The 144,179-nt window shown below is 43.3% G+C and overlaps 1 protein-coding gene across 1 annotated transcript; it reads right to left on the bottom strand.

Annotated features, from left to right (window-relative positions):
• Nucleotides 1-25,430: 25,430 nt before the first annotated feature.
• On the bottom strand, nucleotides 25,431-97,322 carry STMN2 (stathmin 2). Its single transcript, XM_077270702.1, has 5 exons — nucleotides 97,106-97,322; nucleotides 36,624-36,719; nucleotides 29,911-30,083; nucleotides 29,032-29,223; nucleotides 25,431-26,693 (listed from the first exon to the last, which is right to left on the bottom strand). Exons 1-5 carry the CDS (start codon nucleotides 97,122-97,124, stop codon nucleotides 26,634-26,636), a joined length of 540 nt encoding a protein of 179 aa, XP_077126817.1. The 5' UTR covers nucleotides 97,125-97,322; the 3' UTR covers nucleotides 25,431-26,633.
• Nucleotides 97,323-144,179: the final 46,857 nt, after the last annotated feature.

Genomic DNA, 144,179 nt, shown 5'->3' with positions numbered 1-144,179 from the left:
GTTTAGAATGGGGCCCCAAATGCTAACATATTGCACACAGAAGCATTTTGGTTGTATTTACATGTGCTGATCTCAGGCCGCTAAATGAGTGTGATCGACAATACTGAAGTCGTTCGCTTGTTTCCCGGCCTCTTTCCACCATCTGAGAAAGAATGGTGGGGACAGAACGATCACTAATACATCACCATACAGTATCATGTTATCAGCAGCACATCTACAGTTTACACCGGCGATGTGCTGCTTAGAACAATGATTTTTATTCCGGCATAAACAATCCAATCACCCAATGAATATGCAGCATTTTGCTTGTTTAGTATGATACACCCCATACTCCTCCATATATTATAATGTGCACCATATTGTATAATACACTCCTCATAGTCCTCCATATAGTATTATACACTTCCCATAGTCCTCCATCTAGTATAATACACTCCTCATAGTGCTCCATATAGTATAATACACTCCTCATAGTCCTCCATATAGTAAAATATACTCTTCAGTCCTCTATATAGCATAATACACTCCTCACAGTGCTCCATATAGTATAATGCACTGCCATAGTCATCCATGTAGTACAATTCACTTCCCATAGTATAATGCACCCCATAGTTCGTTCTTCATATAGTATAATGTATTCCCCATAGTCCTTGATACAGTATAATTCAGCCCACATATAGTATAATGCAGCCACCACCCCACAGAGTATAATGCAGCCACCCCACAGAGTATAATGCAGCCAACCCACAGAGTATAATGTAACCCCCCACACAGTATAATGTAACCTCCCCATAGAATATAATGCATCCCCCCATATAGTATAATGTAGCCCCCTCATAGAGTATGATGCAATCACCCCTCATAGAATATAAATATAATACAGCCCACCTCCCCATAGAGTATAATGTAGCCCCATCAAAGAGCATGATGCAATCATCCCTCATAAAATCTAATAAAGCCCCCATACAGAATATAATGCAGCCACACATAGTATATAACACAGCCTCCTCCATAGAATATAATGTATAATGTACCCCCCAAATATATAACACAGCCACATAGTATATAACACAGCATCCCCCATAGAATATAATATACCCCCATAGTATATAGCACAGCCCACATAGTAGTATATAGCACAGCCACGTAGTATATAGCACAGCCCACACAGTAGTATATAGCACAGCCCACACAGTAGTATATAGCACAGCCCACACAGTAGTATATAGAACATCCCACACAGTAGTATAAAGCACTGCCCACACAGTAGTATACAGCACTTCCCACACAGCAGTATACAGCACTGCCCACACAGTAGTATACAGCACTGCCCACACAGTAGTATACAGCACAGCCAACATCCCCCCTTCCCTCCCGAGAATGGCCCCACAGTCCAGTAAAAAAGAACAAAACCACAAGCTCCTCACCTCTTCTTGTGCCAGTGCTGCCCCCTGCTCCTGTGTTGGCAGCCGCCGCCACACTTCCTGGCACACGGTGAGTGCGCGATGACGCGCACCCGCAGTGTCAGAGGCAGAGCAAGGAATGATGGGAGAGGGAGCGTTAGGTGATGCTCTCTCCTCCATCAATGCTTTGAACTGTACCGGCAGACACCGGTATAGTTCAATGCGGTGAGGGAGTTGGCGCTGGCGGCAGGCGGGCCCCCTGCCTCACAGGGGCCCCATAGTGGCTGCGTGACTTGCCGCTAGCTGGGGGCACCTGGGGGAGCGGGGGCCCCAGGCAGCTGACTGATCTGCCTGCCCCTAACGTCGGCCCTGGACTAGACGTGTCTGGTCTCGCTCAATTCACTTGTATTGTACGAGGACGCATATGTCTAGTTGGCCCATGACCACATGTATGTACAGTACAGACCAAAAGTTTGGACACACCTTCTCATTTAAAGATTTTTCTGTATTTTCATGAGTATGAAAATTGTACATTCACACTGAAGGCATCAAAACTATGAATAAACACATGTGGAATTATATACTTAACAAAAAAGTGTGAAACAACTGAAATTATGTCTTATATTCTAGGTTCTTCAAAGTAGCCACCTTTTGCTTTGATGACTGCTTTGCACACTCTTGGCATTCTCTTGATGAGCTTCAAGAGGTAGTCACTGGGAATGGTCTTCCAACAATCTTGAAGGAGTTCCCAGGGATGCTTAGCACTTGTTGGCCCTTTTGCCTTCACTCTGCGGTCCAGCTCACCCCAAACCATCTCGATTGGGTTCAGGTCTGGTGACTGCGGAGGCCAGGTCATCTGGCGTAGCACCCCATCAATCTTCTTCTTGGTCAAATAGCCCTTACACAGCCTGGAGGTGTGTTTGGGATCATTTTCCTGTTGAAAAATAAATGATGGTCCAAGTAAACACAAACCGGATGGAATATCATGCCGCTGCAAGATGCTGTGTTAGCCATGCTGGTTCAGTATGCCTTCAATTTTGAATAAATCCCCAACAGTGTCACCAGCAAAGCACCCCCACACCATCACACCTTCTCCTCCATGCTTCTCGGTGGGAACCAGGCATGTAGAGTCCATCCGTTCACCTTTTCTGCGTCGCACAAAGAAACGGTGGTTGGAACCAAAGATCTCAAATTTGGACTCATCAGACCAAAGCACAGATTTCCACTGGTCTAATGTCCATTCCTTGTGTTCTTTAGCCCAAACAAGTCTCTTCTGCTTGTTGCCTGTCCTTAGCAGTGGTTTCCTAGCAGCTATTTTACCATGAAGGCCTGCTGCACAAAGTCTTCTCTTAACAGTTGTTGTAGAGATGTGTCTGCTGCTAGAACTCTGTGTGGCGTTGACCTGGTCTCTAATCTGAGCTGCTGATAAGCTGCGATTTCTGAGGCTGGTGACGTGGATAAACTTATCCTCAGAAGCAGAGGTGACTCTTGGTCTTCCTTTCCTGGGGCGGTCCTCATGTGAGCCAGTTTCTTTGTAGCGCTTGATGGTTTTTGCCACTGCACTTGGGGACACTTTCAAAGTTTGCCCAATTTTTCGGACTGACTGACCTTCATTTGTTAAAGTAATGATGGCCACTCGTTTTTCTTTACTTAGCTGTTTTTTTCTTGCCATAATACAAATTCTAACAGTCTATTCAGTAGGACTATCAGCTGTGTATCCACCAGACTTCTGCTCAACACAACTGATGGTCCCAACCCCAGTTATAAGGCAAGGAATCCCACTTATTAACACTGACAGGGCACACCTGTGAAGTGAAAACCATTGCCGGTGACTACCTCTTGAAGCTCATCAAGAGAATGCCAAGAGTGTGCAAAGCAGTCATCAAAGCAAAAGGTGGCTACTTTGAAGAACCTAGAATATAAGACATAGTTTCAGTTGTTTCACACTTTTTTGTTAAGTATATAATTCCACATGTGTTAATTCATAGTTTTGATGCCTTCAGTGTGTGAATGTACAATTTTCATAGTCATGAAAATACAGAAAAATCTTTAAATGAGAAGGTGTGTCCAAACTTTTGGTCTGTACTGTATATTCCCACCATCTTGGCTTCAGCAATTATGTTCTGTCTAAGGCCTCATTCATATGTTCAGTATTATACATCAGTATCTGTAAGCCAAAACCAGGAGTGGGTGATAAACACAGATGTGGTGCATATGTTTCTATTATACTTTTCCTCTGATTGTTCCTCTCCTGGTTGTGTCTTACAAATACTGATGTAAAATACTGATCAAATACTGAAAGTGTGAATGTGCCCTAAGCCAGAATATAAGGATAGGAGACTGTTTATTCCAGACAAATCATGACCGCTGCAGCAAATCATCACTTGGGGCTGCCGTATGAAGAACAAGCTGTCAAACAGACTGGAGTATCAAGCAGTAGCAGGGATTTAGGATTTCAGGGCATATTCACATGTGGCATTTTAAATCCTAAAGCAGATTGTTGTGGAAATGAATGTCACCCTACGAGCAAAGAGTGAAGCCTGCAGCAAAAATCAAGGAAAAAACAGCAGTGAACGTCAATTTCCCAAAAAACACCAAAAGAACTCAAAGAAACCACTATAAATTAACCTTTATTAATAATATTTAAAAGGAATCAACCCTAATAGATACTATTAATAAAGGTTAATTTTTAGTGGTTTCTTTGAGTCCTTTTGGTGTTTTTTTTATATCAATTTCCACAAAGATTTGTTTCTGTAATATGCTGTCGATTTTCCACCCAAAAATCCAGAAAAGACAATCTGCATCATCTTTGCCTAGCGTGAACATACAGATAGAGCCGGAGAGCATGGAGGACCTTGCTGGGGTGCACACTCATCCTATGCAGCCATTTTTCTTTGAGAACATGATTGGAGGTGCACAGATGATAGTGACGTGTCTGTGATTCCAGGTGAGGACTGGAATCAGCTCAGCAGGTAACCAGGCGAGCCACAAATTTGTCTCCTCGTCGTGTGATAATTGATGGAAAGTAACCTGGTTTGTGGCACCTGGAGAGTGACCGATTGGAAGTGGACAGGTTTGTGGCACTCGAGAGAGAGTGAAGCGCTGGCATCACACGTAGGGGCGACGGACAGGGGTGATGGGAACTCAGACTCATGCTCATTGTAATTATTGCCTTTTCAGATCTAATTGCTGTATAGGATGAACTCTCCAGCCCAGCAGCTTCAGGATGAATGTAGATTATGGAAAAAAGATAGGAATATAAAATACGCTATTGTGATATTATTTGACTCTTTTTAAGACACAAACCAGTGCAAATGTTCCTGTCACAGGCATTTACAGAAGATTGAAAGCGAACCTGTTACCTAGTTTTCCCAATATAAAGTACGGCCATCACCTTTAAAGACTCTTGTACAGCATTCTGGTCACCTACAGTGGGGAAATAAGTATTTGACACACTGATGATTTTGCAAGTTTTCCCACCTACGAAGAATGGAGAGGTCTGTATTTTATATCGTAGGTGCACTTCACCTGTGAGAGACGGAATCTAAAAAAACAACAGCAGAAAATCACATTGTATGATTTTTAAATAATTAAATAGCATTTTATGGTATGAAATAAGTAATTGATCACCTATCAACCAGCAAGAATCCTGGCCTTCACCGACCTATTAGTTTTTCTTTAAGAAGCCCTCCTACTCTGCACTCATTACCTGTATTAATTGCACCTGTTTGAACTACTTACTTGTATAAAAGACACCTGTCAACACAATCAATCACACTCCAACCTCTCCACCATGGCCAAGACCAAAGAGTTGTCTAAGGATACCAGGGACAAAATGATAGACCTGCACAAGGCTGGGATAGGTTACAGGACAATAGGCAAGCAGCTTGGTGAGAAAGCAACAACTGTGGGCACAATTATTAGAAAATGGAAGAAGCACTAGATGACTATCAATCTTCCTAGATCTGGGGCTCCATGCAAGATCTCGCCTCATGGGGTAAGGATGATTCTCAGAAATGTCAGAAATAAGCCAAAAACTACATGAAAGGACCTGGTCAATGACCTGAAGTGAGCTGGGAGCACAGTCTCAAACATTAGTGTTAGTAACACACTGGATTAAAATCCTGCAGGGCACGCAAGGTTCCGCCAGCACATGTCCAGGCTCGTTTGCAGAGGAGTCATGTGGTCAGATGAGACCAAACTAAAAAATTTTAGTATCAACTCCACTCGCTGTGTTTGGAGGAAGAAGAAGAATGAGTATGACCTCCCAAAAAAAGCCTGTATAAAATTGGGGGGTGGTCCTCCTGTTCGGGGCCACAGCAGGAAGCACTAGTTATCCCACATGGGTAAGCACCTTTTGGCAGCACTATTCACAGCACTTTACCTATTGTGACAATCCTAGTCTTCTACTTAGGCTCTATGCGAGCATGAGGACTATAGTCTTTTTGGACACTCTACCCACATTCTCTATGGAGATACTGCATCCAAGACTTTTGGGATGTATCACACATAATTTTTACTGCCTTGATGTGTAACTGCTTTTGCTCTTGACATCTGACATCTGTCGTGTTCTAGTGCCTCTGTGCCCTGTCTTCACCATATCCATTCATCTTTTATGATTATTATTATTATTATTATTATTTATTTATAAAGCACCATTAATTCCATGGTGCTGTACATGAGAAGGGGTTACATACAAGTTTGATGATTTGTTATTTACTATTATTATATATATTATATATATATATATAATATATTTTTGGTAGAGCAATGAACAGCAAGGTGGATTGTTGCTGAGGGGAAAAAAAAAAAATCTTTAAATCTTCAGCTTAGCGAGTGTGAGCAAGCTGAGTGTGACCTGAGCGTAAGTGTGAACGGCGGTAAGTGTAACTTGTGATTCAGTGACTTTGGATTCAGGGAGTTTCCAAGGGAGGAATTGCTGAATTGCTGTCTGTATTTTATTAATACTTTGTATATATTTTTATTTAACGTTTCTGTGTGGTGCAATCCCCATTAGGAAATGTGCTTCACTATTGTTAATGTCATCCAGTGCACATCTTGCCACATGTATGCAGTCCTTGATCAGCCGGTCGAGGGTGCATACTGCTGTGCGAGTTGTGAGCACGTTGAGCATTTGGAATCCCAGATTCTGGATCTAAATGTGCAGCTGGCAACACTGAGATCCATAGACAATATGGAGAGGAGTCTTCTGCTCACTGAGCAGACGCTCAATGGGATAGATGAGGAGGGGGATGGTAGGATGGAGCTGCAGGACAGTGAAGTAGCTAGCTGGGTGACATTCAGAAAGCGGGGTAGAGGGAAGAGTGCCAGGGAGGCTAATCCTGATCTGACACACCCCAATAAGTTTGCTAAGTTGGCAGATGAGGGGGGTACCAGTACAGGGGTAGCACAAATTGTACAACAGCTTTTAGGGTCCATTTTCTCCTGTTACCCTTGGTAAAATAAAACAAATTGGAGCTGAAGAAAATTTTTTGTGAAAAAAAGTTAAATGTTCATTTTTATTTAAACATTCCAAAAATAGTATTTTGTGTGACATATCTCTGTGATTTAATTGCATAAAAATTCAAAGTTGGAAAATTGCGAAATTTTCAAAATTTTCACCAAATTTCCATTTTTTTCACAAATAAATGCAGGTATTATCAAATAAATTTTACCACTATCACGAAGTACAATATGTCACGAGAAAACATTGTCAGAATCATCAGGATCCGTTGAAGCATTCCAGAGTTATAACCTCATAAAGGGACAGTGGTCAGAATTGTGTAAATTGGCCCGGTCATTAACGTGCAATCCACCCTTGGGGGTAAAGGGGTTAACTCAGTATACAAGTACAAACAAATACACTGTTGTATACAATGTACATGTCTAATTTGCTTCTGGGTTTACTGCCTGCAATACATCTCTAGATTACCAAAATCTCCTCTGTTTATCATTATGAGCTGATGCTCCTAGCCGGATCTGCTTCCTGAGAACATGGAGATGTGAGTTTGGGTAATGGGGAGCAGCGATCACGGGAGAAGAAGTGTGAATGTTATAGTTTAATTTATGCACTCACCAGAGAGATGCAGTCCCTGCCCCCAAAGTGGAGGAGCCACGGAGCGATGAAGATGTCGGAGAGAGGTGAATATTGGAAGCCAGGACTGAGCTCTCAAATCAGGACAGTCCCGCTAAATTAGGGATGGTTGGAAGCTATACCTACATCGCTAGTGACCCAATCTATAACAGTCAAGCTGGTGCCTGCAGCCCCTCTATGTCACTAGCATGCAATATGCCATTCTCTTTTCCAATTTATCTTAGGGTACCTTGGTTGCCACGCTTCAAGGGAAACCAGCACTCCCTCAAGGACTCCCATAAAAATTGTTTGTCTCTCCTTCAGTTTTATGCCAATTCTCCTAAACAGCAAGTACAGATCCTACTGGGTCAGCTTGAGGGTGTTGCTGCCAGAAAAACCTGATCTGATTAGAAAAAAACCCAAAAGCAAATCCTTGCAAAAATTCAGGATGACTTCAGTCTTTAATTCATCTACCTCAAAATGAAAACCCCTTTAAAGCACCACTCCAGCAGTTTTAATTGCACTGCTGGAGTGGTGCTTTAAATGTAATTCCCTTGCCCTATCTCATACTCACCTGCCTCCGCCTTCATTTTTTTTTCAGTATCGCTCCCGTCTGTCTCCAGCAAAAAGTGACCTGTCGGCAGCTCCATTGTGTCATGGAGCTTCACGGAGGCCACTTTTCTATAGAAGTCTATGAGAGCCTCATTCTGGCCTCATTCTGGCTCTCATAGACTTGCATGGAGAGCTTGTGATACATTTTCTGACTTCCTGCTAGTCAGAAGCTGTTCTCACAAGATGACGTCATGTTACCGGAGCAGTGCTAAAAAAAATGGTTAAGACGCTGGAGAGTGAGTAAATTACCAGGGCAGGGGATTTACATTTAAAGCACCACTCCAGCGCTGAAAAAAACAACAATGCTGAAGTTGTGCTTTAAGAGAGCTGTGATTAAATGAATGCCCATAAACCTCAATGAACTTAGGCAACATTGTAATAAGATTGGTCAAAATTCCTCCAGGACAGTGTAAGAGACAATACAGAAGATTATTACTTCAAATGATTGATGGTGTGAATGATGGGGTAATGTAATAGCAAATAACAATCCTCCTGAAAATAAGTGTGGCTGCAACGGGACACCTGGTTCAGCAGGTGGTCCAACCACACTAGCTAGTATCCAAACTCCTACAGGAAGACCTTCTGTGGAGCTCATGTGGTGTAGCTGCTTTGTTCAATCAGCTTGGCTTTCATAAGGAGAATATGGACTTATCATGCTTCCTAGCCACACACTGGATACATTTTTCGAGATCTCTAGAACGGGCTGAGCGTCTTTCGGGGTATCGATCAGTTTTAGCTCCGAAGGGTGGGAAGTTATGTAGAATGGCTAGCAGGAGCAAGGTAACAGAGCAATGTTTGGTCTGGATGCATAGCAGGGACCCAATGGTGCCAACACTGCCTCCCTATGACCTTCAATTAAGGAGTTATGACCCATTTTAGGTTTTTGAGTTTTTAGCTGCTAGATGCAAGGGGAGGGTATTTAGGTCCAGCCCTGGTGGTAGGAGGAGAGTGACCCCAAGGGGTTAAAGGCTCTCGTAAATCATGGCCTACGGCTTTTTTCCAGGGAGGTCATGACAACAAATCATGTGGAGAGAAGCCATGGAACTGAGGAGACCATCAGCCTCGCATGTGGCAGCTCCTCCCAAACAAGCAAGGCCTTTAATTTGACTGGTAACTGACTTTTATTTTCTGCATACTTTGTACTACCACTATTTGTATTAGCACATTTGACCGCTGTATATGTATAATCATTGTGTATATAGTGTTTTGTCTAGTGTGCCCTTAAGGCGATTAAATATATAATTTAACCTTGGGTTGCTTTATTTATCTCGATCCACACATCAGTGTTCTTGGCTGAACTTTCCATGCTACCGGGGCTGGTTTCTGGCCTGATATAATCCCATTAACAGATTGGGCTTATTTCTAGCAAGGAACTGATGGCAGTCCTACCGGGCTGACCAGGCACCGTTTCACTGGGGCTAGTTAAAGGGGCCTTTCAGCCTATCAGGGTTGTGAGTGAGTGAGGTGCCACGTCCGCGACTACGTCGGTCACATCCTCCCACTCCCTTTGCCTCCCTGGACTCGTGTAAAACTGTGCCAAGCTGACCTTATGTTGGTGCAAGTGTGAAGACTGTACGGCATGATCCCTCGGACACAATAGTGGCATCAGGGGTGGTGGCGAGGTGCGAGTTTGTCACATGTGGTTGCAGTTGTAGCGGTGGGATTCTGCGTGATTAACTCCATATCTGCAGGTTAATATCATTTTTTCTGGCTGCAGGTTCCCTTTAAGTCCTTCTTAGAATCAGATTTATTTTTTTATCATGGTAGGTGTACCTATAGAATTCAAAGACACCAGCATTCTTAATTTTTAATTTTTCTCATAAATGTATTAGAAAGGTAGAAGTAAGCAGGGAGTACACTTGGAAAGACTACAAACAAATATGACAAATACAAGGTGGAGCGAAGGATCCATTCAAGTTATAGGACAAAAAATGAGAGCATGAACTGCAGTGCAAAGTACAGAAATCTCTGGATGCACAAATTATGGTTTTGTTTTAACCAAAAGTTTTGTTTTCAATAGAATCTCACCAGGTTTTTGCCACTTAATCTGAGAGCAGCATAATGTAGTCACACAGTCCCTGATTCCAGTGATTTGTCAATTACTGGATTGCTTGCTGTAGTTTTGGTAGTTTTGAGAAAATCACCATTTTTTATCACCAGATTAGCACTAGAGGACAAGAAAACAAACTGCCATGCAGTCCTTTATTGACCGCTGTATAACCCCGAACCCACCACTGATTGGCAGCTTTCTTGTCACGGGGTTACTGCGACAGTGTGGAGCCAGAAGACCGCAGCGTCTGATTGCTCCTACTCAGGTGCTGAGAAGAAGCACTTCTCCTTCATTTTTAATGTGTTTATTTCTTCTGGCAGAACAGGGGTTAATCGGCCATGTTGGGAATCCCTGTGCTCACAGCTGAGCTCGGTTTACCACTCCTTTTTCCTTTATACTCTGGTCTCTGATACAAATCCTTGTCAGAGCCAGCTTTATTGCTGCATGGCTAATGGAGGGAGAGGAGTTCTTATGAGAAGGAGAGTTAGAGGAGTTATCTGTGACTGTTACTTGGTTTTTATGCTTGATATTTCCCTATTCTTCTCTATTTTTGTTTATTCCCCTACCTTCACACCCCGGTGCATTCCTCTGTTATATGTGAGTGAATATTTTGTATGCCTGGAGTTTTCCCTGGGTTGGGGAGGAGAACAGACGGAGGGCTAACTCAGGAATTTAAGGTAAGGGTGGAGGCCCCGGCATCTTCACCTTTAGAAGTATCCTGGGGAGTAGAGTGAGCTAGTGCACCCCCTAGTGACATTTCTGCTTATGTACAGTGGACAATGAAATCTGTCAATCAGTGGTGTGGGTGGGGTTATACAGAGCTCAACATTCAGAGCACTGATAGATCTGCAGAAGATAAAACAGTGATTGTATCAAAACGGCAGCAAGCAGCCCAATAAGTGATACACTGCTGCAATCAGGGTTTTTATCCCTACATCCTGCTACACTCAGATGGGGTATCAAAAACCTTGTGACAGATTCTCTTTAAGTGGGACTTGGTGCTCCATATTTTGGCATTAGATACCCAAGAAGATACCCACCAGCACAGGTGATTTCCCATTCCAATTTTCTTAGTCCATTAAAATGAAAGATTGTTATGATGCCGGCTGCTGTTGTGAAGCTGTTTGCTGGGATGCAGATGTGACGGCAGTTCCTGGGATACATAGGATGATCCCTGCTGGCAGATCATCTAGCTGCAGTCTATGGGCTGATAAATCTTAATTCTTCATGTAACTTATGTATGGTTGGTGCCAAGATCCTTGCATACAAGGAAAGCCCAAATCTTTCCATCATTCAAACGAATACAGAGGCCGCATTAGTCAGCAGAGCGAGGAGGAGAAAATCTGACATTTCAAGACTACACAAAGTGTACAAATAACAGAATATTGTATAAGTATTACATGTTTTAGCCACAGATTATGAAATAAACTACCCATACGAGATATATCTGTCTACATTGACATGTACTGATGTACTGCATAAAGCAGATTTTAATTAGACAGTGCCTCCTAGTGGTTGACAAAATGTTAGCAGTGCACTAAAAAATCATCCTATCTTTTAGTCATTTTAAGCAAGCACCACCATTAAACATTTTATGCCCTAAATATGTGTAAATCTATATGTAACTGTAGTATAAGCGTGTTACCATACTCACTGATCGACGTTTCTAGCGCTGCTCTGGATAAAATAATGTATTGGGTATTCCAACTTGTATGATCACATTGGAGTCTACGTGTGTGAGCCGGAAGTCGCTTTTACAATGTAAGTCTATGAAGCCTTGCTCTGATGTTCCATAGATCAATGCGGCCATGTAGTGATTTAAGGGCTGTAAATAGTTATAAACCCGAAAAAGAGAATATAATAAACCCTTGACAGTAATTGTTATTCCAAATTTTGTTAGATGCTTTAAAATTTCACAAAATATAATAAAAACATATATAATAGAGCGGGGTAATAACGTGACAGATCTGGCAATAGCAGCACAAATTATATGAAAGCCAATTGTTTTTTTTCTTGTGAATGATTTTCTGACACAATGTCATGGATGAACAGATTTTAATTCTCTGGAGGGCAATATAATATGATGAAGCTGTGCCAGTAATAACATATGTAAGGTGCCTTAGAAGTGATCACATTCTAATAGATCTAATGACAAAGCCAAACAACATGGTGCAAAGTACGCATTGTGCAAAGAAGGTATTAAGATGCAAAACCACGCATTGTGAGAAATAAGCAATAAATCTGACATATTCACCATCAAACATATACCAGAAGGAATACCCTGACGTGCGTTTCGCCGTGTGGCTTTTTCAGAAGGTGAATGATGTCACATAGACTAAGGGTACTGTCACACAGTGCAATTACGATCGCTACGACGGTACGATTCGTGACGTTCTAGCGATATCGTTACGATATCGCAGTGTCTGACACGCAGCAGCGATCAGGGACCCTGCTGAGAATCGTACGTCGTAGCAGATCGTTTGAAACTTTCTTTCGTCGCTGGATCTCCCGCTGTCATCGCTGGATCGTTGTGTGTGACAGCGATCAAGCGATGCGTTCGCTGGTAACCAGGGTAAACATCGGGTTACTAAGCGCAGGGCCGCGCTTAGTAACCCGATGTTTACCGTGGTTACCAGCGTAAAAGTAAAAAAAAACAAACCGTACATACTCACCATCTGATGTCCGTCAGGTCCCTTGCCGTCCGCTTCCCGCTCTGACTGTGAGCGCCGGCCGGAAAGTGAGAGCAGATCACAGCGGTGACGTCACCGCTGCGCTCTGCTCTCGCTGTACGGCTGCACTCAGTCAGAGCAGGAAGCAGACTGCAAGGGACCTGACGGACATCACATGGTGAGTATGTACGGTTTGTTTTTTTTTACTTTTACGCTGGTAACCACGGTAAACATCGGGTTACTAAGCGCGGCCCTGCGCTTAGTAACCCGATGTTTACCCTGGTTACCAGCGAACCTCGGCATCGCTCCAGCGCCGTGATTGCAAAGTGTGACCGCAGTCTACGACGCTGGAGCGATACTCATATGACGCTGCGACGTCACGGATCGTGCCGTCGTAGCGATGAAAATTGCACGGTGTGACAGTACCCTTACACTGTAAAACTGATTCACACTATAACCCCAGTCTGAACCGGCAAGTCAGAATAGCCATTATGTGACTCAGAAGAAGATGGGAGCAACGCTGGGAACCGGGGAAGATGGCGATCAATGAGTATATTAACACACTTACAGTGCAGTATGTATACATTTACACAGGTTTAAGGTATAAAAAGTATAACGGGAATGATTTCTTAAAGACCACAATTTAGTGCATAGTACCGCTCCATATTACAATCGGCTTAGTATCTTCTAAACGTTCTTTATGATCAGTACAAGATAAAAAAACATAAGTGACGCTTTCTATAGGTCTTAGCAATGGAACATTGTAATCCTTCTCACTGTTTTTATGCAACATTTGCATTTCAGATATCATATATTCTGAAAAATAAAGAATTGCAGGAACCCTGACCCTTCTAGAAAGCCTTAATGAGATGGAGAGTGGAAGCTGAAGTCATCTTCTCAATATATATGATCATTAGATCACCGTCTCCAGCATTTCACGCTGATGCCTGACACAAGCAGTCAATACTGCTGCTCAGATCTTTCCATCTACTGAAAGCGCACAGGGCTCCGGGGACCAGGGTGACATCACTCGGTGCTCTGATATCCGCCTGCAGCAAGGAATTGATAGATAATTCAGTGATCCCTGTCCTACAAACTCTTAATTAAGAAGCCTTGACAATACAAAGCACAGATGTTTTCCAGCTGTTAAAATTCACTATTTACCCCGATAACTGCATCAGTACTAGATGTTTTTCCTGTAGTGCCTTAAAGAGAAGCTATTATCAAAAAATAATATTTTAACTAAAATAGGTTTTTGTGTAAAAGGGGGACTCTGTCACCTGAATTTGGAGGGAACAATTTTCATCCATAGGGGCGGGGTTTTCGGATGTTTGATTCACCCTTTCCTTACCCGCTGGCTGCATGCTGGCTGCAATATTGGATTGAAGTTCATTCTCTGTGCTCCATAGTACACGCCTGCGTAAGGCAAGATTGCCTTGTGCAGGCATGTTCTACAGAGGACAGAGAATGAACTTCAATCCAATATTGCAGCCAGCATGCAGCCAGCGGGTAAGGAAAGGGTGAATCAAACACCTGAAAACCCCGCCCCTATGGATGAAAATTGTTCCCTCCAAATTCAGGTGACAGAGTCCCTTTAAATGTTGCAAATTCTTTTTTTTTTACACATCGCAATCGGTATTAAAAATGAAAGTACAAATCTTGTAATTTTCACACTGGCCACTAGCAGGATTGACAACCGTCCAGAAATTCCAGGACGGTCCATAAAAATAGGGCATTTTTGTTTTTCACTGTCCATTAGAAAAATTTAAGGTGTCCTGTATTTTTTTTTGAAGCTGAAGAAAGTTATACAGATTATTTTGACTGTAATTATCATCATTTTAGAGTTTACAGTGAATTCAGCTGATGTGTTCAAATTAGAATTATCGGATGTAGGCATGGATCACTTATAATCAGAATGATTTATTATGATTTTTCAATGTGTTCATAAAACATATTGTTTGATTTTTTAATAAGCTGTCCAGAAAAAAAAAGTCAAGTTGACAACCCAAACCACTGTTTTTTTTTCAGACTTTGACTTCTTTTTGGTTAAGGAAACAATATATGTACATAGCCGCTGGGGTCAGACCTCGACCCTATCTTTTGCATTGAAGTGTCTAATGAGCATGTGCAAAGGCCATTATGAAGGTAGCTGAGCAGGGTCAGCTGTGACATCACCTATTATTACTGGTAAATCTTGTGTTATCATCAGCTGTGTATAGAGGTTTTACCACTCGTTGTAATACTGACTTTACTGATGAAAAAAACTCATAGTCAGGGTAGGCTAGAACTTCCTCTCCCGTGAGAACCAACTTCAACCGGGTGAAGGATTCCTCTGGCCTGCTGTACCACTCGAACGGAGGATTCTTGTTCTTGGCCTTCTTGGATTGGCCCACTAGCAGATCTTGCAGGGGTGCGGCTATCTTGCTGAAGCCCTTGATGAATCTCTGGTAGTAGCCTACCAACCTGAGAAACTGCCATACTTCAGGAATGGTGTTGCGTTTTGGCCAGTCCCTGATAACGGTGACTTTGTCAGGATCTGGTGCCACACCTTCCGTGCTTAGTACGTGGCCTAGGTACTGTACCTGGTGCTTCAACAGGTGGCATTTGGATGGCTTCTCTTTCAGGCCAAAGTTGGATAGGGCTTCAAACACCTCAGCCAAGTGCTTCAAGTGGTCTTCATAGGTCTTGGAGAAGATGATGACATCATCCAGGTACAACAGAACGGTTTCAAAGTTTTCGTGCCCGAGCAAACGCTCCATCATACTCTGGAACGTCCCCGATGCGTTACAAAGCCTTAATGGCATGTAGCTGAACTCGCTTAAGTCCATGGGTGTCGTGAAGGTGGTCTTCTCTTTATCCGCCTCTGCCAAGGGAACCTGCCAATACCATTGGTGAGATCTAAGGTGGAGAAAAAGTTAGCAGATTTGAGTCCAGCTAATGATTCCTCAATTCTGGGTAATGGGTAGACATCCTTATGTGTAATGCGGTTAATCTGCCTGTAGTCAACACACATCCTCATTGTACCATCTTTTTTCTAACGAGGACTAATGGAGCTTCCCAGGGGCTACAACTGTCTCTGATCACCCCAGCCTCCTTCATCTCCTGTAATATACCCTTTGTACATTGATAGAGAGCTGGAAGTAAAGGCCAGAACCTCTCTTTAATGGTTGGATGATCTCCAGTGGGGATATGGTGTTGCACCCCTTTTACCTGCCCAAAGTCTAGAGGGTGTTTGCTAAAGACCCGTTCATATTCTTGGACCACCTGGTAAGCCCCATGCTTTTGGTGCAACGGGGTGGAGTCAGTACCTACGTGTAACTTCTGACACCAATCCTCCAATTGCCCCTCAGACCCATTGTCTTCCACCTCGTCAGACCGAAGCAAGGGTTCTACTGCCTGTATTGTGTTGTTATTTACAGTAAACAGCTTAGCAAGAGTAACATATCGGGGTAAATGGACCTCTTCTTCCCCACAATTCAGGATGCCTATCGGTACCCTCTCCTTGCAGAAATCTACTACCCCTCTGACTGTCAGATTGGTGGGCCAACTATCAGAGTACACGGGTTCTACCATGGCTTGGTAGTCTTGACCCCTGAGGCCTATTGCTGCTCGACACCAGATTAACATTTCACTCCTAGGGGGTATTGCAATGGCGATTGGATCACTCACTCAGTCGCTGCCGACTTCTCCACCAGACAGCTCTACCTGTTGTCTCTGCATCAGGGCTTTGATCTCTTTTTGCAGGAAACACTGGTCACCGGAACTGGCAGTTTCGACTACCTGCTGCAATAAAACAATTACCTTGCTAAGACAGTTTTCTATCACATTGGTACCTAGGGTGATCATTGGGTTACATTCTCACCGATCAATATCTTCAATTATCAGACCTTGGGCTTTCAACTCTACTCGGACCAACTTAATGGTCACCTCATACCCCACTTGTGGCAAAGGCTGACCATTGCTGGCGATTATTGTCAGATCATTATCTGGGCCACGGTAATATCAAAGTCAGTCAAAGTACCGGGCGTCCTCCCACGTACTTGCCTCGCCAGCCTTGTGGGCCTGGTCATCTTACTCCTGGGGGTTGGCATCTGACCCAGGGGTTGCTTGTTTAAATTGCAGAATCTTGCGATCTGTCCCGCCTTGCTGCAGCGGCAACAAATGGGTTGTCCATCCTGGTCATAGCGATTTTTTGTCTTTCCCTCTGGTCGGTGGGATCCTCTTCTGCTGTCACCACTGGATGTCATCTGGACTGGAGGCCAGCTGGATCTTCTCCTTTGGGGACCCTTGCATGGACCGCATGGTTTTGGTTAGTGCAACCATGCTTTTGGTCAGCTCCTGGACCTGGAGACGTAGTTCTGCAGAAGGGTCATTACCCAGGGTCTGCGCATCGGCTTTAACAAGGGTCTGGGGAAAGGATGCCGCCTCCTGTTGGTAGGTAATTTCCGGGTGCCTAGGGGGCGCTGTGCCGCTGGGATTTGGTTCACGCAGCACCCGGATGGTCCTATCTTTAAAGTGCGCAAAGTCCAGGTCAGGGTTTTGTAGGGCCAAGATGCACAGCTGTGTTCTGTGGGTGTTGGACAGTAGTCCCTCAATAAACTGCTCCTTTAACAATCTGTCCCAATCTTGCACGCTGTCAGGGTCACCCTGCTTAATGGCCTGCATCGCTACCTGGAGATTAAGGGCATAGTCCTGTATACTGTCCTGACCCCTTTGTTTGCACCCAAAGAATCTAATTTTTATCTCTGCTGCAGTGCGAGTGTCAAAGGTGTCCTTCAGCCTGGCCAAGATTTGTGTGACAGTCCTTTAATCAGTGCCCGGCCATGACTTTACCTCCCTCTGGGCTGCACCGGTTAACTAGCCAGTGAGGATGCTGACTTTTTGACCCTCAAACAGGGGGTACACTTTAAACAAACTACATAGTCTCTCTTTGAAATCACTCAGGGTGTTTGACTCCCCTGAGTACTGCGGTAACCATGTCGCTCCCGATATGTACGGCATCGATAGTGGCATTAAGGAGGCTGTAACTGTGGCTGCCGCTGGATCCGGCCGGTTCATGGAGGCTGCGGCCACCGCTGGATCTGGCTGCATCATGGGGGCTGCAGCCACGGCTGGGTCTGACGACATCATGGGGGCTGCTGCTGCCGCTTGATCTGGCTGCATCAGGGGTCTGCGGCTGCAGCCGCCTCTGGATCTCCACCCAGATTGGACATTTGCTTTCCCCCCCTAGTGAACCCCAGCCAGGCTTTGGGTATTGTTACCGTGTTCAGCGTCTGGTCCACCAGCGGGATGGATTGCGCTCCTTCGTGCCTACTTTCTGGCTCTGCCCACAAAGACACACCCCTTCTGCGTCTCACACTCCGTGCGGTGTGACAATGGTGGTTACCATTGAGTTTAATAAAGTCTATGGCGCACAGGACCCGGTGGCACTGGGCTACGATATCCCGTTTGTGACGCCAGAATGCAACACCCGCTAGTGCCGTGGGGTACTCGGAACCGGGTCAGACGGTTCTTAGAGGTGTGGTCACAGCAGTGGTGACCCGGTCCATGGCCCTGGGCACGCAATAAAAGTAATGCACTGATGTTTTGGGATAAAGTTTATATAGGAAAGGGGATTGTTCATGACGCCACCCATGGTATTCGGCTATAGATGGCTGACGCTGCTTAAGGAGACTGCTGGAGCCGATGGTGATGCAGCTGGGATGGTTCTGCTCCCCACAGGTGGAGCAGGGCTCCAGGGCTTCTGGTATAGTTTTGTAAGGGGATTGTGTACGTTGGGGTTCAGGACTGAGGGTACAGGCAATGACTAGAGGACACAAGGGCTGCAGTTTTCTTTACCTTTAATTCCTGGTGGAAGGTGCAGTCCAGAGTACAGGTAACAGGTGGTAATAGAGATCTGGGCAGCCTGGAAGCAATTCAGGATCCACCTAGCCAGGTGGATTTGGAGGCCTTCCCTATTGCTGTCTGTCCATGAAATAGAACATTCCCCGCATGGCAGGCAGCTTGAGCCTGTTCCAGATGTCCCTTCCTCGTAGTGACTCTGGGCTCTAGTATGCTGCTGTGCCTCAGGGTGTCAGATGGGGCCAGGAGACTTGCAATCTCCTGCCCACAAGATTTAGTTGCTGGGCCTGCAGTTCCCACACAACCACGGACTCCGTTGTCCGGTCTTCGGTTCTCAGTCCTGGGGTGAGCTCAGTCGCAGCTCCAATCCCTCAGGTTCTCCTCACTTGCCTTCCACTCAGACTCACACACTGGCTCTGGCTAACTCCGCCTCCAGGACAGAATTTATAGGGAAGCTCCCCTGAAATAAGGTGTTAGAGCTCCTCCTTCTGGTCTGGAGTAGAAAAGGTATTGCATGCTGTTGTACCTGGAAAGGGGATCCCTCTTTGCTTCCAGGCATGGCATCACCCTCTGTGAGGGAGGCAATGCCACTGTGGCAACCGGACTCCTGGGGTACCACATTTGCACTTGTTCTTCCTGGACAGCCTCCACTGCTGGGGCAGATGATGATCCTGGCTCCTCATCTTGTGTCTCCACCTCCTCAGCCTCAGACGTTGTGTCTTGGTCACATAAGTTGGTCTCTGTTCTGTAATTTAACATTTCCATGATAAGTACAAATATTAGATAAAAATAGCACAATTGGAAACAATAACACAGAGGATTCAATTCACAGTCTAAGCTCCAGGATGGGTGCCAGAATACTAAGTCAATCCTTATACAGATATGGTGTCTTTTTCCGTGTCCCATCTCCATTTCTGGATTCTGTCTGAGGACAAATTTGGACATGTGCATAGCCCCATAGAATAACATGGACATTGGGAAGAATGCCAGCCATCAAAACAAAGGATAGCACTCATTTAAGTTATATGGTCATCTGCACGAGACCTAATGGCGAGCCATCAATATAAAAGTCACAGGCAACCCCTTTACTCAAAGCCAGTAATAAACGTGAGCCTATTGACCCAAACTAGCAACATCAGAGATCCTTCTGATACTCAGATGGGGTCTTGTGGACTTAATAACAAAGCTTAAAAGAACCTGCATTAATGTGGACTCCGATAGCTCTGTAATTAACAGCATATGTTTAATTTAGGTCATAAAACTTCCCAGAATATGACAAAATTTCAGACATTTTGCTAACAAAATCTAAATTTTGGAAGTGATGTCTAATTAAATCCAGCTCTCCGTGTGTGCATTGTCTAAATAAGAAAAAAGGCAAAAGTATTGTACGGCTTGTTATTTTATAGTGTTATAGATTGCACAGCAGAACCCACTGTCAGTCAGGGAGAGCTGGTTCACAGTTTCCTTTTTTCCGAAATGGAAAGAAGCTGCCTGATCATCCAAATAATAACCAGCCGACTGTTATTTAATTGCCAATGCGACACAAAATAACACACTTTGCTGCCTGCTTTGTATCCAGACAAAACTGAAGCAGAAAATCTGTATGTGAAGCCAACTGGGCAAAAAAGGTAATTTCAATAGAAAAGCTGTTGGGAAAAGGACCATAAATGACAAAAAGGAAAATGGGACAATGCAAAAGTTTGGGCACCCTTGGAGATTTCTGTGCTCAGATAACTTTGACCAAGATTTCAGACCTTTATTAGCCTGTTAGGGTTATGGCTTGTTCACAATCATCATTAGGAAAGGCCAGGTGATACAAATTTCCCAGCTTCATAAAAACCCAGCCCCCTCTAATCTTGTGGCAAAAAAACAGCAGCCATGGGTTCTTCTAATCAGTTGCCTAGCACTCTGAAATGAAAATGGTGGAGGCCAATTACAAAGATGAATAAAATTCAGAATCAGTATTTTAAAACTATAGATCTTGGAAAAGTGACATATTATCAAGGAATCCAGATCCAAAGAGAATTTCAATATTTGCAGATGACACTAAACTCTGCAGGGTAATCAATACAGGGGAGGACAATTTTATATTACAGGATGATTTATGTAAACTAGAAGCTTGGGCTGATAAATGGCAAATGAGCTTTAATGTGGATAAATGTAAGGTCATGCACTTGGGTAGTAATAATAAGATGTATAACTATGTGCTTAATTCTAAAACTCTGGGCAAAACCGTCAATGAAAAAGATCTGGGTGTATGGGTGGATGACAAACTCATATTCAGTGGCCAGTATCAGGCAGCTGCTACAAAGGCAAATAAAATAATGGGATGTATTAAAAGAGGCATAGATGCTCATGAGGAGAACATAATTTTACCTCTATACAAGTCACAAGCTCGACCACACTTAGAATACTGTGCACAGTTCTGGTCTCCGGTGTATAATAAAGACATAGCTGAACTGGAGCGGGTGCAGAGAAGAGCGACCAAGGTTATTAGAGGACTGGGGGGTCTGCAATACCAAGATAGGTTATTACACTTGGGGCTATTTAGTTTGGAAAAACGAAGACTAAGGGGTGATCTTATGTTAATTTATAAATATATGAGGGGACAGTACAAAGACCTTTCTGATGATCTTTTTAATCACAGACCTGAGACAGGGACAAGGGGGCATCCTCTACGTCTGGAGGAAAGAAGGTTTAAGCATAATAACAGACGCGGATTCTTTACTGTAAGAGCAGTGAGACTATGGAACTCTCTGCCGTATGATGTTGTAATGAGTGATTCATTAATTAAATTTAAGAGGGGACTGGATACCTTTCTTGAAAAGTATAATGTTACAGGGTATATATACTAGATTCCTTGATAGGGCGTTGATCCAGGGAACTAGTCTGATTGCCGTATGTGGAGTCGGGAAGGAATTTTTTTCCCCAGTGTGGAGCTTACTCTTTGCCCCATGGGTTTTTATGCCTTCCTTCAACCTTGAAGTCTTCCTTCAACCTTAATAACTGTGTTACTATGTTACTATGTAATATAGAGGCTTTCTTCTCAATCACAAAAACGTAAAAATCAACTCAATTCTGAATCAATTTGGAATGTCAGGAGCCAAAGATATAACAACCCAAAGAAACCATCCTGCTTAAACTTGGAAGGAGAAGATGATCTGTTACCTAACAATGAGAAATATAGACAGACAGCAGGTGCACTTCTTTACATAGCAGCTTTGATTCAATCGGATATCACAGCAACAATTGGAATTCTGTGCAGATATGTGGAAAAACCATGCCAAAAAGACTGGAATGCCATTTAGTTCTTCGATATTTGAAAGAGACTCAAGATATACTGTATATACTCATATAGAAGTCGACCCGTGTATAAGCCGAGGAACATAATTTTGCCATGAAAAACTAGGAAAACGTATTGACTCGAGTATGAGCCAATTATGCATTGTCCCCTCATCCCTATCCTTGTATGCAAGGCTCTTCATCCCTTTCATGGTATGCATGGCTCCTTATCACCATCCTTGTATGCATGGCTCCTTATTCCCATCCTTGTCTACATGGCTCCTCAACCTGGTCTTGGTATGCACGGCTCCTCATCCCTATCCTTGTATGCATGGCTCCTTATCCCGTCCTTGTCTCCATGGCTCTTCATCCCTTTCCTGGTATGCATTGCTCCTCATCCCTATCCTTGTATGCATGGTTCCTCATCACTATCCTTGAATGCATGGCCCCCCATGAGAAAAGCATAAAAAAACACCTCCTACTTACCTTCCATACGCACCCTTGCAGCATCTTGTTCTGGCTTCTAGCAGCTCCTGCTGCCGAGCGATCACATGTCTCCGCTCATTAAGATAATGAATATTCACCTCGCTCCACTCACTGGGGACACGTGATTGCTTGGCCGCAGGAGCTGCCGGAAGCCTGAACAAGATGCTGCGAGGGCATGCAGGGAAGGTAAGTAGGAGGTTTTTTTCTTATAGCTTCTGGAAGCCGGCAGCTGCTGCTGTAACTGTGCGTGCTATAAGAGAAATAAATATTCATTGCCAGTGCACTGAATATTAATTTCTCTTTAGCAGCGAGCACAGTTACAGCTGCAGCCGCCGGCTCCTGCCTCCTGTGACCCGCTGCTCCACCGCTCCCCTTCCCCTGACGACATCTGGGACAATGACTCGTGTATAAGCTGAGGGGGGCATTTTCAGCACAAAAAATGTGCTGAAAAGCTCGGCTTATACATGAGTATATACGGTAAATTTAAAGATATCTGCAACAGATCTAAAACTCACAGACTATGTGGATGCAGACTGGGCTGGTGACTTAAGTGATTGTAAATTGACAAGCGGTTATTTGTTCAAGCTTGGAGAAAGCTACATTTCTTTGTCTAGCAGAAAACAGGTGTCTGTTGCTTTGTCATCCACAGAAGCAAAGTATGTGTCTGCAGCCCACACAAGTCAAGAGGTCATTTTGTTAAACCAATTATTAGGCGATTTTGGTAAGCCATCAACTCAACCAACGATGCTTTATGAAGACAGCAAACAATGCTTTAAACTTTCATGCAGTGAGATCAATGCGAGAACCAAACATTAAACAGCATCACCTGTGTGATTTGATAGAATGTGGCATAATTCAGTTTGTTTATTGCGAGATTTACCAGATGATAGCTGATGTTATGATAACGCTACTTCCAAGAGCCAAGTTTGAAGAATTCAAAACCACTATGGGACTAACAGTATAAGTAGTTGTTGAGTGGGGGTGTTGGAATAATGTTTATTATTGTATATATAACGACAACTACTATTTACTACTGTTTAATAGTGCATGAGTTTCCATCTCTAGCAATGTTATATTGCCAGTAAAGCACTGATAAAAAACAAAACTAAACAAAACAAAACAGGAAGTTCTTGTTCACTGTGTGTGTAGCTGAAGCACATCTTATTTTCACTTTGTAAGCTGACAGACAAGATGTTAGGATCCTAAGCTATAAGAAATAACAGTTGTAAGCTTTGTTATCTTTGTTCCTGAATAAACATATATTCGCTGTTGAATGGCTGGACAGTTCAGAGATTAATCTGCTGCCAGCACAGTGATTAACAGAAAAGTTTATACTGTAAATATTCAAGTATGTAAATGAAAATTCAGACTCTGCTATTCTTTCTCTTTATATCCCATGCCCCATATGGGCATTGTTGATGTGGTCTTCCTTGGCTGTGTGTCCACTAGTTGGGCTCAGTCCCTCTCAGCCCTTATCTAAATTCATGTCACTTGACAAGCAGTAAGATTTTTAATATTAGAGTTAGGACTGTCCTAACTATGGTCACCGTGATGAGGCAGGATGGCTTTCGCATTTTTTTTGTAATCAAAAACATGCTAACTAAGTACCATATATTATTTTCATGCACTATGCTATTTGCATGCAGGGTACTTAATCATTATGTTTCTGTCTTTAGTTTATTCATTTCAATAGCATATGACTCCTTTTTCATTCATTATAAGTATAAAAATTGGTATTTTGTTCATGTTTTTATTTGGAAATAAATATGCAGCTCCCAGTGCCTTTGTGTATATGGAATTTATATGTGAATTTCTCTTCCTAGCACCTATACCATGATTAAGGTGTTAAGCTGATACTAGGTAGTCTGCTTCTAATATGTCTATGGATCTCTTTTGGTGACCTACTACTACAGTTTTTAATGTGATTAGTAAACTATATATTTTTGGCTACCGCTGGAAGATATTCTCTCTTTTTTCTGCTATTTATTTCCACGTCTGAGACTGGGACTGCACTGTGCGCTGCCTAACAGATGAAGACTGCTAATCAAAGTTTGGTGGCTGACTATTCTTGTATCCCATTTTCCCTCTGTTTTCTAAGTATTCTTCCTTTGTTTCAGCCTTATGATTTGTGTTTCTCTTTCATTGAGAGCTCCTTTGACAGCATGTTGTGGGTTCACAGCAACAAACAGCCATCAAATGGAAATGCTACAACTGGAATCAACTCCAGACCTTTTACATGGTTAATAAATGATGGATTATTCTAGGAATAGCTCATGAAGACCATAAAAGAGCTTTTGAGATAATTGTCCAATTGTCTTTGGTCCCCGTAAAAAGAGGCAACTACATATTAAATAGCTTAATTTTCCTAAAATCTTACTCCAATTAGGATGTGAATACCCTCAAATTAAAGCTTAGAGTCTGCACTTTAAGCCCATATTGATTGTATAACTATATGTTGAATACATTTTGGTAAACAGCTAAAATACCATAACCTGAGTCACAGCCAAAATATTTCTGGATCTAACTGTGAAACACACACACAGCTAATGCTCTGTCAGCCTTGAAGAGCACATGGCGCTGGATTCATTAAGCGTGCACCACTTAATTAATTCAATGTCTCTAGTGAGTGGTGTGCGCCTCCATGTACTCACCATAAATGCTACTCCAGTCAGAAAATGGTGTCGCATTTTTGATGTAGAAAGTATAGGCTGATTTGATTAATTCAACGACGGGGAGGGGTGTAGCCATGCTCAGTCCTAGCTCCCCTTTAGTTCTGCCTATTTCGGCTGAACGGATCCAAAATGGCGTGAAAATGGCAAAAGTCACAAAATTCTTGCGCAACGCTGTGTTGTTAACAATTTTGCAACTTTTCAAAGTTTTTAAAATCTGTGATGAATAAGCCCCGGAGTACTCAGAACTGTTGATCCACCATTGTTATTTTATGAGCCTTACGAGCATACATTAAAACAGATATCTCCAAAGTTTTCTTCCAGGTAAATAAAGACAGCCATATATAAGTTCTCAGAACCCCAGTTCTTTATTAACCACAGCTTGCTCACAATAACATACAGGAAATAGCACTAATGAAGAGTAGAATATGCAGGCAGCAACTTCCATGGGGCAGGAACAATTTCAAAATCGCAACTATATTCGACACTTGGCGGCTGTTAGGCAACTCCACACTTGGCACGTGCACCCTGTCTAATGATCCCTGTAGATTTGCTGATAGCATTCAGTAATTTGCTAATGAAGGAACCCCTCCTAATGCTGAACAAAGGGATAGTTCTCTAAGTTCAACAAAAATAAGAATCTTACAGGGTTAATACAGAATTATGTTGTATAAAATAGTCCTCGTTGACCATTGCAGTAAAGCAGAGAGAGTACAGGGAGCTATTGCTGGGAGAACTAGGGCCAGATTTGCTCATTATAGGTCTTTGTGCAAATCGGTTGCTAAATTGTGTTACACTATCGCTACAAGTGTTTGTTATCAGACCCTATGTACCTGTTACATGTAGTGTAATTCACTAAAAACAGTGACATCTATTCCCCAGGTGTTACAAACTATCAAACTAATGGAATAGCAGTTTAGCCTACACCGGAAATCACTGTAAACGTCTTACCATGACACACAAGGAGGGAGCATTTCCATTTTCTGACAATAAGAATCTCTCTGGACACTGACATGTAATAACATCATTCTACTTGGGTTATAAAGACTGAATTAACAAAGTTGAAAGCTTACAAAATATCCAGTGTGGCTGAATGATGGCGATCCTCACCATCACCGGCCTAGTGATTATTGTATGTGGTGCACCAAAATAAAGTCGGCAGAGAATGAAGTTAGACATGGGTATTTTAGAAAGATTCTGCAAATTCATTTTTAGAAGAAACAGACGACACCTAAAGCCTGTTACAGGACATGTAAGATTATGAAATAACTTGCATAATGCAATACTTGTAATTTTTTAACAAAAATGTAAGTATTTACAAAATAAGACCCACATTTTTTTTTATTTTTTTTTTTAACATGAAGCAAATCATTCTGCAAAGAGACGACATTTTTTTTTAGTTTTTTTCTTTGATTTTTTTTTTTTGTTCATCATGAGTTCTTGTCAATTTTTTTTCTTTGTTTTGATTTTGTGATGTCATACATTTTCCATATTGTTATCGCATGATCCGTAAATATAGGCAAATAAGTGACTAATGGTGGTATATTTTCAGCCTGACAGTTCTTCCTGGAGTTCCTTGTTCCTACGGACCTCAGCAGCATGCCTCTCCTGTGAAAAAAAACAAAACATAAGACCTTTTATTACATTAAGTACATGTTTGGTCATGAAAGGCAACTTTTTACACTCCATTACAAGTAGCAACTTCTGAACATAACTTTTAGATATTCATGCATTTATGGAGAGACTAGATAACAGCAGATTCCCACAAGGCTGGTCAAGGCCCCTTGGAGAGAGGCAGCCTATAGACTGCCATACATATTACAGTAAATTCAGCCAAATCTCCACCATTTTGGTAAAATGGGCAAATTATCGGATGTGTGTGGGAGCACCCCCCAAAAGATGATGCAATGTGACAGACGGATTGATATTTCCACTGAAAAGAGAAGGGGGTCACTGAAATTCAAAATAAGCCACTGCCAGAAGTGTCTGTCGACAGTTTTCTCTGCTCTCCATATTGAAAGCACATGAACACTTGCCTTAAAAGTTCATGTGCATCTGTGGGTCGGGAGAGATAGCTGTCTACTTAGCAAAAGCTATCTTATGTGTATGGCTAGCTGAAATCAGGTTGGTTGTGGTTGTGTTGGTTACAGTGATTTATTGATGGCTTATTCGAATAGTTCTTGGGTCAACAGCTCTTTTATTTATGACTCCACTATACACATGAACTCTGAATAAGGAAAGGAGAATAAACCACTGCAAACCTACTGTATGTTTGTGGCTTATCCCCAGTAGAACAAAAGGATAGGTCAATGAACTTCAACAAGCCTGCCATCTTTGGAAGAGTGCCAGGACTCCGAATACACATTAGATGGTCAGGCATTTAATCTCTTACTGATGGCTGATACGCCTTTTCACTGAGGCTGTTAAGGGGCCTTATTCCTCAGCAATGCTTTATCATGGCGCTGGGGAATAAGTGTATAACGTCCCCCAGATAGCGAAAATCCTGTGGGTGACACTTGTATATGACAGCTGACACCCTGAGGCATTGGCCCTGACTGGTTTTGGAATAGATCAGGGTCAATTGACCCTTAAATGCCGCTGTCAAATGTGAAAGCAGCATTTAAGTGGTTGAAGTGGAGTGAAAACTCTCCCTTTAGGACTATTTGCCCAAAATCTTAATTACTTAATCATTAATTTCTTGAATGCATTATATTGCGGTAAGTTTCACACGGATGGCACAGGGATGCCACATTGATCCTGCACATGCACACATGGATGACACACGGATTTAAAAAATTTACACATGGATACTGACAATTGTCAAAACAAAATGTGCTACATGGATGTGTTTTTTACGCGCTCATGGAAAAGGGCCATTCAAAGTTTGAAAATCGCTAATCGTTTGAAATACTCAATCTTTTGAAATTTTGGACATTTTCACAAAATAAACCCCAAAACTTAACAACCTAAATTTACTGCTGACATAAAGTATAATGTCTCCCGAGTCCCGAAAAAACAGTCTTAGATTTACCAGGATATATAGAAGTATTCCAGAGTTATTATCACATAAAATGACACTGGTCAGATTTGAAAAATGGGATTTGGTCATCAAGCTCAAACGAGGAGTTTGGATCAATTTTCTCTGTGCAGAATTTGTTGGTAGGGAGAAGTTTCAGAAGTAAGTAGAACAAAATACTGATTTAATTCTCACTTTGGTGCCTGAGGGGGGTCAAAATACTCCTCCATCACTTAAAGAGGCACAAGTATTTTTGGTATTTTGTAGTTACTGTTTAGTAGTTTAATCGTTAAACGTCAGGGTCCCGAGCCCACAACAATTTTTTAAAGGAATAGGAATAGGAATAGGTTCAGCTTATTTGTGACCATGAGCAGAAAGTCTATGAATCCATGGGCCATACACGTAGGAGAGCTCTCCGCCAAATGTTTGTTCAGCACACAACTCTCTCCCGACAACATCATACACATGAGTACTTGGCACAACGGAGTATTTACTGTATATGTTTCTGCCAGGCAACTCCTTGAGTTACTTATGTCCTCTAAAACGAAAGGATCAGGCATTGCAATTGCAAATGCCCAATCCTTCTCTCTCCCAAAATCATTTGTCTGGGAAAAATTTGAAGGCCTCCATACTCATTCTCATCAGATGGTCGGCCAATCCATCAGAAATCAACGGATTCAGCAGAGTTTATTTTAATATGTATGGGGGCTTTTGCACTCCCATGACTAGTTGAGTGCCTAACTGATGTTTTGAGTGTCCACTGATCAAAACTACTGAACAATGACTACAATGCTTAGTTCCTCTTTCGATAGCATATGGTAGATGAGTAAGTTTTAGTATTTTAGCAAAAGCGTTCAGGAACTTCAAGCTATGCCTCTGCTTTCATGGCATCACTTGCTTCAACAAACTTTATAAGCATGTATTCCTTACCTTCTCCTGAAGGCGCTCCATAAGGGAAGCTAAATAAGCTTCACGGTTTTCTTTAATCTGTTCCATTTTAAATATCAGCTTTTCCTCTGCCATTCGGCTGAAGTTATTGTTTTCCTCCAGAGCCTTTTGGAGAACTTCCCTTTCATGCTCTCGTTTCTCTGCCAATTGCATCAGAATTTGGGCTTCCTGAGTCTGTAGAACAAAATATCATTTGGCACAGAATAAACAGGACCCTTCCACCATATATGTGGGCACCAAAAATAATTATATCTTTCAGTATTGTCACTTTACAAATCATTCTATAAATCTCACTTAAAAGATTCTGTTTATGAACTCAGCAGTAAAATTCCTTTAATCCAAAACATCATCCTCCTGCCTTATTTTGGATCATCTATACCTCTATATCATTAACATCTAAACATAGTGCAGGCAAATATTTCTTGTAGTTTAAACCCAGTCAGGGGCTGACTAAAGGGCTTTTAAAAAGGGCTGTCTAAGGTTAGAAAATCATGGCTGCTTATTTTTAATAACAGCAGTTGTCCCTGTTCCCTACATACACATGCATGTTCAGTTTAGCCACGCATGCATATATTTTCAAAAGGGAAAGCAAAGCAGGCTACTTCTGGACATCTCTGATGGAGGCTTATCTGCTAGGTGAACAAAAGAATTGGATTATGAAAGTCATCATGCTCATTCATTCTCTTCCCCAACATCATCCATCAGGAGACCTCCATATACATTGGGGCCATTCCTGACTTTGCAGTTGGGTCCCATAAAACGTAATACCACACCTGCACAAGGACTTTTTATACTGTAGGCAGATCTGTTTCCCCATTTGTTTATTTAGCGTTTTAAACCCATTTAAATTTCTAGGCTTACCTTTCTTCTCTCTTCCGCAGCTTCCAGTTTTGCCTGTATTTCTTCTAGAGACAGATCCTTTTTCTTTGGAGAGGCCAATGTTCGTGGAGCCTCAGAAACAGGAGATGGAGGCTTTAGTATCAGCTCGAAGGCCTGGCCAGACTTGCGCTTATTAATCTGTTTCACTTCCATATCTATTTAGCAAAAAAAATTTTGCGCCAAGTTAAACACTACAAGCCGTAGATGTTTGATATTTTAAAAATGACAAATGCTTTACAAAAATGTTTGTCAGAAGACGTTGCTTTGTCAGACGGGTTTACAAATATTCTGACAATAATATTAAAAATGTAATGTATTATACAACTTACAACTTACATATAAATAATAATTAAGTCAGGAACAACATGTATGACATTGTTTTTGAATTGCTACTTTCCTGAAATGTCTAAATGTTAACTACAATTAGTGATGAGTGAATGTGGTTAGATGCTCGAGTGTTATCAGAGTGTCTTCGACGTGCTCGAAAAATATGTTCGAGTCCCGGCAGCTGAATGTCTCGTGGATGTTTGACAGCCAGAACCCATGTAGGGATAGCCTAACAAACAGGTTATTCCCCATGTGTTGTGGCTGTCTAACAGCCATGAGACCTGCTGCCACGAGGACTCGAACATATTTTTCGGGCATGTGTTGCGATTGTCTAACAGCCACGAGACATTCAACCGCCGGGATTTGAAGATATTTTTCGAGCACGCCCAAGATATGCGGATAACACTCGAGCATGCTCCTATAACACGATATCCGAGCATGTTTGCTCATCACTAACTATAATATAAACTATTATTTCACAATACTGTTATAATACTGCAGGGACTGTCACAGGCAGAAGAGGCCCCTGAGCAAGAACTGTACATGGGACATTAACAGTCCAATCATCATTGCCCTCCTTTACGTGTCTGTGACAGAAACTGTTTACAGCTTTGTAGGTGGAAGTGGCCCTCTTACTACCTGGGCCCTTGAGCAGTTGGTTTTACATTTTGCATTCCTTCACTCAAAGACAAATGATATCTTAAAGTGAATATGTTGAGAATACAATGTAGGAGAACGTGGTCAAATTCTGCGCTGCTGAATCATGTAGTCCAAAGGTATTATTAAAGGTGGTCTTTATTCAACGCGTTTCTGAGTTTCAAAGAACTCCTTCATCAGGAAATACCACAAGATTCTTATGTGGTATTTCCTGATGAAGGAGTTCTTTGAAACTCAGAAACGTGTTAAATAAAGACTACCTTTAATAATACCTTTGGGCTACATGATTCAGCAGCGCAGAATTTGACCACGTTCTCCTACATTGTATTCGGCCGGTTCCTCATGGATCTGCGGCAGTGAATCTCTCCAGTGCTTGTCTTAAGCTGTGTCTGGTGAGTGCTTTTACCTTGCATTGACTGCTTAAAACCCTATTGCGCGATTTTCCTCCAACAGTTTTTAAAGTGAATATGCTAGCAGGTTTTTCCTATTTAATCTGAGAGCAGTATAATGTAGAAGTGGAGAGCCTGATTCAAGTGACGTGTCACTTACTAGGCTGTGTGTTGTTGTTTCAATAAAATCAGTACTTTATTAGCAGTTTGTCACTACAGGACAAGGTTGCCCATGCCTCCTAGTCAACTGCTATGTGTAACCCCGCCCCAACCACTGACTAGCAGCTTTCTGTCGATAAACAATGTACACAGAACGCTTCCAATCAGTGGTGTGTTCGGGGTTATAGAGAGCTCAGAATTCTGACCACTGCTAGATCCGCAGCTGAGAAAATAGTGATCAAAACCACACAAGGAAACCCAGTAAGTGACACATCACTGGAACCAGACGCTCTGCCCCATACATCATGCTGCTCTTAGCTTAAATATCAAAACCTGTTGACATACTCGCTCTAAAGTGTACTGGTCATTTTAGGTAACTTTTCAGAATAAGCTTTCATATGTTTGTACATTTGTACATAGGAAATAACACCATTTCTGTTTATTACATGACTTGTAGATTGCATATTTTTAACCAGTGCAGGTTCTGTCACAACCCCCAAGGGTCGGTCCAGCGGATGGCACAAAAAACGCCAACAACTGGATGGGAAAAGGGAGAGGAAGGCCCTAACGGTAGGGAATGAAGGATGGGCACCTCCTATCATAGCTTGTGCCTATCCCTAAGCTCCTCTAATGCCCTATGCAGGTCCTTCCCTCCGCTGACATCATGTGCCTAGTCCCTAGCTGTCACCTCACTAAACCCTGGCTAGTGCACTGGCTGGCAATGACGCTAGCCTCCCCACTGCAGATAGTACAAACACAGGGGACAGTGGCAAGCAGCAGACAGACAAGGTAAATAAAGAAGTAAAGGTACCTTCACACGAAACGACGCTGCAGCGATAGCGACAACGATGCCGATCACTGCAGCGTCGCTGTTTGATCACTGGAGAGCTGTCACACAGACCGCTCTCCAGCGACCAACGATGCCGAGGTCCCCGGGTAACCAGGGTAAACATCGGGTTACTAAGCGCAGGGCCGCGCTTAGTAACCCGATGTTTACCCTGGTTACCAGCGTAAAATGTAAAAAAACCAAACAGTACATACTTACATTCGCGTCCCCCGGCGTCCGCTTCCTGCACTGACTGACTGACTGAGCGCCGGCAGTAGCAGGGCACAGCGGTGACGTCACCGCTGTGCTGTGCTTTCACTTTCACTTTGCGGCGCTCAGTCAGTGTGGGAAGCAGACGATGGGGGATGCGAATGTAAGTATGTAGTGTTTGTTTTTTTTACATTTTACACTGGTAACCAGGGTAAACATCGGGTTACTAAGCACGGCCCTGCGCTTAGTAACCCGATGTTTACCCTGGATACCAGTGTAAAATATCGCTGGTATCGTTGCTTTTGCTGTCAAACACAACGATACACGGCGATCGGACGACCAAATAAAGTTCTGGACTTTATTCAGCGACCAGCGACATCACAGCAGGATCCTGATCGCTGCTGCCTGTCAAACTAAACGATATCGCTAGCGAGGACGCTGCAACGTCACGGATCACTAGCGATATCGTTACAAAGTCGTTTCGTGTGAAGGTACCTTAACTTAGCTCCAGGCTCTGCTGCCAATCACTACACAGCAGAGGATATGGAAACAGGACCCTGAACTCCACAGAAGTAGCAGATACAGCGCTGGCACCAGAGAGCTGCACACTCCAAGGCTGGTCTACATAGATTAACTCCATCACCAACAGTCAGCTGATGCATCAGGTAACCATTTAAAGGATGGTGGAAGTAGTCACCACCCACATCAGCTGACCAGCAGCACAGCAGCTGTCAGCAAGGAAAATTACATTAACCCTTGCTGGCCAAAAGTAAAAACCACGTTTAAATTAAAGCAGAACCAGAGCTGTCATGACTCAAAAAATGGGACAGGTTCTATCTGTTATATTCAGTTGTCTCTGACCTAGGCTGGCTGTTATGATATCTTACATACACAACATACATTGAGAGATGGATTTCCGTTCTGTTTTCAATGTAGCTCCCAGACAGCAGCAAGTTCGATAGATAGTAGCAGTATGAAGAACATTATACTACAGTACTGAGCAGTGTAGCTGTAAATCTAGCACTGGAGTGAAATACATTTACTAAAAGCTGCAAAATGATCTGTTTGTGTCTGCTTGTTGGCCTGGGATCTCATTTGGCTGAGTGCTGCTCACTACTGGCTCCGTTCTAATCTCCATAGAGCTTAATATAAGCTGTAACCTGACAGCTTACTGTGAGGTTACTCCATTTTGGTTTCAGCAACATGGATTTGAGCAGTTGTTTTCCAGAGTGGATGGTGAATTCAGGGTGCAGAATGGAGTTGAAAAACGTAATTCATAAGTGGAGAAAGAGTCAAATTTCTCTAAGACATACTGCTAAATTTTTTATATTCGCCTCTACAATCACTTCGTGCAAAGTTTGTTGAAAGAACAGGGACATATTTAAACATGAATATGACATATTATTATTGTACATTTTTATAGCGCCATTTATTCCATGGCACTTTACATGTGAAAAGGGGGCAAATATAGACAAAGACAACTAAACATGAGCAAAAAGCAAGCACACAGGTACATAAGGAGGGAGGACATATTTAAATATCTGTATACCCCTGTCACCTGCTCTAATAAAATCACTGTACCAAAGGAGGAGGAAGTATTAGGGCAATTATGGCTTGAGGAGACTTAGTCATTTAACCATTTAGAGCTTTTGCTAAAAGGGAACCTCTCTGAATCTTTACTCCATCACTGCTTCTTAGTTCAGGGGGACATGATTCTAAACTTCTCACTATACCAACCTTTGCATTAACTAAAAATAATGTAAACGTGGCACATGCTGCATGGAGGATAGTCCTGAGTAGCCACAAAAGTAGTCCCTCCCAAATTTTCATGCAACTCATCTTTTTTGTGACTTGACTGATGTCCTTCTGGCTGGAATTGGTCATCACGTGCCAGCTTTGGCAGCATGTGCTGAATGCACAGTGATGGGAGGTGTAGTTGTACTAGATTCATCTGCGCGCAACTCATGCACTGCCTGTCCCCATACTTGGCTTGTAATGAATATACCAGCCAAAGAGACATAAGTTAATCCAACGAGGGGTCAGTCATGCTTTATGTCCTTCCTATACATGCTGGCGCTTTACTATGCAGGTAATGCCAGACATAGTTAGTCTATCCTGAACTGGAGAGGTGGACAAATTCTGAATAAATGGTGGTTATCCAAAGTTGTTGGGAGGATGGTTTGGTGAGACCTTTCCTTTTCCCTTCGTGTCTTTTGTTGCTTTGCTGCCTCACAGTCTCTACACTTTTATACCTTAGTGTTTTTCTCTGTGATAAGTGATCTGTGACTGTGCATCTGTTTTGCCCTGTCTGTCTTGTTTATATTCTCCCTATACAATTAACAGACTAGTGCTACTCAGGAGCATAGTGAGGAACAAGACCCAGGCATCCCAACCATCCGGCGTAATGCTGGAGACAGGGATAACTAGGGACCTCTAGACTGAGGGACAGTATAGGAGCCCATTTTTCTATCCAACAGTCACACTGTGAAAGAGATATTATCTACAATAAATCAGTGAATATGCTTAACCCGTTAAGGACCAAGCCACTTTGTAGGTTAATGACCAAGCCTTAATTTTGAAATCTGACCACTGTCACTTTATGTGGTTATAACTCTAGAACACTTCAGCGGATTCCCCTGATTCTGAGATTGTTTTTGTGACATATTGTACTTTATGATAGTGGTAAAATTTCTTGTGTTTATTTGTGGAAAAAAAAAAATTTGGCAAAAATTTTGGAAATTTTAAAATTTTCAGACTTTAATGTTTATGCGCCTAAATCAGAGCGTTATGTCACACCCCCGTTATGGATGCCCCCAGAAGAAGCAGAAGGGTGAAAAGTGCGTTGGGGCACAGGGGATCACCACCAAACCACGAGCACTACTAATACTCATTGGAATGTAAGTAACAGCATTTACTCTGTTGATGTATGTTGTCACTGCCGAATAGGCTATGCCGCCTGTATAATCTGACATATATTAGCAATGAGATGTCATATGTTAATTGAAGTATAGACATACTTAAGGGGTACTAGTTGGATTGATGCTTTGAGCACATATGCCACTTTGTGTTCACCGGTACTTTTCTTGAGAATCATATTTTATAATACTATATACAGTATGTGACTTCCTACAGGGTACATTATATAGTTGCAGTTTGAATTTGTTCCAATATTAATTTGACTCATTGTGGTTTGCTGTTGCTCCCTTTGGGGTATGTTTATATTAATTATGGACAAGTAGCCTTTGTACATTTGTTTCAGTTTTTCTAATTCATATTAATTTTTTAATTCACCTATGGTTCGCTTCTTATAGGTGGCAGTAAATACACTGCCCCTATTGAGTTTCACATGGAATAGAGAGCGGATGCTATGTCACTTTTGGAGGGCCCTGATGTGCCTAAACAGTGGAAACCCCCCACAAGTGATACCATTTTGGAAACTAGACCCCTCATGGAACTCAATATGTGTTGGTGAAAACTGCTTTTGAGGCACAGTGCAAAGCTCAAAATGGAAGGAGCGCCATATTCTAGTGCAGATTTTACTATTATCGTTTGAGGATGCCATGACCCACTGGGAGAGCCCCTGAGGTGCTAGAACAGGAGAACGCCCCATAAGTGACCCTATTTTACAAACTACAACTCTCAATAAATTAATCTAGGGGTGTAATGATCATATTGATACCAAGGGTGCGTCACAGAATTTTATACCATTGGCCAGTGAAGAAAAAATAATTACATTTTTACCACAAAAAATTAGTTTTAGCCCCAAATTTAACATTTTCCCACAAGAAGTGGGTAAAATTGGCACCAGAATTTGTCCCACAATTTCTGTTGAATATAGAAATACACCATACATGGCAGTACTGCTTAGCCATATGGAGCGTCTTGATAGGGATGGAGCGCTATTTACCTCCTGGAGCGCAGACTTTCCTAGAATAGTTTGCGGACTCCATATACAGAGACCCCTAAGTGCTAGAGAGCAGAATCCCCAGGAAGGCACTGGGGTTCAGAATAAATGTTCTCTATCAGACTGCAATATAAACTAAAGCAATACGTTTATGGATGTGTTATTATAGAGAAATAGAGTATATACAAGCGTATGCATGGAATATCGGCCAGTTATTACTCACCATCAAATGTGTATGCGTTAATATTTCGAGGCTCAGAATGGAAACATGAGCAAATTAGAGAGAGCATAGACAGCTCCTTCATTTTTTCCTTGTAGGCTGTAAAAAAAAAGAAAAAATACATTAAATCACACAATACTAGGCATGATGGGTACATACCTAGAACATATTACAAAAAGATTTTATTTTGTTTAACCCCTTAATGACCATGCCAAGTTTTTCAGATCTGACATGTGTCACTTTATATGTAGTTACAATTCTGGAATGTTTTAATATAATCAAGCAATTTTGAGAATGTTTATTCCTGACACATTGTACTTTATGTTAGTGGTAAATTTAGGCCAGTAGATATTTGTGTTCATTTATGAAAATTTCGGAAAAACAGATATGAGGGTCTTCTATAGACCTCCTATTGTCATAGCAAACCATTGCAACCCGCAATGACTTCATGGGTGTGCCGATGGGCTCATGGAATGACGCGCCCACATGCCTTAGAGATTGACAATGGCCTTCTATCAATTGTAAACTATCAAGTTTACAATTGCCGGTGGAGCTCAGCTCCACCCGCGATTGATAGAGGCAGGTCCTGGCTATAATACACTGCCATCACCTGTGGAGTATGGGTCGAGCTTACCCCATGAGCCTGCTCTATACACCCACTTCCAACTTGCGCCGTACATGTACGGCAGATGTCAGGAAGAGGTTAAATTCATATATCACAAAAAACTGATTTAAACAATAAGTAATTTTTAAATGATAACTCTCCTTTTACTACGGTGGATTTTTGATTTCAAATAACAGTGTGTCTTACAGGAGCAGAGTTGTAAATTAGATTGAACTAAATCTCATTTCTACACTGCAATAAATAAAAGAAAATTCTGCACCATCCCCTTGAGAAATCGATATTTCACATGCGAAACGCGCGTCGGGGAATTGCCATCCAGTACTTATGGCCAGCCTGAGTTTCTCCATCTGTGGTAACATGTGCCTCCCCAACCCTTTATTTATGCCCACTTGGTTTGACTTGTACTTGCATCTCTGGGCTGGTGGTGTGCTGCTGTTACTCACACTATACTCTACACAAACGTCACCAGACTTGGTGCGTCGCTTTATATACTCATGGCTGGCTATTGTATGTCTGTATTTTTATACATTTCTTCTACATCAAATGTGAAGTTTATATAAATTTGTTTAATAAAAATCATCTTTTTAATGTCCATACTCCGTATCATCCTGTGCTTATGTATTGCTTGGAGTTGGTTCTTTCGTTTGGGTGTCACTGCACTGATTTTATGCTATTGTTTTGCATTGTAATATGCAACTGGATTTTCTGTTTCTCAGAAATTGGTCTGTGTTGAAAAAAAATTGAAATCAGCATCATCTCAATGTAACCTGCGGATATGAATACGATATCACCTTCTGCAATGCATTGGGTAAAATGTGCATAAAATCTACTGTCTTTTCTATTTTCCATTTTCCCAACATTTATTGCTGCAGATATCCTGGACCCGTAGAAGCGTTAGAACAAAGCGAAACGGCTGTTGTTCACATCCTTCTGCCTACACCCCTCTGAACCCCTTGCATGTCGCAAAATATGGAAAAAAAGGACTCTATTTTCATCGACTTGGTGAGTGCCACTTTCCTTATTCTTCTGTCTGCAGCGCTATGTCATGTGGAAACATACCCATAATGGTATATTCATTGTTTGGAACACATTTAGTCCATGGAGCCCTACAACCTGCATATTCCACAAACCAGTCAATGAAAAAAGAAGTTGATGAACATAAAAACTCGTACAAGTCGCTTTCAATATTACGTTGTAATTCAAAAGGAAATAATGAATGTCTATAAAAAGATCAGAACGTTATAATTTGTGCATAAGAAATGTGGTCCTAAGCCTGGTCCAATAACAGGCAGACGTTCTAAATAAATGTATATGTGATAACTGTAATACCAGAATATTTCACAACCCTCTGCACATCCACTTTGGGATTTTTCAGCCTTGGGTGAGTGCTGATTTCTAAAATGGAAGGTGTAAAAAATGAAATGCAGGCACTTCTATAAAATTATGAATATTTAACAGTTGGGATTCCTTTAATCAGCGGAAAACAGCAGAAATATATCTTGCCCTAAATATAATCTTAATATTGGCTAGGAAAGACGACAGAAAAAGGCAGCATATAAATGAGACCCTGGACGACTTGTTATGATGGGGGAAGCTGCGAGCAGTAGACAGATGGAGCTTGTATCAGTGTAGTATTTGGCAGATTGCCTTTTTTCCCATAATTATCAGTCCAAAAACAGCTCTGCTCTGCGTTCCATCTGTATGGCTAAGTTATACGTGTTACCTACCGACAGATTGTTTCATTACTAATGAATCATTTCTCAAGAGTCTTCACCTCATCCTATGTACAACTTAAGTTAAATGGCCTTAAAAAAACAAAATTGGCAAGAGGCTAAATGGACCAATCAACTGCATGATCAGACTTATTTTTCACTAAGGGCTAAGTCACAATTTAACTTTCTAAAATGAAAATAAACAGAAAAAATAGTGTAGGACACGAGACCTTACACAAATAAGCATCATAACTATGGTGGTTGGTAAGTGGCTCGTGACTATTATTGCCAGTAAGAGAAGAACACTGTTAGTTCACCCCAAGGATGCTAGAGGTTCTCACTTACATTTGGTAATTATATTGTTCTGCTTCTTCATAGTATAGAGCAATATATTTAAGAGCAGATCTGTGACTTGACGGAAAGTAGCAGTGCCCAATTGACCACATTGACTATAAATGGGGCCATTGGAGCTCCATCATGCTGTTGGGCTGTTTTATTTAGTCTAGTACGTATTTTTTTTACGGAATCTGTAATGAAGGCAATTAAGTAACTTGTTTAATGTGTAATTTCAAATCTTGGTGATTATAGGTATTATTGGTGATCCTTATTGCCTTGTAATTTTGAGGTCCTAAGATCAAATCCAACCAAGGGCAACATCTGCATCACGTTTGCATTTTCTTCCTGTGATTGTGTTGGTATTTCCTGTTTTTTTTCTCCATATTTCAAAAACCCCAAAAAACTATGAAGTTCTTAAACTAAAAAAATCTGTTTTAGTGTGTTTGAGGTAGGAAAATTATTGTGCGGACCTCAATGGGAACAGATAACTGATAAGAACATGTGAGCTGCTCTGTGGAATATGTTGACTCTAGGTAATAGGAGATAAATTAATACATAAATAATTAGTGAATCTCAAAATTTAGACTAACCAAAAAAAATACATGATAATCTCCCTGCTTAATGGTAGTAGAAGTAGAAAGTAAAAATAGTTCCTATAGGAAAAACTAACATATCAGTCCTGGTTATGCTAAGTGGTAGCAATTCCATATTGTCCGATGTTCAGCACCTTTATGAAGATCACATTACTTTAGGCAAATACATGATATTTTATTCTAAATGTATGCCTATTATAGGAGAAGGGTTATAGGAAGAGTGAAGGCCAATGCTAAATATATAAATCTCTATTTCATCTGATCTGTCAGTCACCTTTAAAGGATTAACATTTTTTTCACAAAGCATTTAAGAATAACCTTTCTATTCATTTTCATTTCATAAATTAATAGTATACGTGAAAATACGCACCTTTATAATATATCTTATCAAAGAAATCTGCTTCTTTCTCCTCCTCGACTGATCATTCCTTCTCATAACTCAGTTCATAGGTGATATCTGTAGTCACTGAAGACAGATTTTCCCATTACTGAGAGAGGAGATGGCAGATGCTACTGATAAGATTCTATGTAGAAGAGAAGAGAAATTAGAGGAAAAGCGCTCTGCCTCTAGCTTCCCTCTCCCATCATCATATAATCTTATCATAAGCTCCTGTAATCTCCTATGTCAGTAATATAACAATCTGTCTTCACTGTATACAGATTTTACTCCTGCATTGAGAATTTTGAGAATGAAAAATCAGTCCAGTAGGAGAAAGAAGCAGATTTCTCTGATAAGATACATTACAAAGTTTCTTATTTTCATATACACTATTGATTTATGAAATAAAAATGAAAACGACGGTTACTCTTTAAGTGATAAAATAAAGGTAACATCTTTATTTCTAGACATTAAGTGCAGTCGAGTTAGGTTTCAACCTATTGTAAAACATATAGTAGAATGTATTTTTGTTTCCAAACCATAGATTTGTGTGTTTGGTCAAATGAAAGTATTTTTCCTATGTTGTTTCCATCATCTCCTTCTCTATATAAAAATATCTTCTTAATATGATGTGATGGAACATTATTCAGTGTGTTTGTTAAATTTGGTGGCATGAAAAGGCACAATATGTGCAGATTGATAGTAGAACCATGTGCATAAAGCTTCATTTTAAAGATTAACTGTGCCCATATGCAATAGACTTGCGCACTTGAATTCCAACTACTCGGATCCTTGTCTCATCCAACATCGCCTGTTGAGGGAGAGCTAAGGAGTCCTCACACACATCCAATCGACAGCTGGTTCTACTGATATTGGTGAGTGTAGCAGATTTTCATAACATGTGTATGGTCACCAGATAAACATTTGTTGACTCATTGATCAACCATCAACTATTTTCTGGTTATTGTGTATGGCCACCCCTTCACCCGGAAGCCCGTTTCACCTTCCTGACCAGGCCAAGTTTTGCAATTCTAACCAGTGTCACTTTATGTAGTAATAACTCTGCAACACTTCAACGGAGCTCACCAATTCTGAGGCTTTCTCAAGACATATTGTACTTCATGATAGAGATAAAATTTGATCGATGTGACTAACATTTATTTGTGAAAATATTGGAAATTTGACAAAAATTTGGAAAATTTTGCAATTTTCAAACTTTTAATTTTTATGTCCTTAAGTCAGAGAGTCATGTCACACAAAATAGTTAATAAATAACATTTCCAACATGTCTGCTTTACATCAGCACAATTTTTGAAACATATATTCTCTGTTAGGAAGTTATAAGTGTTAAAACATGACCAGTGATTTCTCATTTTCCAAAAAATTAAAAAACATTTTTTTTAGGGACTAAATCACATTTGAAGAGACTTTAAGGGTCCAATACGACAGAAAATATCCAAAAGTGACACAATTCTAAAAACTGCACATCTTAAGGTGTTCAAAACCACCTTGAAGAAGTTTATTAACCCTCCAGGTGCTTCACAAGAATTAATGAAATGTGGAAGGTAAAAATTAACATTTAACTTTTTCACAAAAATTTTACTTTAGACCCAATTTTTTTTATTTTAGCAAAGGTAGCAGGAAAAAATGAACCCCATAATTTGTTGAGCAATTTCTCCTGACTACGCCGATACCCCATATGTAGAAGAAAACTACTGTTTTTGTGCATAACGGGACTCAGAAAGGAAGAAGCGACATTTAACTTTTTGAATGCAAAATTTGCTGGAACCATTAGTGGACTCTGTGTCAAGTTTGGAGAGCTTCTGATGTGCCTAAACAGTGAAATCCGCTCATAAGTGAAACCATGGAAACTAGACTCATCAGGTAACTTATCTAGATGTGTGGTGAGCGTTGAGCTGTGAAAATAAAAATATATAATTTTTCATATAAAAATGTTTTTTAGTCCTAGGTTTTGTATTTTCACAAGGGTAACAGGTAAAATTGCACCATAAAATGTGTTGCTCAATTTCCCCTGAGTACATTGATATCCCATATGTGGGGAAAAAGTACATTTTTTGTGCACGGCAGGGCTCAGAAGGGATGGAACGCCATTTGACTGCAAAATTTGGAATCATTAGCAGATGCCATGTCGTATTTGGAGAGCCCTTGATTTGCCTAAAGAGTAGATACCTCCCACAAGCGACCCAGTTTTGGAAACTAGACCCCTCAGCTTACCTAGATGTGTGGTGAGCACTTTTAACTCCCAGGTGCTTCACAGAAGTTCATAACCTTGAGCCGTGAAAATAAAAACTCAAATTTGTCCCAAAAATGTTATTTTAGCCTCAATGTTTTTATGAGAGTAAAAGGAGAAATTGGACCACAAAATTTGTTAAGCAGATACCCCATATTTGGGGGAAACTACTGTTTGAGTGCACGGAAGAGCTCAAAAAGGATGGAGTGACATTTTGAAATGCAGATTTTAATGGAATGTTTTGTGAGTGTCATGTCACGTTTGAAGAGCCACTGATGGGCCTAATCAATGGAAACCCCCTACAAGTGACCCTATTTTGGAAACTAGATCCCTCAGGGAACTTATCTAGATGAGTGGTAAGCACCTTGAATTCACAGGTGATTCACAGAAGTTTATAAAGTTGAGCCATGGATATTAAAAAAATCACATTTTTTCCCACAACAATGTTCTATTAGCACCAGTTTTTTTATTTTCACAAGGTTAACAGGAAAAAATGTACCTTAAAATTTGTTGTGCCATTTCTCCTGAGTACGCTGATACCCTGAATGTGGTTGAAAACTACTTTTGAAGCAAAGTGCAAAGATATGAAGGGAATAAGCGACATATTAGAGTTCAGATTTTGATCGACTAGTTTAAGGGTGCCATGTCACATTGATAGAGCCTCTGAGGTGTCAGAACAGCAGAACCACCATAAAATGCTCAAATGTACAATCTACAGCTCTCAATGAATTTATATACAGATGCATTGATCATATTGATGGAGCGCCCCCACACCGCCGCAGGGCCGAGGGGTACCCGGAGCCGGGCCTCTGGGATCTCAGTCCTGGGGTTGTCACGGTGGCTAGACCCGGTCCGTGGCCCTGTCCGTCAGTGGGGGACGTCCGGTGTAATAGGTGGTAGTAATGATAGCGGTGGAGCGGTGCAGTTGTGGGGTGTAAGTCGCGGTAAATAACGAGGACACCAGGTTGCAGTCTCTTTACCTCTTTACTGGAGATCTCTGAGTCCTCAGTCCGGAACACGGTTCACCAGGCTACGCAAGTCCGGCCGGTCCAATGGCACCTCCAGAGTTCTCCTCTCAGGTGGAAATCTGTGCCTTCCTTCTAGCGCTATGTGTTGTAGTCCTTCCCTGCTGTGCTTACGGAAAGTAACCCCACAACGGTTGTGTCTGTTTCTTAAGTTCCCTCACAACTCGATTTGATGTTCCTCTGCAATCCACCCCTTCCCTGTATTCAGGTTGGAATGGCACCCGTTTGTCAGGTAGGCCTGGAGTTCTTCCGGGACCCTAGAGTCGCCCCTCTCCCGCAATTGCCCCCCAAGACTTCATAGGTGATATGTGGTAGACAGCCCGCCTGAGACCGACTGTCCTGCCGCTGTTTGGAGTATGGCTTGAAGCTGTATTCTAATCCACTCCCTCGGCGTTCCGGCCACCGGTATTGCGCCTCAGCAGGGTGCTGCCTCTTTCAACAAAACCCCTGCTGGTATTCTCCTTCTGCTTGATCTCGTTTCTCACTCAGCACAATCTATCTCGCTTCTAGTCCTTTCTTGAGTCCCGCCGCTTCCAGGAGCCTGCGCGGACCCGTTACGTTCTTTCAATGCCAAGCCTCTGCCAGGATCCCACCCCTGGCAGAGACCCTACAGTCTCTCCCTTCACAACACCCCCTGCCACAGGGTGTTGCTCCGTTCAATCCCGTCAGCGTTCTCTCTAACTTTCTGCCTGACCCCCAGTTTACCCACTATGGTGGGGAGTGGCCTAATGAATAGCACCCTTAGCTCCCCCCGGAGGCCCAGCTGTGAAATATATTGGTGTCTGTGATACCTGATTGGAGGAACTCCTTCGGTGCCATCGAACGTACCATGGCTCCCCTTAGCGGCGAAGCCACAGTACTGCAACAACCAGAACTCTGGGGCGCTGCATTGACACCACAGGTGTATCACAGAATTTTATACCATTGGGCAGTGAAGAAAAAATAATTTACATTTTTACCACCAAACTTTTGTTTTAGCCAAAGATTTAACATTTACAAGCTCAGAAATGGGTAAAAATAACACCAAAATCTGTCCCACAATTTCTGCTGAATGTAGAAATATCCCATATGTGGCTGTACAGTACTGCTTAGCCATACGGAGAGACTCAGGAGGAATTGAGCTCTATTTTCCTCTGGGAACGCAAATTTTGCTAGAATAGTTTGCGGACTCCATATACAGAGTTCCTAAGTGCTAGAAGAGCTGATTCTCCCCTCAAGTGCCCCAATTTTGGAAATTATACCCTATTGAGAATGTATCTACAGGTGTAGTGATGATTTTGACTCATGGGTGTTTTCCAGAAACAAGCAGCAGTGGATGTTGCTGAGTGAAAACTGCAAACTGCCATTGTAGTGCCCAGTAGGTTGCAGTCACCAGTATGTTGTAGTGACCAGTACATTGTTATGCCCAGCTCATGTTCCTGGACACACGCACCTGTAAATTAGGCGGGCTCTCATCGCTACAGAAATGCTAAACATGTGGACGCTAAATGTGGTTGAGGCACACTGTGGGGTTCATAAGGGAGGGGCATTTGGATTTGGGAGTGCAGAATTTGCTGAATTTCTTTTCAGTAACATGGAAGCCCCCTATATTTCCGTTAACAAATATCAAAGCTGAGTGGGGACTTGCTTTTTTGTGAATTGAGTTGAAGCTTTTGTTGGGAACATTTTACATAACATTTGGGAACTCATTTATCCAGCGTTCTATGCTGAGAACTTACATTGGAGTTTACATCTAAATCTGTGAGTGAAGTGATTTAGATTAAACCACTGAGGGATCCAATAGTATAATGCAGCAGCAGAGTTACTCTGGACTCCATCTGGCCTCTGGTCAGTGGTGTCCTTCTTTTCAGAGGTGCACAAAACTGTGGCGGACCATGCTTTTATACGCTTAAAAAGACGGACACCGTCGGATCATAGGCAGCCAGACGGCGTCCACAGTGCCTTCATCTGCCTCTTTATAGGAAATCTTCCATCGTGGGGTTTCATCTGAATTACGTATTTTAGAGATTTACATAGAAACCCTGGTGTAAGTACTCAGCACAGGGTGCATGATAAGTGTGAGCCAAGCCCTACCGCTATCTTTGGGAAGCAAAATGAACAAATCAATAGCAGGTGAAGAATTGGTTCTATTCATTTTTTTACACCGTTCCTTGTGCGGTATAAGTGATTAGATGACTGTATTCTTCATGTTGGATACCAGATTTATATAGTTTTTTATGTTTGGCTGCTGTCACAAACTAAAATATGTTTTTTATTGTTGCATCTCCATATTTTAACATCTATAATTTTTCCATATTTCTGCTGACAAAGTCATGTGAAGGCTTATATTTTGTGGAGCGAATTGACATTTTTATTGGTACCATTTTTAATCACATTACTTTTTTATTGCTTTCTAGTTCAATTTTAGTGAGGCAGAATGAACAAAAAAACTGCAATTCAGGAATTGTTTTTTTCTTTCTTTTTATGTAGTTCCGTGTGTGATAAAATTGATTACCAAGCTTTATGCTTCGGGTCAGTATGATTACAGTGATACCTCATTTATATTTTTTATGTTTTGGCGCATTTACACAATAAAAACTATTTTATACTGTAGAACAAATAATTACGTTTGCATTGCTTTATTCTGAGAGCTATAAATTTTTAATTTTTCTGTTGATGGAGCTGTATGGCAGCTTGTTTTTTGCAGGGCAAGATGACATTTTCAGAGGTACCATTTTTATTTACATTTGTCTTTTTGATCGTGTTTTATTCCACTTTTTGTTTTGGTGGTATAATGATAAGGCCAGTCTCAAACGTCCAGATATTTCCGGTACCGGAAGAAACAGTCCCGGAGCTATCCGTGTCCGTGTGTGCACGTAGGCCATCCATGTGTCATCCATGTGCTATCCGTGTGTCCGTGTTATTCGTCCGTGAGCTGTCCGTGTTCTGTCCGTGTCCGTGTATTGAAACAATTTGTTTCAACTTCAACCCTATGACTTTAAAAAAATGCACACGGACAGCACACGGATGGCACGTGTTTACACGCACCCATTGACTTTAATGGGTCCGTGTGATCTGTGCGCTCCCACGAACACTGACATGTGTCCGTGTTTTGCACATGGACACACGGTCGGCAAAAACACGCTGACATCTGCAGACACATTTATTTTAATGTGTCTACGTGTGTCAATGTCTACATGAGGAAACTGTCACCACACGTACCGGAGCCACTAACGTATGAAACCGGCCTAAAGTATAGTATTTTTGCCTAGTTTTTTTTATTATTTTAATAGTGTTCACTGAAGGGGTTAACTAGTTGGACAGCTTTATAGGTCGGTTTGTTCTAGACACTGTGATGGCAAATATGTGTACTTTTTTTACTTAAATAAATGTATTTGTTGGATTGATAGTTTTTCTTTTTTTTGTTCTTTATTTTGTGATTTTTTACAATTTTTTTTTCAATTTTTATTAACTGTTCTAATACTGTGCAATGCTTCTGCACTGGTGGACATCAGAGCAGCATGTCATATGCAGGGAGGAGGCATGTCAGGTCGTGCTTTGAGCACGAGCTGACAGTTCACTTCCCTGGGTGACCCTGTGGTCATCTTTCTGCCCGGAGTCACCATGGAGACCATCGGCATAATGCAATCGCATCGCGTTGTGCCAATGGGAGCACAGAGAGAGCCCCCTCCCTCTGCGATGCCCGGCGATGTCATTGCCATTATTGACAGCAGCATCACAGGCATTAAATGCCCACAATCGGTTCTAGCACCGTTCGTGGGTTTTGCTGCAAAGTGTCAGCTCTCATATAGAGCTGACACCCGCATTTGATAGCAGCGGCGCTCAGAATGAGCCCGCACGACTATGACGCCGCATATATACAGTAGTTTGCGGGAATGCATCTCACGTGGCGCTGTATATGCCGCTTGTCAGGAAGGGGTTAAAGGAATTTTCCCATCCTCCGGTTTCATAATTGAAATCAGGTCATCAGAGGTCCCACTCATAGGATTAAGGCCACGTTCACACATTCAGTATTTGGTGAGTTTTTTACCTCAGTATCTGTAAGCCAAAACCAGGAGTGGGTGATAAATACAGAAGTGGTGACGTGTTTCTATTATACGTTTCCTCTGATTGTTCCACTCCTGATTTTGGCTTACAAATACTGAGGTAAAATACTGACCAAATACTGAACGTGTGAATGTGGCCTAATACTGATAAGCTGATTGAATTAGTCAGAGAGTATTAGGACTGGCTCAGCTCTATGTTTTGTGTAGTGGCCCTGACTGGTACTGCAGCTTTTTCCCATTCACTTGAGTAGGAGATAGCTGTGCTACCATCTCACAGCCACTTCAATCAGCAAATCTGATCTGCTGTTAATGAGCTATGCTAAGTATAGTTTAGCAGTATAAGGCTACTTTCACACTTCCGTTTTTTGGCATTCGTTGCAATCCGTAGTTTTGGGCAAAAAACAGGTCCTGCAAAAGTGCTTGCAGGATGCGATTTTTGCCCATTGACTTGTATTAGCGACGGATCGCGATGGATGGCCACACGTCGCATCCTTCGTGCGAAGGATCCGTCGTGTTTTGGCGGTCCGTCGGGACAAAAAAAGTTCAATGTAACTTTTTTTTTGTCCGTCGCGTCTGCCATTTTTGACCGCGCATGTGCCGTTGAAACTCCGCCCCCTCGTCTCCGGACTGCAGAATGGGCAGCGGATGCGTAAAAAAACTGCATCCGCTGCCCACGTCGTGCAAAACTTTCACAACGTCCGTCGGTTCGTTGGCCCGACGCATTGCGACGGACCCGTACTGACACTAGTGTGAAAGTGGCCTAAGGGCTCGTGTAGACCACAGTGTTTTCTCTCATCCAAGAGAATTTGGCCGATTATGCAAATGACACTCTGATCAAACTCCGATTAGCATGTGAGCACAGTGTGCTCAGATTCTCTTGGATCTGGAGAAGATTGAGATTTTTTTTCTATCTTCTCCATTGTGTCAGTCTGTTGAAATTGTAGAGTATATACTTGGCACACTCTCGTGGGTCTGATGAAAAAGTGTTTATTATAATACATACAGTATCACAATATTCTCAAACGTTTCGGTCATCTGTGGACCTTCATCAGTGTGCTCTAGTCTGTTGAAATTGGATACGCATATCATTGTAGTGCAGTCCGATGTTTTCCATTGACTCATTGACTTGCATGGCCGAGTGCAATCTGAACATTGGATCAATCTTGGGCTTGTTGCAATTGTTTCCTAGTCCCAGACTCTGTCAGAGGAAAGAATCGGACATTTACACGGCCTCATAGAATAACATAGGTCTGAGTGCGATCCGATGTTTTGTTGGCTCACACTCGGACCAATAATTTGTTCGTCTGCACGAGCCCATAAAGTCCGGAAAATCCCTTTTTATAGCAGCATTTTTTAACTACATAGATCTACAGTCGTATAAACATTGACCCTCATTCATGATCCGCATTTGTTTTTTTTTTCGATGTTCATTACCTTTTTTTTCCCCAAAATTTTTCAAAATATTGCATGTGGGTTAATAACTTTCATGCACAGTAAAAATTCTGTTGTTTTGCCTTTTTTGTGCCTTTTTAGAGCAAAAAATCGTGTGATCCTTTAAAATCTCACATGTAAGTCTACAACTGTGCAAAAATAAAACTAAACAGATTTCGTGTCTCAGTAGAGTACTGGAGTCCAACTGCACAAATATGGCAAATGAAGAATTACGCTAAATGGATAAAGAACACCATGGCCATAATACCCAACAAATAAAATGTGAAACCAGGTAACGTTGGCTTAAAAAAGGTGCAATTTAAATTATGAATAATTTGCAACTAAAAAGTCACTCTTAGATACATTTTCACCCCACAGAAAATGTGCAAAGATAATAATGAATCGTGGCCAGAGTGTTCCATGAATTTCCACATCATAATCTGTTACTGAATGAGTATTAAATTATATTTCTCTGTGATGAAAGCATAATGTACAATTACTGGAAAAAATAAATAGGCTATGCTGGGAAAATGACTTATAAGCAATAGAGCCCTCCTCACTTGTAAAGCGCCATGGAATAAATGGCGCTATAACAATAAATAATAATAATAATAATAATAATAGAGGGGTATAAGCGTGAGACCACTGGTATATTAGCGGGATGGGCAAAAGTGTGATGGGTATAAGTGTGAGAGACCATTGGTATATTAGAGGATTTTTAGCGAAAGTGGTGATCTTAAAAATTAACCTTTAATGAATATTGTTAAAAACCCAAAACAATAACAATATAAATAGTATGAATATACCTGAAACACAATAAGTGTACTATGCCCCCTATAGGGACCTAGTCCTATTATGGCAGCAAATAGTACAACAGAAGATATCTGAGTCAGGTCAAATATATGACGGGCAAATTTTGTGTATGGTGCCATGAATCTGCACCAGCTATATGGTCTCCCATGAGGAATTTGACAAGAGGAAACGCGTCGGGAGGAATATACACAAACATGGACATAAGGGACCTCTCCATGCTATCAGTGATAAGGGGGCGCCAGGTCTTCTAGACTTCTAATGGTGAGATTGTTCCTATATAATGTGTGTGAATGCTACTGAATACCATTTTTATGCTGCTCCCTATCTATCATTTATTAGCAGACTAATCCTTTAGTATTGTATTTGCTTGCTTGTGACCTGACTCAGATATCTTCTGTGGGACTATTTGCTGCCATAATAGGACTAGGTCCCTATAGGGGGCATAGTACACTTATTGTGTTTGATATATATTCATAGTTTATCTGTTTTTTTTCCCTCTGTTTGTACAATCATTATCATTAGGGTTTTTACTTGTTTGTTAGTGTTTTGGAATTTTTAACAATACTGATTAAAGGTTAACTTTTAATATCACCATTTTCGCTACATATGCTGGGAAAATACTAAATACGATAATTATCTTGTATTGATAAAGATTTGCACAGGCTTAAATAAGGAATATGGAAAATATAATAATAATCACACTTCACTTTTTGTAAATGTTTCTATGTCTCATATAGAAAGTAGCTTTTCTCTTCTTTTGTTAGATCCTGAGTGGATACAAGTCTTCTACCCGACCCCTTCCTTACAAGTGGTGATTGTACTAGACTCTTCTGTTGCAGTGCTGGATTCATTCTTTATAGACGAACTGTCAATGTAACCTCCAACTAACGGAGCCCATCACCGATGTCAGGTAACTGATAATGAAGGTCATCTGTCAAGCTCCAAACATTGCTAATGATACTCCGATGTCGTGGAGCATGATGAGACTGCACTTCCCTCTAAGGAAGCTCTGCTTAGATTTATATTTTTTTAATCTCAGTACATTTATTCCAGGGCCGTACTCCGTAAACTATCAGGAAACAATGAAAATAATGGATGGAAAATGTAATTACTGGGACAGTTGCATTGAACAGCGGACACATCCAACACAAGTTATAACAAGAGGCATTACCCTTTAGTGGAATACATTGACATAGCATTTGCTGAAATGAATAAGTCTGAAAAAGTCAATGAAAATGATATTACCAAATGTCATGTCCATTTACTTGTGTTACTGTTCAATGGCGAAAAGAAACCTGAATTCTTATTGTCCAGTGAGGATAAACTCTACATCATTGTGATGGCCTGGAGCTTTATTCCGCATATTTCATGACGGTGGTCAATAAAGGAGCATTCTATTTCACAAGCTTTAGATAGGTGGAAGGCACAAGAAGTATGGCCTATGGATGGAAATTTAAGGCAGGAACAACACTGTGAGTTTGGCAATGATGGATGTTGGGCTGCCAAAAATGCAGTAGAGCCATGATACATAATGAATGTGGTCAACTAGACCTGCTGAACTACTTGTGACTTACGAGCATCCGCCACTATCGCACCACGACCTCATTAGCTTTCATGATGGTGCGATGTGTGAATGAGCACTCTCATACTCTGAGATACTGATCAGTCCAAGGTTTGGAGGGGTTTGGATGATTCGCCCCCAGCAGTTCGTCACCAGCAGTTCGCCCTCAGCAGTTCGCCCCAGGTACATTTCGCCCTCAGCAGTCCGCCCCTGCTTGTCCTTGTGGTTCATGAATTCCCGTCTGTCATCAGTCCAAATGTCATAAAAGTACTCTACAGAGTGCTGCACTTTTGTGACATGTTAAATCAACTGTTTCCATCTGACGTCACGGGGAACCGCTAAACTGCACTCCGTGACCCAAGGAGCTGCAGTTGCGACAGGTAAGTATCATCCTGGGGGCCAAATGCTGGGGACGAAATGTGTGGGGGCGAAATGTACCCGGGGCAAACTGCTGGGGGTGATACATCCTATAAGTGGTTTGGAAGATCACTAAGATAAACCAAAACATTTTGTTGGTGGGGGTCCAACCTCAAGGACCCTTGACAAACATGAGAAATAAGATTCCCTTGGTTTGTTTACTTGGATAACATTCGAGTGCAGTTTGATTTTCACGGAAATACTTACTTGAGAAGATAGAGAAACTTTTTTTATTGTTATTCTCTACATCCAAGAAAATGAGATTACACTCTTATCGAACTCTGATCAGAGTGTGATTATTATAATCGGACCTTTTTTTTTCTTGGATGGAGAACATACAGTTGTCTGCACCTGCCTTAAGGTTCCAGAGAGATGGACTTATTTTTAATAAGTGCTAATTTTTATGGTCTATCCAATGGGTCAGGCCAATGCCTACAGGATTCTTAGGGGATGTATCCTAAGGCTACTCTACATTATTACAATGTGAGTCAAGCCTCCTTGGTAAAGTATCAGGGTCCCTGTGACCAATCTGTCCAGGTCTGGACACGACTCCCGTACAGCAAAACGGGGACGGGTAGACAGCACCCGCATACACAGAACGGCACAGTGCAGTACCTGCGGCATGTGATCGCAGGAGGCAGGCCTGGGATGGGGCCAGCCGCCAGAGCTTTCGGAGCGATCAGCGGAGCTCCAAGGGTACAACCGGGAGGTGACTGGTTGGGGAGCCGACAAGCGTATAGTTACTGAGTACAAACGGGTGTCAGGAAACTGAGTGGGTAATACCAGAGCTGAGGGAACAAGCGAAAGGGAAGTCAGAAACCAAGCCGGGGTCAGAGAACCAGATAATCCACAGACAGAACCTAAAAGGCAGGCAAATGCGACGTAGGGGACAGGCCAGGACAAAACGGGAAGAAGACCAACAGCGCAGGCACAAGGCACAAACACACAAGTGTACAGGGGTCACTTAACTCAGTCGAGGGCAGAAGTATAACTGACAAGGAAGCAAGCCTCCTGCGGCTATAAAAAGCCCTCCCGTATCCAAAGGGAGGCCAGCAGCATTAACCCCCGAGGCTCCTGCTAAAATCCTACCATAGGATCATGACATAAAGACCATAAAAATTAGCATCAAATGAAAAGGCCCATATCCCTGGAACTATATGGCAAATTTAAATTAACAAAACAAACAAAACAGAATACTCAAGAGAGCAGTAGAAATAAAATAAGATCCAAAACTGGTCACTTATGACCTGGTGACAGGTCTTCTTTAAATATACAGCAGGCTTTATATTCTGGGCATTATAATAGTCCTGGCAGTAATCACTAACATCACTAATTTGGTAATATCTTCCTTTTAAAGTTGTTCTCTGGTTAGCTAAAAACATGTTCAAATACCCTAGTAGCGTATTAAGGGTTAATAGAAAAGAAGTAGTCAGGACTCTTTGTACTGGCCAGAGCACAGAATTGCTGCTCATAAGGTTTCTCACTCTGAATGACCCAGGACATCTGTGTATTATGTAGACAGCTCATTGATTTAATAATAATAATAATAATAATAATAATAATAATAATAATAATAATTGATTTCAATAGGAACTATGTAATACTACATTTCTCCTGTAGAGGAGCTGTAGGGGGGTTGAACACTTATAACTGCACCTATTGCTGGAGGATTCAGCATGCTAATTCTCTATGATCATCTTATGTTTACAGATCCATTCTTCAGTGCCTTTAATAGGAAAAATATCAAAACCTCCCTCTGGAGGACCCGGGACATCTGTGTATTATGTAGACAGCTCATTGATTTCAATAGAAACTGTGTAATACTACATTTTTCCTGTAGAGGCACTGTAGGATGATTAAACACTGACAATTGCAACTACTGTTGGGGGATACAGGTTGCTTATTCTCTATGATCAGCTTATCTGCTTATTTTTATAGGAACATTCTTCAATATCTGACCAAAGACCAACAAGAGAAGCAAGAATGTTAAAAACAAAGAACAGACTAATAAAGACAAAGAATATTTTTTTATGGCTGAAATAATTACCACCTAAACTGTCCTAATAAGCAAATTAGCAGAAAAGACTCTCTGACTTGATTACCCACAGAATGAGGGCTGTGAGTGACAGAAGGCTTGAACTAATCTGATGAAGTACTTATCACAGTATGGGCGGACACCTAGAGACACCCATATGTTCCCTTCCGTTTACAAGGTGGATCATCATCTGGTAAAATCTTCCATCATAGCATTTTACAGCATGTAGTTTAATGTGCTAATTTAAGAAATTAGGTTTTATTTCCCTGTGGAAGATTGAAAGGAAGGTTTACAGCAAATTTTAATGGTGGATGTTAATGGACCAACATCTGTGGTATAAATAATTTTAAGTAAAAAGTGAAAATCTTCAAAACAAATTAGATAAGAATTTGCTTTTTAGGTGTTTGCAAGAGATGAGGCTAATTTATTAAGAGGCTAGTGCCAGTTAATAAATGACCTAATGTCTTGCTGGGCTACTCTTAATAAATTAGGACCACTGAAGGTACCTTCACACGAAACGACTTTGTAACGATATCGCTAGCGATCCGTGACGTTGCAGCGTCCTCGCTAGCGATATCGTTTCGTTTGACACGCAGCAGCGATCTGGATCCAGCTGTGATGTCGCTGGTCGCTGAATAAAGTCCAGAACTTTATTTGGTCGTCCGATCGCCGTGTATCGTTGTGTTTGAAAGCAAAAGGAACGATACCAGCGATATTTTACACTGGTAACCAGGGTAAACATCGGGTTACCAAGCGCAGGGCCGCGCTTAGTAACCAAATGTTTACCCTGGTTACCAGCGTAAAAGTAAAAAAAACAAACAGTACATGCTCACCTGCGCGTCCCCCAGCGTCTGCTCCCTGACACTGACTGAGCCCGGCCCTAAAGTGAAAGTGAAAGCACAGCGGTGACGTCACCGCTGTGCTGTTAGGGCCGGAGCTCAGTCAGTGTCAGGAAGCAGACGCTGGGGGACGCGCAGGTGAGCATGTACTGTTTGTTTTTTTTACTTTTACGCTGGTAACCACGGTAAACATCGGGTTACTAAGCGCGGCCCTGCGCTTAGCAACCCGATGTTTACCCTGGTTACCCGGGGACCTCGGCATCGTTGGTCGCTGGAGAGCGGTCTGTGTGACAGCTCCCCAGCGATCAAACAGCGACGCTGCAGCGATCGGCATCGTTGTCGCTATCGCTGCAGCGTCGCTTCGTGTGAAGGTACCTTTACTCCCACAGGCTATTCATTAACACCTGCATAATAAACATTGGTTTTAATAAACTCTCCCATCATTTATAGTAACGATCAAATGATTTAGGAAGTCATATTTTAGGCAGAATTAATGACTAAAAGGGTTTGTCTGCCTGATCCTTTTTTTAAAACTGAGGTATATAAAAAATGAATCATTACTCCCCTTCCTAAATGCCCCACCAATCCTGTCACTGCTGGTCACTACTCTTTGATACTATCAGTACACAGGAAATACCTCCTCAGCCAATCACAGGCTGCAGATGGTCACTATTGAGGTCAGTGATTGGCTGAGCTGTCATATCCTGTTACTTCTCTTGTGCCAAGAAAGCGCCATGAAGGGAGACCAGCAAGGACTCAGTAGTGGCAGGGGATTGGTTCAGGTGAGTTTTGCTTCTTCTCTTTTCTTTTTTTATAACAGAGATGTAAAACAAATATTGGTTGAACAGTCAATTTAAATTAGCTGTTCTCTAGAGGGGTATAACTTGAAGCTCTGAAGCCCCTAAAGCAAAATTTCTAGGTAAGCTCCGCTTGATTTCTCATTTAGGTAGAGGCACCAATGAGCTGCTTCTACATCCAGGGCCCAGTTTGACTGCAACTGCAACCTCTGCAGCCCTGTAGGTAGTTACACGCAATGGTTTCATAGAGCATGGTGTCTGTTTGACATCTCTGGCGTAACCTACTCCAATTAGCGCTGCTCCAATAATTTTGGAAAATGTTCTTACATTTTTTATGTGCCCCTCCATTCCAAAGTTATGTCCCCAGTAACATATAGTTACAAATAGTAATATATAGTGTGAGGCAGTGAGGGGAATTATATGGGATTTATGTGTCCCCCAGGATGTGCATAGAACCATACTAAACCCCCTGGAGAGCATTGTAATTACAGCCACAGCTGTGGTTACAATGAAAAATAAAAGCGAGAGTGGATTTGGTCAAACTACTATATTTGACCAAGTCAGAGTTAAGAAAACCTGACATGGGCTTTCATTATTGGAGAGATCTGTAGGATGGTAGTGGGACGGATCTCTCCCTTCACTCTGGGTGACCCATGTCCACGATTCCCATTTAAACTGTCAGTTAAGATTTTTGTGTGTCAGTTTTGGTTTGCAAGCATCAGAGCAGGAGACTCTGTATAGAACAGGTCTGTGTGAGACTGAACACAGGCCAGAGCCAGAGAAAGCAAAGCCATTGCCAAATCCACAAGTGATACTGTGGTGTAGTCACCCATGGCAACAGATTTGATGCGGACTGTTACGGATGATCCTGCTACCAACCATAGGATACCGTTTGAGTTATGTTTGTAAGTTGTCAAAATAAATACGTTTAAGTTGAACTTATCTGGGTCACAACCTCATTACTGCACTGTTGCGAAAGCCGCTGCCTTACAATAGGTTTAAGAAAGACACAGGTCCATCAATCAGTAGATTATTTAGAACCCATAATGCTATTTCTTGTGAGAAAGAGTTGGGATCGGGGGGATTTTAATTCTCATTTTGCAAACCTTAATAATGTTAAAGATTTTATCTTCAACTAAATGGGGGTATAACAGAACTTTTTCTGGGACAAAGCTATGTATGTTTTGATTGGTCAACATCAGAGGAGATGAAGCAAAAGCCCACATAGAAGTTCTGTATTATATGCCCAATTGATAAAAGGAAAATGTGAACCCTTATATCAGGGAGGCATAATGGCCGGAAAGGGGAAAGGGGGAACAACAAGATAAACTGTTCCAAAAATTAGAGTCCGGCTGCTTTCCTAACAATCTGAAGTTTAAAGAAGATTTTTCACTGGATTTTTTAATTTAAATGTGGCTGTCTCCTATAATTGTATAGATAGGAGCCAAGTTTAAATTAAAAAATCCAGTCAAAAATTCTCTTTAAACCTCAGATTGTGATTCCTGCATCCAATCAGTGACCAATTCAGACTCCCCACCGTCAGACAAACCACATACATTCAGGGGAAGTGAGAGCTGCATCTCTCTAGATGTATGTGATACGTACGAAGGCGAGGAGAGTGAAACCAGCACAAATTGGCTGCAGGGATTGCATGACGTAACAATGTCTGTTAGAGCGAGTCCCGACACCGCTGGAATGGCGCCTGCTCCGAAGGCGAGTATGAGATTATTATTTTACTGGGGCAAACATGTTTGTTAAAAACATGGGTTGTCCAAGTAGTAGAAAACTTCAAAAATCTTTACAAGTTATAAAAATCATCATGCTTCTTTAATATTGAATTTTTACGGATAGAAGCAGAGACTATTAAGAAAAATATTAATGATCTGGAGCAGCAATTAGCCATACAGCTGACAACGCAGGATATGAGTTCCTGTAAGACCCTACTGGAAGAGAATTTGTTGAAATTCCGAAAGGATATTGAAAGTACAAAAAGAACTAAATGGTTCCGTGATACCGAAGATTATATAAGTGGTCGAGTCTTTTCATGGCATGCGGGACAACAACCATCTTTTTTTAAAAATAAAAGGAATAAAAACTTTCAACCACGGAGACGGAGGAGAATATTGGAGAAAAATCTACAATTTGGCTTTACTACAGGAGAATCAGATTCAACTGATGATTCCAATATGGTGCCTCCGTGTCGACGTGATCGAAAATGCCACTTCAAAAGGAGGAGTTGGAGAGGTGGCAGAAAACACAAAAGGAAAAAGACCGATACAGGACCAGAGGACAACACGCAATACCATGATGTAGATGAAGATCATAGAGGAGAAACGGAGGATCAACAATTAATTGACAAAACTTTGGTGGTAAATATATCATCTATCTCATTGACTGATTCTGAATTAAAAGTGTTGGAGAGGGGATTGTCGTTCTGTCCGACTAATTTACCGGATTGGTTTGAACTTGAGACTGATTTGTTTTCTTTTTTTAGGAGATGTCGTTTGACATCATTTTTTTCTGACAAAAAGCATGATATAGACTTAATGGACAGCTCTTTGGCAGGTTTTTCCCTCCAAGGTGTAGGTTTGTATAATAAAGAGTATTTTTCAGCCTCCTACCAGGAATCATTTTGTTGAAGCCTATGTGCAATTGGTAGAAAGGGATTTTGAATTATTGAAAAAGAAATTTAGAAATCATGACCGGCATAATTTAACATCTGATGAGAAGAGGGCAGTGGATAGTCTCTCTAGAAACTCTGCTATTACTATAAAGTCTGCCGATAAGGGCGGAGAGGTGGTAGTTATGGATAGTGATAAGTATAAGGCAGAAATATTACGTCAACTAGCAGATGAGAATGTATATTGCAAATTGTCTAGTGATTTCATCATCCGTTTCCAAAAAGAACTACAGCTTCTTGTCAATGATGCCTTGTCCAATGGCCTCATTGACCTTAAACTGTCTGAATATCTTATGGTTGATTGTCGAGTTAGAACTTTGATATACATCCTACCTAAGATACATAAGGACTGTCTAAATCATCCAGGACATCCTATTGCGTCGGGAAGGGGCTCTATTTTTAACAAAGTGGCCATCTTCTTAGACAAGATCCTTTGTAGATTTGCATTCTCGACTCGGTCGTATATGAAGGACACTAATGATTTTTTGGATAAAGTTGATTCCATGACTATAAAAACTAATACCATATTGGCATCATTTGATGTTGTTGCCCTATATACGTCCATTGAACATGCCAAGGGATTAGAGGCGGTTGATGTTGCGCTATCGGGCTTGGACTTGGGGCTGGAGTGTACACGGCTGCTCCTCTCACTGCTTGAGTTCATCCTCAGGAGGAATTATTTCCTCTTTGGGGATGATTACTACTTGCAGTTGAGGGGTACCGTCATGGAGTCAAATGTGGCCCCCACATATGCTAACATCTATATGGCGGTATTCGAGGACCGCCATGTGTACAGTTCCAATTTTTGGTGCCATGTCCGGGCCTGGTGGCACTACATTGACGATATTTTTGTGGTATGGGATGGCGAAGAGAGTGAACTCCTTGAATTCCACGGGGAACTAACTGGTATTTTTCCTGAATTGAATTTTACATTGACATACTCCTGCGAACGTGTCCATTTTTTGGACACAATGGTCTATAAGGAAGGGCTATTGTTGAAAACAGATTTGTTCGTTAAGAGCACAGACAGAAATTGTCTATTGCATTTTGATAGCCATCATCCGAGGAAGATGGTGGAATCACTACCTTGGAGTCAAATGATTATGGTCCGGAGAATAGTATCTGCTGATGCATTACTTGATCATAGACATGAAGACATGTGTAAAAAGTTTACTGACAGAGGTCACCCCAGTAAGGGAGTGACAGATTATAAAAATAAGGTGAAGGATCTGACACAACATAATGTAAGGAATAAGAAGATTAGGACTAGCGTTAAACTCATTCCTTTTGTTTCTACGTATAATACAGCCAGCAATCAAATTAATAAGATCCTGAGGAAGCATTGGCATTTGTTACATCAAGGTTTTCCCGACATAGTTGAATTCACACGGGCCCCCATTTTTTCATATAAATGAGGACGTAATTTGAAAGACAGGCTTGTCAATTCAGATATAGGCCCTTAAAAAAGATTTCTATACAGAGAACGCTGGGTCCCCCAAGATTGGGGAATTTTCCCTGTCTTGGATGCGCTTGTTGTGGAAATATGTTGAAAGATGATTTTTTTCATCATCTGCACACTGGGAAGAAAATTTTAATCAGGGATTGATATACCTGTACTTCCAGTTTTGTTGTGTATATGATAGTGTGCCCGTGTGGGTTGACATATGTGGGTGAGACAACTATGGAGGTCAAATCACGTATCGGGAAGCATAAAAGCACTATTAGAACAAAATTGGTAGAGTTACCTATTCTTAAACATTTTTGTGATAGCAAACATTCGGTCAGTCAATTGAGATTTAGGGTCATACACAGTGTACCATTACTCAGGAGGGGAGGAGATCGAGTCAAGATGTTAAAACAGAAAGAATTGAACCCAGAGGTCTAAATGTAGACTATAACCTACAAATATGTGTCTCGTGAAGTTTCCTGGGATTATTCTGTAGTCTTTGTTGAGTATAAGAGAGTTGTTAACTGTTTTTTTTATCTTTTTTGTTTTATTTGTATAATTTTTTCTTTTTTGCTTTCTCTTTTAGGTTTTTATGTACATAGACGACTAAGGGACAAGGGGACCGTGTGTCCTGAATTTTTTTATGGTGACCTAGCCCCCCTGCCCTCTGTTCGCCCCCTTTTTGTGTATTGAATATGCAGTTTTTTGCTATAATACTGATTGCTACAAAGTGTTTTGTATTAAGAGATTGTATATTTAATTTTTTCACATGTATTTTTCCCCTGTATAGAGTCATTATGTATATCTATGGTAGGCTGACTGTTGGATATTGATAATGCTGCTTCCACCTTGCGTGAACTTTGCAGTATCTATATGTAAAATTTGTCTGCTGATTCAGTCCGGTGATGTGTACTTGTTGCCATGGATATGGCCAAGCACTCGCAGCGTCCATGCTCGGTGATGTGTGGGTGGGCGTGTGCGCTCCTCCTCGCAGAGTCGGCGTCAGCATGTGGCATTGTTTGCTTTGGGAGGCGGGGCTGCCGCGCGCATGCGCCGAGGACTGCACGCTGTGTCTGAATAGCACTTATCCATGTAAGTAACGTTCATTGGTTGCTTAACACGTGCGTACTTTGGCACTTATGCCTGGCAGCTCATCCATTGGCTCTATAATGGTGTTTACTAAGCAATATACAAGACATCCGAAGGGATTGGTGTGTTTAGATGTCACTTCACAGGTAAATATGTGATTGGTGGTAATATATGTAACACACATTGGTGCGAGTTAAACATGTGAGATGTTAATGAGGAACGCTGAACCTCATTGGCAGATAAGCGGTGCTTGGATGAGATGTCCATGGGGATTGGTAGACGGTCTCATGGTTATGGATATGCGACTGGGGGCTGGTTAAATCACACAGGGTTGCACTATTTATTTATATACCATTAATGCATTATTTGTTGGTATCAATATGTGGGCTATGTATATATTATAAATTGTATATTAGCGTATTTAAATGTTGTTTTTTGTTATATGTATTACATGGGCGGCCATTAGATGGTGATTGGTGGATGTGAATCCACTTCCTATATAAGTCCGCCATTACCATTATATTGTATGCTTGAAAAAGATCTTATATGGTTGAAACGTCGCATCCGGCAAAATAAAGAATTTTTGATATTTCACCCGGATTGGATGCTGTCCTTCATTGCTTTTTTAGAATATGATTTTTATCTGGATTTCTGGATTTCTAATATTTCTTTAGCTCCGTGCTGAGGCTAGTCGGGTGGCCTTGTAATTACTGTAATGTCTCACTTTCTCAGTTTATGGACTGAACTTCTGAAAAGAAAAATAAACCACTACTGTTCTCAACTGGATATATGAATATTTCCAGAGGGTCCCACTACCATATACCATATATGATGTATCTGTATTAATCTCAGCAGTAAGAACAATGCCGTCAGCCTTTCCCTTGCCTAAAACTGCTGCCTAGAGGAAAATCTAAAAAATGTTAATGCAGCAGACATAAGTTTTAGTGCAGCTTGTTCCTTTTATATAATGATCCATCAGTAGTTTTCACTGCTCTGCGGATGAATCTCTCAGGTTCAGGCAATTGGTTGAGTCTACACGATATATGAGCACGACCACATTGTTATATTTCCACCAATTGTTGTCTATCAGAGTCTCCCAAGAGTTGTATGTCGCCACCATACTCTGACCTACAGATTACTCATATTTAGAATTAATGCATTTTTATTATAAAATCCTTATGAACATAAATCAATTCTTTTTTACATTCATAAGTAGAACATGTTCCAAATTGCAATCAAAATGGATTTCTATTGTCTAACATTTTCTACTGGGAATGTGAGTTGCTTCTGGAGATCATGTGGAAATGATCTTTATTCAACTTTCAATTTTTTTTCTTGGAAGCAGCATCAAATGATATGAAATAATGAAACAACCTATACTCACCTGGTGATCTGTTTCTGATGCTTTGGTGTTCCTCTGGGGCTGTCTTTACACATGCTCAGCATGTGGCAGCCAATCAGGGCCCTACTAATGGGTTTACGGCTGTGATTGCTAATTGGGAATGCAGCAGTAATGCTGGACTATTTTTGCTGGGGAAATGGATGACCTGATTTCTAGGGCTAGTGGCTGCACAAAATCTAAGCCTCATTCACACGTCAGTGTTTTTTTCGTTTTTTTTCATTGGTACACCGCATACCCATTATAATCTAGGGTGCTATTCACTTGTGCTTTTTTTTCCGGCAGCACTGATGACAAGGGCCAATTCAAAAGGTCAATGAAAACACGTCCATCACACAGATGGCATCCGTGTCTCCGGTCCGTGTTTAACAATGCAAAGTATAAGAGAAGTTTTGTCATTTATTTTTTTCTTTTTTTCGTCCGTGAAAAACACCGATGGTAAAAATGGATTAACGGATGACACTGATTCAAAACACTGATGACATGTTTAAACATTGATGTGTGACTGAGGCCTAAGGGAAAAAAAGGAAAAAAAAAAAGCGCTATATAATGTACATATGAAATATTCATCTGCAAAATTGCTATGAAAAATACAGTAAAAAAAGGTACATAGCGCATAAAATGGCCAATATATGTGTGCCCAGCTGCCACATCAAGGCGTCCTTCGAACGTGGGGTCCCTGTCCTGATATGTCACCTTTCCTGGGCGAAAAAGCCTACAATTTATGGGTCACAGGTGATTATAAGTAGTTAGCTGGTCCATTCCTGCCCAATAAATTGTAGGTTATTTTGCCCAGGAAAGGTGACACATTTTAGGACAGGGACCCAACTTTCAAAGGACGCCTTGATTTGGCAGCTGGGCACACATATATTGGCAAATTTATGCGCTAATTACCTTCCTTTTTACTGTATTTTTCATAGCAATTTTTTATGAATATTTCATATATACATTTTATAGCGCTTTTTTTCCTCTTTCCCTATTTTCTGTGGCAGTAATGCAGTTTCAATGTTCAAGACAGAGTAATCATTCTTGATAAATCATGGTACAACCTTTATCGTTTTTCAAGATATACATACTTTTTGGTTGGCACCTGTTCACACTAGCTTGGATGTGCTGGTCCTTTTCTCTATTTGAGGTCTAAGGGAGGCATGGAAATTTGCTGCTTGGATTTTATCTGTTCTACTGTTTTCTCATATCTATATGAAAAGACTGGGATTTCAGGCTCTTACGAGAACCAAAGAAAACTTGCTGAATACTATATATATATATCTCTGTACATATAGACCATATAAAGAATACAAATTTGTTTGTCTAAAGTTTATATAATAATAAAACAAGGAAATAAGATTGCTGAATCAATTGTAAATTGTTCCTCCTAACAGATCTGAAGATGCGTTGTGAATTATAGAACATTTGTCTTTCCCTGTTAACGGGAAAAGCAAAGATCTTACTGCGGCTCTCAGCTCATAATTACCCAGGGAATCAATTCTAGGGTAGAACTGTGAGAAGAAGCTGCACCACAATCCCTCAGGTTAACCTAGATATGTCATTTACCAGGCTTCGTGTTTTACAAGATCTTAAGAAAGGAGTTTAGATAGAATTGCAGAATCTCATTATTTTCACAAAGTGCTCTTGGTGATGCAACATGAATCTGATTAGATGGCAGCGAGGGGCAGATATCATTTCAATGTGAGCTCTGTGCTCTCAGCCTCACTAATATAATACGCTTACTACCAGAAAAAGAGATGAAGTTCAAATCAACCTATTGCTAAATCAAATGAGTCCTGGGACTGAGTTATAGAGCTGGAAGGTCGATGTGCGGGGGGGTCGGCACAATATGATGAGCGGTAAATTATCACGAGCACAAAGTGCTTCATAATATACTAGATGGTGGCCCGATTCTAACACATCGGGTATTCTAGAATATGCATGTCCACGTAGTATATTGCCCAGTTACGTAGTATACAGCACAGAGCCACGTAGTATATTGGCCAGTTACGTAGTATACAGCACAGAGCCATGTAGTATATTGCACAGCAACGTAGTATACAGCACAGAGCCACGTAGTATATTGCCCAGTTACGTAGTATATTGCCCAGTTATGTAGTATATTGCCCAGCCACGTAGTATATTGCCCAGTGACGTAGTAAACAGCACAGAGCCACGTAGTATATTGCCCAGTGACGTAGTATACAGCACAGAGCCACGTAGTATATAGCACAGAGCCACGTAGTATATTGCCCAGCCACGTAGTATATTGCCCAGCCACGTATGTCACAGGTTAAAAAATAAAAAATAAACATATACTCACCTTCCGAGGGGCCCCTTGTAGTTCTGTCGCCTGTGTTCGGTTCAGGCGGCAGCTTCCGGTCCGAGGGTGTGATGACGTCGCGGTCACATGATCATGACGTCACGGCAGGTCCTTCTCGCGCAGGCGCGCAGGGACTGCGATGACGTCGCAGTCACATGACCGTGACGTCACGGCAGGTCCTTCTCGCGCAGGCGCGCAGGGACTGCGATGACGTCGCGGTCACATGACTGTGACTTTATGGCAGGTCCTTCTCGCGCAGGGCCTGTGATGACGTCGCGGTCACATGACCGTGATGTCCTGGCAGGTCCTTGTCGCACACCAACCTTAGCACCGGAACCTGTCGCTTGCATGGACCAGTCACCGGAGCATCGGAAAGGCGGTGGAAGGTGAGTATATAATGATTTGTTATTTTTTTTTTAATTATTTTTAACATTAGATATTTTTACTATTGAGGCTGCATAGGCAGCCTCAATAGTTAAAACTTGGTCACACAGGGTTAATAGCGGCGGTAACGGAGTGAGTTACCCACGGCATAACGCTGTCCGTTACCGCTGGCATTAACCCTGTGTGAGCCGTGACTGCGGGGAGTATGGAGCGGGCGCCGAGCACTGACTGCAGGGGAGTAGGGAGGGACTAATCGGACTGTGCCCATCGCTGATTGGTCGTGGCAGCCATGACAGGCAGCTGGCAAGAACAATCAGCGAATGAATATCCGTGACGGAAGTTGCCGACAGAAAGACGGAAGTACCCCTTAGACAATTATATATATAGATAGGGGGGCTGAGTAGCCAAATAAACCAGATACAATTTTACTATTACCCCCTATTACAATATCCAAATCAGTCTCCTCGTATGTATGATTAGATGAGCCTACATTCCCACTAACACAATGTTAGTAATGTGTCTTTAGACTGGAAATAGCAGATAAAAGACAAATGAAATATCAACCTTTTTTTTCTCAAAGTGAATCTGCCACCAGTCTTTTTCTTCTCAATCTAAGGGGTCGTGCGCAAGACTGATGCGGACAAGCGGTATCAAAGAAGGAAAGGTCTCCAGCAACAGATCCATCAGTGAAAAATTTTTCACCAATGGATCTGTTGCTGGAGACCTTTCCTTCTTTGATACTGCTTGTTTGCTGCCAACACAAACCTCTTTCCGTGCACGGACATTGGATTCTACTGCGGTGAGCTGGATTTTTTCTACAAAGTTTTTTGTTTTTTCATTGATGCGGACAAGCGATCTCCGTGGTTTAGCCATATAGCACTTGGACCAATGGGTTTTTTTCTATAGGTCTCTGTACATGTCGGATTTTTTTCTCGGATCGAGTGACCTGTCCGAATTTGATCCGAGTGTTGCAGGGAAAATTGGCAATGCAAGTCTATGAGTCCATGGAAAACACTGGACCACAGTCAGATGACATCCGAGTGCAGTCCGATTTTCATGGACTCATATAATGGAGAAGGTGGAGAAATTTTTTTTTCTCCACCTCCGAGAAAAGCTGATCCCACTCTGGTCAAACTCTTAGCAGAGTCTGATTAGAAAATTGGACCATTTTCTCAGTTGGAGAGAAAACGGTCATGTGCACCTACTCTAAGGGAGGTATAGAATAGGGAAAAAAAGACCCAGATTCCAGACTTGTGTCACCTACTGGGTTTCTTCCTGTAGTTTTGAAGCTATAAGTTTGCTAATTTTCTCAGTGAGGATCTCTGAATAGCCCCACCTGCAAAATTATTTGACAGAATGTGACCTACAATGTGCAAAGGAGGAAAGCTGCTAATAAGAAGTTTGGGGTGGCAGCGAGAATAAATGGGCCTGATAAATATTGAGGAGTAAAAAACAAGAGCAATCTCGAGAGCTAGCAGAGCTATAGCAGATAAAACAGTGTTTTATTAAAACTACAGCAAGAAACCCCATAAGTGACACAGTGTAGGAATCGGGTCTCTTCCCATACTTTATGCTGCTCTCAGATGATGCAGCAAAAACCTGATGACAGATCCTCTTTAAAGTAATACTCAAGCAATTTTATTTTTCTTATACCGGAGCAAACAAATATCTCTCATTAATATGAACTTCAAGAGGAACGTGAATACATAAATTGCAAAACTATCAGATACAATGCTTATTAAGGGTACGTTCACACAGGACTTTTTTGCTGCTTTTTTTTATGCTAATTTAGGTGCGTTTTTTTGGTGCGTTTTTGGTGCGTTTTTTGGGTATGTTCACACAGGACTTTTTTGCTGCAGATTTTTGCTGCAGATTTTTGCTGCTTTTTTTTATGCCAATTTTCAGCTGCTAGGACACCTCATAATGGCTCTTTACACCTTACTACCAGGAACTCCCTCACAATAGATCACAATCAGGACACCTCACAATGGCTCTTCACACCTCACAATGGCTCTTCACACCTGACAATGGCTCACAATGGCTCTTCACACCTCACTACCAGGAACTCCCTCACAATAGATCACAATCAGGACACCTCACAATGGCTCTTCACACCTCACAATGGCTCACAATGGCTCTTCACACCTCACTAACCACACCCCTAAGCTCTTGGCTGTGAGATCCCTTCCTGCTGGCCATGATTTTCTGCACAAAAAAAGCAGCAAATAATGCTACATGCGTTTTTTCAGCGTTTTTGCAGCGTTTTTTTCATCACCCATTCAAGTCAATGGGTGAAAAAACGCTGCAAAAACGCTGCAAAAACGCTGAAAGAAGTGACATGCCCTATGTCCAAAAAAAGCAGCAAAGCAGAAAAAACTGATCAAACAAAAAACCAACGTGTGTGCATGAGATTTCTGAAATCTCATAGGCTTTACTGGTACTGTAAAAAGCAGCTGAAAATTAGCATAAAAAAAAGCAGCAAAAAAAAGCAGCAAAAAAGTCCTGTGTGAACGTACCCTTAGGCTGGTTTCACATTTACGTTTTTTGCCGCATGCGTTTTTTTCCCTATATTTAACATTAAAAACGCATGCGTTTTTTTGTATGCGTTTTGCCGCGTTTGACGACGCATGCGTCGTTTCTATGCTTGCGTTTTGTTGCAGAAATGCAACATGTAGTAATTTCTAGAGACGTATTGCTGTCTATGTAAACGCATGCGTTTTTAAGCACATGCGTTTGGTTGCATTTTAAACGCATGTGTTTCAATGGAAAAAAACAAGAATACACACTGATAAGCCACCCCCCACCATCAAGGTGATAAAGGGATCCAAACCCTAACCCTACCCCTAACCCTAACCCTAGGGATCCTATCCCTAACCCTAACCCTACCCCTAACCCTAACCCCAACCCTAGCTATTTCTATTTATAGTGGGTTTTCTAGATGATTTTGATGATTGGCAGCTGTCACACACTTCTCAGCATGCTTTTCATAAATGCAAACGCAGGAAAAAACGCATGTAAACGCGTCAAAACGCCGCGTTTTTTTTACCGCATGAGAAAACGCATGCGTCTAAAAACGCAGTGTTTGCACGCGTTTACATGCGTTTTTTTCACCACCTGCGTTTGTGTTTTAAACGCTGCATTTTTAAACGCAAATGTGAAACTAGCCTTACTTACCAAACCCTACATAAATAGTTAACTTTTGACACATAAGAAAGTTAAAAATATTATAAGAATATTAAAATGCAGTATTAGGCTGCCGTCACACTAGCAGTATTTGGTCAGTATACACTATATACAGTATACAGCCGCACGGCCGGCCGCGACCAATCAGCGGTATTGGCGCGGTATTTAAAGACCGCTTTGGTCATTGGTCGTGCCCGGCCAGCCGCGACCAATCAGCGGTATTGGCGCAGGATTTAAACACCACTTCAGTGATTGGTAGTTCACGGCCGGCCACGACCAATCAGCGATATTGGTGCGGTATTTAAACACCGATTCGGTCATTGGTCGTGCCCGGCCGGCCGCGACCAATCAGCGACAGGCGTAGTTTGGCCGTGAATTGGCGCCGGATTTGAACCACGCTTCGCTGATCGGCCAGCCGGGAGCGACCAATCAGCGATATTGGCGCGGAATTTAACCCCCACTCACAGCGTGACATACATACATACATACATACATATTCTAGAATACCCGATGCATTAGAATCGGGCCACCATCTAGTGATCTTATATTGAGCATTGTGCAGGCTGAAAAAGTAGAAACTGTCGGGATTCTTGCTTGGGTGGATGTTAAACAGTTTACAATTATTCTCTTCTTCTCAAAGGGGGTAGGTTTGGTTACTAAATATTATAACAAGCAACTTTGCTAATTATTTGGCAATAACATTTGCTGTCCACCACCCCCCAGCTCTACTCTACTCCTGTTTGCTGCTTGTTACCAAGAGGACCAGCCACCGCTGCAGTCTTGGAGGTCAAACATGCACAGCGCTTACAAGCTCTTTGTAATAATTATAGGGGATAACTCAGGAGACTCTTTGCGTGGAACAAGAAAACTACAGGACACAGTTTTATAAGTGGTAAAGTCTATATTATCACAGGGTGATTCAAACAGGTGCAGAGAGAAACTCAAGTCCACAACACTTGGTGCAAATAATAAACGCAGCTTAGCAGTCTTCAGAGAAAAATGCAATCAAGCAGAAAGTCTATGAAGCACAGTTATTCTTGAGGATACTTGACACGAATAAATCCTTGTCTTAGTCCAGACACAGATAGATATGCTTATAGGCAGTTCAAATCATATATTAGCTCAACCAGGGAGGCCTGGTTAATAGTCTCAGGTTATTGCAAAGCAGCAGCAGCTTACATGTCCAGCAAATGCAGATGAAGTAAACACGAGCAGCAGATGAAGGAGGATTACTGGAAACTTGTGTATGCAGCAGGAACTCAGAGCAGAGTAGCAGGATCACCACACAGGTTCACAGGAGCAGGTGTATAGCCAGGGAGTAATCAGAGGTCAGGAGCTGGATGCAAGGCAGAATACTCTAGCACAGACTGAAGGCTGGGGTGGAGTTTTAAAGCAGGAGACACAGTGCACATGAGACCAAAGACGCCATCTTGGAAGAGGGCAGTATGTTGTGAATTTGGATTCTGGGCTCCCCCGGTGGCTACTGGTGGAATTGAACTTGTGACATCATCTTCCCTGTTCACCTGTTCTGATTAGATCTGGGTGTCGCTATATAACCTGGCTTCTCTGTTAGATGCTTGCCGGTCAACAATGTTATCAGAAGCCTCTCTGTGCTTGTTCCTGCTCCCAGACATCTACTAGATAAGTTGGACATTCGTCCATGTTTTGTTTTTGTATTTTGGTTCCAGTTCACAGCTGCAGTTTCGTTACTGTGTCTGGAAAGCTCTTGTTGATCAGGAATTGCCACTCTGGTATTATGAGTTAATGCCAGAGTCCTAAAGTAATTTCTGGATGTGTTTTGTTAGGGTTTTCTACTGACCATGAAAGTATGCTTTCTGTCTTCTGCTATCTAGAAAGCGGACCTCAAATTTGCTAAAACTATTTTCCTGCTGCGTTTGTTGTTTCATCTCATATCACCGCCAATATATGTGGGGGGCCTCTGTCTCCTTTTTGGGCATTTCTCTAGAGGTGAGTCAGGTCTTATATTTCCCTCTGCTAGCATTATTTAGTTCTCCGGCCGGCGCTGGGCATATAGGGATAAAAAGTAGGACATGCTACCTGGCTACTTCTAGATGATGCGGTAGGTTTAGTTCATGGTCAGTACAGTTACATCTTCCAAGAGCTTGTTCCTATTGAGGCTTATGCTAGTTCTCTGGCCATGGAGATCATGACAGTTTGACCGGCCTACTAAAGGGTTAAAATCCTTGGCTGAGAAAGGAGAGAAATAAGAAGTCTGCTGAAAATTTTTTTTTTTTTTTTTCTCTAGTAGTTAGTGTGCTCTTAATTGGATCACTTGCCAGTCTGTCTATGCTGCAGTCTTTCTTTTTTTTCTCTCTCCTTCTAATCTTTGAATGGCTCTATGTTCACCTGTCTATAATGGATCTACAGAGTGTAACTGCAGGTTTGAATAATCTCGCCACGAAAGTACAAAGTTTGCAAGATTTTGTTGTTCATGCTCCGGTATCAGAGCCGAGAATTCCTTTGCCGGAATTCTTCTCAGGGAATAGATCTAGCTTTCAGAATTTTAGAAATAATTGTAAGTTATTTTTGTCCCTGAAATCTCGTTCTGCTGGAGATCCTGCACAGCAGGTTGGGATTGTGATTTCCTTGCTCCGCGGCGACCCTCAAGATTGGGCTTTTGCATTGGCACCAGGGGATCCTGCGTTGCGCAATGTGGATGCGTTTTTTCTGGCCTTGGGCTTGCTGTATGAGGAACCTCATTTGGAACTTCAGGCAGAAGAAACTTTGATGTCCCTATCGCAGGGGCAAGATGAAGCTGAAATTTACTGCCAAAAATTCCGTAAATGGTCTGTGCTTACTCAGTGGAATGAGTGTGCCTTGGCGGCTACTTTCAGAGAGGGTCTTTCTGATGCCATTAAGGATGTTATGGTGGGGTTCCCTGTGCCTGCAAGCCTGAATGAGTCCATGACAATGGCCATTCAGATCGATAGGCGTCTGCGGGAGCGCAAACCAGTGCACCATCTGGCGGTGTCCACTGAGAAGACGCCAGAAAACATGCAGTGTGATAGAATTCTGTCCAGAAGCGAGCGGCAGAATTTTAGACGGAAAAATGGGTTGTGTTTCTATTGTGGGGATTCTACTCATGTTATATCAGCATGCTTTAAGCGTACTAAAAAGCTTGATAAATCCGTTCCCATTGGCACTTTACAGTCTAAATTTATTTTGTCTGTGACCCTGATTTGCTCTTTGTCATCTATTACTACGGACGCCTATATCGACTCTGGCGCCGCTTTGAGTCTTATGGATTGGTCCTTTGCCAATCGTTGTGGGTATGATTTAGAGCCTTTGGAGACTCTTATTCCTCTGAAGGGGATTGACTCCACCCCATTGGCTAATAATAAACCACAATACTGGACACAAGTAACTATGTGTATTAATCCGGATCACCAGGAGACTATTCGTTTTCTGGTGCTGTATAATCTACATGATGATTTGGTGCTGGGATTGCCATGGCTGCAGTCTCACAACCCAGTCCTTGACTGGAGAGCTATGTCTGTGTTGAGCTGGGGATGTAAGGGGACTCATGGGGACGTACCTTTGGTGTCCATTTCATCATCTATTCCCTCTGAAATCCCTGAGTTCCTGTCTGATTATCGTGACGTCTTTGAAGAACCCAAGCTGGGTTCACTACCTCCGCACCGTGAGTGCGATTGTGCTATAGATTTAATTCCGGGTAGTAAATACCCAAAGGGTCGTTTATTTAATCTGTCTGTGCCTGAACATACTGCTATGCGAGAATATATAAAGGAGTCCTTGGAAAAGGGACATATTCGTCCATCGTCATCTCCCTTAGGAGCCGGTTTTTTCTTTGTGTCAAAAAAAGACGGCTCTTTGAGACCATGTATTGATTATCGGCTTTTGAATAAAATCACGGTTAAATATCAATACCCATTGCCGTTGCTGACTGATTTGTTTGCTCGCATAAAGGGGGCCAAGTGGTTCTCTAAGATTGATCTCCGTGGGGCGTATAATTTGGTGCGGATCAGGCAGGGGATGAGTGGAAAACCGCATTTAATACGCCCGAGGGCCACTTTGAGTATTTAGTGATGCCTTTTGGTCTTTCTAATGCCCCTTCAGTCTTCCAGTCCTTTATGCATGATATTTTCCGCGATTTTTTGGATAAATTTATGATAGTGTATCTGGATGATATTCTGATTTTTTCGGATGATTGGGACTCTCATGTCCGGCAAGTTAAGAGGGTTTTTCAGGTTTTGCGGTCTAATTCTCTGTGTGTCAAGGGTTCTAAGTGCGTTTTTGGGGTTCAGAGAATTTCCTTTTTGGGATATATTTTTTCTCCCTCTTCCATTGAGATGGATCCTGTCAAGGTTCAAGCTATTTGTGATTGGACGCAGCCCTCTTCTCTTAAAAGTCTTCAGAAATTTTTGGGCTTTGCCAACTTTTATCGTCGATTTATTTCTGGTTTTTCGGATGTCGTTAAGCCATTGACCGATTTGACTAGACAGGGTGCTGATGTTGCTAATTGGTCCCCTGATGCTGTGGAGGCCTTTCAGGAGCTTAAGCGCCGTTTTTCTTCTGCCCCTGTGTTGCGTCAGCCTGATGTGACTCTTCCTTTTCAGGTTGAGGTCGACGCTTCTGAGATCGGGGCTGGGGCAGTGTTGTCGCAGAAAAGTTCTGACTGCGCCGTGATGAGGCCTTGTGCCTTCTTTTCCCGTAAATTTTCGCCCGCTGAGCGGAATTATGATGTTGGGAATCGGGAGCTTTTGGCCATGAAGTGGGCGTTTGAGGAGTGGCGCCATTGGCTCGAGGGGGCCAGACATCAGGTGGTGGTATTGACTGACCACAAAAATTTGATCTATCTTGAGACCGCCAGGCGCCTGAATCCTAGACAGGCGCGCTGGTCATTATTTTTCTCTCGGTTTAATTTTGTGGTATCGTACCTACCGGGTTCTAAGAATGTTAAGGCGGATGCCCTTTCTAGGAGTTTTGAGCCTGATTCACCCGGCAACTCTGACCCCACAGGTATTCTTAAGGAGGGAGTTATCTTGTCAGCCGTTTCTCCAGACCTGCGGCGGGCCTTGCAGGAGTTTCAGGCGGATAGACCGGATCGTTGTCCGCCTGATAGGTTGTTTGTTCCTGATGATTGGACCAGTAGAGTCATCTCTGAGGTACATTCTTCTGCATTGGCAGGTCATCCTGGAATTTTTGGTACCAGGGATTTGGTGGCAAGATCCTTCTGGTGGCCTTCCCTGTCACGAGATGTGCGAGGCTTTGTGCAGTCTTGTGACGTTTGTGCTCGGGCCAAGCCTTGTTGTTCTCGGGCTAGTGGATTATTGTTGCCCTTGCCTATTCCTAAGAGGCCTTGGACACACATCTCGATGGATTTTATTTCAGATCTGCCTGTTTCTCAGAAGATGTCTGTCATCTGGGTGGTGTGTGACCGTTTTTCTAAGATGGTCCATTTGGTTCCCCTGCCCAAATTGCCTTCTTCTTCCGAGTTGGTGCCCCTGTTTTTTCAAAATGTTGTTCGTTTGCATGGTATTCCTGAGAATATCGTTTCTGACAGAGGAACCCAATTTGTGTCTAGATTTTGGCGGGCATTCTGTGCTAGGATGGGCATAGATTTGTCTTTTTCGTCTGCTTTTCACCCTCAGACTAATGGCCAGACCGAGCGGACTAATCAGACCCTGGAGACATATCTGAGGTGTTTTGTGTCTGCTGACCAGGATGATTGGGTTGCTTTTTTGCCATTGGCGGAGTTCGCCCTCAATAATCGGGCCAGCTCTGCCACTTTGGTGTCCCCGTTTTTCTGTAATTCGGGGTTCCACCCTCGATTTTCCTCCGGTCAGATGGAATCCTCGGATTGTCCTGGAGTGGATGCGGTGGTGGAGAGATTGCATCATATCTGGGGGCAGGTGATGGACAATTTAAAGTTGTCCCAGGAGAAGACTCAGCTTTTTGCCAACCGTCACCGTCGTGTTGGTCCTCGGCTTTGTGTTGGAGATTTGGTGTGGTTGTCTTCTCGTTTTGTCCCTATGAGGGTCTCATCTCCTAAGTTTAAGCCTCGGTTCATCGGTCCGTATAAAATATTGGAGATTCTTAACCCTGTTTCCTTCCGTTTGGACCTCCCTGCATCCTTTTCTATTCATAACGTTTTTCATCGGTCGTTATTGCGCAGGTATGAGGCACCGGTTGTGCCTTCCGTTGAGCCTCCTGCTCCGGTGTTGGTTGAGGGTGAGTTGGAGTACGTTGTGGAAAAAATCCTAGACTCCCGTGTTTCCAGACGGAGACTCCAGTATCTGGTCAAGTGGAAGGGATACGGCCAGGAGGATAATTCTTGGGTCACTGCATCCGATGTTCATGCCTCTGATCTGGTTCGTGCCTTTCATAGGGCTCATCCTGATCGCCCTGGTGGTTCTGGTGAGGGTTCGGTGCCCCCTCCTTGAGGGGGGGGTACTGTTGTGAATTTGGATTCTGGGCTCCCCCGGTGGCTACTGGTGGAATTGAACTTGTGACATCATCTTCCCTGTTCACCTGTTCTGATTAGATCTGGGTGTCGCTATATAACCTGGCTTCTCTGTTAGATGCTTGCCGGTCAACAATGTTATCAGAAGCCTCTCTGTGCTTGTTCCTGCTCCCAGACATCTACTAGATAAGTTGGACATTCGTCCATGTTTTGTTTTTGTATTTTGGTTCCAGTTCACAGCTGCAGTTTCGTTACTGTGTCTGGAAAGCTCTTGTTGATCAGGAATTGCCACTCTGGTATTATGAGTTAATGCCAGAGTCCTAAAGTAATTTCTGGATGTGTTTTGTTAGGGTTTTCTACTGACCATGAAAGTATGCTTTCTGTCTTCTGCTATCTAGAAAGCGGACCTCAAATTTGCTAAAACTATTTTCCTGCTGCGTTTGTTGTTTCATCTCATATCACCGCCAATATATGTGGGGGGCCTCTGTCTCCTTTTTGGGCATTTCTCTAGAGGTGAGTCAGGTCTTATATTTCCCTCTGCTAGCATTATTTAGTTCTCCGGCCGGCGCTGGGCATATAGGGATAAAAAGTAGGACATGCTACCTGGCTACTTCTAGATGATGCGGTAGGTTTAGTTCATGGTCAGTACAGTTACATCTTCCAAGAGCTTGTTCCTATTGAGGCTTATGCTAGTTCTCTGGCCATGGAGATCATGACAGCAGTAATGCACAAAAGGTAAAAAATGTTCAGAGTCCTGACACTCTTTGCTATTGAGCAATGGTCTGAGGCCAGCAGGGATAGTTGGGGTGCACAGCTCCTAATCCTGAGCACCTCTCTTCAGGACCACTGCACGACCGATGCTGCATGGGCAATGCTAATTCATATAGCAGCATCAGGAGTGCAAACAGTTCAGGCCAGCGGCATGACAATGCTACTAGTCTGACCTGTCACTCATGTGGTAGGGCCCCATCACCCAGCAAACAGGAAGTTGGCTGTCTGTGGAGATCCCTGTTTATGATATGAAATGATCAGGGGACACAGGGCTGAAAGCAGAGAAGGGGTGCCAGTCTGGGGGTAAATATACTTTATTTTTTTATGCAGCCCCCAGGCCAATAAATGTGGTGTTGACAAGTAGGGGGTTGTTGCTTTAAGATCAGTTTCAATATGCTATAGTATGGTTGCATTTCTGTGTCCATATTTTTGACACGAACGCTAATAATCTCTCCTTGGCTTTAAGAAACAGCACTTACAGGGATATTCTCATGCTATGAAATTGGTATAGGTAAACAGCATTAAAATAAGCAAGTTTGCAGTTGCTATTACAGCTTTCATCTTACATGATATACAGCTACTTGAAAAGAAGACCGACCACCAGTACCTGGCAGAGTATGTGCAGTAGCTCCTTTCCAGGCTTAGGAGTTAACTCCTGAGATACCAGCCACCTCTATCTAGTCCAATGATTGCTATACAGCATTTAGATGCTGATCTTCCTACCCTGTCATCTTTTGACCTGTTATCAACCTTTCAAAAACACAATCCCATGGCCCACACCATTGGCAGTTTCCAGAGCAGTTGACTTGTTCATTGACTTGTTCAAAGACTGTTATCTCCATATGTAAATATGTTTTTAACAATACATACTTCAGAAACAGTATTGGAAGACCGTTAATGTATTACTGTAGCAGGAAAAGCTCATTAGAAGTTACGGAACAGGACAGTCACTCAAGGAGGACTGCCCACCCCATCAGCAACATGGAAGGGAAAAAGTCTGGAGGGCGATGCGCTGCTGGACTCACAAACTAAGATTAACGCCTTAAATCACCAAACTATTCCATAGTGACCTAACTATGCTTTAGTAGAATCACATGTTGGTGCTGATATTACCATGTATGTGCTGTGAATTTCACCCTCCTCAATACAAAGTGTAATACTGGGTATAAGAAGAGAATTCATAGAAAAGAATGACAAATCCATAAAAAAAATAAAATAAAAATCTAGAGTCACAGATCTGACTACCCTCATACTGCAACATGTACACCATTACCTATTGAACAGAGAATATACAGATGTAGTAAAGTCTAACCTGATGATTACATATTATGATGCAGGACACCTTAATTTATGTACTCATGACTAGGGTTGAGCGAAACGGATCGGACAAATTCAAAAGTCGCCGACTTTTGAATAAGTCGGGTTTCATGAAACCTGACCCGATCCCAGTGTGGGATCGGTCATGCGGAACGCGATCTTGGCGCCAAAGTCGCGTTTTGTATGACGCGTTTAGCGCCATTTTTTCAGCCAATGAAGGAGCGTGGGCAGAGTGATGACATAGGGGTTAGGGGCGTGCACGCCTATTGCCATTTTATCGCTTGTGCGCAGCGGGGAATTGCAATGTGTAACACGAGATTTTCCTGTGCTGGGACGGAGGGAGGGAGGGAGGGAGAGAGAGAGAGAAAAATATGAATTTTTCACCATTGACGTGCATTGGGTTTCGTGTTCCGGCCGATCCCCGACTTTTCGCAGTAATCGGCCAATTTCGCCCGACTCGACTTTTCAGATAGTCGGGTTTCGTGAAACACGACTCGACCCTAAAAAAGTCAAAGTCGCTCAAGCCTACTCATGACCAACAAACAAATGATTTTGGGCAGCCTGATGAATCCCATTGATTAATTTTACCTTAAATAGTCACTTCTTGCAAGCAGGAAGAGTCCTAAAAATGGAGTCACTGTTGCAACCGGTAGGATCTTTAATCTCCATAATTCGTACATTCATGGACTTTAAAATAATTACACTAAGCAGGCAGGTAAGATGGTTTTCTTGATTTATTTTTTAATACTTCATTATTTGAGTAATGGATTATTTATTTCCAACCATTATATATTCAAGAACATCTTACATTATATTTTTATATTTAGAGAACATTCAGTATTTCTCTTATATCCTTTGCCGGCAATGTAGGTCTTTGATTCCCTGGCAGTGTATTTCTTGCACCTTTTACTGTGAATTATGTTTTTTCAATATCCTTTGCAAGGTCACAAAATATTGATTTTTAGCAGCTTGGCTTGAGAATCAGTAATGGTTTTCTACAGTTATTATAATTTCCACTTTCCCTTTATAAATTGAATTGTCGCTTTAACATTATGTCAATTAAATGTTTGGAATCTGCATCCATGTGTGACTTGTTTTTAGCATCAATAAAAATCTGAAAAGAAAATCTTAATTTGTTATATAACTTATATCAATTGTATCAACCGCTTTAGAGGGTTTATTATCTACCCGGGGGCGGACAATAACAATGCTCTTGTGCCCCCTTGGTATTTGTGGCAGCGCAGAAATTAAACCCCTTTTCTTCCTTGCTATTGTAATTACCATAGTAAAGTTATGTTTAATAAACCCTTAATAATGAATCAGGGATTTTATTTAAAATTGTTTTGGGAACTGCTTGATCTATTTTTGTTGGCTTTTAGCATTGCAACTTCCAAAAACACAGTCCTTATCCTCTTCTTTTCTAAAGAGGCTATTTTGCATGTCGCATAAGTCTCCTTATGTTGATTTGGTGCACTACTCAAGGAGAAACTTTACTCACTATATTTCAGCAATTTTCTGTAAAATATTACTATATTAGAGGTACAAGCTATCTCTATCTACTAAGACAATACTCCTATGAAGAAAGCTCTTTAGACAGAAAGAAATCCTTTATTCTTAGCAGGCTGTGGCGGACAGCTAAAGCTCCTGCCTTCTATGCTACAAGTTGAGAGTTTGAATACCCAGGACAGATGGCATTTAAATAAAATAATAATAATTAATTAACTAACTACATATTAAAGTATCTACTGAGCAGAGAGATACACCTGGGGCCCTTTTCCCTAATAATCTTAGTAAAAAGAAAATCTACAATTCTCAGTAGCATCTGGGAAACTGTAAGTGGGCCCCTGTGCAGCTGAACCGACTGTAGATCTGATATGTGTGTAAGGAGGTGAAACACCAGAAGAGTCTGGGGGCGGTTACCTTCTCGGCTCTGTGCCTGGAACCATTGAGCTGTGCTGCAGGTTCCCCAGGGGGCAGACTTAGAGACTGGGACAGGAAGGAAGCGGGCAGAGAGCGGGAAAGGCACGGGCGCAAGGGACAGAGCAGCGTGAGCAGCGGTCAGAGCAGGGTGCAGCTGCGCTCCGGGAGAGAGAGAGCTCCCGGTCTGAGGACAAATACAGGGAGACTGCCCAGGAAGACTGCATCTTGTGAGTACTTGAAAGCGGACTCTGCTGTGACTGGAGAGGGGTGCTTTGAGACCCGTGTAGAGACATTGGCCCGTGCAGAGACTTCAACCCCCTGGTCCCCGCGGTATCAGTACAGAGACTGTGATTCCTGGTACAGAGACTTAACAGTGCAGAGCCCCTGATTCCTGGCTGTGCTGTAAAAGCTAAAGACTCAGAGCCTGTGCATACCACATTAAACCCAGAAACCCCAGGCAGCGGGCTCCTAGAGACTACTTAGCCCACGGACAACAGAGAGACTACAAGTGCCGCTGTTTCTCGGCTCCTACTTTGGAGAAGACGACCCTTCAAGCAAGTCCTCATCAGACTGATAAGTGTTCTTTTCTCAATAAATCTTGCTTACTCCTGTTACATTGTTTGACTCCCATATTTTTGCACTGTTTTATTGCTAGTTATTTCCCATTGCTTCCTCCCTGCGAGGAGAACCTGATTCCTGTTACTAAAACCCCTCAACTGTTGGTCTGTCTGTTCTGTGGTGACATGCTCAGTACCTGCATACTATTACATGTGCCCATGTAACAACCCCTTTCCTTATGCCCTATGAAGGTGTGGGTGTATATGAATATAGATGTTACAGATGGAGTCTCTTATTTAGGACCTATCAATCTGAGCTTACAAACAAAAAATAACCCCCGTAAAATGTAAATATTTATTAGATAATACTCTAAGGCTGTGTTCACACGTTGCAGATTATTCGCGTTTTTTTCGCGTTTTTTCCCTATAAAAACGCTATAAAACCGCAAATAATCTGCTTATATTATGCATCCTATCATTTTTAATGAATTCTGCACTTTTTGTACACATGATGCGTTTTTTTCCGCGGTAAAAACGCATCGCGGTAAAAAACGCAGCATGTTCATTAATTTTGCGTTTTTTTTGCGGATTTCCCACTTAAAATGCATTGGGAAGTGTCCGGAAAAAACCGCGGCAAAAACGTGTCAAAACCGCGTCAAAAACGCGTCAAAACCGCGGCAAAATCGCGGCAAAAACGCACGCGGTTTTCTTGCGGATTTCTTGCAGAAAATGTCCGGAATTCTCCAGAATTTTCTGCAAGAAATCCTGAACGTGTGCACATAGCCTAAAACCAGAAAAAACCCTATCTAATAGACCAATATTATACGTAATAACAGGGGAAAGGATATAATCCCATAAATAAATTACTAGACAACCAATGCTGGTAAGATACCACACATAGGTCACTTAAATATCCTATAAAAGTGATATAACACTCGTGACATATAGTACTTAGCTGTAGGGGTGTATAGATACAGGTGCAATATCCCTACCAACTCCAAAAATTTATAACCCTAAGGACAAATCCTACCTAGATGCGGAGGTTGGCACCCTAAGAGAAAAAACGAGAATGGCGCCCCCGCTCGTACGATGGCTGTCCCTGGTCTCCTACTATCTCCCTATAAGGGATAGGGTTTGAAACAGAAGGCCAGGTGGCTGATAACAACGTGTATAAATATGTGATGCCAATTAGACAGCAGCTCAGGCCCAGCCCCCACAATGTGATGTAAGGTAAAGGAAAGATGTCCTAATCACGATATCAATAAATATGACACACAAAAAATAATAAAGTTGCAACCATAGGACAAATAACCACAAATGCATATATAAAGTGTAACCAGCACTGTTATAAACTGACTGATAATCAATAATAAATAATACTCCTACCATACAATGAATAGCACAAAACGCCACCACATACACCTAGATATCTCTTGTCATGAATTGATAAAGCAAGTTTAATGGGGAATGTAGTTAATACCAAAGATACATATTGATAGTGATCATGGTATACTCATCTGCTATATTTAACATCCCCTGCCGCTCATGTATCCAGGAGTAGTGGCTCACAGAGTGACTCAGGGCGAACACGATCCATAAAACACCTCTCGACGCGTTTCCCCCACATGCCTGGGTTCATCAGGAGAGTCAAGATAACATCATGGCAGTTGTAGATATACAGAAAGATAGGGCTGCAGCGATGTACCTGAGGGTCATGCTTAAATAGACTCGCAACAATAAAGAAAAAAAGAGAAAAACTTCCTGTTTCATGGTTAAAGCATATAGCTGTGCCTTCAACTATGGTATACACACCCAAAAAGCCCCGCAGAGCCCCATACACCGCCATAATAATGGGGTACAACCGGCCCCACACGGAAATGAAGAGCGGTAAAACGCTCTAGTGGTCAAAGAACCCCGGAAATGCGGGGTAAAGCCGCTAGTAATAGCGCATGCGCCGCTCACCAAAAGAGACCTGCTTGCATACGACAGAAACCCATCGGCTTCCATGATACTGGAGTGCTGGGTAAAGCCGCTAATAATAGCGCATGCGCCGTTCACCAAAGGAAGCCTGCTTACGTACGTCAGAGCCCCACCAGCCGCCATGATACTGAGGTCAAAACGGAGATGGGGAGCGTTGCAGCGCTCAAACGGTAGAAATACAGAGTGGTATCGTCACTCACAGCGCGTGCGCAGGCATACATATCAGAACCCCCACCATGGACACAAGGACACATGCGTACCACATTCACCCATTATAAGGCAAAAATAATAAATAATAAATCAGTGCCTTGGTACCACCAATGCACACAGGGAAGAGGGAGGGGGAACCAAGGTTTATACAGCGCATGAATGTAAGGTATAGAGGCTATTCCGGCGATGAGAATGTAATACCACAGCCACACACCCTGAAGGACGGCGTAAGTGATGCATCATAGGTATAATATCTTATTACCAGGGCAATGAGATAAAATGATATAAAAATACCCAGAGGAAAACCACATGATGCAACAATAACAGGTAAGTATATAGAAACTACACACTTGATAATCATTAACATGGCAATATAGAAAACACCAACCCATTACCATACATAGAGATATTAAATTATAAAGACCCTATCAGGAAACTACAGAAAAGATACACGGTCATATATGATGAATAGACAAAGATAGATGATACACAACGGGTAATACAACCCGATTAGGAAGGCTAGCTAGTAATAATGGATCACCGAGTCACAAAAAACAGCAGTAATTTTGCTGCTCATTTAGACCATTCGGCACAAGAGTACGCAGCCTAAAGATCCATTGACACTCCTTCTGAAGGAGTAATTTATCCAAATTACCACCCCGTGGGTTCCGCCGCACAACTTCAAGGACACAAAAGGAAATGGCTCTATTGTCATTCAAATGGACTAATCTGACATGCTTAGCTATGGGTGTATCACGATTATGTTTAATGTCCCCCAAATGTTCACCAATGCGTCTCCGCAGCTCTCTTTTAGTTTTCCCAATATAACTGAGTGGACACAGACAGGTCGCCATATACACCACTCCCTCCGATTTACAATTAGCGAAGTCCCTCATGTAATAAATTTTGTCTGATGTGGTACTCTTAAAGGTTTTTTCTTTTCTAACCCATAGACAAAATTTGCAGCCACCACACCTAAATGTGCCACAGGGTTTACGGTCCAACCAAGTGCCAGACGCTTTAGGACGATCATAGAAGCTGTGGACCAATCGATCCCTAATGGACCTGCCCTTCTTATATGTAATTTTAGGGGTAGAAGGGACAAAGTCCCTAAGATCCGGATCAGCCCTCAGAATCCCCCAATGCCGTTTCAGAATATTCTGTACCACACTTGATTTATTGTCGAACATGCCAATAATTCTCGGAATTTCGGGCATGTCCTCCTTAGGTGGCGGATGAAGTAATTCATGCCGAGTATGACCAGCTCCATGTCTCCACGCACCATCCAGGATCATCCCAGGGTATCCCCTCTGGCCAAACCTACACCTCAGGTCATGGGCCTGTTCAGTGAACTCATGATTATCAGAACAATTTCTCCTTATGCGTAAAAATTGACCTTTGGGGATACCCTTACGCAAGGTGCCTGGATGGAAACTATCCCACCTGAGGAGACTGTTAGTGGAGGTTGGTTTCCTAAAAGTTCTGGTGGAGAGTCTACCCCTTTGGTCCTTTCTTATGTTGAGATCAAGGAAGTTGATGGACTCTTCCTGTATCTCTGATGTGAACCTCATGTTGATGCTGTTGTTGTTAATACACAAAATAAATTGATCAAACTCACCAACAGTACCTGACCATAATATGAACACATCGTCGATAAATCTCGACCAAAATAAAATCTTGGGGAACCACCAGGCTTCCTCCACAAAAATAGTAGTCTCCTCCCACCAGCCCAGGAAGAGGTTGGCATACGATGGGGCACAGGAACTCCCCATCGCTGTCCCCCTGAGCTGGTGGTAGGTCTTGCCAGAAAAAAGAAAACAATTATGATTCAAAATGAATGACATAAGTTCAACCACAAATTTATTATGTGGGATACACTGAGTGGCCCTTGTATTGAGGAAAAATTCCATCCCCCTGATGCCTGCCTCATGGGGGATATTACTGTACAGCGCTTCCACATCGATGGAGGCTAAGTAGGTATTAGTATCAATGTCGAGATCCTCGAGTTTGGTAAGTAAGTCTAAAGTGTCCCTCAAATATGAGGGCAATGAGACCACAAATGGACGAAGGATTTTATCAATGTAGATCCCAACATTCTGACCCACAGAATTAACCCCCGACACTATCGGGCGTCCTCTAAGGGGTACAAGACCCTTATGTACCTTAGGGAGACAGTAGAATGCAGGCACCAGAGGGAGAGAAGGGGAGAGAAATTCAAATTCATCCTTCGTGATCAGCCTGAGGCCCAGGCCTCTAACAAGGAGACCCGTTAACGTATCCATATATTGTGGAGTAGGGTCCTTACTCAAAATTTCATACGTCTCTCTGTCCTTAAGTATCAATTGGCACATAGACATATATTGATCATGGTTCATTATAACCATATTGCCCCCCTTATCGGAGGGCTTGATTACAATATTATTATTATTCTCCAGTCCAGTTAAAGCCATCGTTTCTGACCTTGTCAGGTTCGACAGTGGAGCACTCCCCCTATCATTGGGGTTTATCCTCAACAGATCTTCCTCCACAACCTTGAGGAAAATGTCAATAGAATCCAAACCCCCAGCCGGGGGCACCCTGGTGCTCTTGCGTTTAAGAGACGTAAAAGGACCCAACCCATCATTCCGTTCATTATCCCTCAGTAGATCAGTCAGGACATCAACAGCCTCAAGGTCCTCGACCAAGATGCCCAAATTCTCACACCTTTCCCTATCCTTATCGAGATGGAACTTGTGCCACTTAAGTTTACGTGCGAACAAATTAATATCCTTAACCCAACCGAATACATCAAACCTAGTTGTGGGAACGAAATTAAGGCCCTTACGTAATACACTACATTCATCAAATGATAATTTATAACTACTCAGATTAATGATTTGACTGGACCCCACAGGCACTAGACCATTCTGTTTCTCAGTGGATACCCGAGTGGGGCCCTCTGCTCCAAAAAAGGAGAGGAGGAGGGCAAAGAAGATGTAGGTCCAGGTACTGGTATCGGCAAAGAAGGATCGCTCATCATGGCGATAGAGTTGTTTGTTTGGGTACCTCCTAACATTTGTGAACCCATATTGGTAAACCCCAGAGGGGCGTTCATATATGTACCGTGCCCCTGCCATCTGTACCTCAGTCTTTGTCCCCTGCCCCGTGTCCTACCCCTCTGTCTCCACCTACTCCTTGAGTTTGATCTTTCACTATCAGAGTTGTCTGTTTCCGATGACGAAATCTGAGTCCGGTTATCACCCTGAGAGTACAAAATTTGTATGCCTTGTTTTCTTTAAATTCCGTATAGTCCCTTATAAACTGAAAATGCTTCCTATCCTTTATGTTTGCCTGAAATTTTTCCACAGAGGTTTGTAGCAAAGACTCCCTCCTTGTGAACTCAGGATCAGACTTGTACACCAAGGCTTTTTCAATAAGTTCTCCCAATATCTTTCTAGTGCGTTCAAAATTAATCTTCTCCTCTTCGATCAGAATTTTCATAAATCTACACGAGTATAATATTGGTCTATTAGATAGGGTTTTTTTCCGGTTTTAGAGTATTATCTAATAAATATTTACATTTTACGGGGGTTATTTTTTGTTTGTAAGCTATTTTGTTTTTCCCTTGGTAACAAATGATTTTTGTATAGTAAGACCTATCAATCTGAGTCAAGTAGTCTCTGGGTAATCCTGATTCTCTACCATCATAGATAGTCCACAGAGATGAGTGGCCTAGTGGACTTGGCTCATCCCTGTGTTATATAGTTCACCATTTATCTGAATGGCATGCACTGCTACACTTTCCCTACAGAAGGACGGTAGGGTGGAAGTTTATCCCAGTTTTCACTGATATTGAAAATGAGCGAGTTTTGGCAACCACTGGATAGGTAGAGAGGCACACATGCATATACAGTCACATATGTCCCAAAATGATTGGGAATTCAGCTTTAAGAGAACTTGTCTCCAAAATGAACACATTAGAATAACAATGTCATTGTGATATATGCCAGAAGAGATGCACTAATAGTTATAGTTACACCTGTAGCCCCCGAGAATGCCAAGCAGGTGCTATCACTATCATCTGGATTAATGTTGTCATTCTGCATTTCTTTTGTGTTACATAAACTTGTTTCTCTGAAATTGTTTTCCATCCATCTAGAAATTTTAATTAATTTTTTGGCCTTCTCTTTAGAAGTCACTTAGGAAGAAAAACAAACTGCTAATTAATCTGTCCGTAAGATTTTTGATGTAGAAGGCAGAATTGTCACAGAGGGATAGAAAATATTGATCCTCTGATGGTGATTTACAAAGAAAGGTGCACGTAAGCGGTAACCCAGAGCAGCGCATACAACATTAGCTTTCATTAGTTTAATTGGCAAGGGCTCAGTCTTACAAATTACTGGCTGGGTTTTATGGGTTGCTGCAAATATGAACTTTGGCACCTGTATTAATAATAGACCCATATGAGAGTGGAAGAATGAGATGACCAATCAACACGGCTCAGTCATTAAAGAAACTCTCCTCCCATCAAAGTTCTTACCCTCTTAATATATTGCATTCACCATATTATACAGCACTGTGTACTTACAATTGCTCATTTTGCCTTTCTACCCAGCTAATTCTTCTCTTTTCCATTAGGTCTATGACATTAAAAACCGACTATCTGAATCCTTCTAAGCTCTATGTAGAAACAGGAGGTCAATTTTCCATGCATGAGTCATCACTGCAAAGTCCCTGGCATCCCAGCTCCACCTCCTCTTCAACTTCGGACTCAGCTGTTCTACTAGAGTACACTGAGCACATGTGACAGACGTGATAGAGTCTGGAGATGCCGTGGAGAGTAATCTGCTGCTTGCAACATCCTTCAGCATGACCGGTTTGGCAGTGGGTCAGTAATGGTGTGGGGTGGCATTTCTTTGGAGGGTCGCACAGCCCTCCATGTGCTCGCCAGAGGTAGCCTGACTGTCATTAGGTACCGAGATGAGATCCTCAGACCCCTTGTGAGACCATATGCTGGTGCGGTTGGCCCTGGGTTTCTCCTAATGCAGGACAATTCCAGAGCTTATATGGCTGGATTGTGTCAGCGGTTCCTCAAGATGTAGGCATTGAAGCTATGGACTGGCCCACCCGTTCCCCAGACCTGAATCTGATCTGGGACATGATGTCTTGCTCCATCCACCAATGTCACGTTGCACCACAGACTGTCCAGGAGTTGGCGGATGCTTTAGTCCAGGTCTGGGAGGAGATCCCTCAAGAGACCATCCGCCACCTCATCAGGAGCATGCCGAGGCATTGTACAGTAGGGAGATCATACAAGCACGTGGAGGCCATACACAATACTGAGCGTCTTTTCCGTGTCATGAGGCATTTCCACAGAAGTTGGATAAGCCTGTAATTTGATTTTCCACTTTGATTTTGAGTATCATTCCAAATCCAGACCTCCATGGGATATTCATTTTGATTTTCATTGATAATTGTTATGTTTTATTGTTCTGAACACATTCCACTATGCAATGAATGAAAATTTGAAACTGGAATATTTCATTCAGAGATACACCGCATCTCCAGACTCTATCATGTCTGTCACATGTGCTCAGTGTGAACCTGCTTTCATCTGTGAAGAGCACAGGGCACCAGTGGCGAATTTGCCAATCCTGGTGTTCTGTGGCAAATGCCAAGCATCCTGCATGGTGTTGGGCTGTGAGCACAACCCCCATCTGTGGACGTCGGTCACTCAGACCACCCTCATGGAGTCGGTTTCTATCTGTTTGTGTAGACACATGCACATTTGTGGCCTGCTGGAGGTCATTTTGCAGGGCTCTGGCAGTGCTCCTCCTGTTTCTCCTTGCACAAAGGCTGAGGTAGCGGTCCTGCTGCTGGGTTGTTGCCATCCTACGGCCCCCTCCACATTTCCTGGTGTATTGGCCTGTCTCCTGGTAGCACCTCCATCTCCAGCCTCTGTACACTATGCTGACAGACACAGCAAACCTTCTTGCCACAGCTCGCATTGATGTGCCATCCTGGATGAGCTGCACTACCTGAGCCACTTGTGTAGGTTGTAGAGTCTGTCTCATGCTACCACGAGTGTGAAAGCACAACCAACATTCAGAAGTGACCAAAACATCAGCCAGAAAGCATTGGTACTGAGATGTGGTCTGTGGTCCCCACCTGCAGAACCACTCCTTTATTGAGGGTGTCTTGATAATTGCCAATAATTTCCATCTGTTTTCTTTTCCATTTGCACAACAGCATGTGAAATTGATTGTCAATCAGTGTTGCTTCATAAGTGGACAGTTTGATGTCACAGAAGTTTTATTTACTTGGAGTTATATTCTGTTGTTAAGTGTTCCCTTTATTTTTTTGAGCAGTGTATATATATACCGTATTTTTCGGACTATAAGACGCACTTTTTCCCAAAATAATTTGGGAGGAACATGGGGTGTGCATCTTATAGTGTGAACGCAGGCTTACTGAGGGGTTGTGGCAGAGGTGTGGCGATGCTGCGGCGGAGGGCGGTGCGGAGTGCACCTGAGCAGTGTCCCTTCTTTAGGATGCGGGTGGCAGAAATGTGGTTGCGTCGTGTCCCGGTGTCCATGGTGAGCAGAGTGCATCACCGGTTTCCCTGCGGCCATCTTCCTGAATCCGTTGGCCACTGGAGGCTTCAGGAACATGGCCGCCGAAGGCCGCACGTGTGCAGATTGAAATCTCGGCGGCACTCGGCATCTGGAAGATGGCCGCAGGGAAACCGGTGTGCACTCTGCTCACCATGGACAGCGGGCCACGGCACCGCCACATTTCTGCCACCGGCATCCTGAAGAAGGGACCTTGCTCAGGTACACTCCACACCGCCGCAGCATCAATCGGCGGAATCCTGAGGATGCGACCAGGCTCCAGCTTTTGCCTCACCACCGACACCGGACCCGTAGCATCGCACCACTTCTGCTGCCGCTGGCTTCCTGAGGACTCTGCCTTCTGTGACCCTGCTGTACCACCACTGGCTCTCAGGTAAGATACCTTAAATTCGGACAATAAGACGGACCCCATTTTATAAAAATCTTTTTTTCTGCTATTTTCCACCCCAAAATTTGTGGTGCGTCTTATGGTCCGGAGCGTCTTATAGTCCGAAAAATATGATTGATATATATATATATATATATATATATATATATATATATATATATATACAGTATATACACTCACTGGCCACTTTATTAGGTACACCTGTCCAATTTCTTGTTAACACTTAATTTCTAATCAGCCAATCACATGGCGGCAACTCAGTGCATTTAGGCATGTAGACATGGTCAAGACAATCTCCTGCAGTTCAAACCGAGCATCAGTATGGGGAAGAAAGGTGATTTGAGTGCCTTTGAACGTGGCATGGTTGTTGGTGCCAGAAGGGCTGGTCTGAGTATTTCAGAAACTGCTGATCTACTGGGATTTTCACGCACAACCATCTCTAGGGTTTACAGAGAATGGTCCGAAAAAGAAAAAAAATCCAGTGAGCGGCAGTTCTGTGGGCGGAAATGCCTTGTTGATGCCAGAGGTCAGAGGAGAATGGGCAGACTGGTTCGAGCTGATAGAAAGGCAACAGTGACTCAAATCGCCACCCGTTACAACCAAGGTAGGCCTAAGAGCATCTCTGAACGCACAGTGCGTCGAACTTTGAGGCAGATGGGCTACAGCAGCAGAAGACCACACCGGGTACCACTCCTTTCAGCTAAGAACAGGAAACTGAGGCTACAATTTGTACAAGCTCATCGAAATTGGACAGTAGAAGATTGGAAAAACGTTGCTTGGTCTGATGAGTCTCGATTTCTGCTGCGACATTCGGATGGTAGGGTCAGAATTTGGCGTAAACAACATGAAAGCATGGATCCATCCTGCCTTGTATGGAGCATCTTTGGGATGTGCAGCCGACAAATCTGCGGCAACTGTGTGATGCCATCATGTCAATATGGACCAAAATCTCTGAGGAATGCTTCCAGCACCTTGTTGAATCTATGCCACGAAGAATTGAGGCAGTTCTGAAGGCAAAAGGGGGTCCAACCCGTTACTAGCATGGTGTACCTAATAAAGTGGCCGGTGAGTGTATATATATATATATAATGTAAAAAGTCTTTCATTTGCTTGGAGAAATTTTGGTTTTACACAATTAAATTGATGTCTCATGCTTTTTATTCACCTGCCCTAATAAATGCTAGAGGTTGTCATCATTATTTATTCAGTGCAATGACCAGACATGCTATTGCCTGGGGCTGAAGCTGTAAGTGCAGGATGGGTTTTCATAAGTGGACATTAAGAAACTTACATTATACACTGCAGGAGTAATTGCCTGTAATTACTTCAAGTAATTGTCTGTCAGAGTTAGCTCTCAACTTAGCAGAAACTGGACGACATTACTGCCATAAAAGCTTTGAGTAGGACAAGTATAGAGCATCCTGTAGACTGACATATAATTGCAGAGTATAGATTGATGTACAAGTATAGATTAGTAGGAATGATGACTGTGCTTCTGACAGCTGGATAAAATACAGTAAATTTCCTCTATTTTTTCTTATTTCATGACTCATTCAACACAACAGAAACAACTGGAGTTTAGAACAACAGAGCAGTATTCATGTAATGCATTTGTCTATATCCGTAAAAAAAAGGATTGTCTTATGATGACCTTGGTTATATGCCTTATAAAAACATACAGACTTCGTGGAGAAGAGTTCCCCTCTGTATAAGAGCAGCTCCTGATTTGGTGTCCATGCACTATGCAAGCATCCACTTACTTGAAACAATACATATATGTGCTACATTTTAATTTCTTTAGGTCTTTTATTTTTTCTTTATAGAAACGTAGTGCTAATAGGTGGCCTTTTTTGTTGTTAGGTTCTCTAACCAATAGGCTGATTACAGGGTGCCACTTTCCAGGGACAGTCAGCCATCTATAAGGAAACTCATTGCCACAGTGTAAACGTGCTCTTACACATTGCACTTATACCGTCTTATGTTCCGGCTCATTTCTTTGGTTTTGTTGTAGTTTCTTGTACTTTGTATAAACAAAGTCGTGGCTCCTCCTTTTTCAGGTAGGTATTTCATCTATATAGCTTCCCATTGGCAGGTGTCTGAACAGTCGGGCTTGGGTCCTGCTCTGCCCTTATCTATATTAAGGTTGGCTGACACAAGGTAAGGTTTTAATACTAGATACAGGTCCATCCCAATTGGGTGCATCTTGTCGCAGTAGGATGGCTTTTACGCTTTTTTGATAAAAATAGTGTTACTATGTTATTAGCATGTACTATTACTTTTTACTTATTTACTTACTATAGGGTATATGCTCATTTTGTTTTTATCTTAGGCTATAGGGGAATCTCAGCAGCAAGTATTCATTGTTTCTGCAGTGCCCCCACAGGAGAAATGAAGTATTACAGAGTTCTATTTAAATTCAACGGGGAGCCTACATAATTCATAAACTTGATTTCTCTAGAAAAAGAGACACTCTTTGTAGCCACTCTTCACTCTGGCTAATTAATTATGGTCCTTATTAAGGGACTTCCTTCCATTAATATTTACAACAACCTTATTCATTCCTGAGAAGTGTATTCAAAACACAATAACCAACATGTAACATTATGGATGGCATAAGAAAACTGAAAAATATCAATATCTCTATAAGTAAGAAGAGAAAAATATATTAATCTTTGATTGCCTTAGCATTTTATCTATCATTATATGGACTTTTTATGGTTTGGGTGAGAAGCCTCTTCAGATTTGTGACTCAGAGTTCCAGCACGGTGGTGCAGTGGATAGCACAGCAGCCTTGCAGCACTGGAGTCCTGGGTTCAAGCCCCACCAAGGACAACATCTGCAAAGAGTTTGTGTGTTCTCTCTGTGTTTGTGTGGGTTTCCTCCGGGTACTCCAGTTTCCTCCCACATTCCAAAGACATACTGATAGGGAATTTAGATTGTGAGCCCCAACGGGGACAGAGACAATAATGTGTGCAACCTGTAAAGTGCTGTGGAATTTGTTAGCGCTATATAAAAAATAAAGATTATTATTATAATAACATGAATTCAGTAAGTGAATCTCTGGCTTCCCATCTTGCTTTTCCCTTATCTGTACCATAGTCTACCTCGATTCTCTTGAGAAAGTTATTGCAGGAACCTTGATATTAATTTGACTTGTAGACAACTTGATGTTATTCCATTGTTCCTGAATCCTTCAAATAATACCTTTTCTTCAGCACGGGATGGATTTGTCAATATGATTTTTTTTCTGTTAAACTTGATATTTCAGAATCTGTGCAGAATCCAATAATGTAAAAATCAGTTTGATTTACAATCTCTCCAGGATTCAGTGTCATCATCAGTAATGCCAAGTAGACCACGGGAGGACTCAGCTGATGCTAACATCTGTAAATCAGGTTTCCTAAGGATGCTCCTCGGTGGCTTTGGGATGTTATTATAAGGGACGACTGTGAAAAATATCTGATCAAACCAGTCATCTCAGGAATTAACTATGTGATTTACACTTCTCATGTCACTTGTTTGACAAGGTTCATGGTTTCTGAATGCAGATGATCAAGTAAATATTGTGGCTGACAATGAGCAAACCTTCATAGGATAAGTGTACCTAGCTTTTGTGGATACCGTCAGGCCGATGCATAGTAGTCAGTCTAGGTCTAAAAGGGTTATATGGAAATGTTACATTATTTGATGTGTATGAATAGACTAAATGCACAGGCATAATGTGAACTTAGCCTTTTTTTTATCTGGAGTGATATCAAATAGTCGCCTTGTAAGCATGGTGAGTATGGCATTCCACTCCTCTGACATCCCCAGGTGGTTTAATGTATGAAAATGTATTTTGCATGTATTTTACGATAATGTATTGTATTTGGGAGTTATTTTTCTTTGGCTGGCTACAGTTTCCTGTTAGTAGTGTACACAGGGTTAACTGTAAGGCTGGCCCAAGTTTGGGTGGATGATTGGGGATTGTGGGTTAGAGGCAGGAATAGGAAGTTCAGTTAGTAACTGAGTTCTGTACACCAGAGTGTGTGTGAGGAAGAGAAAAACAGATAAGCAGACAGACAGAGAAGGAAAACAACTAAGAAGAAGAGCTCAAGTTGTGGCCACAGGCAGGTGAGCCGGGCAAGGGAATGTTTATGATCAGCAACTTTGTGAAAGTCCCCAAGGGCCTCCGGGAACAGGAAGTGACAGCCAAGTCTTGAGAGCTGTGAGTCTGAGAAGAGACAAGTTAGCGAGGCTACGGGCACATATAGTAAAGGAGGTAGCCACGTGGTTACGTGGTTCCTGGAAAGTGGGCTGAAGAAGGAGAAAAGAGGAAGGAGCAGCCAGTGTGTCATTGCTGGCTTGGAAGTCCCTAACTCTGGTATTGAAATGCTTCACCAACAGTGCCACAGAAAATGTTTGTTGAAGACATGCCATAGTACTGCAACCCAAAGAAAGATGTCTGACTCTCCTGCTGTGCTCTGCTGGTAAATGAAATGGACAGTGAAGCTGAACTTGTTTTTATATAGTGTTGTGGTTTCCAATTCGTGGGGTCACAGGGAATCACAGCCTCACTAAATGTGGCCGGCCAGAGGAGTTGGGAAGTGTCCACGGTAAAAACAGCAAGATGCAGTAGGTGTAATAATAATAATATTACAAAACACCTCCAATTACAAATCTAGTATCTGATAACCTAGTTAGCTTACCCCATGTGCAGGGCATTGCACTAGCTTAGATATCCATGGTTACGACCACTAGCATCTAACGACCCCATTATATGAGTGATCGTAATCTTGGATAACTAAGCTACTGCAATGTACTGCACATGGTGTAAGTGACATAGGTCATCAGGAAACTATACTGCATTTCAAATTGGAGGCATTTGCTATTATTATTACACCTACTACATATTGGGATAGAACCTTGGAGATGGGAATACCCCTTTAATGTAATAAGAGTGCCGACCTTGTTCTATATTTTCTGCATTACAAATATATATAAAATTAGTCTTAATAGTGTCCCTTATAGTCTAAAAACATAAACTTAATTTCTATACTCGACATGCAGTATTATAAAAAAAAACTGTAGGTATTATGGGGTCCAATAAAGAGGTTTTCTGGTTTCACAAAAACCTCTGCCCCCTGGCACAGTTTGTTTTAAAAATAAAAAACTGAGCTTTACTCCCCCTCCACGGGTCCACTGCTGAGTCTCTGCTGCTGCTCCCGATGTTTGTTACGTTCTGCAGTGCTGATGTCACATGTCAACTAACCAATCAGGGAGCTGCAGGGCTCATGACATACACTCAGGCAGAGCTGCTGAGCTCACTGATTGGACGCAGTACTATAGACATGATGTCAGCGCTGTAGACAATAACACACTGGGAACAGCAGCAGTGGACCTGGGAAGGGTGAGTTACGTTTTTAAAAAAATAAACAATAGTCAAAAGAAAGGGTGCAGGAAACAGTGCCTTAGGAAAAATATAACCCAACCTCTTTCCCTAGGTGGGGTGCAGGCTGCCCTTACTCACAGGACCACTAACAACCAGCACCCATTTTGATTTTTGTCTTTGGCCCCTTTTGTGCCATCAGCAAAATGAGTTTTATGACAAGTTCCTTAAAAAAACATTCCGAGTCTAATGATTAGAAGCTATCACCAGAACAATGCAGCTTTCGGGGCAGTGCAGGCGATGAGACTGACAGCAGCTACACCTCCATAACCACCGTCCATTTCACCAGCTTCATCCGTCCTTGAAAATCAGTGACACGAGGCTCAGATTCCCTGCAGCACGTGCCCACCCTTGTGCTAGCTGGTGATTAATCGTCTGAATATGCTGCTAATTATGGGAAACCCTCCCCGCTGCTCTGTCCATGTGCAGCCCTCATTATCCGGCCTAATAAATCAGGGTGTCTACGGGATCAGATCTTGTAACCTGATCCGGGCACCACTCCCCCAGGGACCCGTCTGCCGCCAGACATTAGGGATCTTTGTATTTTCAGCTCTGAGTCATCTGGGACGATGTTGGCTCCTTGTGATGTCACCTTTATCAGTCCCAGCGGTGTTACACAACATTGCCAAGTCGTTCCCAGGAAGATGTGATCGTAGGGAACAACTGGAAGAAAAAAGATGTCTTCATACAGTTTATTATAGGAGCTATGCCTATGGAGACTGTCATCGGTGCTCATCAAGAACACTATCGTTTGCATCTTACAAGTTTTCGACATATGGTTTCTGATAAAACAGAGGTTTAACTAGAAGCTCCTGGGCCCCAATGTAAAATCTATAACGTCCTCCTTATTTGTCATTCATCATTTATAGCACTGGTCCCTACCTATGGGAAAGAGGGAAACGACCAGAGTGTAATGGAGATTTATTCATTTTTCAAATACCAGTACAATACAATATATTGATAATATTTATGTTATCAATATACAGGGTGTCCCTAAAGTCTGGACACAGGAATTCTCATTAACTATCATTTTAATTATTTTAATTAACTATAATACATATTTGCAACCTTTGTATTGCAAATGATGGAAATCATATTAATAGTCCAATTAAATAAAATGTTGGTAATAAATTTAGTTTCTAAAAATACGTATTTTTACCTATGTGTCCAGACTTTAAGGGACACTGTATATAATAATAATATATAATAATATTATAATATTTAAATAGCCCCTATAGTCTTGGCCTCACCTCACCAATTCTTAGTGTCTTTCATGCATAATGATTCTATCCAGAGAATAACGTCCTACAAGATTTATAGATGGCAAAAAATAGAACTACAGAAATCTAATATGTTCAGTGAACATATATAGGGGGATGTAATGAGAATCTGGTATTTTCTATTTATTCTAAGGTTTCATGCTTTTCATATTTTGGAAAAAAGTCAAAAGATTTAAAAAATACATAAAATCAGGCAAAAACTTTCAAATTCATGCAAAAGATATAATACAGAGAAAAAAAATAAAATAAAAAAGATAATGGCATTTTGCATTTTTTCTCCCACACAGTAGGGGGCAGCAGTTCCTCCCTTGTCACGCTGATAATGATCACACAGGATCACTCCCAAGAGGAAGAGAGAGAAGCCTATTGTTTCTTCTTAGTTTTTGGAAAATCAATGAAATTGCATTTTGTTAGCTCTGCTGTTTTCCGTAGCATTACGGTGGTAATGGCTCAGTCATTGTTCTGTGTTAAGGGACGGTACAACGAGATCACATTTTCTATCGTGTTTTATATATGGTCTTTAGACACTTTGGAACTTATTGGCTAATTAAACATTTCTAAGTACATAATTCAATCATATCAGTTTTGTCAGTGATAGACAACATTGATCTAAGTTACAATTTAAGATCCGCCATACAAGATCCAATTAGGTGACATACTTATGGAACCGAACCATTAAGCCTGATGGATAATTTTAATGATGTGAAACGTCTTCTTGATGCCCAGAGACACATTTATGATTGATGAGATGTGAACCTGTATATCATCCAATGACAGCCGGACACATCCACAGAATCCATAAACCAATGGCCTCCCGCAAGTGACCAAAAATCATCAATACTGAGCACTGTATTGCTGCAATAGGGAGGGGTGGCATGTTTAGTACCGCAGGGCTGGCCGAACTCCCATACATCCAGGTTGAACACATTTACATAGAAAGCTGTCATTATGGCCTTACCCCTCCCTTGAAAATCTCTATGGGGGAGCTTAGAGAGTCAAAATGACTCGTTAATTGCCACGAATGGCCATTCCTGACCATCCACTAGAATTACAGCAGACGATTCTGCCAGTGACCTTTAGGAATATAATGGGAAAATTAAATATTGTAACTTTAATAAACCTATCTGGGTTCAGACTGATATCATTTATAACATGAATAATATATTAAAAAATAAACATTTTTTGCATTAAATGCATAAAAAGAATGAAGAATAAAAATCTTTATTCTTTCAGTAATTGCCCAAATGACGGATTGATGTCAGCTATTAATCTGGACATAGTAATAAAAAGCAAAATAAATGAGAGCGATGCTGAAAACGGACATGGAATAGGTTACATAGAATTGGAACATGTTGATTTTACATCAGTAACACATGAATCGTCTGCTACGTCTTTTACAATAGCAAGAGGGCAGCAGAAACACATCGAGCTATCGCAGAGTGCTTCCACATCGAGCAGCCTGCGAACAAGAAAGGAGAGAGATATGGGTGGGGTCTGTCTGCATTGTGCAGTATAGAAGTGCAGGAGCCTTATATCCTTTGTATATCACTGTCTCACCCTACTGACTAATACCAGGACCAGTGCCATAGCAAGGGGCACATATCAGGGTGTCAGCAGTACAGCAGAGGAAAGCAGAGTCCAAAATAAGAGATCTCTATCATCACCTCTCATCTATATAGGAGCTGATGTACTGGGCGTGTCTGGGTGCAAGAGATGAAAAATATCATTCTTTTATTCTAGAAGTACGGTCCTTAAGCCAGAAATTTACGGCTGCAGAATAGATTTTAAATACAACGGCATTGGTAAATTGACATTCAGTTATTATTATTTTACAATTATGGCACAGCACGGCAACAACGATATCTTACTGTCTATCTATTGCACATATATACATACATACATATATATATAGATACTGTATATATATATATATGCATATATATTATGTGTTGGACCATAAATTGTATACACCTTGCAATATTCGCTATAATAATATATACCAATATGAAATGCAGTGAGAATACAATGGGCTGACGTCCTTATGTATTACATATAAATATATATATATATATATATATATATATATATATATATATACATGTACTGTGTCGTACAATAAATTGCATACATCTTGCATTTCTCACTGCAATAAAATAAACCTGCATGTAGCTCAGCACATGACACAGTGATAGCACAGGGCACATACAATGGGCTGATGTCCTTACCTATTGCTGTTTTGGCCATGATGATGTATAGAGATACTCAGAGGTTGTGATTGCCAGAGATCCAGCTACAGCAGCGGAGAGAGAGAAAAGACTGAATAAGGCACTGAGTCAGCACTGTGGGGCTGCGCAGAAGAAGAAAGAGCAAGAGGCAGGAGCCCATGAATAATTAGCAGTGCTGGGCTGCAGCAGATTGGCTCCACTGCTCCCCTCATATGACTCATTTGAAGCTTCAATCTCTGAGCATGAAATATTGATCTGCCAATAGGACCGAGGGATAAAATACAATGATGCAGCTTGACTTGAGGATTTTAGAAACACCCCTCTTTTATTTTTAATAGTACATTCCATATAAATGAATTACATCAAAACTGAAATGAAAAAAAAAATCAGTCTATATTAGGTGCAGCCCATCATAATATTGGGGCTGAGATGTTTGGATCAGAAAAAGTATATATATATATATAGAGAGAGAGAGAGAGACAGAATCTAAAAATTAAAACCAGAAAATCATAATTTTTACATAATTTATTTGCATTTTACTGCATGAAATAAGTACAATAGAAAAAGCAAAGCATAATATTTGGTACAGAAACATTGTAATTTGCAATTACAGAGTTCAGATGTTTCCTGTAGTTCTTGACCAAGTTTGCACACACAGCAGCAGGGATTTTGGCCCACTCCTCCATTCGGATCCTCTCCAGATGTTTCATGTTTTGAGGCTGTCGCTGGGCAACATTGAGTTTCAGCTCCCGCCAAAGATTTTCTATTGGGTTTAGGTCCAGAGACTGGCTAGGCCAATCCAGGACCTTGAAATGCTTCTGAAGGACCAACTCCTTAGTTGCCCTGGCTGTGTGTTTCAGGTAATTGTTATGCTGGAAGACCTAGCCACAACCTATTTTCAATGCTCTTAATGAGGGAAGGAGGTTGTTGGACAAAATCTCAAGATTCAATATGGTGCAGTCGTCCTGTCCTCTTTGCAGAAAAGCACTCCCTAAGTATGATATTTCTCCACCATAATTCACGGTTGGGACGATGTTCTTTGGGTTGTACTCATCCTTCTTCTTCCTCCAAACACGGCAAGTGGAGTTCACACCAAAAAGTTCTATTCTGGTCTCATCTGATCACATGACCTTCACCTGTGCCTCCTCTGGATCATCCAGATGGTCATTGGCGAACTTCAAATGGGCCTACATGTGCTGATGTGAGTAGGGGGACTATGTGTGCCCTGCAGGATTTTATTGCATGAAGGCATAGTGCGTTACTAATGTTAATGTTTGAGACTGTGGTCCCAGATTTCTTGAGCCCCAGACCAAAGAAGATTGACAGTCATCTTTTCTTTCTTCCATTTTTTAGTTGTTGCCTTCTCACCATGCTGCTTCCCAATTTCCCTGTAGCCCATCCCAGCCTTGAGCAGGTCTACAAGTTTGTCCCCGGTGTCCTTAGACAGCTCTTTGGTCTTTGCCATGGTGGAGAGGTTGGAGTGTGATTGATTGTGTGGACAGGTGTCTTTTATACAGGTAACGAGTTCAAACAGATGCAGTTAATACAGGTTATGAGTGCAGAGTAGGAGGATTTCTTATATAAATACTAACAGGTCTGTGAGAGCCAGAATTCTTGCTGGTTGGTAGGTGATCAAACACTTATTCCATGTGAGAAAATGCAATTTAATTATATAAAAATCATACAACGTGATTTTCTGGTTTTTATTTTTAGATTCTGGCTCTCTCAGTTGAAGTGTACAAATGATAAAAAGTATTATTTGGAGCAGATTTCACATTTCTATTGTCTTTTGTTGCTCTCCAGTGACTGGTCAAAAGTGCACCATGACTTTACGGACACACTGTATATATAATATGTCTGTTCATCTATTTCAAGTTGTATAATATATATCTATAATGGACCTGTAGAAGCGCTGTTTGTAGCGCGAAACGGCAGTCGTCAACTCCTGCACACTCCTTTCACTGCCTAACACCCCCGAGCCGTGAAGATGTTTTTTCTACATGCCTGGATAAAAGAATTTCTAACTCCAGGATCGGTGAGTGCTGCCGCATTTGTTCTGTGACTTGTTTATATATATATATATATATATATATATATATATATATATATATATATGTGTCGCATCTGGCTCTGAGTGATACAATGTACTGTATATATATATATATATATATATATATATATATATATATATATGTGTGTGTACATGTAGTTCACAGTGATACAGTTTGTCCTTGATTTGTGTCGTGTTCCATTATTTCCAATCCTCTCAGCGGTGCTGATGTCTTCTCCATCCTCCATGTGAGGGGTGGCCTTAGGATCAGTGCTGATCTGTCCTTGGTGCTGAAAGGCTCACAGATCTGTGCTCCCTCCAAGGCCACCAGTGAATGTGCATCCTCCCTGTAAGCTGCACAGAGCCGCTCTAACACTGAGATTTGATACATAGTAATATAGGACTTTATTGTCCAGCTTCTCTATGCTCAGATGCTCCTATATCCTATTAATGCAGGCCACTAATGAGAGCCTGAACACTGCTCCTAGCAGGCAGCAGAGGAGCCTTTTTTATTTCCACCTTTCACTTTGCAGCCCTTCTGCCACTCCACATTTCCAGCAGGAGACCAATTTACAGTGCATTTGGCAATGCCCAGTAGCTGGTGTGGAAAGGCGTGATTAACCCTTCCGGCACTTTGTGGAACGTCTCAGGAGGGAAGGCAGTAATTAAGCTGAAAAAGCCAAGTCTTGTAAAGATAATAGGCGCAGGCTTTGGAAAGACAAAAGACGCCGTCCTTTCCCTGGAACGTGTAGCATTGTGTGGCTGTCATCCCTCTGATGGCTGCCAGCTTTGGGCTGCTGACCACGCCCGTGCACATGCTCAGTTTTCAGGCAGTAAATTATATTGTTGGTTTGCACATTGATAATAACATAAGCTGGGTATATTGGGGATGATGGATGCTTTATGTCTATGTGTATGGACGATTACTTGTAAACAGCCAAAAAGCCTAATCGGAATATGATTGAGGACCGTCAATGGCTGGAAACAGCGTAAGACAGGTGTAATTCTGGTGATGCAATGTGAAAATTGAAAATGTATTTGCTCTTTTGATTTGTTTAAATTATAACTGTTGATCTCAATCTTTCCGTATACTCAAAACACTGCACCCCCAGAATAAGAAGTAATGCTTTGTAACGCTGTAATGTATGTTGTATCACTGTACGGATCAGCTGCAGTATAATGCACATTATTGGATCCAGACTTTATTTCAGGATGTATGGTTTCTGTAATGGCTTTTTACAGCTAATTGCATTATCAGTTTTCTTCCTCTGCTCCTAGAAGATTATGGGTAGGAAGCAATTTGTCACATGCCCTTATGGCTTCTTACAACACCCCCAGCACACACTGCTGCATTTACTTTTCTATATTGATTTATGGAGATTATAGGGGATGTTGTTGCCTCAAATTACATGTTTCCCTGTCTAAATGGTTTCTGCTTAAAACAAAGCGAACTAGGAAATAGAGAAATAAAGGGATTCTCAATGCAGGGCTAAATGACTCAGGTAGGGGCCATTTAAATAGAGCAATTACAGGTTCATCGTTAAGTATAACCATTAAAAACTATAATAAACCCATATACCTTGCATGAGATTGACACAAGGTGATCTTGCTAAATTTTACTAAGAAAACTATAAATATAAATGAATAAATATATATATATATATATATATAATGCAAGAGTCCTTGGCTTGGCGAGTGCTGTATGCCCTGACAGTCGAATCTGGAGAGCAGGAGACTGTAAGTTCCCTGGCCACACCAAACACCTGAAGGCACGGTAGCAGACCAAGAGCCCAGGGCTGACAGTAAAAAGGACAGTGCCCATGAAATAGGTTCACGCTGTCTGCCATACAGGTTATAAATCATCACACAGGAGTGGGCCGCAGTTTAGCTACAAATAGCAGGGACCATAAAAGAGAGTGCAGAAGGAAAGTCCCCAACCCCACCTGGCAGGGTGGATTCCCTGAAAGCCTCCAGGCAAGCCAGACTTAATCTGTCATCTGTAATTGGTACCCCAGATTGCATCTACTTTCAAGTAAAAGGTAAAGAAAACTGCACCTCTCTGTGTCTTTCAATTATTCTCTGCACCCCAACGTTCACCACCATCTAAACAATCAGATATATTTGCCCTGGGGCCCCGCTCTACCCGTGGGGAGCTGAGCCATCTTTGCTGCGTCACCATCAGCCCCAGTGGACCTAAACTGCAGCATCGGCCACCCATTTGCGAACACCATGGGTGGCGTCATGATCAAACACAACATAATTATCCTAAATTTTATGACATGGCCAGGGCCACAGAAATGAATCATGGCCCCATGACCTACCCCATAGAACTGTCCTGTCTGATTCCGGGTACCCTACGGCCCTGGCCGGTGTGTCACACGCACATCCTCAGAGCATCACTTCCAGTGCACTGAAATGCTTACTACGCTCCATGAGATGTAATTTCCTGTGTGCTGAAATGCATAACAACCTTCAAAGTAACATTAGTGCTCGTATGATTTGGCATAGTTTGTATCGCAGATGCCCCATTTGCCATGTGCGTAGCCCTCACCAGTTTACAGGTTCCATAATCTGGAAACACCACATCATATATACCCTCCACACTAATCCAAATGCACTGCTCAAAAAAATAAAGGGAACACTTTAACAACAGAATATAACTCCAAGTAAATCAAACTTCTGTGAAATCAAACTGTCCACTTAGGAAGCAACACTGTTTGACTATCAATTTCACATGCTGTTATGCAAATGGAATAGACAACAGATGGAAATTATTGGCAATTATCATTCAAGACACACTCAATAAAGGAGTAGTTCTGCAGGTGGGGACCACAGACCACATCTCAGTACCAATGCTTTCTGGATCATGTGTTGGTCACTTTTGAATGTTGGTTGTGCTTTCACACTCGTGGTAGCATGAGATGGACTCTACAAGCCACACAAGTGGCTCAGGTAGTGCAGCTCATCCAGGGTGGCACATGAATGCGAGCTGTGGCAAGAAGGTTTGCTGTGTCTGTCAACATAGTGTCCAGAGGCTGGTGGTGCTACCAGGAGACAGGCCAGTACACCAGGAGACGTGGAGGGGGCCATAGGAGGGCAACAACCCAGCAGCAGGACTGCTACCTCAGCCTTTGTGCGAGGAGGAACAGGAGGAGCCCTGCCAGAGCCCTGCAAAATGGCCTCCAGCAGGCCACAAATGTGCATGTATCTGCATAAATGGTTAGAAACCGACTCCATGAGACTGGGAAATTGTGCTGCAAAGTCCTGCTCACAAAAGCCCCCCATACACATTAAAGGGAACCAGTATCAGTATTGACTTTTTGCAAATTTTGCACATGCAGAAATTGTTCTAGGTCTCTGGGATCGTTCAATGTAGTCATGTAAGTGTGCATACCCCAAGTTCATTCGCGAGGGAGGCAGCAGTGTCGCCGGTGACTCAGTGACTCAGCTATCCACAGAGTTTAAGGTAATGTCGCCTTTGAAAATCATGTCACCCATGCCAACAGGGTTGTCCTTACACAACTAGAGAGAGGATTAGTCCAGGATGACTAATTAGTTAGTCAACCACTGATTTACATAGCTCTAGAATAGGTTTAACCCCTTCTCAATCCCTATGTTCCCCCTTGTAAAATAATATCACCTATACTCACCTCTGGTGCAGGGGGCAGTTTCAGCGGTCATCCTTCGCTTTAGCAGTTGGGTAACATTGCTATGCCACACGATCCCTATGGCCCATAATTGCCAGCTTCACTCTGCTCGCTTTTGGACAAATCCAGACATCCAAAGGAGATGAGAACTGCAGCTGCTCTCTCAGCTACTTCAGTTGTTAGTTGTGTCCAGAGGAGGGGTTTAGTGTAGCAGCCACTAAATCGCGACAGTGATCGCCTGGAACAGAGCCGTCACCAGAGGTGAGTATAAGTGTAGTAACATGAAAAATAGTCATGTGCATAAATACAACCATGGTCAGTACAAAGAGGAATACTTCACGTAATCATCTGTGAGGATAGCGTGACTAGCTCCTTAAAGTTATCTACAATATAAAAAATCATGAAGGAAAAGATTGAAAGATATGTGGATCAGAAAAGTGAAAAGAGGCACATAAAATGACATGCTGCAAAGGAACATATAAGAGGCACATAGACACACACTAGGGTTGCCATGTATAGAGAGGAATGTGTAGACCAATGTACAGGGACATGGCCGGAAATAGAAAAATGGATAACTTGTAGTGATGAGCGAGTGTACTCGTTGCTCGGGTTTTCCTGAGCATGCTCGGGTGACCTCCGAGTATTTGTTATTGCTCGGAGATATAGTTTTCATCACCTCAGTTGCATGATTTATGGCTTCCAGATACGCTGAATACATGTGGGAATTCTCTAACAAACAGGCATTCCTCACATGTATTCAGCGTATCTGGAAGCCGTAAATCATGCAACTGAGGCGATGACAACTACATCTCCGAGCAATAACAAATACTCGGAGGTCACCCAGGCGTACTCTGGAAAACCTGAGCAACGAGTATACTCGCTCATCACTAATAACTAGAGATGAGCGGTATTCGAGTTGAACTGTTTGCCAATTTCAAATTCGAGCTGTTTTGGGCTGTGTTTGAGTAGTTCGTCGAACTCGAACAATTTGCTTAAAATTCGGCTGTTCGACTTTCTGTTCGATAACTGTTCGTTCACCAAAAGCCTAACTTGATTTTCACATTAAAACTGTTTATCAATGTTAATAGCCTGTTACAGTGTATAGTGGGTGGTGGTGGTGGGGGGGTCGGGGGATAGATCTGTGTTGAAATAATGCCGATCTCCTTTTTTTTATTCTTTCCCGCATTTACAGAGGGGCGGTGCAGTCTCTCAGCCGTGCACACACACACAGCAATGTGCATGTGATGCACACAAGCAAGGGCATGTGTCATTGGCTGTGTAAGTCACATGTCCTTGCCCTATAAGAACCAGCCATTTTCCCCGTCGCCACCATTTACTCACTTCTGCAGCTTAGTGTTAGACGGCACCGCTGCTGCTGTGGGCACTATACAGTCTAAGAGTCTATTTTGCCAGCAAATTTTCTGAGAGATAAGTTTAGGGAGTCGGGACTAGTTGTAATATCAGCCCTTTTCAGGGTAGGTTACAGCAGTTCATAGCACTTTTTTCCAAGCAGGTCTGTGCCAGTGCTGTGAAAGTGTTTGTCACAGCATTTGGTGTGATCTAGCTCAGCCAATCCTTTTGGACTAGTAGCATTGTCTGGTAGTCATCTGAGTAGCCCGCCTGTGAAGCTAGCTACACCGCCTGTGTATCTAAATTTTTACTGCATCTAACCCAGTAAATCGTTTTGGGCTTAGAAGCAGTGTCTGCAAGTCAGCGGAGTAGCCCGCCTGTGAAGCTACACCGCCTGTGTATTTAAATTTTTACTGCATCTAACCCAGTAAATCGTTTTGGGCCTAGGAGCAGTGTCTACACGTCAGCGGAGCAGCCCGCCTGTGAAGCTACACCGCCTGTATATCTAAATTTTTACTGCATCTAACCCAGTAAATCGTTTTGGGCCTAGGAGCAGTGTCTGCATGTCAGCGGAGTAGCCCGCCTGTGAAGCTAACTACACCGCCTCTGTATCTAAATTTTTACTGCATCTAAGCCAGTAAATCGTTTTGGGCCTAGGAGCAGTGTCAGCACGTCAGTGGAGTAGCCCGCCTGTGAAGCTAACTACACCCCCTGTCTATCTAAATTTTTACTGCATCTAACCCAGTAAATCGTTTTGGGACTAGTACCACAGTTTGGCCACTCAGCTCAGCTCGGTTTCCATCCATCGTTTTTTGTGCCAACAACTACAGAGTTGGCAATTAGTAAAGCACCAAAATGAGTGGCAAAAGGCCTGCTGCTGGTTGAAAGGGGAATAGGCGTGTTGGAAAGCGAAAAAAAAGTTGTGTCCGTGGGGTAGGTGGTAAAGCAACAGTAACATCTGCAGAAGAAAGACCATCTTCCAGCCAAAGTAAGATGTCTACTTCTTTTCGTGGACAATCTGATATGATCCCTTTCTTACGAGCATCACTACAAATTCCAGATGAGGCACAAAAACAGCAGGTGCTTGAACGGATATCAAGCACTCGTTCAATTGGGCTCTCCTCCACCTCAACTTCAACATCACAAATACTCCAGTCCTCAGAGGTGTCACCCCAATCACACTTGCTTCCTCACAGCTCCCAAGTCTCCAGCCGCCCATCTGAGCATGGGGTAACACAGATGGTTGAGTCTGCAGAGCTGTTTACTCATACTCTAGCCTGGGAATCAGAGGTCTGCTCCAGAGCTTCTGTGAATCCAGATGAGGAAATGATCTGCCCTGATGCCCAGAATCTTTGTGGATCCAGGCCCAGATGAAGAAGGTTCTGAGCATAATGTAGACCATCGTTCCCAAATTGTAACTCCTGTTGGTGGAGACAATGAGGAAGATGATGATGAGACTAAGATACCTGATTGGAATGAAAACTTGACTTTTCGGTCAGGGCAGGAAGAGGTTGGCTCTGAGGACGACGGGTGTTAGAACACATAGGGTGATGACGAGATTGGAGACCCCACTTACTGTCAACCCACAGTCTGCCAGTCCATGAGGTCAGCAGAGGAGGTGGAGTAGGATGCTAGTGACGAGTCTGACGAAGAGGTTAGGTTGCGCCTTCCTGGACAGAGACAGAGTACTGGAAGCACGTCAACAACTGCATCCTCAAACACAACTGTGCCTCTGAGCACAAGACATGGTGGCTTGTCAGGTCGCATGGGCTCTAAGCCTTGCATAGCCTGGGCATTTTTTGAGATCGCAAAGGATGACCCAACTCATGATGTCTGTAAGGTTTGTCACCAAAATCTCAGTAGAGGCCAAAAAATGAATAGTTTGAGTAGTTCATGCATGAACTGTCACATGCATATGAGGGATACATTGCAGCGGGAAGCTCACTGTGCTACAATACGGCCTAGTGGGCCGGGCCAACCACCGTCTGCCCCATCAAGTGCATCCGTGGCCTCTTCATCCTCTGTGACTGTGGGGACATGGTTTTGGACGCAGACCTTCAACCTCTTTACCCGCAACAGCCAGTGTGATTGGCAGGTCGTCAGGACATTTGCAAGTAGAAACACCTGCTGTGGTCTGCTCCAAAGCTTCAGTGTCTGCTAGTCAGCAGAGTAGCCCACCCATGAAGCAAGCTACACTGCCTGTTTATCTAATTAAGAATTTTTAGCTGAATCTAGCCCAGGAAATCCTTTTGGCCCTAGTAGCATTTTGTGCTACTCAGCAGAGTACCCCACCCTTGAAGCAAGCTACACCGCCTGTTTATCTAATTACTAATTTTTAACTGCATCCAGTCCAGGGAATCCTTTTGGGCCTAGTTGCATTTTGTGCTACTCAGCAGAGTACCCCACCCATGAAGCAAGCTACACCGCCTGTTTATCTAATTACTAATTTTTTACTGCATCTAGCCCAGGCAATACTTTGGGCCTAGTAGCAGTTTCTGCTACTCAGCAGAGTACTCCACCCAAGAAGCAAGCTACACCGCCTTCTTCGTTTCTCAATCTAACCCCTCGGCTCTGGGGTATTCGCTCTGCCTCCAGCTCTCTCCCTCTCACAGGTGGGCTACCGCGTGTATTCACACTGTGGCGAACCTTTTCGGCCCAGGCATAAGAAGTCGTCGAGGTAATGGATAATATGTGCCCCCTTAGAAACATCCATGACGACCCATTCGAGGAAGAAACTAAACTCCTCAAATAGTGAGCAGGATATGGAGCACCCCATGGGCAAACAGCGATCTATGTAGTATGCTCCTTCACAGAAGCAGCCCAATGGGAGGACACTATTCGGAGGCACAGGTAGTAACCGGAACGCCCCCTTAATGTCTGTTTTGGCCATTAGGGTGCCCCTTCCCAACTTCTTGACCCACCTGATTGCCTCGTCAAAGGAGGTACAGTATATAGTACTGTACTTGGTTCTGCGCTGATGTTGTCGTTTACTGACCTGCCCCGTGGATATGACAAATGGTGGATTAGTCTGAATGTATGATACCACTACTGTCATGATCTCCATGGCCAGAGAACTAGCATAAGCCTCAATAGGAACAAGCTCTTGGAAGATGTAACTATACTGACCATGAACTAAACCTACCGCATCATCTAGAAGTAGCCAGGTAGCATGTCCTACTTTTTATCCCTATATGCCCAGCGCCGGCCGGAGAACTAAATAATGCTAGCAGAGGGAAATATAAGACCTGACTCACCTCTAGAGAAATGCCCAAAAAGGAGACAGAGGCCCCCCACATATATTGGCGGTGATATGAGATGAAACAACAAACGCAGCAGGAAAATAGTTTTAGCAAATTTGAGGTCCGCTTTCTAGATAGCAGAAGACAGAAAGCATACTTTCATGGTCAGTAGAAAACCCTAACAAAACACATCCAGAAATTACTTTAGGACTCTGGCATTAACTCATAATACCAGAGTGGCAATTCCTGATCAACAAGAGCTTTCCAGACACAGTAACGAAACTGCAGCTGTGAACTGGAACCAAAATACAAAAACAAAACATGGACGAATGTCCAACTTATCTAGTAGATGTCTGGGAGCAGGAACAAGCACAGAGAGGCTTCTGATAACATTGTTGACCGGCAAGCATCTAACAGAGAAGCCAGGTTATATAGCGACACCCAGATCTAATCAGAACAGGTGAACAGGGAAGATGATGTCACAAGTTCAATTCCACCAGTAGCCACCGGGGGAGCCCAGAATCCAAATTCACAACAGTACCCCCCCCTCAAGGAGGGGGCACCGAACCCTCACCAGAACCACCAGGGCGATCAGGATGGGCCCTATGAAAGGCACGAACCAGATCAGAGGCATGAACATCAGATGCAGTGACCCAAGAATTATCCTCCTGGCCGTATCCCTTCCACTTGACCAGATACTGGAGTCTCCGTCTGGAAACACGGGAGTCTAGGATTTTTTCCACAACGTACTCCAACTCACCCTCAACCAACACCGGAGCAGGAGGCTCAACGGAAGGCACAACCGGTGCCTCATACCTGCGCAATAACGACCGATGAAAAACGTTATGAATAGAAAAGGATGCAGGGAGGTCCAAACGGAAGGAAACAGGGTTAAGAATCTCCAATATTTTATACGGACCGATGAACCGAGGCTTAAACTTAGGAGATGAGACCCTCATAGGGACAAAACGAGAAGACAACCACACCAAATCTCCAACACAAAGCCGAGGACCAACACGACGGTGACGGTTGGCAAAAAGCTGAGTCTTCTCCTGGGACAACTTTAAATTGTCCATCACCTGCCCCCAGATATGATGCAATCTCTCCACCACCGCATCCACTCCAGGACAATCCGAGGATTCCATCTGACCGGAGGAAAATCGAGGGTGGAACCCCGAATTACAGAAAAACGGGGACACCAAAGTGGCAGAGCTGGCCCGATTATTGAGGGCGAACTCCGCCAATGGCAAAAAAGCAACCCAATCATCCTGGTCAGCAGACACAAAACACCTCAGATATGTCTCCAGGGTCTGATTAGTCCGCTCGGTCTGGCCATTAGTCTGAGGGTGAAAAGCAGACGAAAAAGACAAATCTATGCCCATCCTAGCACAGAATGCCCGCCAAAATCTAGACACAAATTGGGTTCCTCTGTCAGAAACGATATTCTCAGGAATACCATGCAAACGAACAACATTTTGAAAAAACAGGGGCACCAACTCGGAAGAAGAAGGCAATTTGGGCAGGGGAACCAAATGGACCATCTTAGAAAAACGGTCACACACCACCCAGATGACAGACATCTTCTGAGAAACAGGCAGATCTGAAATAAAATCCATCGAGATGTGTGTCCAAGGCCTCTTAGGAATAGGCAAGGGCAACAATAATCCACTAGCCCGAGAACAACAAGGCTTGGCCCGAGCACAAACGTCACAAGACTGCACAAAGCCTCGCACATCTCGTGACAGGGAAGGCCACCAGAAGGATCTTGCCACCAAATCCCTGGTACCAAAAATTCCAGGATGACCTGCCAATGCAGAAGAATGTACCTCAGAGATGACTCTACTGGTCCAATCATCAGGAACAAACAACCTATCAGGCGGACAACGATCCGGTCTATCCGCCTGAAACTCCTGCAAGGCCCGCCGCAGGTCTGGAGAAACGGCTGACAAGATAACTCCCTCCTTAAGAATACCTGTGGGGTCAGAGTTGCCGGGTGAATCAGGCTCAAAACTCCTAGAAAGGGCATCCGCCTTAACATTCTTAGAACCCGGTAGGTACGATACCACAAAATTAAACCGAGAGAAAAATAATGACCAGCGCGCCTGTCTAGGATTCAGGCGCCTGGCGGTCTCAAGATAGATCAAATTTTTGTGGTCAGTCAATACCACCACCTGATGTCTGGCCCCCTCGAGCCAATGGCGCCACTCCTCAAACGCCCACTTCATGGCCAAAAGCTCCCGATTCCCAACATCATAATTCCGCTCAGCGGGCGAAAATTTACGGGAAAAGAAGGCACAAGGCCTCATCACGGCGCAGTCAGAACTTTTCTGCGACAACACTGCCCCAGCCCCGATCTCAGAAGCGTCGACCTCAACCTGAAAAGGAAGAGTCACATCAGGCTGACGCAACACAGGGGCAGAAGAAAAACGGCGCTTAAGCTCCTGAAAGGCCTCCACAGCATCAGGGGACCAATTAGCAACATCAGCACCCTGTCTAGTCAAATCGGTCAATGGCTTAACGACATCCGAAAAACCAGAAATAAATCGACGATAAAAGTTGGCAAAGCCCAAAAATTTCTGAAGACTTTTAAGAGAAGAGGGCTGCGTCCAATCACAAATAGCTTGAACCTTGACAGGATCCATCTCAATGGAAGAGGGAGAAAAAATATATCCCAAAAAGGAAATTCTCTGAACCCCAAAAACGCACTTAGAACCCTTGACACACAGAGAATTAGACCGCAAAACCTGAAAAACCCTCTTAACTTGCCGGACATGAGAGTCCCAATCATCCGAAAAAATCAGAATATCATCCAGATACACTATCATAAATTTATCCAAAAAATCGCGGAAAATATCATGCATAAAGGACTGGAAGACTGAAGGGGCATTAGAAAGACCAAAAGGCATCACCAAATACTCAAAGTGGCCCTCGGGCGTATTAAATGCGGTTTTCCACTCATCCCCCTGCCTGATCCGCACCAAATTATACGCCCCACGGAGATCAATCTTAGAGAACCACTTGGCCCCCTTTATGCGAGCAAACAAATCAGTCAGCAACGGCAATGGGTATTGATATTTAACCGTGATTTTATTCAAAAGCCGATAATCAATACATGGTCTCAAAGAGCCGTCTTTTTTTGACACAAAGAAAAAACCGGCTCCTAAGGGAGATGACGATGGACGAATATGTCCCTTTTCCAAGGACTCCTTTATATATTCTCGCATAGCAGTATGTTCAGGCACAGACAGATTAAATAAACGACCCTTTGGGTATTTACTACCCGGAATTAAATCTATAGCACAATCGCACTCACGGTGCGGAGGTAGTGAACCCAGCTTGGGTTCTTCAAAGACGTCACGATAATCAGACAGGAACTCAGGGATTTCAGAGGGAATAGATGATGAAATGGACACCAAAGGTACGTCCCCATGAGTCCCCTTACATCCCCAGCTCAACACAGACATAGCTCTCCAGTCAAGGACTGGGTTGTGAGACTGCAGCCATGGCAATCCCAGCACCAAATCATCATGTAGATTATACAGCACCAGAAAACGAATAGTCTCCTGGTGATCCGGATTAATACACATAGTCACTTGTGTCCAGTATTGTGGTTTATTATTAGCCAATGGGGTGGAGTCAATCCCCTTCAGAGGAATAAGAGTCTCCAAAGGCTCTAAATCATACCCACAACGATTGGCAAAGGACCAATCCATAAGACTCAAAGCGGCGCCAGAGTCGATATAGGCGTCCGTAGTAATAGATGACAAAGAGCAAATCAGGGTCACAGACAAAATAAATTTAGACTGTAAAGTGCCAATGGGAACGGATTTATCAAGCTTTTTAGTACGCTTAAAGCATGCTGATATAACATGAGTAGAATCCCCACAATAGAAACACAACCCATTTTTCCGTCTAAAATTCTGCCGCTCGCTTCTGGACAGAATTCTATCACACTGCATGTTTTCTGGCGTCTTCTCAGTGGACACCGCCAGATGGTGCACTGGTTTGCGCTCCCGCAGACGCCTATCGATCTGAATGGCCATTGTCATGGACTCATTCAGACTTGCAGGCACAGGGAACCCCACCATAACATCCTTAATGGCATCAGAAAGACCCTCTCTGAAAGTAGCCGCCAAGGCACACTCATTCCACTGAGTAAGCACAGACCATTTACGGAATTTTTGGCAGTAAATTTCAGCTTCATCTTGCCCCTGCGATAGGGACATCAAAGTTTTTTCTGCCTGAAGTTCCAAATGAGGTTCCTCATACAGCAAGCCCAAGGCCAGAAAAAACGCATCCACATTGCGCAACGCAGGATCCCCTGGTGCCAATGCAAAAGCCCAATCTTGAGGGTCGCCGCGGAGCAAGGAAATCACAATCCCAACCTGCTGTGCAGGGTCTCCAGCAGAACGAGATTTCAGGGACAAAAATAACTTACAATTATTTCTAAAATTCTGAAAGCTAGATCTATTCCCTGAGAAGAATTCCGGCAAAGGAATTCTCGGCTCTGATACCGGAGCATGAACAACAAAATCCTGCAAACTTTGCACTTTCATGGCGAGATTATTCAAACCTGCAGTTACACTCTGTAGATCCATTATAGACAGGTGAACATAGAGCCATTCAAAGATTAGAAGGAGAGAGAAAAAAAAGAAAGACTGCAGCATAGACAGACTGGCAAGTGATCCAATTAAGAGCACACTAACTACTAGAGAAAAAAAAAAAAAAAAAAAAAAAAAAAATTTTCAGCAGACTTCTTATTTCTCTCCTTTCTCAGCCAAGGATTTTAACCCTTTAGTGGGCCGGTCAAACTGTCATGATCTCCATGGCCAGAGAACTAGCATAAGCCTCAATAGGAACAAGCTCTTGGAAGATGTAACTATACTGACCATGAACTAAACCTACCGCATCATCTAGAAGTAGCCAGGTAGCATGTCCTACTTTTTATCCCTATATGCCCAGCGCCGGCCGGAGAACTAAATAATGCTAGCAGAGGGAAATATAAGACCTGACTCACCTCTAGAGAAATGCCCAAAAAGGAGACAGAGGCCCCCCACATATATTGGCGGTGATATGAGATGAAACAACAAACGCAGCAGGAAAATAGTTTTAGCAAATTTGAGGTCCGCTTTCTAGATAGCAGAAGACAGAAAGCATACTTTCATGGTCAGTAGAAAACCCTAACAAAACACATCCAGAAATTACTTTAGGACTCTGGCATTAACTCATAATACCAGAGTGGCAATTCCTGATCAACAAGAGCTTTCCAGACACAGTAACGAAACTGCAGCTGTGAACTGGAACCAAAATACAAAAACAAAACATGGACGAATGTCCAACTTATCTAGTAGATGTCTGGGAGCAGGAACAAGCACAGAGAGGCTTCTGATAACATTGTTGACCGGCAAGCATCTAACAGAGAAGCCAGGTTATATAGCGACACCCAGATCTAATCAGAACAGGTGAACAGGGAAGATGATGTCACAAGTTCAATTCCACCAGTAGCCACCGGGGGAGCCCAGAATCCAAATTCACAACACACTACGTCTTCTAAGGAAAGTGTTCTGAATGGACCCGCCATTCTACCTAAAGATATTTCTTTTTTAAATGTTTTTGTCAAGACGTCTGGGTGTTGGTAGAGTGAGTTTAGATTTTTACTCCAGCCTTTCTTGATTTTAGAAGGGCATGACATGCCTATATCTGTGTCTCCTCCTCCTTTTACTCCTCCAACTCTTTTCTTTTCGCATGACTATATGTACTTGTAACTTTTCCATGTGTTTGTTGTGTCTTCTGAGCAGTTTGTCAGCTTTTGGACACCTTTTAAGGTGTTTTCTATGTGTTTTCTATGTGTTTGTACTAGGGAGGTGGCTCAACACTACTAATAACTACACTATGGCATCAGACATCACAAGCAAGTATTTATGTACATGATTATTTTTCATGCTACTAGTTTGCTTTGTTTGTTTCCTTTTATGACGTAGCATACAGTGATATTCATATATTTGTTAGTACATATAGTTTGCCTCTACTTGTCCACTTATGGCTTCTAGTTACTCCACTAGCTGTTTCACATGTGCTATACCCGCCTGCTGCACTGACGCCCATGGCCGTGTGCCCACCAGGACCTTGGGCTTAGAGGATCCACCTCACCGTATGAGACCACTTGTATAGCAGCTGGACTCGGCAGCCCAATAGGGAATGAATGGAGCAGTGATTGAGCATGTGCACTGCTGCTCCATTCTGATGAGGTAAAAAAGTCCCTGTTCTGCCGACCGGTGCAGGTTCCAGTGGGCAGACACCCAATGATCAGACCCCAACTATCAATAATGGTGACAACTTGAATTCACTGGACAACCCCTTTAATAAATCTATCTGGCTCAATACTAATATTATGTGTATTTATCTGGGGCGTAACTATAAGTCCAGAGGTTGCAATCACACTTGGTCCCTGGAGCCTAAGGGACCCCAAAGTTCCCTTTGGCCTATATGAAAAGACCATTATTATTAACCCCTTCACGACATGCGCCGTACTAGTACGGCGCATGTCGTATCTCCCCCTTTGATGTGGGCTCCGACGTTGAGCCCACATCAAAGTCGCAACATGTCAGCTGTTTTGTACAGTTGACATGTGCATGCAATAGCGGCAGGTGGAATCGCGATCCACCCGCCGCTATTAACCAGTTAAATGCCGCTGTCAAAAGCTGACAGCGGCATTTAACTACTGCTTTCGGCCATCGGGCCGGAAATGCGCACATCGCTGACCCCCGTCATTTGACTGGAGGTCAGCGATGCGTCGGCATAACAACCAGAGGTCTCCTTGAGACCTCTATGGTTGTTGGTGCCGGATTGCTGTGAGCGCCACCCTGTGGTCGCCTCTCATAGCAATGCAGGGATTCAGCTACATAGGAGTGATCTGAGCATTGATTCTATGTAGCTGAGCCGATCAGGCTATGCCAGCTTCTAAAGCAACCTATAAGACTATTACACATGGTGCACCAACACCGTAACCCACAATAGGACACCATGTGCATATATGTCAGGACTATAGTGACCAATCATCACTGAACCATAACCACATTCACTAACAAAAAAAGATGATACTGGGTCAATAGTATACAAAAAGTAAGAAAATGTTTATTAATAATCCTACAAACACAGGTGCAAGGGAATAAATATGCAGAACATCACTGCAACATGTATGATGTGCAAGCGCGTGGCTCCAAAGTTATTAACAGCAATATTAGAATTGATAGTACACCGCCACTCCCCCTATCTTATGTAATCAACATACAGTGATTGAGTAGTATATCCAGGTATATAACAAGGGTATGTGGCCAACTGCTAGAGCCTAACCCACAACCCCTACTGCTCCATATTATGTGCACGACCCCATACAATTATAACCGTGGACCTTCCACCAAAGGGGAAAATTAGCAATCATAGTCCTTACCGAGAGCAGGGTGTAGGCCAGGTAACCAGGAGGCGTGCGCCAGCCCCAACGCACGTTTCGGTAGATTACCTTCGCACCTGTGTTTGTAGGATTATTAATAAAAATTTTGTTACTTTTTGTATACTATTGACCCAGTATCATCTTTTTGTGTTTGTGAATGTGGATATGCCAGCTTCTAGCCTCCCATTGAGGCTATTGAAGCATGGCAAAAGTTGAAAAAAAAATGTTTAAAAAAAAATATGAAAAAAATAAAAAAAATATAAAAGTTTAAATCACCCCCCTTTCACCCCATTTAAAGTAAGACAATAAAAGAAAATCAAACATACAAGTGTGGGATTGCACTTTTTTTTGCGATTTCACCACACTTGGAATTTTTTCCTGTTTTCTACTACAAGACATGGTAAAACCAATGGTGTCGTTCATAAGTACTACTCGTCCCGCAAAAAACAAGTCCTCACATGGCGAAAACGCAAAAACAAAAAAGGGCTCGTCTTGAGGGAGTTAAAGAGCTGTGATAATTTGGGGCCTTTCCGGCTTTTCCATTGGAGTCCTTGAGATTCAATTTACGCCACTGTTAATTTATTTTGCGATTGATTAACATTGTAAAAATACCAATGTTGCTTTGAAGGAAATCATTATTTAAAAGCAACATTAATAGACAACATTACTTATGGAAACGTTCATTAAAACATTCTAATGAGTGTCGAGATAATCTGCTGGTAACACAAGAAAGAGACAAGCACCAGGCACGATCCAGACACTGGGGAAATGACAGGACATTCTTCTAATAGGGCACACATGGCAAAGTCAATACATGGAAGCTAGGGCACGTCTTGCATTAATCCACAGTGATCATTTTGCTGAGCCGCGCTTCCTCGCATGTCATTATGGGAACAGAAAATGTAAAACATAAATTCCTTTCTGATGTAACATAACAATAATAAGTGATTGATGTAGTAACATGCCTATGCCAGGCTGCGATGGTCATGGTTGTGAACACGAATGATAAGTTAGTGTAATATGTAAATGGAATTACTAAACATGAATAGGAATCTTCAAACCTTTCATAAATAAGATGTTGATTCCATAGGGTGTCAGTGGAGGTATTACATGTAAGCTGTGTACTGTGTGCAGAATATAATTTGCATATGTGAATGTAAAAATAAGCATTAGTTACCTTCTGCCATACTGTTAATTATTTTGAGAGTGGTGCTTGAACCTAAATTGGCTGCAATATTTACAGAATATCAGGAAGATAAATGACTCCTATGCTATTGACTTTTCTTTAAAATAAATTCAATTTTATTATTCTGTTCTATTTTATTGTATTCTATACACAAACAATGAAAAAGTGAGTCCTAGCACCTGTTAACCCTCATTGGAAAAAAAAATACTGTATGCATGTATATATTTCTGTCTTAAAGGGGTTATCTGGCCTTGGGGTACAAATCTGCAGTCACTTTATATGACTGCAGACTTGTGATTCCTCACATAGCTCGCACTACACGCCAGTGCTAGGAGTGGGCAGTCACGTGAACACAAGAATTAGATTTGCATACTTCCGGCCACATTCCGACTAGACTGTGTCCATCCTTGCTCAATGGAAGTCTATTGTGTGAGGCTGGACACAGTCTAGTCGGGAGAGTGACCGCATGTATGCATGTCACATACTTGGGGTCGTGGACATGCCGCTCCTGGAGCAAATGAATCCTCACAGCATGCAGTGTGCGCAATATGAGAATTCACAAGTCTGCAGTCATGTACAATATCTGCAGACTTGTAGTCTAACGTCGGACAACTGTTTTAAGCAACATGCTGCATGCTGATTTGTAAATGTGTTCAATGTGGGCAGTATACATTTGTACTGTGCCCTCTACTGGCTGCTGCAGGCAAAAAAAACCTGATTTGTCAATGTTTTATTGCCAGTATTCTGGTGTAAAAAGCTTTGAAACGTTAAACAATGTTGGAGCAACTGGACACTGCACTAAAATTATACGACTTTTGGCGTTCTTGTAAGGAGGTGGACTGTACTGTGGGTACCTGCATGCAGGGTCCGGAACTAGAAAGGCTGCATCCTGTGTTCCCGGGGGGAAGCCTGAGTCGGGCGGACCTTTCCCTGCTGTCTGGGGGAAGCCTGAGCAAGGAGGACCTTCCTGGGGATGGAGAAGGGCAGAGAGAGCCAGAAAAGGGGTTCACAGCAGCAGAGGCATAAAAGTTAAAAAAGCGCATGAAACGGGGAGTCTGGCACTGGCAGAAAGGAGTGTTGGGAGCAGCTCAGAGAGTGGTGTGCAGAGCGGCGCTCAGAGCAATGAGCAGTGCGCTCTGCTTCCCACATCCGAGCGTACCGATGTGGCAATGGGCCATATAGAAGGAGCCCCTGTCGCAAGCAGAGCAGAGCCCTACAGGGCAGAGCCGTGCAGAGCTGAGCCGTATACACCCAGCTGAGCCATGCAGACCGAGCGGAGCTGAGCCAGCTGTGCAGCAGCCAGGGAGACAGGTGCCCTGCCCTGAAAGCACCAGCAGCGCGCCAGCCAGTGCCTGTTGTCACCCGCCGCTGACAGCGGGGACCAGGGAGAGAGACGTGCATTGTGAGTCCGGTCTCCGAGTCCGTGACTACCACACACGTGCCCCATAAGAGTGACCGGGGACAGTACAGACCTTCACACCCTGACTGGGCCGTTAAACACCTACCGAGCCACGCTGGGCTTGTACAACACCGTGACCCATATTACCGTCAGCCACTTTGGGCCCGTTTGACCGAGACTGTCAGGAGAGTAGTACAGGAGACACATCGGGCCTAGACAGTACTGTGGCCCGTAACCTTGGAGGCATCTACAGTATATGGACTAGAAGATGGGGTATTGTTGTTTGCTGAACCCCATTAACAATGACATTGTGCCAGCCGTTGTCGGCACCATTGAGTTCGCAGCAGGAGCTGCAGTGTTAAGACTTCCTGATAAGCTTGCTACCGAAGTGTCGGTATTTGTACCATTGTACTTCACTTTGCCATTCATACTGTTTAACTCTTTACCTCCCTGCGTGGATTATTCCCCTGTAAATAAACCTGTTAACCCTTGCTCTGCCTCCCGTCCGTCACTGCATCCTACGTCCCTGCTAGCATCTTACATTCTCACACCATTTTTGGCCAGGTCCAACAACATAAAAGCAGCTGGGGCTGGATGGGGTCATGGTGGCTGTCAAATTCATGGTGAGCCACAAATCTTACTCCAGCAGGAACGAAACATACACAGAGGCGAATTCCACTCAGTGCTTCTGATTCATGATGAGATGTATGCCTCTTCATGAATCAGGAGCATCTGACTCCAGTACATCTAATCAAGTCTGGCGTGAATAATGTCGGTCTTGATTAATTGGGCCCTTTAGCTGGATTATTGGAAATCTGTGTTCGATTAAAGCTCCAACCATTGTAGAAATCGTGCACCTCTCTAGATTACATACAATTAAATTACACGTGCACCTTACTGCCCTAGGCCACTTCCATTACATTAATTGTCCTGTACAGAAAAAAAATTCACAGAGAGCAAACAGCGATTTAAACAGAAAATAAGTGACATTCGCTTTACTGATCGACCGCTGCTACTGTTCTGATTTTTCCAGGTCTCTGGACAATCTCTGCCTCCTGGTCCTGTGAACCAATCAACCGGTAACTAGTGTCTGGCTGAGGGGGCATTTCTTAGAATTATCTATGTGTCGAGATGACATCAGGAAGTAGAGGCTGACGGGGACACTATAAGGGTTGGAATGGGAATTTTGCAGGGATCGAGAGGTTCCTGTCCACTTTTATTCTATTATTTTGGTGAACCACTCCAAGCCGTTTAACAAAAAAAAATTTAAGCTGGACAACTTCACCATCCAACATCATATAATATATTATTATATAATATTGAGTGTAAACCGATATCACTCCAAGTATACTGGATATTCATCTGTAACTATCCTACATAATAAAAAAGCAAGCCTTCTTATATGTTAAAAGTGCATTTTTAATACTATTTTCCTCTTACAATAAGGTGAAAAGTAACACTACATATAAAGTGTAAAAACCTATAAAGTGAAAAATAATACTATATATATGCAGCGCCCCAGAGTCCTGGTCGTTGCAGTACTGTGGCTCCGCCACTAAGGGGAGCTGTGGTACGTCCGATGGCACTGAAGGAGTTCATCTGATCAGGTATCACAGACACCAATACATTTCACCGCCGGGCCTCCAGGGGGAGCTAAGGGTTCTATTCATTAGGCCACTCCTCACACACTGGTAAAACTGGGGGTCAGGCAGGAAGTTAGGCAGAAAGCTGACTGGGTTGGAACCAGGCAACACCTTGTGGCAGAGGGCGTTGCAGGAGAAGATTCGGTAGGGTCTCTGTCAGGGGTGGGATCCGGACAGAGACTTGGCAACTTGAGAGAAAGCAACGGGACCGTGCCTGCTCAGTATAGCGGCGGTGCCCAAGAAGGGATTGGAAGCGAGATAGATTGTGCTGAGTGAGAAACGAGATCAACGCAAGAAGGAGAATACCAGTAGGGGTCGTGCTGTAAGACCGAGGCAACATCCTACTGAGGCGCACAACCGGCGGCCGGAACGCCGAGGGAGTATTACAATATTCAGCTTCAAGCAATACTCTAAACAGCGGCAAGACAGTCAGTCTAAGGCGGGCTGTCTCACCTAAATCACCTATGCAGTCTTGGGGGGCAACTAGTGGAGAGGGGCGACTCTAGGGTCCCGGAAGAGCTCCGAGCCTACCCGTCAAACGGGTGCCGTTCTAACCGTAACATCAGGGAGGGACGGAGAATTAGAAGAACATCATCTAATCGAGTTGTGAGGGAACTTAAGAAACAGACACAACAGTTGTGGGGACTTTCCGTAAGCACAGCAGGGAAGGACCGCAACACATAGCGCTAGAAGGAAGGCACAGCACAGATTTCCACCTGCTAAGGGAACTCTGGAGGTGCCATTGGACCAGCCGGACTTGCGCAGCCTGGCTATCTGGACTCCGGACTGAGGACCCAGAGATCTTCAGTAAAGAGGTAAAGAGACTGCAACTTGGTGTCCTCGTTATTTACTACACCGCACCACTACGGCATCACCACCACCATCATCTACCCACATCTATCACTGTACGCCCCTCAGCAGGGTCACGGACCGGGCCTAGCCACCGTGACAACCCCCAGAGCAGAGACTCACAGGCCCGGTACCGGGTACCCCTCGGTCCTGCGGCAGTGGGGGCGCTACAACTTGGCGTCACGAACAGGATTTACTTAAGCCTGAAGAATCAGGTCATGTGTGCCTTGGAACTGTGATTTATTGTGCTAGGGCTGTATTATGCTGCAAAGACTGTGCTACGAAATTCCCCGCCAAAACCGCCGCCATTATGGTACTATGTGGCGCGCAGGAAGGATGGGGCGTGTTATCGTGGGCGTAGCCTGGAAGAGTGGCGCGAAGATGGAGCCCGCCCCTCACAGATACTACTATGTCCAGAAGATATGCTCATCAATGAGAAGGGCCCGCCTCCTAGTGTGGGATGGTGGAGGAGAGAGAGGCCACCCTCCGGACGGGGAGGAGCAAGAACTTCTGGATGCCACGAGGCAGAATCCGATTGGCAGTATGGAGCACGGAAGTCACCCAGGAGAGGGGAAGAAGACCCGTACCAGACCCTGCCAATCGGAACCGAAGCAGCTCTTACCAGACTGCGCAGACCAGGAAATCCTCGGGGCGGAGGTAGAGGAGCTGTGCCGGCAGCTCCGGAATCTGTGCCAGCGAGCGACCACCCCCGGCGAGGGGCCGTACCAGCACCAGGCCCCGATCCCGCAGCCGATAGCGGAGGGGACCGGCACCGGAGATGCACTAGAAGCCGGTAACGGTGCCGACCCCGGAGCGGCGACTGAAGAGCCCCTGCTGGTGGATGTGGACTCACCACCACCACGACCACCTGGACGGGTGTGTAGCCGCATTGAATGCGAAAGGCCCTGGGAGACTCTGCAGACGGCCGACAGCCCCCTGCGACCCACCGAGCAGCCCGTGAAGCTCCAGGGAGAGTGGGTGACCTTCAAGTGGACCCGCGCTGCCACCAGCAATCTGATTGGATTCCCAGGGGACGCCCAGGAGGAAGGAGAGAGTATCGAGGTCATCCGCCAGAGGGAATACCGGCAGCAGCTGCGCCAGCAGGAAGAGGAGTGGGCCCGCAAGAAGGAGCTCCGACGCCAGACAGAGCGGGAGAAGGACCTTCAAGCTAAAGCCCAGATCCGGCAGGCTGCCGAGGAGAACTGGGGCCCGCAGCGCTATGGCGTGATCAGCACCTTCCGGCTGCAGGGGGGTTGGGGCTTCATTAAGGAGCCCGGTCTCGCCTTGGAAGTGTTTGTAAATCGGCGGGATGTGGAGGCGCACCTCATTGAGGGACACCCAGGTCGGGATCTCTACCCGGGGGACCGAGCTCGGTATACCCGCCACTGGGGAGACAAAGGGTGGTATGCCCTGCATGTACGTAAATACAAGCCGGAAGTGACCACACCGCCCTCCGATGACGTATCGAGACCAGCGGTCATTGCCCCAATCTCCCTGTGTGCCAAATGTTTGCGGACCATTACTCCAAGGAGAACCGTGAGTACCCAGACCCCTATCCAGGGTGCAGACGCCCTTTATGTAGTGGCAGGAGGAGGGCGGTACCCACGGAAGTCACCCCCAGACTTGCAGGGATAAACCTCGATACCACGAAAATGTAAATAGTTACTGTTCTATTGTTTTGCTGCTAAACCCGTTGAGGGCTAACTCTTAAAGGGATCCCTTTGTTGACCCGGGATCCCTATTGTTTTGTTTGTTTTTCTAAGTTTTGCACATGTTTCCAGAACTGCCGCAATCATGAACAGTGCATGATACAAACTTTCTGTAAATAGTTTGCACCTTATTAAAGGTGCTCCCTACTGGTTTTACTTCAAAAAGGACTCTTTGTGAAGATACCACACTGGAACCTTTGCTTAGTATGGACTGGTAGCTTGAGAAGATATGCTACCTCATAGAGACTTGGTCCCCTCTTAAAGGGGATGTTCATTTGTTGCACTTAAATGGTGATATTGCTTTAAGACAGATGGCCATAATGTTTTGACGAAAGAAAGTGATGATAAAGTTTGCATGAGAAAGTTATGTGTATCCAACTAGTTAATTGTAAAGAAATGCTGATAATGTTCCCTGAAAGAAAGTGAAAGCTAGAAGAAGGATGCAGTGGGCCCGTAGGGGTTGCTGTAGCGTCCAGCATACATGTCAGTAAGAAAATAATGAGAAGGTTAATGTTATATAGAAAATGTTTGATAATGTTGATAGACAATGAGGACAGAAGGTGAACCCTGAGTCCTCCTAGGAGCCGTATAGAGCTGGCTCAGTGCTCTTAAACTGAAAGTAATGTTATGTTCTATACTATGTATAGTAGTTGAAAAGACAGAAGGCTCGGGCTGAAAGGAGTGGTCCTGTAAGAAAGGAGAGGCAGTAGGTCTGGCGCCGTTAGGACAGGCGGTCCTGCAGATTTAAAGAAGGAGAATGTAAAAGTTAAATTGCCTTATAATGTGATTATAAGAAGGTCTTTAGCGGATTCAGAGTGTACGTCCTTAAAGGCAATGTTAAATTATTGTTCAAGAATTTGTACTAAGTAGAATACCCGGTTGGGTAAGAGAAGTTATTTATAGCATGTTGCTATGATATTTAACCATGTTTGTAACGTTCAAGTGTCCTCACTGTTGTGAATTAGACTTTTTGGCTCCCTCTTGTGGTTACTAGTGATATGACTCTGGGATTGTCTTTCCTCAGTTTGGCACCCACCTGGGTCGTTAGTCCAGGGGTGTTGCTATATAAGCTTCCTGGATCCTTAGTCCAGTGCCTGGCATCGTTGTAATCAGATCCTTTCTGTTTGCTCCTGTCTGCTGGTCCGGGTTCGTGCAAAATTAAGCTAAGTCCTGCTTCTTTGTTTTTTTGGTTATTTGCTTGCTCTCATTTTTGTCCAGCTTGTACTAAATGTGATTCCTGACCTTGCTGGAAGCTGTAGGGGGCTGGTGTTCTCCCCCCGGGCCATTAGACGGTTCGGGGGTTCTTGAATATCCAGCGTGGATATTTTGATAGGGTTTTTGCTGACCATATAAGTCATCTTACTATATTCTGCTATTAGCTAGTGGGCCTCTCTTTGCTAAATACCTAGCTCATTCTTACGTTTGTCTTTTCCTCTTACCTCACCGTTATTATTTGTTGGGGGCTTGTATCCAACTTTTGGGGGTCTTTTCTCTGGAGGCAAGAAAGGTCTTTCTTTTCCCTTCTAGGGTTAGTTAGTTCTCCGGCTGGCGCGAGACGTCTAGAACCAACGTAGGCACGTTCCCCGGCTGCTGCTATTTGTGGTGCTAGGATTAGATATATGGTCAGCTCAGTTACCACTGCCCTATGAGCTGTTTTTTTGTGTTTGCAGACTTAGTAATTATTTCTGAGACCCTCTGCCATTGGGGTCATAACAGTATGCCAGGCCTACATTGAATGTTTAATGTATTGCAGAAGTGGGATAATAAGAAAGGAAATTCTGAGTTTTTTTTTTTTTTTCCTCTCTTCCTCCCCTTTACCTCTGAGTGGCTTGTGCTTGCTGCAGACATGAATGTCCAGACCTTGATTACAAGTGTAGACCAGCTTGCTGCTCGTGTGCAGGGCATACGAGATTTTGTTACCAGTAGTCCAATGTCTGAACCTAAAATACATATTCCTGAACTGTTTTCTGGAGACCGATTTAAGTTTAGGAATTTCAGGAATAATTGTAAATTGTTTCTATCTCTGAGACCCCGTTCATCTGGAGATTCAGCTCAGCAAGTTAAAATTGTTATCTCTTTTTTACGGGGCGACCCTCAGGATTGTGCTTTCTCGCTAGCGCCAGGAGATCCGGCATTGGCAAATATTGATGCGTTTTTTCTGGCGCTCGGATTGCTTTACAAGGAACCCAATCTTGAAGTTCAGGCAGAAAAAGCCCTGCTGGCTATTTCTCAGGGCCAGGATGAAGCTGAAGTGTATTGCCAAAAATTTCGGAAATGGTCCGTGCTTACTCAGTGGAATGAGTGTGCTCTGGCCGCAAATTTCAGAAATGGCCTTTCTGAAGCCATTAAGAATGTGATGGTGGGTTTCCCCATTCCTACAAGTCTGAACGATTCCATGGCGCTGGCTATTCAAATTGACCGGCGTGTGCGGGAGCGCAAAACCGCTAATCCTCTGGTGGTGTTGTCTGAACAAACACCTGATTTAATGCAATGTGATAGAATTCAGACTAGAAATGAGCGGAAAAATCATAGACGTCAGAATGGGTTGTGTTTTTACTGTGGTGATTCTACACATGTTATATCAGCATGCTCTAAACGCCTAACAAGGGTTGTTAGTCCTGTCGCCATTGGTAATTTGCAACCTAAATTTATTTTGTCTGTGACTTTAATTTGCTCATTGTCTTCTTACCCTGTTATGGCGTTTGTGGATTCAGGCGCTGCCCTGAGTCTTATGGATCTGTCATTTGCCAAGCGTTGTGGTTTTGTTCTTAAACCGTTGGTAAATCCTATTCCTCTTAGAGGTATTGATGCTACGCCATTGGCGGAAAATAAACCGCAGTTTTGGACGCAGGTAACCATGTGCATGACTCCTGAACATCGGGAGGTGATTCGTTTTCTTGTTCTGCATAAAATGCATGATTTGGTCGTTTTGGGTCTGCCATGGTTACAGACCCACAATCCAGTCTTGGATTGGAAGGCAATGTCTGTGTCAAGTTGGGGCTGTCAGGGAGTTCATGCTGATTCTCCGCCGGTGTCTATTGCTTCCTCTACTCCTTCGGAAGTTCCTGAGTATTTGTCTGATTATCAGGATGTATTCAGCGAGTCCAGGTCCAGTGCTCTGCCTCCTCATAGGGACTGTGACTGCGCCATAGATTTGATTCCAGGTAGTAAATTTCCTAAGGGAAGACTATTTAATCTGTCTGTACCTGAGCATGCCGCAATGCGTTCATATATCAAGGAGTCTCTGGAGAAGGGGCATATCCGTCCATCCTCTTCCCCTCTTGGTGCGGGATTCTTTTTTGTGGCCAAGAAGGACGGATCTTTGAGACCTTGTATTGACTATCGGCTTCTGAATAAAATCACTGTTAAATTTCAGTATCCTTTGCCTCTGTTGTCGGACTTGTTTGCCCGGATTAAAGGTGCCAAGTGGTTCACCAAGATAGATCTTTGTGGTGCGTACAACCTTGTGCGCATTAAGCAAGGAGATGAATGGAAGACTGCATTTAATACGCCCGAAGGTCATTTTGAGTACTTGGTGATGCCTTTTGGGCTCTCTAATGCTCCCTCAGTGTTTCAGTCCTTTATGCATGATATTTTCCGGAAGTATCTGGATAAATTTATGATTGTTTATCTGGATGATATTCTGGTTTTCTCTGAAGATTGGGACTCACATGTGGAGCAGGTCAGGATGGTGTTTCAGGTTTTGCGTGAGAATGCTTTGTTTGTTAAGGGCTCAAAGTGTCTCTTTGGAGTACAGAAGGTTCCCTTTTTGGGGTTTATTTTTTCCCCTTCTGCTGTGGAGATGGACCCAGTCAAGGTCCGAGCTATTCATGATTGGACTCAACCCACGTCAGTTAAGAGTCTTCAGAAGTTCTTGGGTTTTGCTAACTTCTACCGTCGTTTTATCGCTAATTTTTCTAGCGTTGTTAAACCTTTGACGGATATGACCAAGAAAGGTTCTGATGTTGCTAACTGGGCTCCTGCAGCCGTGGAGGCGTTCCAAGAGTTACATAGTTACATAGTTATTAAGGTTGAAGGAAGACTGTAAGTCCATCTAGTTCAACCCATAGCCTAACCTAACATGCCCTAACATGTTGATCCAGGGGAAGGCAAAAAAACCCCATGTGGCAAAGAGTAACTCCACCATGGGGAAAAAAATTCCTTCCCGACTCCACATACGGCAATCAGACTAGTTCCCTGGATCAACGCCTTATCAAGGAATCTAGTGTATATACCCTGTAACATTATACTTTTCCAGAAAGGTATCCAATCCCCTCTTAAATTTAATTAATGAATCACTCATTACAACATCATACGGCAGAGAGTTCCATAGTCTCACTGCTCTTACAGTAAAGAATCCGCGTCTGTTATTATGCTTAAACCTTCTTTCCTCCAGACGTAGAGGATGCCCCCTTGTCCCTGTCTCAGGTCTATGATTAAAAAGATCACCAGAAAGGTCTTTGTACTGTCCCCTCATATATTTATACATTAAAATAAGATCACCCCTTAGTCTTCGTTTTTCCAAACTAAATAGCCCCAAGTGTAATAACCTATCTTGGTATTGCAGACCCCCCAGTCCTCTAATAACCTTGGTCGCTCTTCTCTGCACCCGCTCCAGTTCAGCTATGTCTTTCTTATACACCGGAGACCAGAACTGTGCACAGTATTCTAAGTGTGGTCGAACTAGTGACTTGTATAGAGGTAAAATTATGTTCTCTTCATGAGCATCTATGCCTCTTTTAATACATCCCATTATTTTATTTGCCTTTGTAGCAGCTGCCTGACACTGGCCACTGAATATGAGTTTGTCATCCACCCATACACCCAGGTCTTTTTCATTGACGGTTTTGCCCAGAGTTTTAGAATTAAGCACATAGTTATACATCTTATTACTTCTACCCAAGTGCATGACCTTACATTTATCCCCATTAAAGCTCATTTGCCATTTATCAGCCCAAGCTTCTAGTTTACATAAATCATCCTGTAATATAAAATTGTCCTCCCCTGTATTGATTACCCTGCAGAGTTTAGTGTCATCTGCAAATATTGAAAATCTACTCTGAATGCCCCCTACAAGGTCATTAATAAATATGTTAAAAAGAAGAGGGCCCAATACTGACCCCTGTGGTACCCCACTGCTAACCGTGACCCAGTCCGAGTGTGCTCCATTAATAACCACCCTTTGTTTCCTATCCCTGAGCCAGCTCTCAACCCACTTACACATATTTTCCCCTATCCCCATTACTCTCATTTTATGTAACAACCTTTTGTGTGGCACCGTATCAAAAGCTTTGGAAAAGTCCATATACACTACGTCCACTGGGTTCCCTTGGTCCAGTCCGGAACTTACCTCTTCATAGAAGCTGATCAAATTAGTCTGACATGAACGGTCCCTAGTAAACCCGTGCTGATACTGGGTCATGAGGTTATTCCTCTTCAGATACTCCAGCATAGCATCCCTTAGAATGCCCTCCAGGATTTTACCCACAGTAGAGGTTAAGCTTACTGGCCTATAATTACCGAGTTCAGTTTTTGCCCCTTTTTTGAATATTGGCACCACATTTGCTATACGCCAGTCCTGTGGTACAGACCCTGTTATTATGGAGTCTTTAAAGATTAAAAATAATGGTCTATCAATGACTGTACTTAGTTCCTGCAGTACTCGGGGGTGTATCCCATCCGGGCCCGGAGATTTGTCAATTTTAGTTATTTTTAGGCGCCTGTCATGATCTCAATGGCAAGAGAACATAGCATAAGCATATATAGGAACTAGCTCTTGGAAGATGGGAACTGAGCTGACCATGAACTAAACCTAACGCACAACTAGCAGTGGCCGGGTAGCATGCCTACGTTGATTCTAGATGCCCAGCCCAGCCGGAGGACTAAATAAAGCTAGCAGAGGAAAATATTAGTCCTAGCTCACCTCTAGAGAAATACCCCGAAAGGAGACAGAGGCCCCCCACATGTATTGGCGGTGAGTTGAGATGAAATAACAAACGTAGTATGAAAATAGGTTTAGCAAATTTGAGGTCCACTTACTACATAGCAGAAGACAGAAAGGGCACTTTCATGGTCAGCTGAAAAGCCTATCAAAAACACCATCCAGAAATTACTTTAAAACTCTGGCATTAACTCATAACACCAGAGTGGCAATTCCCGTTCACAAGAGCTTTCCAGACACAGTAACGAAACTACAGCTGTGAACTGGAACAAAATGCAAAAACAAACATGGACAAGAGTCCAACTTATCTAGTAGTTGTCTAGGAGCAGGAACAAGCACAGAGAGGCTTCTGATAACATTGATGACCGGCAAGCAACTAACAGAGCAGCAAGGTTATATAGCGACTCCCACATCTTGATGGGAACAGGTGAACAGAGAAGATGAAGACACCAGTTCAATTCCACCAGTAGCCACCGGGGGAGCCCAGAATCCAAATTCACAACAGTACCCCCCCCTCAAGGAGGGGGCACCGAACCCTCACCAGAACCACCAGGGCGATCAGGATGGGCCCTATGAAAGGCACGAACCAGATCGGAGGCATGAACATCAGATGCATTCACCCAAGAATTATCCTCCTGGCCGTATCCCTTCCACTTGACCAGATACTGGAGTCTCCGTCTGGAAACACGAGAGTCCAAGATTTTCTCCACAACGTACTCCAACTCACCCTCAACCAACACCGGAGCAGGAGGCTCAACGGAAGGCACAACCGGTACCTCATACCTGCGCAATAATGACCGATGAAAAACGTTATGAATAGAAAAGGATGCAGGGAGGTCCAAACGGAAGGAAACAGGGTTAAGAATCTCCAATATCTTATACGGGCCGATAAACCGAGGCTTAAACTTAGGAGAAGAGACCCTCATAGGGACAAAACGAGAAGACAACCACACCAAATCCCCAACAGAAAGCCGAGGACCAACACGACGGTGGCGGTTGGCAAAAAGCTGAGTCTTCTCCTGGGACAACCTCAAATTGTCCACCACCTGCCCCCAGATCTGATGCAATCTCTCCACCACAGCATCCACTCCAGGACAATCCGAAGATTCCACCTGACCAGAGGAAAATCGAGGATGAAACCCCGAATTACAGAAAAACGGGGACACCAAAGTGGCAGAGCTGGCCCGATTATTGAGAGCGAACTCCGCCAATGGCAAAAAAGCAACCCAATCATCCTGGTCAGCAGACACAAAACACCTCAGATATGTCTCCAGGGTCTGATTAATCCGCTCGGTCTGGCCATTCGTCTGAGGATGGAAAGCGGACGAAAAAGATAAATCTATGCCCATCCTAGCACAGAATGCCCGCCAAAATCTAGACACGAATTGGGTCCCTCTGTCAGAAACGATATTCTCAGGAATACCATGCAAACGAACAACATTTTGAAAAAACAGAGGAACCAACTCGGAAGAAGAAGGTAACTTGGGCAGAGGAACCAAATGGACCATCTTAGAAAAACGGTCACACACCACCCAGATGACAGACATCTTCTGAGAAACAGGCAGATCTGAAATAAAATCCATCGAGATGTGCGTCCAAGGCCTCTTAGGAATAGGCAAGGGCAACAATAATCCACTAGCCCGAGAACAACAAGGCTTGGCCCGAGCACAAACGTCACAAGACTGCACAAAGCCTCGCACATCTCGTGACAGGGAAGGCCACCAGAAGGACCTTGCCACCAAATCCCTGGTACCAAAAATGCCAGGATGACCTGCCAACGCAGAAGAATGAACCTCAGAGATGACTCTACTGGTCCAATCATCAGGAACAAACAGTTTATCAGGTGGGCAACGATCAGGTCTCTCCGCCTGAAACTCCTGCAAGGCCCGCCGCAGGTCTGGAGAAACGGCTGACAATACCACTCCATCCTTAAGGATACCTGTGGGCTCAGAGTTACCAGGCGAGTCAGGCTCAAAACTCCTAGAAAGGGCATCCGCCTTAACATTCTTAGAACCCGGTAGGTATGACACCACAAAATTAAACCGAGAGAAAAATAATGACCAGCGCGCCTGTCTAGGATTCAGGCGCCTGGCGGTCTCAAGATAAATCAAATTTTTGTGGTCAGTCAATACCACCACCTGATGTCTGGCCCCCTCAAGCCAATGGCGCCACTCCTCAAAAGCCCACTTCATGGCCAAAAGCTCCCGATTCCCAACATCATAATTCCGCTCAGCGGGCGAAAATTTACGGGAAAAGAAGGCACAAGGCCTCATCACGGAGCAGTCAGAACTTTTCTGCGACAACACTGCCCCAGCTCCGATCTCAGAAGCGTCGACCTCAACCTGAAAAGGTAGAGCAACATCAGGCTGACGCAACACAGGGGCAGAGGAAAAACGGCGCTTAAGCTCCCGAAAGGCCTCCACAGCATCAGGGGACCAATCAGCAACATCAGCACCCTTCTTAGTCAAATCGGTCAATGGCTTAGCAATATCCGAAAAACCAGCAATAAATCGACGATAAAAGTTAGCAAAGCCCAAAAATTTCTGAAGACTCTTAAGAGAAGAGGGCTGCGTCCAATCACAAATAGCTTGAACCTTGACAGGATCCATTTCAATGGAAGAGGGGGAAAAAATATATCCCAAAAAGGAAATCCTCTGTACCCCAAAAACACACTTAGAACCCTTCACACACAAAGAATTAGACCGCAAAACCTGAAAAACCCTCCTGACTTGCTGGACATGAGAGTCCCAGTCATCCGAAAAAATCAGAATATCATCCAGATACACAATCATAAATTTATCCAAATAATCGCGAAAAATATCATGCATAAAGGACTGGAAAACTGACGGAGCATTAGAAAGACCAAAAGGCATCACTAAATACTCAAAGTGGCCCTCGGGCGTATTAAATGCGGTTTTCCACTCATCCCCCTGCCTGATTCGCACCAAATTATACGCCCCACGAAGGTCAATCTTAGAGAACCACTTGGCCCCCTTTATGCGAGCAAACAAATCAGTCAGCAACGGCAATGGGTATTGATATTTAACAGTGATTTTATTCAAAAGCCGATAATCAATACATGGTCTCAAAGAGCCGTCTTTTTTTGACACAAAGAAAAAACCGGCTCCTAAGGGAGATGACGATGGACGAATATGTCCCTTTTCCAAGGACTCCTTTATATATTCTCGCATAGCAGCATGTTCAGGCACAGACAGATTAAATAAACGACCCTTTGGGTATTTACTACCCGGGATTAAATCTATGGCACAATCGCACTCTCGGTGCGGAGGTAACGAACCAAGCTTGGATTCTTCAAAGACGTCACGATAGTCAGACAGGAACTCAGGAATTTCAGAGGGAATGGATGATGAAATGGAAACCACAGGTACATCCCCATGAGCCCCCTTACATCCCCAGCTCAACACAGACATAGCTCTCCAGTCGAGGACTGGGTTGTGAGATTGCAGCCAAGGCAATCCTAGCACCAAATCATCATGTAGATTATACAGCACCAGAAAGCGAATAATCTCCTGGTGATCCGGATTAATACGCATAGTTACTTGTGTCCAGTATTGTGGTTTATTATTAGCCAATGGGGTGGAGTCAATCCCCTTCAGAGGAATAGGAGTCTCCAAAGGCTCTAAATCATACCCACAGCGTTTGGCAAAGGACCAATCCATAAGACTCAAAGCGGCGCCAGAGTCGACATAGGCGTCCGTGGTAATAGATGACAAAGAGCAAATCAGGGTCACAGATAGAATAAATTTAGACGGTAAGGTGCAAATGGAAACAGATTTACCAAGCTTTTTAGTGCGCTTAGAGCATGCTGATATAACATGAGTAGAATCACCACAATAGAAACACAACCCATTTTTCCGTCTAAAATTCTGCCGCTCGCTTCGGGACAGAATTCTATCACACTGCATACTCTCTGGCGACTTCTCCGTGGACACCGCCAGATGGTGCACTGGTTTGCGCTCCCGCAAACGCCTATCGATCTGAATAGCCATTGTCATGGACTCATTCAGACCCGCAGGCACAGGGAACCCCACCATAACATCCTTAATGGCATCAGAGAGACCCTCTCTGAAAGTCGCCGCCAGGGCGCACTCATTCCACTGAGTAAGCACAGACCATTTACGGAATCTTTGGCAGTAAATTTCCGCTTCATCTTGCCCCTGAGATAGGGACATCAAAGTTTTTTCTGCCTGAAGCTCCAAATGAGGTTCGTCATAAAGCAACCCCAAGGCCAGAAAAAACGCATCCACATTGAGCAACGCAGGATCCCCTGGTGTCAATGAAAAAGCCCAGTCTTGAGGGTCGCCCCGGAGCAAGGAAATCACAATCCTGACCTGCTGTGCAGGGTCTCCGGCAGAGCGAAATTTCAGGGACAAAAATAATTTGCAATTATTTCGAAAATTCTGAAACCCAGATCTATTCCCCGAGAAAAATTCCGGCAAAGGAATTCTCGGCTCAGATACAGGTGCATGACAAACAAAATCTTGCAAATTTTGTACCTTCGTGGCGAGATTATTCAAACCTGCAGTTACACTCTGAAGATCCATTACAAACAGGTGGACACAGAGCCATTCAAGGGTTAAGAGGAGGTAAGAAGCAGCTAGACAGCAATTAAGGGCTAGGCAGCAAAACTCTGAGGGGAAAAAAAAAAATTTCCCTTCAACACTTCTTTTTCTCCTGCTTCAGCCCAAACAATTAACACTTTGCGGTCCGGTCAAACTGTCATGATCTCAATGGCAAGAGAACATAGCATAAGCATATATAGGAACTAGCTCTTGGAAGATGGGAACTGAGCTGACCATGAACTAAACCTAACGCACAACTAGCAGTGGCCGGGTAGCATGCCTACGTTGATTCTAGATGCCCAGCCCAGCCGGAGGACTAAATAAAGCTAGCAGAGGAAAATATTAGTCCTAGCTCACCTCTAGAGAAATACCCCGAAAGGAGACAGAGGCCCCCCACATGTATTGGCGGTGAGTTGAGATGAAATAACAAACGTAGTATGAAAATAGGTTTAGCAAATTTGAGGTCCACTTACTACATAGCAGAAGACAGAAAGGGCACTTTCATGGTCAGCTGAAAAGCCTATCAAAAACACCATCCAGAAATTACTTTAAAACTCTGGCATTAACTCATAACACCAGAGTGGCAATTCCCGTTCACAAGAGCTTTCCAGACACAGTAACGAAACTACAGCTGTGAACTGGAACAAAATGCAAAAACAAACATGGACAAGAGTCCAACTTATCTAGTAGTTGTCTAGGAGCAGGAACAAGCACAGAGAGGCTTCTGATAACATTGATGACCGGCAAGCAACTAACAGAGCAGCAAGGTTATATAGCGACTCCCACATCTTGATGGGAACAGGTGAACAGAGAAGATGAAGACACCAGTTCAATTCCACCAGTAGCCACCGGGGGAGCCCAGAATCCAAATTCACAACAGTACCCCCCCCTCAAGGAGGGGGCACCGAACCCTCACCAGAACCACCAGGGCGATCAGGATGGGCCCTATGAAAGGCACGAACCAGATCGGAGGCATGAACATCAGATGCATTCACCCAAGAATTATCCTCCTGGCCGTATCCCTTCCACTTGACCAGATACTGGAGTCTCCGTCTGGAAACACGAGAGTCCAAGATTTTCTCCACAACGTACTCCAACTCACCCTCAACCAACACCGGAGCAGGAGGCTCAACGGAAGGCACAACCGGTACCTCATACCTGCGCAATAATGACCGATGAAAAACGTTATGAATAGAAAAGGATGCAGGGAGGTCCAAACGGAAGGAAACAGGGTTAAGAATCTCCAATATCTTATACGGGCCGATAAACCGAGGCTTAAACTTAGGAGAAGAGACCCTCATAGGGACAAAACGAGAAGACAACCACACCAAATCCCCAACAGAAAGCCGAGGACCAACACGACGGTGGCGGTTGGCAAAAAGCTGAGTCTTCTCCTGGGACAACCTCAAATTGTCCACCACCTGCCCCCAGATCTGATGCAATCTCTCCACCACAGCATCCACTCCAGGACAATCCGAAGATTCCACCTGACCAGAGGAAAATCGAGGATGAAACCCCGAATTACAGAAAAACGGGGACACCAAAGTGGCAGAGCTGGCCCGATTATTGAGAGCGAACTCCGCCAATGGCAAAAAAGCAACCCAATCATCCTGGTCAGCAGACACAAAACACCTCAGATATGTCTCCAGGGTCTGATTAATCCGCTCGGTCTGGCCATTCGTCTGAGGATGGAAAGCGGACGAAAAAGATAAATCTATGCCCATCCTAGCACAGAATGCCCGCCAAAATCTAGACACGAATTGGGTCCCTCTGTCAGAAACGATATTCTCAGGAATACCATGCAAACGAACAACATTTTGAAAAAACAGAGGAACCAACTCGGAAGAAGAAGGTAACTTGGGCAGAGGAACCAAATGGACCATCTTAGAAAAACGGTCACACACCACCCAGATGACAGACATCTTCTGAGAAACAGGCAGATCTGAAATAAAATCCATCGAGATGTGCGTCCAAGGCCTCTTAGGAATAGGCAAGGGCAACAATAATCCACTAGCCCGAGAACAACAAGGCTTGGCCCGAGCACAAACGTCACAAGACTGCACAAAGCCTCGCACATCTCGTGACAGGGAAGGCCACCAGAAGGACCTTGCCACCAAATCCCTGGTACCAAAAATGCCAGGATGACCTGCCAACGCAGAAGAATGAACCTCAGAGATGACTCTACTGGTCCAATCATCAGGAACAAACAGTTTATCAGGTGGGCAACGATCAGGTCTCTCCGCCTGAAACTCCTGCAAGGCCCGCCGCAGGTCTGGAGAAACGGCTGACAATACCACTCCATCCTTAAGGATACCTGTGGGCTCAGAGTTACCAGGCGAGTCAGGCTCAAAACTCCTAGAAAGGGCATCCGCCTTAACATTCTTAGAACCCGGTAGGTATGACACCACAAAATTAAACCGAGAGAAAAATAATGACCAGCGCGCCTGTCTAGGATTCAGGCGCCTGGCGGTCTCAAGATAAATCAAATTTTTGTGGTCAGTCAATACCACCACCTGATGTCTGGCCCCCTCAAGCCAATGGCGCCACTCCTCAAAAGCCCACTTCATGGCCAAAAGCTCCCGATTCCCAACATCATAATTCCGCTCAGCGGGCGAAAATTTACGGGAAAAGAAGGCACAAGGCCTCATCACGGAGCAGTCAGAACTTTTCTGCGACAACACTGCCCCAGCTCCGATCTCAGAAGCGTCGACCTCAACCTGAAAAGGTAGAGCAACATCAGGCTGACGCAACACAGGGGCAGAGGAAAAACGGCGCTTAAGCTCCCGAAAGGCCTCCACAGCATCAGGGGACCAATCAGCAACATCAGCACCCTTCTTAGTCAAATCGGTCAATGGCTTAGCAATATCCGAAAAACCAGCAATAAATCGACGATAAAAGTTAGCAAAGCCCAAAAATTTCTGAAGACTCTTAAGAGAAGAGGGCTGCGTCCAATCACAAATAGCTTGAACCTTGACAGGATCCATTTCAATGGAAGAGGGGGAAAAAATATATCCCAAAAAGGAAATCCTCTGTACCCCAAAAACACACTTAGAACCCTTCACACACAAAGAATTAGACCGCAAAACCTGAAAAACCCTCCTGACTTGCTGGACATGAGAGTCCCAGTCATCCGAAAAAATCAGAATATCATCCAGATACACAATCATAAATTTATCCAAATAATCGCGAAAAATATCATGCATAAAGGACTGGAAAACTGACGGAGCATTAGAAAGACCAAAAGGCATCACTAAATACTCAAAGTGGCCCTCGGGCGTATTAAATGCGGTTTTCCACTCATCCCCCTGCCTGATTCGCACCAAATTATACGCCCCACGAAGGTCAATCTTAGAGAACCACTTGGCCCCCTTTATGCGAGCAAACAAATCAGTCAGCAACGGCAATGGGTATTGATATTTAACAGTGATTTTATTCAAAAGCCGATAATCAATACATGGTCTCAAAGAGCCGTCTTTTTTTGACACAAAGAAAAAACCGGCTCCTAAGGGAGATGACGATGGACGAATATGTCCCTTTTCCAAGGACTCCTTTATATATTCTCGCATAGCAGCATGTTCAGGCACAGACAGATTAAATAAACGACCCTTTGGGTATTTACTACCCGGGATTAAATCTATGGCACAATCGCACTCTCGGTGCGGAGGTAACGAACCAAGCTTGGATTCTTCAAAGACGTCACGATAGTCAGACAGGAACTCAGGAATTTCAGAGGGAATGGATGATGAAATGGAAACCACAGGTACATCCCCATGAGCCCCCTTACATCCCCAGCTCAACACAGACATAGCTCTCCAGTCGAGGACTGGGTTGTGAGATTGCAGCCAAGGCAATCCTAGCACCAAATCATCATGTAGATTATACAGCACCAGAAAGCGAATAATCTCCTGGTGATCCGGATTAATACGCATAGTTACTTGTGTCCAGTATTGTGGTTTATTATTAGCCAATGGGGTGGAGTCAATCCCCTTCAGAGGAATAGGAGTCTCCAAAGGCTCTAAATCATACCCACAGCGTTTGGCAAAGGACCAATCCATAAGACTCAAAGCGGCGCCAGAGTCGACATAGGCGTCCGTGGTAATAGATGACAAAGAGCAAATCAGGGTCACAGATAGAATAAATTTAGACGGTAAGGTGCAAATGGAAACAGATTTACCAAGCTTTTTAGTGCGCTTAGAGCATGCTGATATAACATGAGTAGAATCACCACAATAGAAACACAACCCATTTTTCCGTCTAAAATTCTGCCGCTCGCTTCGGGACAGAATTCTATCACACTGCATACTCTCTGGCGACTTCTCAGTGGACACCGCCAGATGGTGCACTGGTTTGCGCTCCCGCAAACGCCTATCGATCTGAATAGCCATTGTCATGGACTCATTCAGACCCGCAGGCACAGGGAACCCCACCATAACATCCTTAATGGCATCAGAGAGACCCTCTCTGAAAGTCGCCGCCAGGGCGCACTCATTCCACTGAGTAAGCACAGACCATTTACGGAATCTTTGGCAGTAAATTTCCGCTTCATCTTGCCCCTGAGATAGGGACATCAAAGTTTTTTCTGCCTGAAGCTCCAAATGAGGTTCGTCATAAAGCAACCCCAAGGCCAGAAAAAACGCATCCACATTGAGCAACGCAGGATCCCCTGGTGTCAATGAAAAAGCCCAGTCTTGAGGGTCGCCCCGGAGCAAGGAAATCACAATCCTGACCTGCTGTGCAGGGTCTCCGGCAGAGCGAAATTTCAGGGACAAAAATAATTTGCAATTATTTCGAAAATTCTGAAACCCAGATCTATTCCCCGAGAAAAATTCCGGCAAAGGAATTCTCGGCTCAGATACAGGTGCATGACAAACAAAATCTTGCAAATTTTGTACCTTCGTGGCGAGATTATTCAAACCTGCAGTTACACTCTGAAGATCCATTACAAACAGGTGGACACAGAGCCATTCAAGGGTTAAGAGGAGGTAAGAAGCAGCTAGACAGCAATTAAGGGCTAGGCAGCAAAACTCTGAGGGGAAAAAAAAAAATTTCCCTTCAACACTTCTTTTTCTCCTGCTTCAGCCCAAACAATTAACACTTTGCGGTCCGGTCAAACTGTCATGATCTCAATGGCAAGAGAACATAGCATAAGCATATATAGGAACTAGCTCTTGGAAGATGGGAACTGAGCTGACCATGAACTAAACCTAACGCACAACTAGCAGTGGCCGGGTAGCATGCCTACGTTGATTCTAGATGCCCAGCCCAGCCGGAGGACTAAATAAAGCTAGCAGAGGAAAATATTAGTCCTAGCTCACCTCTAGAGAAATACCCCGAAAGGAGACAGAGGCCCCCCACATGTATTGGCGGTGAGTTGAGATGAAATAACAAACGTAGTATGAAAATAGGTTTAGCAAATTTGAGGTCCACTTACTACATAGCAGAAGACAGAAAGGGCACTTTCATGGTCAGCTGAAAAGCCTATCAAAAACACCATCCAGAAATTACTTTAAAACTCTGGCATTAACTCATAACACCAGAGTGGCAATTCCCGTTCACAAGAGCTTTCCAGACACAGTAACGAAACTACAGCTGTGAACTGGAACAAAATGCAAAAACAAACATGGACAAGAGTCCAACTTATCTAGTAGTTGTCTAGGAGCAGGAACAAGCACAGAGAGGCTTCTGATAACATTGATGACCGGCAAGCAACTAACAGAGCAGCAAGGTTATATAGCGACTCCCACATCTTGATGGGAACAGGTGAACAGAGAAGATGAAGACACCAGTTCAATTCCACCAGTAGCCACCGGGGGAGCCCAGAATCCAAATTCACAACAGGCGCCGCCATACTTCCTGCTGGGTTAAGCAGGTGACATTTAATGGGGAATTTTTATCACTAGTCATTTTGTCTGCCATGGGATTTTCTTTTGTAAATACTGATGAAAAAAAAGTCATTTAGCATATTGGCTTTTTCCTCATCCTCATCCACCATTTCACACAGACTATTTTTAAGGGGGCCAACACTGTCATTTTTTAGTTTCTTACTATTTATATAGTTAAAGAATATTTTGGGATTATTTTTACTCTCTCTGGCAATGAGTCTCTCTGTCTCAATCTTTGCTGCCTTGATTTGCTTTTTACAGAATTTATTTAATTTTCTGTATTTATTTAATGCCTCCTCACTACCTACTTCCTTTAATTCTCTAAATGCTTTCTTTTTGTCCCTTATTGCGCCCCTTACAGCTCTATTTAGCCATATTGGTTTCCTCCTATTTCTAGTATGTTTATTCCCATACGGTATATATTGTGCACAGGTCCTATCCAGGATGCTAATAAACGTCTCCCATTTTCTTTGTGTATTTTTGTGTCTCAGGATATCGTCCCAGTTAATTGCACCAAGATCCTCTCTCATCCGTTGGAAATTTGCCCTCCTGAAGTTTAGTGTCCTTGTCACCCCCCTACTACCCATCTTATTAAAGGTTACATGAAAACTTATTATTTTGTGATCACTATTCCCCAAGTGACCCCCAACCCTTATATTTGATATGCGGTCTGGCCTGTTGGTTAATATTAGGTCTAGCAGTGCCCCCCTCCTTGTTGGGTCCTGAACCAGTTGTGAAAGGTAATTGTCTCTCATAGTTGTCAAAAACCGATTACCTTTGCTGGAACTGCAGGTTTCTGTTCCCCAATCTATTTCAGGGTAGTTGAAGTCCCCCATAATAATGACTTCTCCTTGAGTCGCAGCTTCATCTATTTGCTTTACGAGGATATTCTCCATTGCTTCCATTAGTTTGGGAGATTTATAACAAACCCCTATCAGTAATTTATTATTTTTTCCCCCTCCCCTTATCTCCACCCACAGGGACTCTACATTTTCATTAAATTCACCTATATTATCACGCAGGATGGGTTTTAAGGAAGATTTTACATATAGACACACCCCTCCCCCTCGCTTATCTGTACGGTCATTTCTGATAAGGCTATAGCCCTGCAAGTTAACAGCCCAGTCATGGCTCTCATCCAGCCACGTCTCAGATATCCCCACCATGTCATAATTATGCTCCAACAACATTAGTTCTAATTCATCCATTTTGTTGGCGAGGCTTCTGGCATTAGTATACATGCACTTGATGTTACTCTCTGTACCTCTATTCTTTCTTAAATTACTAACTGTTCTAACCCCACCCCCCATGCCACCGCCACCCCCAACTTCCTTATTTGTGCCCAGGTCTCTATCTGCACTATCTTCCCCTCCTATAAAATGAATACCCTCCCCCCCAATCCCTAGTTTAAACACTCCTCCAACCATCTAACCATTTTCTCCCCCAGCACAGCTGCCCCTTCCCCATTGAGGTGCAGCCCGTCCCTAGCGTAGAGCCTGTAGCCAACTGAAAAGTCGGCCTAGTTCTGCAGGAACCCAAACCCCAACTTCCTACACCAATTCTTGAGCCACTTATTAACCTCCCTAATCTCTCGTTGCCTCTCTGGCGTGGCACGTGGTACAGGCAGTATTTCGGAAAATACCACGTTGGAGGTCCTTGCTTTCAGCTTGCAGCCTAATTCCCTGAAATCATCTTTAAGGACCTTCCACCTACCTCTAACTTTGTCATTTGTGCCAATGTGCACCATGACCGCTGGGTCCTCACCAGCCCCTCCCAGTAATCTGTCAACCCGATCAGCGATGTGTCGGACTCGAGCGCCAGGTAGGCAGCACACCGTCCGACGATCCCTGTCTTTGTGACAGATTGCCCTATCTGTTCCCCTAATAATTGAGTCCCCCACTACCAGCACCTGTCTGGCCTGCCCTGCTCTCCTATTTCCCTCCTTACTGGAGCAGTCACTCCTCCGGCTTTCAGAGGAAATGCCTGGCTGCAGCAGTGCTACCCCTGTACTGGCACCCCCCTCATCTGCCAACTTAGCAAACTTATTGGGGTGTGCCAGATCAGGACTAGCCTCCCTGGCACTCTTCCCTCTACCCCGCCTTCTATCTGTCACCCAGCTAACTGCCACACTGTCCTGCAGCTCCATCCTACCATCCCCCTCCTCATCTATCCCATTGAGCGTCTGCTCTGTGAGCAGAAGACTCCTCTCCATATTGTCTATGGATCTCAGTGTTGCCAGCTGCACATTTAGATCCAGTATCTGGGTTTCCAAATGCACAATGTGCTCACATCTCGCACAGCCGTATGCACCCTCGACCGGCTGATCAAGGACTGCATACATGTGGCAAGATGTACACTGGATGGCATTAACAATTGTGGAGCACATTTCCTAATGGGGATTGCGATTGCACCACACAGAAACGTTAATTAAAAATAAATACAAAGTATTAATTAAACCAAAAAAAAAACAGAAGCAATTCCTCCCTTGGAAACTCCCTGATTCCAAAGTCACTGAATCACAAGTCACACACTTACCGCCGTTCACACTTACGCTCAGGTCACACTCAGCTCGCTCACACTCGCTGTGCTGAAGATTTATAGATTTTTTTTTTCTCTATCTCCCCTCAACAGCAATCCACCTTGCTGTTCAGATGCACTTCCAAAAAGCTTGGTTGAAGCGCCGGTTTACTTCGGCGCCTGTTTTTTGCCAGCCTGATGTCTCACTTCCCTTTCAGGTCGAAGTGGACGCTTCTGAGATTGGGGCAGGGGCCGTTTTGTCGCAGAGAGGCCCTGGTTGCTCGGTAATGAGACCATGTGCTTTCTTCTCTAGGAAGTTTTCGCCTGCTGAGCGGAATTATGATGTTGGCAATCGGGAGTTGCTGGCCATGAAGTGGGCATTTGAGGAGTGGCGTCATTGGCTCGAGGGTGCTAAGCATCGTGTGGTGGTCTTGACTGATCACAAAAATTTGATGTATCTCGAGTCTGCTAAACGCCTGAATCCTAGACAGGCCCGCTGGTCATTGTTTTTCTCCCGTTTTGACTTTGTGGTCTCGTATTTACCAGGTTCAAAGAATGTGAAGGCTGATGCTCTTTCAAGGAGCTTTGTGCCTGACTCTCCTGGAGTCGCAGAACCAGTTGGTATTCTTAAAGAGGGAGTTATCTTGTCAGCCATTTCTCCTGATTTGCGACGTGTGTTGCAGAGATTTCAGGCTGGTAGACCTGACTCTTGTCCACCTGACAGACTGTTTGTTCCTGATAAGTGGACTAGCAGAGTCATTTCCGAGGTTCATTCCTCGGTGTTGGCAGGGCATCCGGGAATTTTTGGCACCAGAGATCTGGTGGCTAGGTCCTTTTGGTGGCCTTCCTTGTCACGGGATGTGCGGTCATTTGTGCAGTCCTGTGGGACTTGTGCTCGAGCTAAGCCTTGCTGTTCTCGTGCCTGCGGGTTGCTCTTGCCCTTGCCTGTCCCGAAGAGGCCATGGACACACATTTCCATGGATTTCATTTCAGATCTCCCGGTGTCTCAGGGCATGTCTGTCATCTGGGTGGTATGTGATCGCTTTTCTAAAATGGTCCATTTGGTGCCTTTGCCTAAGCTGCCTTCCTCTTCCGATCTGGTTCCTGTGTTCTTTCAGAATGTGGTTCGTTTACACGGCATTCCTGAGAATATTGTGTCTGACAGAGGATCCCAGTTTGTTTCCAGGTTCTGGCGATCCTTTTGTGCTAGGATGGGCATTGATTTGTCGTTTTCGTCTGCCTTTCATCCTCAGACTAATGGACAAACGGAGCGAACTAATCAGACTCTGGAGGCTTATTTGAGGTGTTTTGTTTCGGCAGATCAGGATGATTGGGTGACCTTCTTGCCGTTGGCTGAGTTTGCCCTTAATAATCGGGCTAGTTCCGCTACTTTGGTTTCGCCATTTTTCTGCAACTCTGGTTTCCACCCTCGTTTTTCCTCGGGACATGTGGAGCCTTCTGACTGTCCTGGGGTAGATTCTGTGGTGGATAGGTTGCAGCAGATCTGGAATCATGTGGTGGACAACTTAAAGTTGTCACAGGAGAAGGCTCAGCGTTTTGCCAACCGCCGCCGCGGTGTGGGTCCCCGACTTCGTGTTGGGGATTTGGTATGGCTGTCTTCTCGATTTGTTCCGATGAAGGTCTCCTCTCCTAAATTTAAGCCTCGCTTCATCGGTCCTTACAAGATATTGGAAATCCTTAATCCTGTGTCCTTTCGCTTGGATCTTCCGGTGTCGTTTGCCATTCACAACGTGTTCCATAGGTCTTTGTTGCGGCGGTACGTTGTACCTGTGGTTCCTTCTGTTGAGCCTCCTGCTCCGGTGTTGGTTGAGGGCGAGTTGGAGTACGTGGTGGAGAAGATCTTGGATTCTCGTCTCTCCAGACGGAGGCTTCAGTATCTGGTCAAGTGGAAGGGCTATGGTCAGGAGGATAATTCCTGGGTGGTTGCCTCTGATGTGCATGCGGCCGATTTAGTTCGTGCCTTTCACGCTGCTCATCCTGATCGCCCTGGTGGTCTTGGTGAGGGTTCGGTGACCCCTCTTTAAGGGGGGGTACTGTTGTGAATTAGACTTTTTGGCTCCCTCTTGTGGTTACTAGTGATATGACTCTGGGATTGTCTTTCCTCAGTTTGGCACCCACCTGGGTCGTTAGTCCAGGGGTGTTGCTATATAAGCTTCCTGGATCCTTAGTCCAGTGCCTGGCATCGTTGTAATCAGATCCTTTCTGTTTGCTCCTGTCTGCTGGTCCGGGTTCGTGCAAAATTAAGCTAAGTCCTGCTTCTTTGTTTTTTTGGTTATTTGCTTGCTCTCATTTTTGTCCAGCTTGTACTAAATGTGATTCCTGACCTTGCTGGAAGCTCTAGGGGGCTGGTGTTCTCCCCCCGGGCCGTTAGACGGTTCGGGGGTTCTTGAATATCCAGCGTGGATATTTTGATAGGGTTTTTGCTGACCATATAAGTCATCTTACTATATTCTGCTATTAGCTAGTGGGCCTCTCTTTGCTAAATACCTAGCTCATTCTTACGTTTGTCTTTTCCTCTTACTTCACCGTTATTATTTGTTGGGGGCTTGTATCCAACTTTTGGGGGTCTTTTCTCTGGAGGCAAGAAAGGTCTTTCTTTTCCCTTCTAGGGTTAGTTAGTTCTCCGGCTGGCGCGAGACGTCTAGAACCAACGTAGGCACGTTCCCCGGCTGCTGCTATTTGTGGTGCTAGGATTAGATATATGGTCAGCTCAGTTACCACTGCCCTATGAGCTGGTTTTTTGTGTTTGCAGACTTAGTAATTATTTCTGAGACCCTCTGCCATTGGGGTCATAACACCTCACCTCCCATAAAGGGAAGCTTTGTTCAAGTATACTTATTGTTATTGCACTCAACAAAATTGTATGTCTTTTTGCTAAACTGTATTGTTGTTTTCTTCCCAGTCCCGGAGTACTGGATTTAACCGGGGGGGAGTGCAGCGCCCCAGAGTCCTGGTCGTTGCAGTACTGTGGCTCCGCCACTAAGGGGAGCTGTGGTACGTCCGATGGCACTGAAGGAGTTCATCTGATCAGGTATCACAGACACCAATACATTTCACCGCCGGGCCTCCAGGGGGAGCTAAGGGTTCTATTCATTAGGCCACTCCTCACACACTGGTAAAACTGGGGGTCAGGCAGGAAGTTAGGCAGAAAGCTGACTGGGTTGGAACCAGGCAACACCTTGTGGCAGAGGGCATTGCAGGAGAAGATTCGGTAGGGTCTCTGTCAGGGGTGGGATCCGGACAGAGACTTGGCAACTTGAGAGAAAGCAACGGGACCGTGCCTGCTCAGTATAGCGGCGGTGCCCAAGAAGGGATTGGAAGCGAGATAGATTGTGCTGAGTGAGAAACGAGATCAACGCAAGAAGGAGAATACCAGTAGGGGTCGTGCTGTAAGACCGAGGCAACATCCTACTGAGGCGCACAACCGGCGGCCGGAACGCCGAGGGAGTATTACAATATTCAGCTTCAAGCAATACTCTAAACAGCGGCAGGACAGTCAGTCTAAGGCGGGCTGTCTCACCTAAATCACCTATGCAGTCTTGGGGGGCAACTAGTGGAGAGGGGCGACTCTAGGGTCCCGGAAGAGCTCCGAGCCTACCCGTCAAACG

Source organism: Ranitomeya variabilis, chromosome 6 (genome assembly GCF_051348905.1).
Source record: "Ranitomeya variabilis isolate aRanVar5 chromosome 6, aRanVar5.hap1, whole genome shotgun sequence".
Taxonomy (NCBI): Eukaryota; Metazoa; Chordata; class Amphibia; order Anura; family Dendrobatidae; genus Ranitomeya; species Ranitomeya variabilis.
The sequence above is the reverse complement of the archived record's forward strand: the minus strand, read 5'-3'. Positions and strand labels throughout refer to the sequence as shown.

Excerpts from the sequence above, each read along its gene's own strand:
- STMN2 (XM_077270702.1), bottom strand. Across the intron at positions 30,084-36,623 it reads TAACGCATACACATTTGATG|ATATGGAAGTGAAACAGATT; the intron begins GTGAGTAATAAC and ends TTTGCTAAATAG. Across the intron at positions 29,224-29,910 it reads CTGCGGAAGAGAGAAGAAAG|ACTCAGGAAGCCCAAATTCT; the intron begins GTAAGCCTAGAA and ends TTTGTTCTACAG.